At 41.2% G+C, this 144,179-nt stretch overlaps 2 long non-coding RNA genes across 5 annotated transcripts; one reads left to right on the top strand and one right to left on the bottom strand.

The window, feature by feature from the left end:
* Positions 1 to 66,609: 66,609 nt before the first annotated feature.
* Positions 66,610 to 75,614, bottom strand: LOC128150301 (uncharacterized). The gene is made up of 4 exons (XR_008238020.1): positions 75,194 to 75,614; positions 74,884 to 75,080; positions 70,820 to 70,921; positions 66,610 to 66,682 (listed from the first exon to the last, which is right to left on the bottom strand). It is a non-coding gene; the product is annotated as an uncharacterized LOC128150301 (long non-coding RNA).
* A 7,150-nt stretch (positions 75,615 to 82,764) lies between these two features.
* On the top strand, positions 82,765 to 129,012 carry LOC128150300 (uncharacterized). Of its 4 annotated transcripts, XR_008238016.1 has the most exons (6): positions 82,765 to 82,899; positions 104,170 to 104,329; positions 122,669 to 122,782; positions 123,027 to 123,086; positions 123,388 to 123,487; positions 126,240 to 129,012. It is a non-coding gene; the product is annotated as an uncharacterized LOC128150300 (long non-coding RNA). The 4 variants fall into 4 exon arrangements; XR_008238017.1 differs by lacking the exon at positions 123,027 to 123,086; XR_008238019.1 differs by lacking the exons at positions 123,027 to 123,086; positions 123,388 to 123,487.
* Positions 129,013 to 144,179: the final 15,167 nt, after the last annotated feature.

Raw genomic sequence — 144,179 nt, 5'->3', positions numbered from 1 at the left:
GTAAATCTGGGGCACAGAACACAAAAATAAATGCTTATGAGGGTGACCCACCTCTCTCTTTATTGCCTCCTTGCTCATGTATATCTGGATTTCTTGTCTCTCCTCTCAGGAGCGGTCTTCACACACTTCCCACCTCCATGTAATCAGCAGTATTTCATTGCAGCAAGGCCCTTTTTAATAGCGAGGCTGGTGCTTTTATCTGCAATTATGTCTCCCCAGCATCTTGCCAACATGCACAGTAAGGTAAAAAGGGAGAGCTGAGCACATGCATACCCTCAAATGGAAAGTTGTGTTTATGTGGTTGTGGTTATGGTCAGACAGTAACCAGCTTTGCATTCCTGGGCATACACAAGAGATGTGTCTGAATTTTCTGAGTCTGCTAGTTCTCTCAACATTATTTCAACAAAAGGTCTTTGATCAGGTCACAGAGTGCGAGATAAGAAAAAAGTCCTTTGGGCAGGCACTGTTTCTTTTGCTGATTCACAGATATAGGACCTAAAAGGGTGGGCACAGATGCAGATTACTTTTCTGTAGGAGGTAGAATCTGCACAAACTTCCTGAGTCTAAGTGGGGATGGACTGGCCATTACTGGAGCAAATCTTTCTTCAAAACCAGTCAAGTCTAAAAAAAAACCCAAACAAACAAAAAACCCCAAACCCCACAACCAAAAAACCCCCAAACCAACAACATAACCTGTCATGTAGAGTCATTCAGACCTATAATACCAGTTTTGTGAAGAATCATGCCACTTTGAAATTTGTTCCTGATCCGCAGTTGAAATGAAAATTATCGGTTTTGAGAGTTCCTTACTCACCATGATTTTCTCACCGTTTTAATTTCTGAATTTTTGTCTGTTAGATGTTCAAAATAGTGTCAAGGTGCTTCAGTGCCAAACACTTGATATTTTGACTTAGAATAGGAATGGTATTTCAATCAATAGATGAATTGAAGTCATAACAGGATTTCTAACAAACAAACAAAAAAACCCCCCAGAGTAATTCAGCTATTCTGTGCTGATATTGTAGGCAATAGTATAGGAATAAGAAACATGAAAGGTCATATAATGGGATTTTAAATGACGTTTCTTAAGTTTCCTCAATTAAATTTTAAATACTCTTTCCTGTGGGGCTTTCCCAAGCATTAATTGAATTTTAAGAAGACATTGTGGTTTTATCAAAACAGACTTTTGGAAAGCTAATCCAACCATATTTAATACTCATCAGCTGGGGTTTTTCCCTTTCTTGCTTTTGGAGAATGCTGGTTGTTGGGTTTGGGGGTTTTTTTTGTTGTTTTTTTGACCGAAACATCAAATTTAAATAGTGAAAACTTGTAGTTGTTAAAAAGCCTCTGGCAAGGAGGAGACCACTAGGAGTTCTAGCCCTGATATCGTGATGAATTTCTGCTTGGAACATTTATCACCTGTATCATAAATGGGGATATCATGGGCCATAACCACATCCTGCTGTGAACTGCTCTGTTACGCAGGCCAGAGGGACTCGGCTGTTTCTGTAAGAGGATTATGCCTTCAACAATTACGAAGTCATCAGCCTTGGTAAGGAAGCTCAGGTGACGGAGTGATATCCCACTCCAAGCTAAGCTATTCTACTGATACTTTTTTTTCAGCTCAGAACTTGTTGCCCTCTTTTGGTCTGAATATTATTTTTGTTTCAGCTTCTAGACACTGTCTTTTTCTACCAGATTACAGATGTATATGACCTCTATGACTATTCAAGTTCCTTCTTGGTAACTGGAAATTGTAAAACATATTTAACTTTCATTTTGATGTGCTATGTTGGTCCTCTTGCATCTATCAATGTCAAGCCTCTCCATATCTCCAGACTTGCACTTGGCCAGTAACAGTCTCATTAGATCTGGGAACACAAGGGAGCCCCATTTTTTTACAATGTTCCTAAATGTAGGACTGCTTTAGCATCATGCTATTGAGATGAATTTACTATGGAAGCTGTTAGAGAACAGGCCAGAAGACTGATCAGTCTTTGTTACTGCTTACCATGATTTTGTCACTTTCAAAACCATGTTACCTGCAGTTATTTTATATGTACTTATTTCCTTGGGTTGTTAATGTGGGTATCAGAGTGTATTGAGCACAATGTGGACAGCTGCAGGATTTCACTAGAAACGCATCCTCCGGCCTAAGGCCACCATGCTGCTCGTCTGTACTGCCCTTTGTGAGCCTTAGGTGGATTATGAAGAACTGTTGGTTCTAGTGAGACTCTGTACAGCCCAGGGAGCTGCCATTGTAAAGCACATTGTGAAATCACAGATCTAGATCAGAATTTCTGTAAGACAGAGATCACATTGCCACTTCCGTATTTTACATATTGTGCCCAAAATCTTGCAGTGTAATTATTATAGGGGAAATTACTATATTCTGCCTGCCACAGAAATTCCCTTTCCTACAAGGGGCAATATGTTTGAAGAAAACTGTCTCCAGGGTTGTTGTTCTCCCTTGCCTGTGCCTGATACTTCTGACTTAACAGCACTTGGCAGAGCTGAATTTCACCTTTGCTTGCTCAGGGCTGACTACTGTTGATTCCAAGTTACAACACGTAATGAAGCTGCGGATCTTATTGCCACAAGGAATCAACACAGCTCAAGGTCTTAGCAGGATCCTAGAAAGAAACAGAAGCTCATTTGTATGCAAGCAGATAAATAAGAAAATCCATGATTGTGTAAAGAAGGTACTGGCCTGTCATACACAAGACCTGCTTCTTTTTCTAGGTTGCCATCACTCCTCTTTCATCCCTTCCTGCTTTACTTTTCCTCTTCTCCTCTTTCCTCTAGCATACCATAGGGCTTGAGTCTACCTACATTTTAATTTGTACAACAGCTATATGGTATCAAACAATATTTTAGCTGATTCTCATTGTAATATAAATAAAAAGTACTATTCAATTTCTGTGACCAATATATAAAATTAATTCAGAGGAAGGAGTTTTTAGTAAAATGATCAAACTGCATGTTCAGTCAGCAGCAGAAGGCAAATGATTTAAGTTGGACAGTTGTAGCCATTCCTCTCTTCTTACGGGATTTACACCCATGTAACTGGGGAATGTGCTGAGCCCTGTGCCTTGCTGTCTACTACTTCTAGTAGGCCTTCACTTTTATATTGACTAAGCCTTATTTAAATATTGGCCCTGTCAAGCTGGGAAGAAACAGAAAGGACAACTGTAAGAATGAGGCAAAATATGATGTAACGATGCGAAAATAAACATGGTACAGGAAAGGCAAGAAAGTCGAGCTCAGTAAAAGCTGTAGAATGAGCTGGCAATCTTTGGGCGTAAGGTTTTTCCAATGGAAAATGCTGATTCATCCAGGTCTTTGCAAAAAGGTGTTAATTTCAAATAAACCTTATTTAGAAGGAGTGATTGAAAACCATTTCCATAACATTACAGCCTACCTTTGAAGGTTTGAAATTACTTCGGTTTTGTCGTTAGTATTATTCAGTCTGTTTTGAAATTTTGATTGGCTGGGATTTTCAATTTCTGTTTAGCTTGTGCTCTTTTTCAGAATGGATTTGTTAATTAGCGGTGTTTGATTTCTTTTTTTTAAATAGAAATGCTGGCTTTTCCCACAAAGGAAAAAGAAATAGGTTATGCAAGTCAATTATAAGGAGAGGGTAGTTGAGCAAGAGTAACCTGAAGGGAAAAGGTGACAAAGAAAGTAGAGAAAATCTTGTACAACGGTACCTACAGCAGTACCTGATGCTGAACCAGGTGTTTGGGTGGCAGGATCTCCAGGGCACCCAGCACTGGATGTACATAACCCGACTGTCAGGGTATTTCAGTGAGAGCTCAGCCCTGCATGGTGGCCAGTGAAGTCTGTCACTGGGCTTCAGCAGGAAAAACCTGAGCTGCTCTTTCCCGGTGACTTTCTTGATCTCAGTTTGCCTTTTGAAAACCAAGAGAAGGAGGATTGTCCCAACGGGCCACAGCCCCTTCCCATGGCACAGGACAGCAAACTCGCTTTCCTGCTTGGTGTCTGGACTCTTCAAAGCTTGAAAGGAACTAGCAGGGTTGATCCGCCCATGTTACTGGCATTTGTACATTTAACCTCATGGTCCTGCAGGGCTCACTGTGTGATTTCTGGCCACTCAGGGGTGACCATCCCAGAACACTGCTAGAACACACTGCGCTTCCTTACAGCCAGGACAAAGCAGGTAGGGAGACCGACCTTGGAGGCCAGAATAGGAAAGAAGGATGAAAAGCGGCATATTTTTGTAGGCTGGCTTCTAGCCAGATGAGTAACAGCCACTTTTCATTTAAAATACAGGTAGGAACAACCAAGGAGGGCTTGGGTGGGGGGCAGGGGTAACACTGTGGTGTTTTGCTCCGGGAAACTAAGCCAGAGAGAAACAGTAAATGCCAGCCACACATAGCTATTGAAGCCTGTTTAAATGGCCCTAAAGGAAGAAAAAATTGAGAAAAGTTTATTGTGTTAAGTACTCACTGCATGAGGCTTGAAGCTTGGCAAAGTAACTATCTTTCGAGTCTTTGTTCAAAAAAAGTAGGACTTTGAATTCCTTTTTTTTCTTTTCTTTTTTTTTTCTTTTTTTTCACAGAAACATTATTGCATCAATGAAAGAACAGACTCTGTCATCAATTTTTCCACTTAATGGAAACAATTTTGGCTAACTGCCTAGGGTCAGCAAAGACTGAGATTTCATATGCTGCTGTATCGCTTCCACAGCACGTACAGTGTTCTGCCCACAAAGGTCTAAGTGTTCAGGTGACATGATTCAAGAGAGATTTGCATCTTGGCTCCTTAGTGAAAAGAACATACATATGATGTTTTGCAGCTGTGATATTTGTATCTTCCAAGTCAGGAGGTTTTACCTGTAATAAACCTTTGTAACCACTCTCCTGGAAGAAGCAGCACATACTGGAGGGGTTAGATGGAGAAATGGGGACAGCTTAGCTTGGGGCGAGGACTGTGACGCTGCACCTTTGTCAGTAATGGTTTGCTGTCATATGCTGGGCTGTGAACTGTGGCAGATCAGCTGTTGTTTCATGAGCTGCAGAGCTGTCCTGGCAGGAAGGGTGAAAATGTCTGGTGTAGGTGTGGGAGGGAAACCTGGGGAACTACTGCAGAAGTTGCAGGGTAAGCCCTTTCCCTGCATGAATCAGAGCCCTCACTAAGAGACATAGGTTTAGCAGCAACCTGGAGACAAACACATGCCTTTATTGCTGTAATGAGGAACAGCGTGGAGACTGTGGGCCACAGGCAGGGAAATGACCTGTGTCTGTATGAGCAGCTGCTGCTGACCTGTCCACAAATTAGCATGAGAAATAAGCGTGAAAAATGCACATAGGCCCATCCTGCACTGAGATCTCTGTCTGGAAGGGAAACAAAGCACGTGTGTTAGAAAAAAAACCAGAAAGGAAAGTCTGGTAGCACAGTCTGCTGAGTCCAGCATTCCTGCTCCTCACAAGGACAATGTTTTATGACGATGCCTGTTGTATAGGAAGATGTGGGGATACACTGGTAGGATGATTATATCTGATTTGCTGTCACTTAGCATACGAAAAGCTTGCTAAAAAAGTGGGTGGGTGGTAGGAATGAGTTGTGATATTAGAAGAACCTGCTGAGCCACCTTTGTAACTACAGCATTGTTACAAGAGAAAGAGCAAAACCCAAATGCAGTGACCTACCTACTCTGCAGTAATGAACGGCTTTGGTGGTAGAACAGAAGTTCCCCCAGTTCCTGGAACAATCTTTTGTCTAATGCAGATTTGATCTCAGCCAGGGCTTAACCACCATCAGAAAGCATATTAAAGACATGTTCTCCTGCAGGTCATGTTTAGACCATGAAAACAAAATTTTTTAAAATATGTCAGTTGGCATGCTTAATTAATTAGGGTAAAAAAATGCAGTCTATCTAAAATAATATTTAAAATAATGAGTGTATAAATATGCATTTTTAAAAACTTATTGAATATGATTAGTCCCTTTTGATAAAAGTTGTAATATATATTCAAAAATTTGCTATTTGCAAAACACAGACTAGTAAAAATAAAGCTATTTTCCCGTTGTAGCTGTGGCCTAAAGCTGTAGAGAGATTGTTGGTATTTTAATAGTGGTAGAAGAATTTAGCTGTCTCCTTAACCCTTTTCAGATCTGGTTTGGTTTTGCGATGCAGATGGGATGTGCCTGGCTTAGTGAAATTGCTAATAACCTAGTGATAGCTGCAGCATGGGCACCAAAATTAAGGCCAAGAAGGTGGCACGCAGAAGTAATCAGGCCGCCGCAGCATCGCTGGCTGAGCGTTCAGGTTAGTGCTCATTCTGCCCAAGTCCTGTTTCACAAGCATGCATTTTAACGACGAGTTAAATGGGCTTGCTTGTTTAATTGTGCTAGGCTTTTGGCTTTAGGAGTGAATCATCCTCAGCGCGCATCCACTGGCGCTGGCGATGCCTGTTGTGCGTGGGGGAGTTGCTGGCAGGGCGCCGGGCATGCGCGTGCTGGGGCAGCGGCCGCAGCTGTGGGCCCCGGGCACCCAGCACACTGGAGAGGTTTGTAGCTTGTGTACAACTCGCCGCACGCGATTCGGCAAAATCCCTGCGCTGGTACAGCCGAGGTCCCGTCCCCACCCTACGCTTTCCAACTGGAGGGGCTGCACTGGCTGGGGACAGATGTTGCTACTTAAGTTTGTCTAATGAGTGTTGCTTTTTTTCCCTCTCTAAACGTAAGCATTTTTGTATCTGGTAAAATTAAGTACAGTTAAAAGACAAAGGGAAGCAGGAAAGCCGGTTATCTGTTTAGCTATGAGAAATCCCAAGCTCAGGTAACAGTAAACAGCACTAATTTCTTTTTTTGGCAGATACCTAGGAGATTCTTACCTGTTATCCGTATAACCCAGGGTGGGAGGTGCATGTACACACATGGCTGGAGGCCTGGGGAGTTAAAAAGAGAAACGATGTCCCATCTGGCTTAAATATTTACATAGTTTTGGCTGAGTAGGAGAAGAATATTTGAGTTCAGTTGACCCAAGCACAAAGGGTGTGTTTCTTCATTTCGATGGGGTAAGGGGCTCCTTCAGCTGAACTCCTTTTCTCACTTACCTGCATTTTCTGCTAAAATAGCTCCTGCCAGTGCTGTTTCAACACCAGCTCTGTGTCGTTAACCTTGTCCTCAGGTTTGAATGCCTCCAGACTGACCTTGTTGCCTGTGTAGGCAGAAGCCAGAAGTTTTGAAGAACAGACATTTTCTCTATGTACCTGTCTTGCTCCCTCAGCAGGGGCTGGTGATGGTAACTCCTGTAGTATGCACAGCTCCCTCTCAACCCTGTGTGCTTATTTTTATTGTTCTGTGTTTAGTATTGTGCTTGGCTTTTGCAAATATTTTTGCTATTAGACTCTTAGGGAAGGGGACATAACTGTCTGTAAGGATTGTGAGCAAATTGTTTTTGTTGACCATTGTTTTAAATTCTTGGTATTTGTAACCCATTTTATCTGCATGTGTGATTACAGCAGAAGCCACTGTAGATGTGTATATTTGTGGTTTTTTGCCAGCTAAAGAACAACATGAAATTTCCCCAGAGTTTTCCCTGTGACCCCTTTGTCTCCATCCCTTCCCCACCCTCCTTTTTTCCTCGCATTTAGAAGTGCTGGCGAAGAATCCAGCATAAACTTAGCTGCTTTCTCCTTCGTTTGCGCTTCTCCTTCAAATTGGATGTCTGTTGTGGTCATGGTAGGGACTTAGAAGCTGTCTAATCTTAGTAACAGGCTACAGCTTTCTGCTCTTCTTCTGTTACCTCAGCATCCGCAGCCCTGGCAGTGTTAAGGTCTGTTCAGGCATGTCAGTCCACCAAAGCCTGAGGTTAAACAAATGTGGCTGGCTTTTGGTTTAATCTAAAGGCAAATAAAAAACACAGAGTTGTTAGTTGGCTTTTTTTTTTTTTTTAATTTTAAAGAAGACGACCCCTGATTTCAAGTTATACTATGATTGTTTTGGCCCTGACTTTACTTTTGAATGGTTGGTAGAAATGGGTGCTTCTGTTAGAGGAACTACAATGGACAGCAGGTCATAAGCAAGCAACAGTTTTAGTGAGCTTCACTTGTTCCCAGGAAATAGAAATTCCTTGTCCCTACTAGAAGCACATCTTGGCAACAAAAGATGATTTCTTCTGGAACTCTGAGCTGCCTCAGCCTTGCAGGATGAGGTTGCACAATGTGTTGGCTTCAGCAGTAGACCTGGGTGAAAACACTTCCCAGCCCTCCTCTCCTCCTCCCTCTCCCGTGCCAGGCTTTCCTGCTCCCTTGGCTGTGCCAGTCAGCAGTCAGTGTGGTGGTGGCAGTGGAGGCGAGTGAACTACAGAGAAACACCCTGAATTAAATCATCCCCATCCCCCAGGTCTGTGGGAGGAGGAGAGAGAGCAAGGAGCTGCGATGCAGAATGGGAACGAGCCCACCACAATGGATGCAGGGGTGAGCGTTTGCAAAGCCGGCCACTCTGCCAGCGACGTGTGCCCCTTCTCCCCAGCACGGAGGGCAAAGGGTTCCTGGTCTGCCAGGAGGTCTGCCAAGGTCTGGGTAGGCAGCCACAATTTCTGTGGTCCGCCCTTCATCCTTTTTGCTGTTAGTTGCATAGTGTTATGGTGACATTTTGTGAAAAGTCAATAAAAGCAGAATACACAAATGCCAGAGTGAAGTGCTGAAGGCTGTATCGGTGGTGCCATCCTGCATCAGCTGACCCCATGCCGTTAGCCCAGCCTTGTCTCTGTTTACCTGGAACAAAACCTGAAGCCAGTGTGGAGCTGAGCAAAAAAGAATAAGCAGAGGCTCTTGTAGGCAGAATTATGAAGAATCTGGCTAAGAACAGTGAACTAACTGCAGCAAAAAATGCATTTGGCAGATACATCCTTTCTCTTTACAAATATTATGCAAACATTCTTTGATTTTTTTTTTTTTTTAATACCAACTTTTCATCTTGCTCTGTGAATAGTTAGAGGGAGCATAGCTGAGTCTGGAGGGTACTTGTAAATTATTTGAATATTTGATATTTGCTTTACCTCTATTGGTTGCCTGCAGTGTGCTGGTTTGTGGTTTGGGGGTTTTTTTTCCATTTTTTGATACCTGCCTTGGGAATTCCCAAACCACAAGAAGCTTTTACATTAGCTCTGCAAATGCTCTCAATGCAAATAGTTGTGCCAATCTTTTAGCATATCTTCATTAATGGATATATGTTTGCACAAGAACCTGCAGTGTTATCCATGTTTGTGAACCTTCTTGAAGATGGAACTAAATTGCTATGAATGTTTGTAGTAAGCTCATGAAAAAAAACCTTGAATGCCATGAATTTGCAGGGTTTTCTTGAACAAATACCCATAAATGCTTCTCCTTTCCCCTGCTGTACTATTTTCTCCAATATACATGTAGCTGGGAAAAGCGGGTACCTATATGTTTTAAAAAATGAGAGCTTCATCGCCTATCACCGGAAAGGATATGTTTGCGTGAGCTGAGTATAAAATAATTCCTTAAACTCTTGCTGTGGAGTAGGGAGAAGTGTGGACCATTAAGCCCAGCTGCTTGCAGAGAGATGAAGAGTGAAAAGCAGGGTGAATTCTGCCTGTCCCACACCATTGCTTACTGGAAACAAAACCTCTCTGTACTGGTAAAAGAGGACTAGAGTCTGGAGCATACGTGATTGTCCCAAAGCAGATAGCAGTGTTGGTGCTGGTCTGGCAGCGAGGCCTCCTGCCTGGCTTGGTTAATGACAGAGACCGCCTGCGAGAGTTGTTCGGTCCGGTCATAGGGGTGGTAGCACTGTTCTGGTAACTGCTCCACGCTCCTGAATGGAGACAGTTCACCTGGGAAGGCTCCCGTCCTTATCGGGCGTTTTCTGAAATGAGTGCTCCAAGTTCCTACATGCAGCCCTGTTTGTTCATAAAGCCCTCCTGTAAGGATGTCTATTACAGCACCCCTTTTGTCTCCATCAAGATAGGAAAATTCAGTGTAATTAGTGAAGCCTGTTGTTTGCATATTAAATATTGTAGTCCCTTCAAATTTGTCTCATCACATATACGACACACTCTGTCTCTGCTTGAATTGTTTTGACTAACTCTCATTTACCTGAAAAAATTTCTTTTTCTAGTTTGGGGAGGGCTATATGGTTTGGTTTTTTGCAGTGGTTTGTGGGGTTTTTTTATGCCTTGGTATTTTAGAAATTCTTGGGTCGTCTTTGAAGGTGTTTCATGTTGGAGCAAGTGTAATCCCTTTTTGCAAAAGGGGAGACAGCTTTGACTCCTTTTTTTTTCCCAGAGGTGTAGAGTTTTCAGGAAGTATATGCATATCTATCAGTCAGTTGCTTTTTAGCTTTTTTTCTTTGTGTCTTACTGTTCAAGCCTTAGCAGAAAGGATGTTGTGTTGTCTGCCGTGTCTGTGGTTTTGCCCTGTGTTTGTAGAGAGTGTATATATTTACTATTTTGGTGAAATATATGCCTATCCATTATTACGTTATACAAATGGGCTTTATCTGTTCAGCCTATGTTGCTTGATTATGAATGCATGATTTGTCCTGAGGAAATAATTTAATTCTGGCAGTACCTCCTGGTTTTCGTTCTGACAGGCCTTATCAGATAGCATAGACTTTGAACTTTGCATATCTCTTCCTTTTTGTCTGTTACTTCTACTAGCACAGGTAGAAGTAACATTGAGCCTATGCATGGCCTAATATGTATGCAACTCTTGTAATACACTCTAAAAGTTTTGGGGTTGCTATCAATAACTCTTACAATATGTTCTCTTGTGGTTTATGGTCATTTTCTACTCAAATGGTTTCACTTCCTTATCTACTCAAGGCAGATAAACAGATCTACCGTTAGATTAATTGAAACAGGAATATAGAAATACATACTGTGGTTGTGAGGATGGCTCCTTGATGATGCTATTGGTCTTTCCAGTTCAGGCTCAGGATAGACGTGCACAGCTGCCCCTCACACATGGTGCTATGCACGCAGGAACTACAATAGCATTTCACAGCAAGACTATAGCCTTTACATATAAAACCATCAAGTTACCCAACGCAGAGAAGACACATCCTGCATTACCATGGAAAGGACCTATTTAAAATTTGTCTACGGTGGGTTATATCTTTTGCTCTTTCACATATTTTTACTCCTATATGGCTTGTTACAGTAAAAGACTATACCAAGAGACTTGTCAAAGCAGAAATTTTGAAATTCTAACAACATCAACATTTAGCAGTCCCAGCATTAAAGTGATTTCTCCACCTCTGAAGCATGCTAGGATAGGTACTTTGGTGTTTGGAGAACTGCTAAGGTAGCTTTCCGTTGTCTGTGTGACTACTTGGACTGCTGAATGTAGGTAATGTCTAGAAATTTAGAGAATATTGCTTTCAGGAAAGGGCTGGTGACAAAAGACAGTTCATGCAGAGGAAGTAATAAATGCTGGACAGCTTTGGCTTTTTGCCTATCTCTTCATGCTTAAATGTTGAACTTGGTCAGAAATAAGTGGCCTCCTGTGAGTATGTGAAATCAGAATCCTAAGAGTATTTATAATACATACAAGCAAAGAACCCAAATGCCAACAATACAAACTAAGAAGGCTCTGATTCCTCTCTAAGGATACCAAAAAAGACAGAAAGGGGCAGATCCTGTTGAACTATTGATGAGCAATAGCTGCCATAGATTCCAGAAGCACTAGGAGCGGCAGATTGAAGCAGCCCTTGTAAAGTTCCAGCTGCACTCCAGAAATGTCTTCAAACTGCAGAAAACACAGGAAATATGCCATGCAAAAAGTTTTCATCAGCCATTGCCAAGAAGTGCTTGGTTAATACCGGTGGTACAAAATGGATGATTTGTTGGAACACCAAATCTCAAAAGTCAAACTATACCTTAGTGATGAGGACAGAAATGACGTAATTTTGAACAGGACTCCTTGGAAAGCTAGAAATAAGCATGTCAAATATGACAGCTATGTTCCAAAATAGTGAGGTAGCTCATATCAAAAACAGAGTGTAAACAGAGAGAAGAAGTATAAAAATAAATAAAGTTTTGTGCAGGAAAAAATGCATAGAAGAAAGCAGGAAAAGATGAACAAATGAGAAGGAAGTTCTGGGGAGAAGAAAATCCTGCTGTATTGAAAAATGCTCCAAGTACAGTGCCACCTGCATTGATTGTCGCTGACGATATAATTATTGAAAAGTTTGTAAGTATATGTAGACAAAAAAAGAAATATAATAATGCCTGTACAAGACAGCACTCCAACTCTAGAATTATAATATGAAACAGTTGTAAACCTCAATCTAACAAACACCAGCACAGGGCAGCTGCATGCAGACAGGAAACTGTATGCCATGTAGAGGGTGCGTTATCAGTAAAGGCATTGCACTATTAAAGGGAAGAATGTGAAAATGTAATCAAGCACTGTAAATATTAAAATCTTCATAATGGATCATCCTCATTCCACTATGCCAATATAAAACACAGGGAAAGCACCAAGGGGAGCTTTACGAGATGAAGGTGCAGTTAGTACTGACACTGTCAAAGTCACTGCTAGTCACCAATATTAGTAAATTCATAACCCTTGTGACACGCAAAATGGGACAGGCAAGTGTTTCATATAATAGAGACACAAGGAACTCTAGAAATCTGGTCTGAGCAGACATATAATGTGGTATCCCTACAGCAAAACTGCTGAAAGATTATCAAAATGTTTTTGAAGGTCTGAGATTTCTTCCAGGCACTCTGCACCTGGAAAAAGATTAAAGAATTCAGCTGCTATACCGCTTGCCCCACAGAGTAATTGCTGTATGAGGAGGAAAAAATGTGAGCTATAGAGAAACTGAGGAGGGGGAAAAAAGCTAACATTGCCAGTTGCAAAGGCTACCCAGGGAATCAGCATATGGTCATCATGGAAAGCCAGGCAAGTTGTGATTTTTGCAAAGCTGAGCACCTCGGAGCTCACTACAGAGTGTGTGATTGAGGAACCAGTGGCAAAAATGAAAAGCAGCCATCTTTGGCACTGAGTATTGAGGGTACTGGCAAATTGATGCGGAAAACACCTACCTTACCACATTCTGGGCATCAGCAAGTAAACATAGATGGCTGAGGATGGCATTTAAGATCAAAGCTGCAATGAAGATTATTAGTGCTGCCAATAAGATAAATTAACGGACAGTGTCTGTTACTGATGATACTTTCGTGGACTGATACAGGGCAGAGGAGTGGAAGCTGTGTCAAACCAAAACCACATTCATCAACCTGTTGGGAACAGTCAGGGAAGTAGCTCCATAGCAGAATGGAAGCAAGATAAAGCAGTGGTTGTCTGCAATACTGTATTTAGGATGTGGTTTCTGGATTGTGATGTCCTGACCCCAGTACGGCCAGCTCTACTGTAGATACCCACAGTGAATTGGTATTTACCTTCTTGATCAATTTAAGCTCTTACCAGTTCTCAAATTCTCCCTGAGAGTATATATTCCCAGCTTCTCAGCAGCCACTTGGATATCTGGACACAAACATGTGGCATGAGATATTTTCCAGACATGCTGCACCTGATATGCTTGCCTGTGCCACCCATAGACAGTGGCACAGCCATCACTTATGTAACTGTGCTGGTGACCCTACTGTTCTCTCTGGAAATTATATCAAACATGATGCCAGTGAGATACTTCTTGAGGTGTTCGCTAAAAAGGGTAGTTAGTGGCTTTTATGTCACGCCATTCTGATTACCAGAGCTAAGACTAAATCACACTGAAAAGGGATTTTGGTAATAAGGGGTTTTTTTGCATGAGAAACGTGAATTTTGGTCTATATGGTGACAGTCTATTGTAACATAAACATGATGACTATTGGAAATGCAAGCACCTGAGGAAATTTTGAAATTAAGCCCTGTGAACTTTAATGACCGAAATGCCTCTTCTGAACTAGGCAACATTGTACTTTCTCTAAAGAGCTGCTGAAAAAGTCTTTACTGGGAAGTACCTGTTTCCTGCCTCAGCCTGGCACTTCCCTTGGTAGTGGGAACGTGCTTGAGAAGCAGCCCCACATGCCTGTCTCAAACCTCGGTTGCAGTGGTCAGTATGGTCTTGCAGATGCCACTGTCAGAACTGCTCTAAAGACCTGCAGGCTCCTATCCTGGTGAGTCTAGCTGCAGATCTGGTTGTCTGCCCAGCTGTAGAAAAGGACTGAAGGCATTTGAGCAAAAAATGACCATCAATCACAAGAAAACGTGTCACTAAAACTTCTGATAGTAACCCCACAAGTGTTTTAGTGCAGTGTTTCAAATAAAGTGTACAGTACTGTAAAAGAGACTGATGAGTATATGATTAACAACGTTATGTAAGAAGACTTTGTAGCAACAAATTGTGCAACTGAGTAAGATTGTGAGATCCTCAGCCTGATAGAGAGAATAAGCCAAGACAGATATGGCCCAGTGTGTGGGCAGTGGCTGGAAGGAACCGTGGAACTCAACGCTCAACACAGACAGACGCGTAAGAAGGGACAGATGTAGGGGAGGAGTTGCACTTATCTCACAGAGTTATCGAAATGAGCAAAAAGTCCAAGATAACATCATCTGAAAGCAGCTGGATCAGTTTATTGAGAGCAGAAAATATTTAAGAAAAGATATAGTGAAGCAACAGATTAAAATGCTAGCAATATCACCTTCTTGTCATAATAACCCCAGTTAGCCAATACTTGATGAGCTGTTGTAAAACATGATGCAATGAAGCCAAGGGAAAAAAGATAAAGAAATACACAGCATTGCTGAAAGGCCTTCGAGACCTCTTCACCTGAAGCCATACAAATTGCCTCATTGTAAATTAGTGTTTGGATTTTGAGAAATCATTTGAATTGTTAGATGTTGTTATTGTGACCATCATAGACAGAGCAATGATGCTTCCAGGTAATGTGGTGTCCCAGACTCTGCAGTTTCCATTGGTGGACTCCATGGTGCTGGTGTTGAATTTGGGCAATTTACCTGGCAAAGAGAAATCTGTCATAATGCATTATTGACATTCTACAACCGTTCAAGTGGTGGGACTAAGTCAGCATTTTGGGTTGCTAAGGTTCTCTTAGACAAAGCTGCAGCAAGGGAAGAAAATAGATGGAAAGCTATTCTTGCCTGAAGAAAATGCTCAGAGAAAACGTAAGAATATCCTGCTACAAAATTTGGTGTCAAGTTGTGCTTGGACTTTGGTGCCTATTGCTACAGCCTGCAGCCTGCAACAACTATCTGAGAAATAATTGTCTTGGTGCTCTGTAGAGTCCGTTCAGACTTATCTTTCCAGGCTCTGTATGGGTGGTTCCCTATGAAAATCATTATTTATTTAGCCTTTGACTCTTAAAAGATTAGCTTTAAGCTTCTAAGTTAGTTTTTCATCCCTTGAGATGCGATATGTACTGGCTTTCAGATGATGAAGTGTAGGGGAGAAGCCGTTCCATGTAGTTTACAAGACAAGGGATAAAAGAAACTTGAACAGTGCGATGTGGACCCACTGGTGAAAGAGGGACAGGCCTTTCAGAGCAGACTTCCAAGAGTTCTGGGCTTCATAGAGGCATGCATTTAGTGAGCAACGAAAAACCATGGAATTTTTTTCCCCTTCATCCTTTAAACTGGAATGTGTAGGATTTCTGTTTATATGTGTTAGTAGTCCTTCTGAGTTCCAGAGGCAGCCCACATATATAGCCATTCCTATGAATAAGTAGTCTCAGAGTTGAGATTACATTTCATACTGCTTCGCTCCCCTAGAGAAGGGGAGTTTTCATCCACTTGCTCATTAAGAGCACACACTGCTCACGTAATGGCCAGTACTTGCAAGTCTCTTTCCAGGCCAAAATAAGCAGCCCATGAGGCTGAGTTGGCCCCGGTGATTTGTCACTTTCCTCATGAAGCTATTTTGGCCTTTTCTTTCCTTTTTTTTTCTCTCTCTTTTTTTTTCCTATTGTGAATAGAGAGCTGCTTATCTGGTGTTTGCAATTTATTAAAGACCATGTGCTGAAGAGTTGCTCTAAAATTATGTGAGCATGGAAGGAAGGCACTCTCGCTACAGTGACAAATGATGAGGTGCAGATGAGCAACAGTAGTAGCTTGGGTTTAGGACAGGGAGGCAGCAAGTCCTGACAACTTTCTCACACTCCTTCTCTCTGAGGCACTGAATAAGTTACTTCCCTGCCTCAGTTTCTCTGTCTGTAAAAATGTAAGAACAATATGATGATAGTTTGCTTCCCCTGAAGGGGCTTGAGTGGATTAATTACTTAATATCTTTAAAATGCTTTGAAGATGAAAAGTATAGTGTAGATATAGTCTAGGACCAAACATTCATATTAATGAGAATATTATTCTGGAAGATCAGCACAACATGCAATATAGAAAAGTGCATTTATAGTGGTGCAGTTAGTTAATATTCATGGATTTGTTCTCAGCTCATAAGTTTGCAGTGAATGCAAAGATGGGAAAGAGAATAAGGGATTACTGTAGAACAGGGCAGAATGCATGTTGTGGACTAATACAACACATCATTTTGCCACTGTAAAAGCATCTTCAGACAGCTGCAAGGATTTTCATGTACTGGAGCTGGAACAGGAGAAAAGGAATTAGATCTTGGTAGATTTGCTGCTATAATAATAATAATAATAATAATAATAATAATAATAATAATAATAATCCGTTTTCCCTTCCAGGCAAAGCCACGGGCCTAGACCTTGCTTGTTGTGGTGTTTAGTCACCTTTGCACTTTATCTTACCTGTAAATCTCAGGCTGGGAATCAAATTGCAACCCTCCTCAGCAGGTTAAGTCACTGTGATCCACCTTCTATTGTTAAGGAGTCATTGCTAAACCAAATGCAGGAGGAAAATTACCTGTCCTGGGGTAAAAAGCAGAGGGGCAATGCTTTCCTTCTGTCTTGGGGAACCTGAGGGTGATGAGGCAGGAGAACACTGAATTTTTAGCTTTGAGAACCAAAACTACTTTTTTTTTTTTCTTTTTTTTTTTTTGCTTTCACAGCAATATTTCTTTGCATGTCTGATGTGTGGTCTTGAAACCATTATGACTTCTATCCTTTCCCTTGAGTTAATATTTAATTCCTTCTTAAACATTAACCTTGGCTAGAGTTGCTTTTGTAAAAGAGGACTGCTGTGCTAATAACACTAATCATTTCCTTTGAAAAGCATGGGAACAATGTGCAGCACTGTACACTGAAAAGTAAACTGTCTTTTAATGACACGTTACTGTTTTGCAACAAAAATTTTTTTTTTTTTTTGCTGTTTCTTCCAATGTTTACAAACTGTTCCTGCCCAAACTGCAATCCATGAATATTCTGTGGTGAACCCACCTCTTGTGCCTACACCTTTGTTGTGAAGCAAAGCAGTAAGGCAGAGATCAATGTCCTCTTCCTCTCACCAGTTCATGTGGTATTAAGTCAAGTGCAAGTCAAATATAAATATATATGTAGCTATAACTACCAGATGAATGACACTTGGCACAAACATTTCTTAACCACAGACATCAGGAAGAGAAATTTTTTATTTTATTTTATTTTATTTTATTTTATTTTATTTTATTTTATTTTATAAGTTATCAGGCACCAAAGACTGCATGGTCAAATGAATATTAGCCATTTCTGCAGAGGTGCATGCATGGGTACAGTACCCTTGAGGTGGGAGCCTGTTGTGGTTTAACGCCAGCCAGCAACTAAACACCACGCAGCCTCTCACTCACTCCCCCCCACCCAGTGGGATGGGGGAGAAAATCGGGAAAAGAAGCAAAACCCGTGGGTTGACATAAGAACGGTTTAATACAACAGAAAAGAAGAAACTAATAATGATAATGATAACACTAATAAAATGACAACAGCAATAATGAAAGGGTTGGAATGTACAAATGATGCGCAGTGCAATTGCTCACCACCCGCCGACCGACACCCAGCCAGTCCCCGAGCGGCCAATCCCTGCCCCCACTTCCCCGTTCCTATACTAGATGGGACGTCCCATGGTATGGAATACCCCGTTGGCCAGTTTGGGTCAGGTGCCCTGGCTGTGTCCTGTGCCAACTTCTTGTGCCCCTCCAGCTTTCTCGCTGGCTGGGCATGAGAAGCTGAAAAATCCTTGACATTAGTCTAAACACTACTGAGCAACAACTGAAGACATCAGTGTTATCAACATTCTTCGCATACTGAACTCAAAACATAGCACTGTACCAGCTACTAGGAAGACAGTTAACTCTATCCCAGCTGAAACCAGGACAGAGCCCAGCTGGCCTAATCCCCCCCACCTCCCACCAATGGGCAATGGGCATTCAGGGCCTGGGGACTGTGGGCAGCAGAGGCTAGAAGAAGAGGAGGACCTGTTTCCAGACAGTCACGGCAGGCACAGCTCTGCAGGTGGAAGCAGGTTGCTAGAGGAGGTTTGGGCTGGACCGTGCCGAGTGCCTCCATCGGGGCCTGGAAACCCCAGGTGAGTGGTACGAGGCAGCCAGCAGCGCAGACCTGAATGTGGGGCGTTGCCCTGCAGCTGGAAAAGCCTTTTCCACTTGCGTCCCACTCAGAGTTTAGCTATCCTCCTTATCTGAAATATGAGCTAACATCAATTTTTCTCCCTTTTCTTAGAGAGGAGTGAGGCTCCTCTGTAAGCAGCATTTTAGGTAATTAATGGACATTAAAAGAACAAAAATATTTTTCCCTTCAAAAATCAGTGTGCATATCAGCACCTTAACTGTTGGACTATTTCAGGGGTCAGTTCTGAAAGTGGTAAATGGAAGCGAAACCCAGGCAGGGAAGGTATTTTGTGTTGGGGAGGTGAGTGCAGTGAGGAGGGCCAGGCTTGGTGCCTGCCCCGTGAAAGTCAGGGCCATCCAGGGAGCTTTAGGGTAAAGGGGGAGAGTGGCAGATTTAATGACATTTTGGGCTTACGTCACTGTGAACAGGAGTGAAGTGTTTTGAAGCAGAGTCTTTAGGACCCAGACCCAGTAATGGTGGCTGTGTTAGGTGCTGCTGGCAGGCAGAGGTTTAAAATCATCTCTGCTAACATAACTGCCTCCACCATCCCGGGCACCAGGGCCTTGGGCCATGATGGCAGAGCTACCAGAGGTGCCAGATCCAGCACTTAGTGCTGTCGTCACCCTGACTCACAGGGCCTCATCTCCCATGAATGCTGCTGCCACCAACGCGCCTGGCTGAGCAAGGGTGGCAGCAGCGCAGGACCAGAGAAGATACTGAGGACTGAAGGAGGTGCTGCCAGGGTGGGCAAGGAGATAAGATGTATGGTGGTGTGACAAAATTTTTTATTTAACTGCTTTGTGGGAATTTTTTGTCAAGGAAGGGGTGTATGCTGCAGTCACAGGTCCTTGCTGGATGCTGACAAGGGATGATGAGACTCCACCAGGGCCTCCCATGGGAAGTTATTAAACCCATGTATTCTGGTTTATTTCTCCTCTAGGAGATGATCGAGAGCCTCATTGATGTTGCAGTCCCAGAGACCTCTTGGCTGCCCATGAATGTCCCTCCCTGTGCTGTCAGCATGGAGAGTGTTTTTCCGTGAGGAAGAGTGGGGCCAGTGCCTGGGCTGATCAGGAACTGAGAGAGGAGAGGACCTCCTGTCCGGGAGGAGGCACTGAGGGGGTGGAGGTGAGGTAGGAGGGGGTATTCTGGGTGGTGGGTAGCAGAAATAAGAGGAGCTCTTTCTGGACACCTATGGCTGGTGTAGCTCTGCTCTTCTTGCTGACGCTGTTCTGAGTACAGTTAGTGCAGGCTTTCAGCCCTCCGCTGATGCAATTAACTTCTCCTAGATACCTTTCCTGCAGGGCAGGAATTGTCCTAATTATTTTGCGGTTCTGGCAAAATCAATTTTTGTTGCTGTTCCCCCCCCCATTTGCGTAGTAAGCCATGCTGACCAGTCAGCAGCTCTGCAGAAAGCATCTTAGAAATGCTGCCCCTCCAGTTCTGCCAGCCTGGGTCACTGCCCAGTTTATCTCCTTGGATGTGCTGGCCCCACTGAACTCCCCCATGCTCCTCTTTGTACTTCAGCAGTCGTAGAAACAGAAGAGATCTTGGAGCAAAGGGCTTGTTCAGGAGTTTGGCGCATGCTGTTTTGCAGGAGAAGTGGGAATGGAAAGTCAGGCCATTATATATTTCATAAAAGGAGAAGAAAAGGTTGAAAATTCCTTCCCTCCAAAAGTCCTGAAGCTCAGGCACTGCTTTGCTCTCTTCTCTTCCTTCTACCTTGTGAAAATTATACCAGTCCAACAAGCTCCTTTACTCCTCACCCTGTACTTCCTGGAAAACAAAGACACACCGAACTGGAAAGGACCTCTTGGGTTAATGAGTCCAGGCACTCCTGTCTCAGCAAGCATGTTGCATTTGCACGATCCTTTTCTTAAATTCATGAGGTTTCTTCTAAAAGCCAAGTATGTTTTTCTGGAGCCAGAACCCTACAGGGAAGCCATTGGACTAGCCTAGTGACTAGTACCTTTCTTGTAATTTGTAGCAAAAAAACCCCAAACCCAAAAAACCCACCCCCAAACCAAACCAAAACCAACCCTGCAACACCCAGTTGACATCAAATGTCAGCATTGTCCTGCAGTTTCTTCTGCCTGACAGAGGTAACCCTGCTATCTTTCAGCCTCCAGGAGCTGTTTTGCTGCCCGCCCAGCCGAACTTGATGCCTGGGTGCCCCTTGCTCCCTGTGCCTCCCGGCCAGCCGGCCGGGCTGACTCCCTGCCTGACCTCATTAGTGTGTCGCTGCCTCTGCTATTGCTGCCTCTGCCAGCTCTCTGCCCGGACAGGCTTCCCCTTGACTCAGACCAACCTGCTGCGCAGAGTAACAATAGGTAGGAAGGTGTGGAAATGTTTTTGATGAGGAGATTGGCATAAGAAAGCTTCACAAAAAGGAGTGGTATTTGCAGGAGCCGGAAGTAGCTAGAAGGCAGGAGGCTGCTTTACCTATTAGACAGGGCCTCTGTGGGATGGGCAGAGCTAAACTGAGACCAAAATAGGAAAGAAATAGGAAATCAGCATGGAAATAAGGGCAGACGGACCTAAAACTCAGCTGCGGGGAAGAGAGCGCAGGCTGCCGTTTATCAGGAAAGGACAAGAAGCACCACAAGCAGAAGGGCGGCACAGTCAAATCAGTAGGCAAGGAGAAGGATTTCGACAGTTAAACTGATGTGTTCTTGCACTGAAAGATACATCACTGTGGTACAGCGAGCTGTGTTTGTGTTAGGTGGCAGGTATGAGATGACTGTGCGCTGTGCAATGCCGAAATATAAACTTCTCTCTTTCTTTGTATAAAAGTTCCAAGGATATCCCAAACACAAGACCCTGCCTTTCAGATTTCTCTGTTTAGTCTGTGCACTATAATTTAATCTAATATGACAAAATATTTGTAAGCACACATTTGTTTTGTCATATGTGTATTTTACTTCTGATCTGAAGCAGAATTAGCATCTCATTTGTGATGCTCTTTCTTTAAAAGAAAGGAAAAAGGCCTCCTCTCCAGTGCTGGCCCAATCTTTTGCAAATCTACCGCGATCAAGTTTTATGACCTGGGGTCATACTAATCCCAGGTGGTCATGTAGTTACTACAGTTTCACTGCTAGAACAAGGTTTGCGCACTGCAAAGTGATGCAGCATCTGTTTCTGGCTGGGGTAATTCTGGACGTCTGCACGGACCCGCTCCGACCTCTCGGCCTCCTTTGTAAATAGATTTGGTGGCTCTTTGAACCAAGAAATGCCCCTTTTCTGCTCATTCAGCTCTTTCTTCTTTGCTCGCATGCTTCCCAGGGAGGAGGGGTTTAGTGGGGTTCTGGACTTGATGTGACTTTGGAGTTTGAAGTTACATGTTGGGCTTTGGGGGACGGACGTTTGCTCAGATTTTGTCTCCTGCTTCATAAAAATTTGCGTTGCTATTGACTTGCAGATAAGTAATCTTCCTAGGACAAAGGTTACAGTAAAACTGCAAAACCATGTAACTAGCAAACTTTATGGATTCAGTGGATGGACTATGGGCGCAGATATCAATAGTTTAGTAGTCTTAAAAACTCAGCTTCTGGTTTTCTTTCTTTCCAGTTAGTGTTCCCATACCTCAGTTTCACCATGTGTCAGATAGGAACAATGACAATTTTTACTTTATAAATCACTGGTGATTCTTAGAAGGCAGTATAATACTATATTGATTAGTCTGGGGCAAGGTGAGATAAAGCCCCAGAGAGTCCTGTCGTCTGGGCTTATCTTCTAACAGGTATGCTATGAGTCTGTTTGTTTGTTTTATGCTTGTGAAAAGGAAAACTCCATCAAAAAGTGTGATATTATTTACATAAACACTGCTGTGACTCTGCTGGTGACAGACTGTTATTTATTAGAAACCCATACAACTTCTAGAGTTCAGTTTGTTGTGTTGATTTCTTGATCCATTGCTTTAAATTATGTTTAAATTCATTGATTCAAATGGCACTGAGAAAATAAGTGTTCTCAATTGGTGTGCAGTTTCCTTATGCGCCTCTTACCCACAGGAGGAAAAGCTGAAGGGGTTGGTGTGGAGCAAGGCAGGAGCGATATGATGCATGACTACTTAACACGAAGGCCCTGCTCAGTGCTGGGCAGGATTTTGGCACGTGCACGTTCCCACTCTCCGCCTCTGCCCTGGGACCTGTGGAGGGGGAAGTGGGCCATGCCACCTCCTGTTTTGTCTGCCCTGCAAATGGAGGATGTCAGTCTCCAGAAATGTCAGCCCATGTCAAGCAGCTTTCAGCAGCTCTAAATTCGCTAGTGGCGTTAATTTACTTTAAATGCTTTTCCCCTTTCAGAGTCTCTGCCCTTTGTCAATGGGATGGGACCGGCCTCCTTTTGAGTTTGAAATGTGGAAACCTTTCTGCTCACTTGCCAGACAAGCTCTATGTTGGATGTAGCAAATGCAGTTTCATATCTCCAGCAGACTGTCTCCTCTCTGTTGTGTATCTTACCCTGTAAACTCTTCTCAACCTGGAGGCAAAAGCTGAAATGTCACAAAGCAGGCAGCTGCTTCTTCCTAAAACACCTGTGAGTCAGTTCCCAGTGGGCATGAAGATGAAGATAACCTGGAAGGCTTGCAGGGGCAGGCTCCATTCATCACCTCGCAGTTCCTTGCTAATATGTTTTAACCCTCCCAGACACTTTTTTCATCAGTCTTACAAAACATTTCAAGCGTCTTGTCAGTCAGGAGGGACCGTGTTGACCGCTGGATATAGGAGGAAGCTGGGGTCCAGGAACATCTGACCTGAATCTTAAACTGGCATACATTTAAGGTGTTTGTGAGCTTTGATTTCCATGAATAATGACAGCTATTCTTATTTCCATTATTGTGACACTGCACATTGGACACCTGACAGTCCACAAACTGGTATTGTTGTATGTTGTCACCCCAGTGATGCAGTTACCTTTCAGTAATAATTACACAACATTAACCGTGATACAGAGATAACTGCTGAATTATTTTTAATATCTTGGGAAAAGCTCCATAATTGTCCTAGATGCAACAGAAGTATGCTGTTTGTCTAAAAGACAAAAGGACCTTATACGAAGAGATTCCACCTCCCCTCTTTTTTGTTTTTTAAATGCAGCATCTTCTGTACTCCAGGTAAATGAAGGTGATGTATTGGTTGGTAGCTTTAGAGGCGAAAGTCTATTTACTGAAGATTAATATAATAATCCCAGCTCTTTTGTTTTAGTGTCTTGTAGCTGAGCTGTCTTTGGAGTGAGTGAAAAGAATTTAGGCAAAAGAATGTAACAGGCTGGATTGCTTAGCCATGAAGCAGAGCCAGGCCGATACAGGATGCCACTGCCTCTCTAGGCTGCAGCATCAGGCTGAGGGTGAGGTAAGCTACAGTTTGCTTCACTTCATTGGGGCTTAAGGGGTTCTGGTTTATAGCTGTGTTCTACCCACAGAAAATCCTCTCATGTTGCTCATATTTCTCACATTCCTTTTCCCTATGTCCTCATATTGTCAAAGACACCCATATAATTAAATAGCAGACACCCCCCCCAATTATTTTTTCTTTTTTTTTTTTTGCTATATTTGAGGTTGTGAGGGTGTACTCTTGCTCATGTTTTTCAGTTATTTGCCACAAAGGCTGGAGATGTATTTGTTTAGAAACAATCCATCCACACCCACCCCTGAAATGAAAACTGAGTAGCTCACCTCTTCATCTGGATGGAAGGTTTTAAGAAACTCCTGGAATAACATGAGTATTACTAAAACTGGGTAATGAAAGTGAGATTTGTACTCAAGTTCATGACAAAACACCTGTTGTTTGGTGTGAAAGCCCTGACAAGCAATAATGCCAATGGCTTGTAAAGCCTGCAAGATGGTTTAAAAATGTTCTTACATGAAGTCAGGTAGAAGCAGGAATATTCTTCAAAGATTTTTTTATCTTGCTTTGCATTATTACTCTCTCTGAATAGCTACTGTGCACAAAAACAGCTAAAAGCTTTGTGGTTTGTTCAAATGTTCTCACTTAACTCTTTGTTAAACAGTTATTTGTTATTTAGTTCCTCTCATAATTTGGTATCTTTTGCTAATGCACTCAGGAGGACATGTATCAACAGAGCAAGTGTATTATAAGCCTATTAATTGTTTATTTCTAGAGAGGCCTAATTTTTTCTTGATTTCTTCTATTTCCTAAAGTAAGAATCACTGTGCTAAACAGAGTAATTGTGAATAAAATACCCTCAAGAACAAGTAAAATGACACAGTATGGACGTCATTCCTCTTTAACTCTTCTGCTTTAGTCATAAATCCAAAGATACATTTAACTTTTCTTAATAGTTTGTGTGTTTGGGGAATGTGTATAGTAAATCAGTTATTCAAATAAGTTAAATGACAGTGGATTCAAGCTCTGCATTCTCTAAAGTTTTTCTGTTTTAAAGTTCAATTTACTTTCCTTCAACACCAGCGTCTTTGGAATGTATTGCAATGTGGCCTCAAATATTTTATGAAATAAGCCATGATTTTAGCTCCTAACATGTATGAGCATGCCATTCCATAACTAAAGGTACTCATTTGCCACAGATAGAGTTGTGTTAAAGATTAACATCATCAATAATTTGTGCTGAAGTAAACTGCAAAGGTTTACTATTTATTTAGATCTGTCTTTTTAGTTGCATTATTGTTTAAGAAGGGAACGTAATAGGATTATGCCAAAGCTAAACCATGCCTGTCCACACAGGAAAAAAAGGCATGCTCTTTTATTATTATTATTTTTTAAGATTGATGATTTAGCAACAAAATAGTAAGTATTGCTGCTCACTACTGAAAGATTTGATTTTTCCATCCATGGATTTGAAAGAGTTGGCATATATATTGACTAAAAAAGCATTTTATAACCCAGAAATTATTGTTGTAGCTAATGTAGCCTTTTTCTGTACATGGAAACTTGGGCCACTTTCGTAGCTCCACTAACAAAGACCTTCAGGTAGGTTGTGATTTCCTAGGTCAGCACAACTTATGGCAGACTAGTTTGCCCAGTTGACAAAACTATGGTCCTACTCTAATTGGCAATGATGATTTTTCCCTGGAAAACACTTATTTTTCAATGGTAGGGGCTGCTAAAAGGAAGAGAGGGAGACATATTTAAACTGTCGTCTCATGTATTCTTTCAGACTAAACACAGGCTTGCAGAGAATAGTGAATCTGATGGTATTCATAAATCTTCCTTTTTCCCTCCTAAATTAGAGATGGTCTTGGAGAAGAACAACGGGAAGCATGAAACACAGGGAGTAGCAACTAAACAATGCCTGAATATAAAAAAATTTCTGACACTGCATGTGTTTTGTTTTTTTAAAAAAAGTATCAAATCACACATCAACAAGATATCCATCAAAATGAGTTATAACAAAAAAAAAGAACTGTGCGATAACAGGTAATCACAATTTACAAAGCACCTACTGTGTGGGAGGGTGAAGGAAGGGGATAAAATTTCATTGGAGATGAGGCTTGGAATTTATTTTGCAAGAATTAATATGGAAGAGTCTTAATCAGTTATGAAACATAATGGAGTTCATTAAATAACAACTGATGTTAATAAAATATAAACACTCACTTACTATTGCTTTTTATCTATATTACCTGTGAGAGTTTTCTATAAGCATATAAACTGATCTACAAGATACAGAGACCTTTTGCTAATTAGTTACTCAAAGCCACTGCTTGTGACTCCAGACAACAAGTGGACCACTTCTAGATTGCTGTGCAGTAAACCATCACTATTGTTAGCCCCTGGGCAAGCCATGCCCTGGCATTATCACTTTTTTTTTTCATATGGTCTGCTATGGAAGCCTTCTTTTATGATATGAGTCATGATCTGCTGTTAAGAATGTCCTGAAAATTCACTTTTGTCTGCTGAAAGCATACTGTCTGGGAGCAGCACAGAAAATACTCAACCACAGTCCTTGCATTAGATCAAGACCTAGTTGCATAATGGTAAGGTTTTCTGCAAAGGAATAGCAGATATTTGCAGGACAGCATCTTAATGCTTTCTGCCATCAACATCTTGCTAATGCGCAGATAGCGTGGCAGTGTGTACCAGAGAGGGTGCTCAAACTTGAGGCAAATTGGAGAATGGTTAAAGGCTCTTGACCATCTCACCCTTTGCTTGGCTGCCCCATGGCTTCAAAATGATATTATTCAGCAGTTGCCATCACATGACTGTGTCAGCCCGCACATTCAGCAGCCACCTATACACGGAGTAGGTCTGGAGCATGGCACAATCAAAGTAATAAATTTAAAAGACAGACTGCCAGTGGTGGGCCTTCACTTTAAACTTGTTGGGTAAAAACCTACTCTGTTGAACTCAGGATATCACCCATTAATTGCAGAAATCTTCCACTTTGGAGAATTGTGTGCCCAAGCAGAGAAGGAGGAGAAATTGAGAGTGGTTGGTGGTGCATCTTGCAGTAAATTGTCCATCCCCAGATTATCAGGGCACTCTTTCCATTTCATTCCAAACTTCTCTATGCAGCCTCCTGCTGATTTCCTCTAATGACATCAGTCATGGTAGGTTTTCTTGTAAACAATTGTGCTTTTGTGTTTCAACCCACTGTTTCATGTTGAAGTATGCAAAAACTGAAGGAACATACGAAAGAATTAGGCAAGACCGTGAGGACAGAGGGGAACTTCCCTCTGAAACTCTGTACTTTGTAAGAATCTCTAAGGCACAGCAGGTGTATTGCAACCAGGGTTAGGTCATAAGTTTTTCTGAACAGGTCTTCTATAGTTAGACTAACAGCTACCACATGAAAAAGTTCAGGCCTCGGTACCGTTTTGGTTACAGATGATCCTAAATGTATGCTTTTGTCTGTCATTCTGCCACGACTCTTGCAGACATATAGTCAGCATGTGGATACACATGTGATGTGTGCTGTACTTGACATTGCTGTACCAGCTAGCCTCTGCATCTGCAGTCTGTCCTGCAGCGTAATTCAAGTCTGTGATGCTTTCTGCCGAGCCCCTTGGCTCATTCCTCTTCTTTGTGTTTGCTGTAAAACTGTCTAAGGAACTTCTGTGCAATGAGGTTCTTGGTGTGGGTTTTGCTCTCCTCCACTCCCACCACTGAGTGCTCCAGAGGTTCTGATCAAATTCCAAGTTTGCTGTAGCACAGAGACTTTATCAAGGTAAAGCATGCTATATGCAAAGCATGTTGAAGTGCCCTCTTATGAAGTGAGGTTTGACTTTCTGTGATATCAAAAAGAACATTAAACCAGAATTTAATATATCCTGGGAAATCATATTTCACAATCTAATGCCTGGAGCCCTTTTTAATATGAGGATCAGAATTCTGATCTCTCTCATGGTTTGCCTAAACATTTTATGTTAAATGACAGAAAGTTAATAAGTACAAAATAGTGGGTGGTTAACTACCGTTTAGCAGGCTAACGCTTTGTCTAAATGGGAAAGCTCTTGGTATAAGGAGAGAGTTTAAAACAGTAAAACTAAATCAGAGTAGCCACATCTTGTAGGCATTCCTGTTTTGGTATTAAACTAGATGGTGTTATTTTAGCTTACTGTTTATGAAGGCTTTTAAACTAAATAGTGAATCTTACCCTGCCTTATCCTGGAACAAAGGTCTACCCACGTGAAGGAGTTGTGTTAATGCATCTCTAGCAGCTCAGCCATCTTAGTATGATTGTTTAAAGCCTTTGAGGCAAGGAGAGCTACTGGAACTGTTGCCAAGTGACTTAGTGAAAAGAAAAAAGCCAATGTGTGCTAAATGTGCAGTGACTCCTCCGATAACATGTGATAGCGTGGAACAATGGAGTGGGCAAGCTCGATAAGAATTTCCAGTAGCTTTGCACTGAGCGAAAGGAGCTACGATAGCTGTGCAGAAAGCAGTTTGTCATAGCCTGATGAAATGGCAGCTTTTGCGAAATGAAAGGAGAGGAGTAGATGCCTTCCACCTGAGCCAGTAATGGGCTGCTGAAGCCAGGGTGGAATTACCACGCTGGGACACTGCTGCAAAAGCTACTATGAGTGTCACATGCTCCTTCCCCAAGAGTAATGGCAGTGATGGTAGTAAGATAATGTCAGACAAGGGTGATGTTAGTATAAATGCTAATATGGCTGTTTCTAAGGGCTTTTTGAAATACTGGTAGAAGTACTGTTGTAAAAGAGTTTATACTATAGTTGCCCTCATGAGGAGAGTGTAGCATCTCCTGTGGTAATACAGCATAACTCTACATCACCTTTTCTCCATTGTCAGATGATACTGTATGGGATTGATAACGATTTCACATGCTTTGCCTAGATATCAACCATGCAACCCTGCTTGACCTAGCAGTTAGCTAGAGTTAAGTCTTGAGTGGTTTCTTTAAGGAGAAAAAATGATGGATGGATGATGAAGTTCATTATGTCTTGGAGTCAAGCAGATTACAAGCAATACCTATAAATCCCTGAATAGGTTGTATATCAATCAGCAGGAGAAAGTTTGTTGGCTGACTGTTCTTCTTTCTAGCTAAGCCTGTTCTCTAGAGGTCTCTGCTAGTTTTTTCCCAAAGCCTTGCCACAAATCCTTCTCTGCTGTCTATCAGTTACTGTGCTTTGCTGGTCTTCTCTCTCATACATGCAAGGCTCTAGCAAACAGCATGCAGCTTCCAGCTTTGCTCTTTTCTTCCTCCACCTGACACACATATGTTAGCATTTAAATGCCATGGAAAACTCCTCAGGCTGCCTGGCTTGATTCCTATTTGTGACTTTTTCGCAGAATATTTTGCTGGTGGTTCCTATCACCTGAGTTTCCTATTTCATGAAACAGTTAAACTGCTAACTCTATCTGTACTGGCGATGCAATCATCAGCTTCAGTGGGCATACCAACTGTGCGCTAGCATAGCATAGCTGTTCAGGAGGAAAAGAGGTGACAAATTCAGACCATGGAAACACTTGAAGGCATTTCCTAGACTAGGCAGAGAAATGTAATGTCCTTGATTAGGGTTAGGGCACTCATCTGGGAGGTGAATTTTACAGAGACTACATTGCAACAGTATGCAACCATTTTAAAATTTACCAGAGCATACCAGTACTGTTCATGGGTATGAAAAATGAAGGGGCTTTTAGGACACTTTCAAATTCTCTGCACTGCATTGTGGGATGGAATAAAAAGGTCCAGTGCATCTCTGTATCTGCTCCTGGGAGAAATTTCACTAGATCAGTGGGACTCTGTTCAGAAAGAGAAACCTCGATCTGCTGTTGCATATATATAGAAGAATTATAGAAAAATTGTGATATCGGAGTGCTGTAAGGATGAATGCCATGGTGCTATGTCTTGGCTGACTCTGCAACTTGCATCAGCAGATTAAAAAAAAAAAAGTTGCATTATAAAAAGCAAACTAAAACATTTTCCATATTTTTTTTCTTTTCAAACTGCCTCAAGAAGGTCTAAATTATATGAAGTTGGCAGGTTCAAGTGTGACTCAACTCATTGTTTTCATTCTCTCTTTTTGGCAGCCTTCAGTAATTCCAGATGTTATTTCTCTAACCACATGGAAAAATTCTTATTTAAAAAGGGGGGTGGGGGAGAGAGAGAGAAACTGTTTTTCTGCATTTGGTACAATTTTAAAGCAACAATGATATTGCATAGACAGTGCTCATGTGCAAAAGGCGCTAAGGCTAGCTGGAGGAATGCCCAGCAGGAGACTGCCCCAAGATAAAAGGCCCAGTGTTATAGGGGAGAAATGAGAAGAAAGCCAAAAGCAGCTAGTTAGTTCAATAAAATGGTGTTCTGTCATTCTAGGACTCATTTCTTGTGAACTGTTAGGGCAGGACAAATGGGGAATTTACCCTGAACCCACTATGTTGAGGAAGCTTGGAGAACTATAGTATCATGTCAAAGAGAGAATGAATGTTTTTCTTGCACTGTGACCATTGGGGGAATATATAGTTAACTCATAAATAATGCCTTGCTCTGAATGGAAAAAGGATTCATGTTTGTTTGGATGGTGTGCTTTTAGAGCACATGAATCCACTTGCTTTGCTTGGCTCACCTAGCATTGCTCAGCTTAAGGAGAAACGAAGAAAGCACTTTCTGTTTGGTATAGGCTCGTGTGCATCATGGTGGTGCTGCTTTGCAAGGTGAGTCCAGCCTCTGCTGCATTTTTGAAGTCTCCTTCAGGATCCAGGAATTCCAGAGGTCTGAACCAATCCACCCCTGTGCTGGAGGAGCTACAGGGCAACCCCTTTCTGCAGTTCCCAGCCCAGGGTGAAAACAAAAAGCAGTGGACTGAATCACATAGCGCTAGTGCTTCTTGACAACGCGGGATAATCCTCGGCTGAGCAAAGCTGAGCTCCCATGTTCACGTCCCACCAGGAGAGAGCCCTCATGGTGTGTTTACAGCCCCCCCCTCTGGAGCCAAACTGCACCTTGTACCATCATCGGTGGCTTGCTTTTCCAACCCAGCAGGATGCTTGAGAGCACAAGTATATAAGCTTAGGACCCTTCAAATTCAGTGAAACAATAAATAGTGCACAGAAGATCACCCACTCTGAGCTATCATGCAGAGTACCAAATCTTATTTAATAAAAGCTGGTCTGCTGAATACACATACAGCAGCAGACTCAGAACAAAGCACACAGGAGGAAAAAGCAATGTGTTTTTAAGAACTGTGAGTTTTCCCTCTTAAATGCAGCTTTTACATAAAGGACCTCATTGACACCTCCTTATAAGACCAAGTTTTGGAGTTTTCTCACACTTAGGGGAAAAAAGAAAACCCTTTCACTGTGAAAAGAAACGCCAGCCTGCATCTAATTGATTGGCTTGCCATGGTTTACTTTTTTTGCTGATGCTGCCTTTTTTTTTTTTTCCCCCCACAGTGCACAAGATGCAGCAAAATGGCATGGTGCTAGCAAAAAAGAGAAGGGTTTTCTATCTGTAGGTGGTTCAGTACTGAGGGCCCAGAGAGAAAAGAAAATGCTCTGTTATGTTGTTTGTTGGTAAAAGTGAGAACTGTTAATGGAAAATATTTTGTTTTGAGATTAGTTGGTGGTAAGCCATGACTAATGCTTATTGTGCCAATATGTGCTTGCATTTGGGTTACCAGGTCCCCCTCCTGCCCCCCTTGCTTGTTTTATGTAGCTGATGGAGCCTGCTAAAACTTTTACTGTAAGGTCTTTGGTGCAGGGACTCCTTGAAGATTGTTTGCACGTTGCTTAATGCAGTGGGGGCCCTGGGTCAGAACTAAAGGCTTTGGGTATTATGATAGCAAAAATAGTAAATTCAGTGGTGTTTCTTGGTTGCACTGACCTTTGCAGCATCTGGGTCACTTCAGTTTTGGGACTCTGGGGACCCAGAGCTGATGTTGGGTTTCATTCAGGGAGTAGAAGCCAAGTCTCCAGCCATGTTCATTGTGAAGTGTTCAAAATGGAAAACAATTGTTGATTCAAGTCCAAGATATTTTCTGGCTCTGGTAACCTTGTGTTCAGCATGATCACAATTAAATACATTCAGTATTGGTTTTAGGGTCTTAGCGGGATGTATTGTGTTAGAAGCAAGAGAAAACAATGCATTTGTTACTGGTTTTTTGTTTTATTTTAGGCATTTACTTACTTGGGGTTCCCTGGTTTTGTGGATAACCCTGAGGATCTTCTTGCAAAGCTAGCACTGATTGCTTTACTTTTCAGTAAAAATAAAAATGAGAAAGAAGGCCGCATGTAGCTTTTCTCTTCTTCAGGTGTTCCAGAAAGAACTTGCCCTACTAAGCTCCATCTGGCAAATTAATAAAAATCTCTGTCCCCAGATGATCAGTGATAAGACACTATGCTGGGAAGTGATGTGATGATGCAATTGGTAACAGCTAAGAAGTGCTTGTTCTACCACTGACTCTTGGTGACCTATGCTGGACCAGATTCAGACAGGCCTGCTAGAGTCAACAGCAGCTGCAAAGTTATAACAGCATACGTTTTCCAGAGCATATAAAAGCCTGCCGGAAGGATTCACCCAAAAGGACAGGAAACATGCTTGGCAATATTGTCTCCTGCTTGGCAGTATTGTCTCTAGCTTGGGTTGTTTCCTTCTGTGTATTGTAGGGAGAGGATACAAAAACTAGCTGTTTGAAAGGGAGATCTGAAGAAGCAAGTGTCCACGTGGAAAGGATTGATTTTGTTCTGTTCCCAGGGCACTGTTTTAAAAAGGTGTTTGTATATCTTGGTGATGTAAGTTAAAATAAACCATTAAACATTCTGGGTTTTCAAACTCCTCTTGCATGGGACAAGGTAGGGAGTACACTGAGGAAGTCAAATGTGTCTACCAAAATATTGGACCAGCCAGGCAAAAGCTGACCATATTGTTGCTGGCAGTGTTTTTTCCTACAGGTTCAAATACTTGCAATCATTAAAAATCTCTATGGATATCTTATACCATGAGGTGTATATACAAAGGTCCAAGCTTTACTGAGTTCCCACCATTTTATAAAAATCCTTCCTAGAGGGAAGTTTAAGAAAAAAGACTGCAGTTTAGAGTCCTGTTGTCTGGCTGACTTCTGTTAAAGAATAAGTGATTGGTGTGGTCTGATTCATCCTGGTTCTTCGTACTTGGTTTGCAGATAGCTGTTTGCTTCAATAGCGATCCAGAACCACCATCACTTGGTGATTAACGAGTGATGCTTTTCTAAAGTAGCTGGCCATAATTTTTCTGCTTTTTCTCCAACTACTAGCAAAGTCTGATATCTCTTTCTTGTGTACAAAGCAGCTGTAGGCAGCAGCTCCTCAACTAGACAAACGGTTTGACTGGAGAATAATGTTTTTTAATTTGCAGGATATGGCAAACTTCTTTGTGTCTTTCATTCATGGTGTAGTGATAAAGATAATGCCAACATGTCACTCATGAAGTAAGGGTAAATAGGTGATGTGCTATCTTTAGACTGTGGTTAAACTCATTATAAAAATCAATATTGTTTTACTTAAAACTATGAAGTCATCTCCTAACTGCTGTCTAAGTTTTTTTCTTAAGAAACAAGAGTTGAGCATGCTTGGGTTTTCACCCACATGGGAAGTTGCTGTAATTTATAGGAGAAGAGGTAGGGGGATCAATAGTGCCAAGCACAGAAAAAGATATTAAATTGGGTAGCGTGGAGTCTGAAGGTCCCTGAGGCCTGTGGCAAATCAATCCATCAATGGGACAGGACTCTATTTTGATCTTTCATATAGCTCTTCTTATTTCTTGCATATGTGGAATGCTGATCCCCATCACAAAGTGGAAGGACCATAAGGAAGATGGAGTCATTGAGAGTAAATGCTAAGTACATTTTTGCAAGGGATAGGGCAGAATGTAGTCAGTTTATACACAAATGTCATAGGGAGAGGACTGACCCTCTGAAAGCCTCTTAAAGGTATAATTGCAATTCATTGAGTTACGCAGAAATCAGTGTTATCAAATACTAATGAGTATGGAGGGTAGATGGAGACTTAAAAATTGCTGTAGTTTCGGCATTCAAGGGGTGCCTGCCAGAAGTAAGATTGTCTGAAAGCAGTGTGACTATTTCTGGCAATAGTTAGTTTTGAAATACTTGACATTTTCAATAGTTTTCAGTTGACTCAGGCAGAGAAGTCTTAATTATGAGAGCGTTTAACGGTAGTAGGGGAAGCTCCACACAGCAGTGAAAAGCACTCCAGCTTGTAATGAATATAAAGCAGGATGTTTTTAAACAGAAGGAGAAAAGAGCAACACTGGGAAGTGCCCATGGCTTCTGTAGGCTGAAGTGTTACTTTTGTCATCCTGGGGAGCAGATGAGTCTGGTCAAAGGCAAGATTGTGACTTGAGAGAGAGAATGGGAGTGAGAGTGTGTGAAATGGTAGATGCAGAATAATTCTCACTGGTCAGACTCAGTGGGGCCGATGGAGATGTTAAGCAGGAGCTGAACACTGACACTTGCAAGCGCTAGCATGTCCAGTGTCCATCATTTTGCTGCTATCTGTTGGCAGCCCTTCACAGGGAGAGCACATCCGAACTGAGTTGTATCTGCTCCAGCAGAGACATAAAGAATGGTGGAAAGCTAAGCTCTTTGCCGAATAGGGAATGTAATAATAACAGTATAAGAACAGCTCCTGTTGCCCTGCCTCTGACAGTAGTCAGTAATGAGCTAAAAGAGCAGGTCAGACTTAGTGATGCTTTTCTAGTGTACTCTACCAGTTTCCAGTAGTGTGTTGCATTCTGGAGCCAGAGGTGGTATCCTCGAGGTTAGTAGCCTTTGATGGATCTCTCTTATATGGCTTTGTGCAATTGCTTTTGGGCCCCTTTCAACCCTGATCTCCGCAGAATCCTGCAGCAATGTGTCCTACAGCTGAATAATAACTAGTGCAAGAAACAGTCCTTTTTTTTTTTGTTTCAGAGCAACCTTCTGATAGTTTCATTTAGTGTCCCCTCGCTTTTGTATTATTTCTCTCTGCAATAGAAAATGGTTTGTTTTCAGATGCATAAATACACTGATATGGCTTTGCCATGTGGCATCCCAAACAGATTCTGGTATTTTAAAGTGTCAAACAACATTTCTAGAAGGTCATTGATGTCCATCTATTGTGTTGGTTGCGTGGTGGGCTGTAGCAAGGATGACAGGACTTAGTGTTGCTGACACCTGCAGGTCCTCATGAGAGAAAAGTTAGTTACTAGGCTCTTCAGGTCTATCTTTAAAGTGGTTAGGCTGACCGCTTAGGTATCATTATGTGTAGCTGAGAGAGGGAGATATGGACTTCTAAGAGGCTGCGGTATGACTCAGTTGTACTGTGCAGTTAGGATCATAAATATATAATAAACCCAGCATCTCTTAGAAGTCTTGGATCTGAGTAGTTAGCGACCAATGCAGTTTATCTAAAATCTGCAACTGTGTCTCATCCGAGTATTTGTAAGAGGAAACAACTCAACCTGACTAAGAACTTTCAAGATCAGACCCATAGTACTGGTGCTACTAATAGATGATTTAACCTGCGTACGAGACTTTCATTTCTAGAGAACTACACTGGAATAACTGCTTCAGTGATCTTTGCCTGCCTAATACTGTTGCTTTTTATGACAGACAATGTAGGTCTTCCTGTTTACTTTCCCAACAAAGTTAGTCAAGTAACCTTTTAGGAAATACTGCAGGTCACTTCTGAAGCATGCCTCACCACATGGAAACCTTTATTGCCGGGATGAATGATATTCTTAGATATTCATGGGAAATAAACAGCAATAATCCTGACAGGAGGTGTTGGCAGAATGAAGTGTGAACAGGAAGCGATTAAAGATAAAAGGCAGTCTCAGGAGTTACCTGTAGCTCCCTGTGTGTGATTATAGGTGTGGCTGGAACAGGTCACAACACAACGTAGCACCTGCCGACAACAAGTGAATCAGGATCCAAAGTTCGCTCCTCTCCCAGGTTGAACCCCTGTTATAGAACCAGGCTGATCACACCAAATAAAATACTTGGTGCTTAACACATGCCTTTTTAGCTTTGACTGCATTTCAGTGTAGGTGGAAACATATGCTATGTGTCTTATATGAGAAGCTGTAGTGACTCCTAGGTTAAGCTTCCAAGACATTTAGCATTAAAAACATTTACCTTCATTTTCATTATAATTATGCAGTGCATGAGGCAGGAGTCTAGGCAAAAACACTGTGTGATCATGTAATAAGGACTGCCTCATAACGACAAGGGAGGCAAACGATGGTTGCACCATCCACCTTCATTAGTGTATTTCCCAACCACTGTGAGTTTTGTGGGGGTTTTTTTGTTTTTTGTTTTTTGTTTTTTTACTTTTAGTCCCATTGGCCACCTTCATTACAGATTTAGTGTAAGTTTAAAATAATACTGTACATACTCTCTAATACAGAAGGTCATGCGTATTATCTATGTGACTATCAAAGTATCATTGGCTGGTATCATTTTTTTATCTATTTTAATTTGCCATGGGTTCTTATTTATGAATAACAGGATATGTGTGACAAATGTGGGCCATGTATTTTGTGCGTGTTATCTTCTTCCATTTCTACACATACAAAGCCTGAATCCTTGGGCTTTGGGAAAAGAGACAGAAAAGATAAAATCATGAGTAATACTTAGTGTTTTAATGGAGCTCTCTGAAGTTACTCTTCCAGTTTACAGCCTGGAATTGATAGCTCTCCACACCAATCACGTAGCTCGCCTTCCTGAGCCTCCACCACCCTGACCTATCTTCAGAGAAATCCAGAAGAGAGATGTTTTCCTGTGGGGAGCAGGATGTGCAAGTCTTGCATGGGACACGCTCTCCCCACAAATAGGTAGCCTTTATCTGAGACCTGTCATTTACATTTCAAATTATGTGGTCAAGAGGTGAGTGGACTACCCGGTGTAATTAGAACATGCATATGTAGCAGGTGAGTTCACAGATCCAAATCTGAGCAACCCTAAACCAGTGGTGGTGATGGTGAGAGGGGGAGATGGAGGGAGGAGACCTTAGTGCTCCATACCAAAACCCCTCCATGCTCAGGTCTCTCTCTGGTCCCTGCTCTCTCTCTCAGACGGAGAGTGATTACCACTCTCCCTTATTTATTCCTACCCGTTTCTTTCCCCTTTGTGATTCCTTTGTGCTAGTGTTTGCCTTTGTTGCCAGGTCTCAGCTTGCTCAGTCTTTTCAAGTGTTTGCCTAGGTTTAATCTTCTTTGAAAGGTCAGTCTTGTGCTAAAGAAGGACGAGCACTGTGTCAAGCAGTGCAGTTTGGGTCATTCTGCAGTCTGTGAAGTTTACCGTGTGGTACTCCTCATTAGCTAGAGCAACCAAATTTACCAGGAGCAGAAAGCATTACTTATGCAAGTCTTATGTAAGATACTCGGCGGAACAATTTAGACATAATCACTGAGGTAGGAGGGTGGTTCCAGGATGTACCCACCGTTCTTAAAATATTAGCTCAACAAATCAGCAGTAGGTAAGCAAAAGGAGCAGACTAGTCAGCTAAGCAGGTTTTTTTTGTTGATGAGTCTCTCTAAGGCACTACCCTGCCTGTGATGAAAAAAAGACTGGATCTCCCATCTTTCAAACTGCTGCAGAGAAATTTGCTTAGACACCAGAAATGTTGCTGCATTCCCTCACCTGGAGAGGGGGTAATTGTTTGGGACACACATGATTTGCCGTTCAAATTCCAGCTCCTCCCTGGGTAGGTCTGTTTACTTTAAATGTTGGCTGGGTTTGGATCTAAGGGCATTCACACACACAAATGGCAAACAGGTTTGACTTGACTGAGGACTCCACAGTGGGGAGGTTGGAAGCAAATTGCAAAGCCCCAGCAAATGAAAGACAGGAAAAATGAAGCAGCCTAATTATGTTTAAAAAGTTTTAAGTATATCCAACCTTTTGTTTGCTTTACTCACAGCTTTGAGGGGAAACTGGCTTAAGAGGAAAAGAAGAGCGAGGCTGCTCCTGGTAGATGTATATCTTTGCCCAGGCTGTCTGGCGTGGTGCTTTCCCGTGTTGTTTCACTCCTGCATTGCACAAGGCTTAGTGATTTTACCCTTGGAGCTGTCAACTCTGGAAAGCATTGGGACCATCAGAACAATGACAAAACTATTTTTCAAAGTTTCTAGGATTAAATGCTAGTTCTCAGTCATGCCTCCCAATCCTTTTATTATAGATATGCACATATGTTCTTGGAAAACTCAGAGCAGTAACCACATGAGTTTTTAATTGCTCATAAAGTTAAAATTTCCTTTGCTAGCACCTTTCAAAACAATTTTTCTGTGTTGTTTTTAATGTTAGGGCAGAATAGTCCTTAGAGATGTAACCCAAACATCTGAATATATATTGCTTTAGAAGACATCTTTCACTAGCAGGCAGATGGAAATATTTCTGATGTGAAGGGAGGGGGAGGAGTCTGCAGAAAGAGGTGAGCTCTGACTCACAACTTCAGAGCTTGTAAAGGCTGTGTTTGCACTAGCCCTGCCAAGGTGCACTATCGAAGGCTTTGTGCTGCTTCAGGGGCTCAGTGGAAGCTGTGCCTGAGAAAGGCTCCCATGTAGGCGTGAGGTTATGGAAGCTGGTCAAAACACAGCTGCGAATCCTAACAGCATTTGACAAAACAGTGAACTGTTGACTTCAAGCCTCATCTTGCACCTGCTCTAACAGAGCTCTGCACTGCTGCAGCACCTACACCTGTGCCCCTCAAATTAGGGCTAGGGCCCAGAGTTTTGCTAGGGAAATGATAAGTTTGGAAACTTATCCGCTCTCAGATGGGAAGCAAAACTGAGATGACTTCTTCGGTTAAAAGGACATGGCATGAAATAAAATGAGGTGTAAGTGAGACAACAAGGGAGGCAACACTCATGTTATTTGATGTGAATCATACAAAGCAACAAAAATATTGAAGTCCATCGAAAATTCAGATAACTGAAGCTAGTTGAGTAGAAGGTATGTGGTGAAAAGCTGTGTTGTCCAGTGTAAAATTTGAAATTAATTTGCTTCAGGTGTGTTCAGGTCTCTGTACCAGCCTTGAGAGAATGTTGCCAAGTTTGAAATGTGCTATGTAGAAACTCATAACACCTGAATCTGTATACAAGTTTTGGAAGTGAAATGTAAATTTGTTTTTTATAAGATGTAATATTCAGTTAAAAGAGCTGTAGTGGGTCCAACACTGTTGCTATAGTTTGTATGTTGGTATTTGGAAAAAAAAAAAAAAAAAAGGGAGAACATGCGTGGACAGTAGGACAGGAAAGCCAACAGTCAAAATGTTTTCTGGAGACACTCCTTTGAGAAAACAGAGTGATCATGGACTAAGGGCTTGGAATGGGAAGGTAAAGATACCTCCTGGGGCATGGTGTTACAAGGTAGCTTGAGCCAAAACATAACAGTGTTGCTACAAAAAGGGGAGGATCATGCCTCTACACCAGTGTTCATTGCCAGCTGTTGTGGTATTGGCAGCTCTTCTTTTTTCCTGGCTGTTTTGTTGGTTGGTTTTTTGGCTATTATTGGCTCTGGGAAGGGAGAACTGAATGCCAGAGATGGTACCCTTGGGGGGGAGGCTGGGACAGGGGATGGAGAGAAGCACCTGCTTTCTGCAGCGCTGAGCTGTTAACATTGGTGCTGGCCCAAGCTAGAAACCACTGAAAGGGGCGACAGCAGCTGAGGGTTCCTCTCTCCTACATCTGACTCCAGAAATCAACCTAGAAAACAAGCACTGCGAGCTGTTATTGCAGGCAATTCACAGGTCCATCCAGGCCCTTCCTATGTACCCTTTGCAATCTGTTGTGTACATGCTGCCCTGTGGTGTCCTCATGCTCGTTTGTGAGGCATCTACTGAAATTTAGATGCTTTTATTTTATTTTATTTTATTTTAATGCTTTTATTTTAACCTCAGGAAAACTGAGCTGATGTTTTCAGGTTTGGAAACTAGTGGCAGAATGAACGTCTAAGATGTTTGTAACTTTCTGGGGAAAGAGAAGGAAACAATAATTTAAAACTTCTGTGAGTCACTGCTGATATTCAAAACCACGTATTGTAAATGTTTCTATTAAAGAAAAATTTGTATCTATTCCCCAGGAACACTGCAGGCCATCCAGCAGTAAACCCAGTATTTCCGCTGAGGAGACGGAGGCTCTTCTCCCCAGGAAGCCTTTCTCTTTTTCTCCCGCAGTATGTATGAAAGACATACAAAGCCAGCTGGTCAGATGGATTAGAAAGCCCTGCACCATGTCAATGGGCACCCTTGTTTGTGTTGTTGAGAAGAGATTCTTAGTTAAGAAAGAAAGAAACGCCGCCCCTGTAATCACCACTAACGAGGAGACCCTAGTGAAGTTTTTGTTTTTTTAAAAGGCTTTGGCAAAGACTCTCGGATTAGTTTATGTTCCTTCCCCTTCCCCACTTGATCCTTAAGGATTTGCCTGAGTCATGGATTTTTACTGGACTTGTTAACTCTGTTGTTATTTTTTTTTCAGCCAAGGGGATAAAGAAATCTTTTAGCGAGAGCCACTCACTGGGGATTAGCTGCGAGTGGACCGAACAACATGGGGTGACTCCCTGGAGGGGTGACCCCTGACTCCCGGGTCAGGTGGTGACTCATCTTTTGCTCCTGGCTGAGGCGAGCTGAAGGCTCCCAACAAGTGCTTTCTCCATCCTTGCCGATCTCCCTCCGCGCAGTGACAGGCCGTGCAGAAGATGAGCTCTGTGTTATCACAGCTGCTATTCTGCAAAACTGGAGAAAATGATAAAGTGGATAGAATATCAAAGGATATGTAACTGTTTTTGGAAGGAAACCATAACCTCTTTTATCACCTAAAGGGACCTGTCTGCTTTCCTTCTCTATAATTTTCAGAGCTGCAGGGGTTTTCCCCACACAGCAGCAGTGCTTCAATTCATTGTGGAGCTGAAAGGCGGCAAGAGTGGCTTTTGGAAAAGTTTCTGTTATAGATGGTAACTCTACCCGGTCCTGATGGTATCACAGATGCTGTGGTGGTGGCAGAGAAAGGTTGCAAGGGAGCCACTTGCACAAACTTTAACTGCTATATGAATTGAACCCATTTACTTTGGCTGGGAAGTTACAAGCAACGCATTTGGGATGCAAAACACAGTAGGAAGAGAAGTAAAAAATTAAATGGAAACCTTACATGTAACGGAGGTCAGATTGCATGTGTAAGGCTACTATGTAGATGAGTATCACTGAACAAATGAGTTCTGCAGGTTAACTCTGCTTTTGAGAAAATGGGTTAAATACTATGATATCCACTATTTTACACAGTCTTTGAAATCCTATTTTATAAAGCAGTCAACTGCATCCTTTTATCAGGTTATCAAGGGCTTGGATCAATTCATGATGAATAAGCATCCAACCTACTCTACTGAAAGGTCTGTCAGTCATTGTAGTGTACCGGTAGGTTTTCAAGAAACAGCTGTGGAGAAGGAACCTTTCCCTCCTAGCTATTCTTAGAGGAAAAGTAACAAATCGCTTTCATTGTTGGGAGTGTCAGCTCACACAGAGTCAGGTTCAGTGATGTGTGTTATTTCTTGTGTGAATAAAGTGGATGGAATTAGATGAACCTCCAGTGTGTTAAAGCATTGCACCTTAAAATGAGATTTCCCAACAAGTCATAGGAACTAAGCACCAGTGCAGTTTAGATAGATGCTCTGGCATATGACGAATGGGGGAAGAAGGGAAACAGTGATATTAAATATACTGTACATATTTAAGTATATATACATTTGATACATATTCATGTGCAAATACAAACATACAAGTGTTAGCTTTTTGCTTCCTGGCTATTAATTAGTAGTTGATTTCTTGTAAACATGTATGGTAGAGGAATGCTCTTGGTGGCTTTATAAAAGGAACAGGCTGTAGAGGTATTTAGGGAGTGTCTCCGTGCATGAGGAGGCAAGCGAATAGGAAGAAGTTGTGTAAAAAGCTGGCAAGGAGCAGGAATAATCAAGGAGGGGAGGGTGGTCTGCTGTAAGCATAGAAAGAGAAAGGCCTTTACGATTAAGAATATGGCAAACTTTGTGCCTTTCCAGTATCTCCTTTGTCACTTGCTCTGTGCAGACCCAGTTGTGGTTTTCTTCAAGTTGGTTGCAGGTGATTAAAAGCCTAGTCAATACAAGCTGTCTTAAAACTGTTAGCCATTGGGAAAGTGTGCATTTCTGCACCAATGGCAGCTGGTATGAATGCATCAAACTCACTTTTTGCCCTGGCTTTCCACAAGGTATTAGCAAGGGTTCAGAGTCTCCTTGTTGATTATCAGGGTCCTTACTGGCCTGGAGTAAGGGTTTGTGGCAGACTGCTGAGAGCTCGAGGAGGATTGCTGCAGCTGGCGGTTTCACTCCTTGGCTGCAAAGAAACCTTCTTCAGTCAGGGTCAGATTGCTGAAGGTAAAGCAACATGTTACAGCTGATCATGTCTCTCTTTGTACTGGGGACATCTGGTGCCCTGTCCTCATCTTATTGCTCCTCTTCCCTGCTCCTGGCTGCGCACTCCCCTGGCCGGCAGCAAGTCTAGAGCTCGTCAGGGCCTGAGTGAAACGGATTCGAATCACTGCCCTGGAAGAAAATTAACGTGACAAAAAAGTGGATTGTTTCCTCCTGGGTTAATGAACTGAATCAGCTCAGTGAAGGCTTTGATGAACATTAGTTTGATGCAAGAGAAATGGTGCATTAGCATGACTGGGATGGAGAGAAGAAAGGGCAGGGCTGGAGCACGGGATGTGCTACTTTTGGCAATGATGAACTGTGAGAGTGACTCAACTCTGACATGTAACTTCCCCAGGAGGGTCTTAATACGGGACTGTGAAACAGGAACTGCCATCGGCTGTCATTATCATAAACAGCCAGTGGTATGGGTGCTAAAACAAGAGATTACAGTGCACACTCAGGACTTCCAAATTCATTCAGAGGGAGAGTAAAGCGCACATGATAGATGTTGGCCACACTGTTGAATGCACTGCTGCAAGTCACTCTGGCGCTGTAAAGGTGAAGGTCATATTGGAACTTATGGTGGGGGACTGGGGGCGGGGGGAAATAAGTAATCAAGATGAAGGAAGATTTATTCCCAATCTCCCAATAACCACCATGAAAGCACCATCCTCCCAAAGAAGAAACACTGCCTGTAGAATATGATGAAAAAGTGTTAATTGTAGATTAATTTCCTTAGGCTGGGCTTTCAGGGTACTCCAAGATTCTCATTTATTTTGGTTCTGAAAAGCATTTATCATGGCTTTATTAAGGCTCATGTGACAAGCAATTTGGAAGCTCTGTTTCATATTAGTTAGCCAAGTTCCTTTTAGTTGTGTTGTGCTGGAGGTCAGGGCTGAGACCTTTGCCTCACAAGGTGACTGAAGAATTTGGGCAGAGAATTATGTTCTAATTTATTGAAAGCATGAAGGAGAAAGTTTGCATTTCATAGTGTGTTCACAGCTTCAGCGAGTCTGAACAATCAGGTCTCTGATGAATATCAGTAGTAAGTAGTATGAGTAGAAGAAAGTTTTTCCTTTCCTTTAGTGAAGAAAGAAGGTTAGAGATTTTGCCCTTACGTCTTTTTCTCTTATCATTTCATCCCCACCTTGTATGCTTTTCTCTTGTTGCCCTCTTTTGTTCAAAACATATAGCTAAAGTTAACAGAGAATGAACATATTGCTTTACTTGGAAGGTTTTCTTTGCTCACAATGTAAGCTCAAACCATTTTCCAAGTAGTAAAATTCTGTAGACAGTGAATTGTGGAAGTTCAGATGTGTGTGTGACTGTGGGACACCCCTTTCACCTCTTCCCAGCTTGCACCTGGTGTTATCGACATGCTTTCCAACGCCTCTGTGCTTCATTTGCAACTCTGTGTGGTCTTTGGCAGAAGAGGTGCAAGTGTTTCAGCCCTGGGTTGGCTGTGCCGAGAGGTGCAGGACTCTCCACCCTTCCTTGGAAAGGCTCTGGTACAGTGCAGCATGACTATGATGGGGCAGTCTGTGGGCTGGGGTTAGCTCTACCTGGATAAACCGGGCCTGTTGGTACTAACTTGCCATCTAAGACTGTGAAATGGCAGTTGAGGACATCACATGTTGCAGCGTCACACTGCAAACAGCTAGCAGCTTTCCTGCTGAAACAGAAAATCACACAAAGGTCTCTCAGCCCAGGGTGTATCGGAGAAGGAATGAACCACGCATTTTTGTGTTGGTCACACTTCAAGGGATAGCCCCTAAATGTCAAAAATTAAACATGCATTTTTGTTCATTTTAATAAACTAGCCCATCTTCAATACTCTTTCAACTTAGTTGTAACATTTATTGGTATAACTGGAGCATTTAGGGTAGAGACATCGGGGAGAGCCAGATACCATACAGTTGTCCTTGATACAGTCATTTGTAGCAACTTCAGGATTTACATGTAGCCTCAGATACTGTTGTGGCTGTAAGAAACCTTGGGCTTTGCCACAGTTTAGTCACATTTGAAAAGTTTGTCAAGTCTTAGCAAGAGGTCTGCTCTGACCTGAGCTGGCTGTTATCTTCCACATGGTATTGGTATTAGCATTGTGATTTCTTCTTTCCTCAAAAGAAGCAATGGCCTTTATTCATAGGAGGAGGACTCTCTGGAAATGAAGAGTCTTGTTTCAGGCTTTTCTTCTTTTAGTTATAAATTCCCTTTGAAATAAATCTACAAATGCAAGATGTAATTCAGATCAGCTGGAGCAATACATTCAGTGGATCTTGCACAGAAAGTTGTAGGTGTTCCTCATATGTCATCCAGAATTTTTTTAAAAATGTTCTTGGCTAAAACATGATGGTTTTGTGTGGACAGCAGTACTAACATTCTGTTGAGCTCCCCCAACCTGCCGCTAACCACCTGGAATTAAGTTATTTTTATAACTGGCAGATTTTCTATAAGCAAAATGGTTCAGATTTAGCAGCTGGATGGAAATGCCTGGCATGCTTTCTGTGGTCATCCTTGATTGCAGACATTACAGGGTAAAGGCAAATGTGCTGCAAACATATGGTATGTTTGCATCTTTGCGAAGGGATTGATGACTGGCCTAGCTGAGTTACTCAGGTATAGGCCACCTAGTCTCCACAGTTATGCCTACCTAAAAGATCGGTGTGTCTTGAAGCTGGAAATTGGGTAAATCTGCGTTGAACTGGAAGGATCCACAAAATCTGAACATAGACCCCAATGGGACTGTTGAGTCTGGCAGATCGGTTTAACCAAGGTTTGCTATAAAATGCATGATATATGCTGTGATATTCTTTTCCAAGTATCATGAAGTTTTTCTTCAGCATTGTTAGAGAAGACTTAGAGTGACAGTCTCGATGGGGACCCTTCAGTGTTTCCTTACACCTCTTTGCAGATGCTGAAATGATCTGTTCTCCTTTTCTGCTCTACATGTTTCCTTCCATTTTCTGTTTTGTTTGAGCTCGGGCAAACTAAATAAGGAGCACTTTAGAGTCACCTTCCCCTGGGCCTGCGTGCTTTCTGTGACACTGTCTAGGCTCTCACTCTTGGATTTCTACAGGAGGAAAGCAAATTGTGACTGACTGAAGTACAAGAAAAAGAAGAAAACCAGGTATTTTTTTCCCCACAGTCCACACAGATTAGAAGAACTTTCTTCACTTTTCCTGATACAAGAAATAAATTCTTGAAGGGAGCAGGACCACGACGGAGTGACGGTTCAATATTGTCTTTGATTCTTTTGCCTCCAGAGAGCCTGATCCTGAGCACCATGGACTCCCACAGGTCCTGTTGGGGTGAGAATCCCCAAACCTGTGAGAGGGTGGCAGGTTGCTCCATCCTGGTGGGCTGTAACTCCCAGTGCTCAACATCACAGGTATGTGAGTTTGACTTTAGTGCAAGGCCCTCAGTCTCTGACATTTCCACACGTTTTCAGCAGCAGGACAGGGTTCAAATGATGGTAAAGGTGATAGTGGGAAGCTGACAACTGAGTGTCAACAGGGTCTCAGTTGTTAACATTTCCCAGAGTCCTACAACTGTTCTGGTGGAGGTGCAGGCCAGCTTGTAGATCTGAGTGTCTCAGTCCCCTGATGTTTTGCTGGATACTATTTGCCCATGGTTTAGGCCAGGGACCAGGAATCTAGGGGCCATAGGCTGAAATAATTTCCCGATTTCTCTGTGTACAGCCAAAACTGCATGCATGGTTCTCTTTTTGTGCAAAGCTCCAGCAAGCCTTTAAACATGGGTGCCGTTAATGTGACAGGGCTCGGATTTTACCCAAGGCATTTTTACATCTGCATGTGTAATCTGCTCTAAGCAGCTTCAGACAACACTGATTAAAAATGCCTGGGCAGGTCTCCATAAGAGCTGTCCCTGTGCCACATTTCATAGCCCTGTACTGGTGTTACACACATGAGGTGGTAGGGGGAGAAGGGTGACTTTCAGGCAGTCCTCAGGGGCATAGGAGTGGGAGCTCTCTTCAAATCATCATTTTAAGTAATAAAACAGGGTGTTCCTTACTGGCCAACACAACAGCCACTTGCCCGAGGCTTCCAGCACCCACTCCGAGGCACTGCAATATTTGTACAAACAGTTTTGCCTCCAGCTCTGCTCTCAGCCTTCAATGGTTCTTTACGCTTTTTCCTTCTGTGCCTTTGTGGTTGCCCCACACCTTGGCGGTCTCTGTTCTGCTTGGGTGCGATTCCTGGGAGTGCTGTGCTCCTGTACCCTCCTGTTACATTGGGAAATGCCTAACCCATTACTTTTAAGAAACGTACACAGTAGGAAAGACACTGGTTTCTAAAAAAACACAGCATGGAGATCCAGGCCTGTTCATTCCTTGCGTTTTAGGTCTGGGGCTCTGCTTTGATCCCGCCCCACAAATGTTAGGTCTGAACTTGTGCCAGTGTCTGATCTCACAATGTTTTGATTTGAAGAAACACGCCAGTGTTTTTTTGATTTTTTTTTTCTTTTAATTTTTTTTTTCCCGTGAGAGAAATTAAACTTGAGTGGTTTGAGGGGGAATATTTTAACTATGTGGAATAGTTTCTGTGATATGAAATGGTGTGATTGATAGCTGTTGAAATACAAGTGATGGCCAAACCCTGGGCCATCAGAGTGTCCCTGCACTCAGAAAAGCGCCTGAGACAGCTGGGGAATCCTCCCAGGGTTAACAAACCCCTTTGGGTAGGTTCATTAGCAAATAAAACAAATGTAAATCAGTTTAAATAGAAAGCTAGCTTAAGGTTTAATGGGTGGATAGTTCAAGAGGTGCCCTGGAGAAAGCCATCGCAGCCCTTTGCTGTTGACCTTGGTTAGTTCCCCATCTCCAGAGCGTGCCTGCTGAACCTTGCACTTTCTGCTGTACGTTAATGGAAACTGCTCAGACAGACTACCTGGAGCAAGGAGATAAGCCTTTTGTTGCAAGAGACTTAGTTATTCCCTCTTGTTCTGATCATGGGGCTGCTTTGGCAATATTTTGGGCAGATTTTTCTAACGTCTTGAGGTGTTACTTGGGCCCAGCTCTGTTTGAAGGAAGAATTCCTGGTGCTGGAGCCTTTGCTTAAATAGCTCCAAGTGTTTTGGCAAATGTAAATCATAGCCTGGTATTACTTACAGCTTTTCATTGCCCTTGACAGCTATTTCTGCTAAGAGGTGCATTTTGAGAACCAAATGAAGTTAGGTATATCTGAAAAATGAAAAGCTGCTCCGAGCAGAGAAGCCTATCGGTAAAATTATATCCAATTTTCTTTTTGGGTGACTGGTGTGCTAAGGCCATGGGAAGGCTTTGCAGACAAAAGAGTTGTATTTGGAGCCTGGAGTATGCTTGACAGTAATATGAATTGCCAAAGATGTCTGAGAGAAACTGGTTTCCCTCGGTGTCTTGCTGATCAGTTTGGTATGTAACGTGAACCTCTGAACAGCACAGCAAGTGCTTCCAGCTGGCTCCTGTCCCCAGGCGCACTCCCTTGTGCGAAGGAGCAGCACGTGAGATGATGGGTTTGTCAGAGAACACTCAACTACATCTGATTTTTAGGGGCCAAACATAGTCTCCACTGTTTAATGTTTGGAAGGGGGACTCCTGTGCCTAGCAGTTAATTTCTGGCAGTTGCTGTTGTCTTTGTAAATGTTGTAAATGCCTGGGGTTGCCACAGTCTGCCAAGTACGTACCCAGTGGGGCACTCTGATCTGCCCATCTCTCCACAGCCTTACGGAGCCTTTTCTGAATTTTTGTAGAGGAGTTCAGGATGGCAGTCACTGAGGCTGGGACCATGCAATTCTGTGGCTTAGAAAACCCCTTAGGTTCATGACGGCCACAGCCTTCTGTTTTAGTCAAGATTCGGGATATGCTCCAGGTCAGGTTATGCATCAGTCTCATCCTTTCCTTACCTCCCATCTGCAGTAATACATGATTACCCCTTCTTTTGTAGCAGTACCAATGCTCATGCAACTCTGCTGCACTGTTTCAGGGAGCTGATCCAGCCAAAAAGTAACCTGAAAAAGAAGTGATGAGCTGTGTGAACCTGCTCCCCAGGCAGTCACATGTTAGTGCTGGTCCATGGCAGAGAGTGGGACCACATATCCCAGAATGAGGGAAGAGCTCTAGGTGGGTGTTGGAAGAGTTTATACTGCATACAACCTCAGTGATTTGAATGGGGAATTTATAACTGAGAGCCTTATCTGAGTCACTAATTATTACCATGTTTGTCCCACAGTAATATCAGGAGGCTGCAATCATGATAGTAGCACCACTGTGCCTAGCTCTGTGCACACACCAGAGGAAAACTGCGCAGTGTTTGCAGTCTGGCAAAAGAGCAGTATGGCAGAAGAGCCATACTGTTCCTGACAAAAAGTCCCTCTCACGCCTCTTGCCCTGTATTCTGTCCAGCAGGGGCAGTAGCTTTGGAGAGGATGCAGAAAATACGGTGTGTATAGTGCTGCTCTATGCGGTACACCCTCACAGCTGCAGGGAAACTAGACTTCTGTACCGTAAGATGTCTCCAGATCATAGTAGTTACCAAGGGACTTATCCTAGAAGAGTTTGTCTGAACTGACAAAGTCTTCTCTTGAATGCCTCTGCAACAATCCATTGCAGTGAGTTTCCATCTTATCCAATGTTGTTTTAATTGTGTTCTCCAAAAAATTCACTGGATGTTCCTTATTTATGGTATCTGAGATAAGGTGAACAGTTGCTTCTCATTTATCTTTGTGGCATTCATAACTTTGTCACCTTACAAAGTTGACAATTTTTCAAGAGAGAGGTGACCCAGCCTTTTATGACATGGGCTGTTAGCTGGGGGAAAACTGCAGCTATAGGGGTGGGAACTGCATGGTGTCCTTCGTAAAAAGGCTGAGCCCTCACTGCTTCTATGGTATGATCTGCTATTACTGCTTCTGGGAATTGAGGGACGTTTGCAGTTATATGCTTGAAACTGAAGGCAGTATTCCTCTACATGTTGCTGCCGGTTTAGCTCTGTGACTTGATTCAGATATGGCGGGTTTTTGTTTGTTTGTTTTTGTTGGATTTAGCTGTTACTGGGCATTTCTTTCTTGCTGAAACATTGTGCTCTAGTAGAAGTTTCTGTAACGAGTGCATGTATCAGCTTTTCAGCCACCACTCCCTAGGGCCTGGCATTTTAACTTAGCCACCACTTATTTTAGGTTATTACCCTGGGCTGTGAACTGCAGTTGGGGAGCAGATATATGTAGACCCCATGACTGGGCAGCAACCCTGAGTGGAGTGGGGAAGCCCAGCAGGGGCTGGTATCCTTTTTAACCGGTACTGTCAATCCTTTGTTGTTGAACCATTTAAAAGCAAAATGAGTGAACTACAAGCTTTAAAGGAGTTTACTGCGGCCCTCTTTTCCTGAGGATCACGTTCCCATCTCAGTGTGTGTCATCTGCTGAGGGGCACACTGCATTGGCTACTGCAGGTGCCTTGGTGTCCTTTACTGCTGGATGAACGCAGTGTCATTTGGGGAAAATATGGGAAACGTTTCAGGAATTGGCAAGTTCGAGAGGATTTCATCAGTTACGATCAGTTGGCTCCCAGGAATCGTTTAGGGAACAACTCCCTTAGTTCAATTCAGAACAGAACTGGAAAGTGAACGTAGTATGTCCAAGTCTTGCTTCCTGTGTAAGTACAAGGAATATAATATAATTTATACCAGATCTTTTCTTAAAAACTAACGATTGTTTCCTTCCCCCATTCTTTGGTAACTCTAAGGATGTAATCAGATATTAAATAAATTGGATTTGACACAAGACAAACTCTGAGATGTTCCTGCTTCCCACCCCTGCTGCTTGTGGCTGTTCCTGCACTGCAGTTTGTCACTGCTCTGGTTGCGCTGATGCAACTTGTGGGGCTGTGCTGAAATGATCCAGGTTAAACATCTCCACACACAAAAATATCCAGCAGCAAAACTTTTTTTTTTCTTGTCAACTCAGATCTGCAGATCCAATCTGTTTTATTTATACACATCCCTCTGCAAAATTGCACTGATGTGAGTGATGCAGCACTGGACTGTGGCATGGAGTAGAGGTGGGTGGCTTTGCACCCAGGGAAAATGGGTGGTGAAACAGGAGACTGTTTGAACAGAGGTGTGTAAACCAGTGATACTGGTAATTCCTGATGCACTCTGTGGCCTGAGCCAGCTTCTGCTTTCAGCTCATATGCATACATAGAGGCTCTGGATGGAAGTGGCCTCAGCTGGTGGACTACTTGTCAGTATGGTAACTCCTCACCAAACATGATGTTTTAGGGGGTCTACCTTATTCTGAGTTGTTTTTATACCTGTTTTATATTTAGCAAGAAAACACCTGTGGTCTCTCACAGACTGTTTGAATAGGAGCAAATGTATTGTAAACAGAAAACAATACAACTCTACAGTGACTGGAAAAAAAAAATGAAGTTGAAAAATGAGCCTACTGACTTCAGCTCTGTCTCTGTGTGTTTAGTTGCCTAAATTCTCCATTCATGCCACAGTAGAAGATAGATAGAGGCAAATTCTTCTGAAGATCACTTAGCATTTTTCACCCCCTTTGCTTACTAGTATAGGAAAGACACAATGATTTTCAAGGCGTAATGCTTTTTCTCCCAGTCTATGCAGTTCCTGCCTCTAGTACAGTAAGGTTTGGCTGAAGATGCTGCACAGTGGTCCCAGCCTCTGCTCGTTTGAGTTTTGTACTGATATTTGATGATCAGAATATCAAGATGGGTTTGGTCTTTTAAATGCAAGGCCATGAAAAGCTGTGAAGTGTCTGCGCATTGTTGGATTGCATCCTGGTACCCTGGAGCCTGCTTAGGAGAGACTTTTACTTTTCCTCTAACCTCCACAGAATGGGGTAAATCAGGATAACTCCAGATTTTACCTCCTCCGAGCATGCCGGATAGAATTGATATGTAAAGCCTTAAACACTCAGGAGCTCAACCAATTAAGGAAGATAATTACGAATTGGGTTGCAGCGAACTCCCATTCACTTACAGCATTCTTCAGTTTAAAGTTTCTTCAGAGGAGATGCAGGGGTTCCTTTTTAAATTACCAAGCAACATTATTGTCTTAAATGTAAATTAGATAATTAGCGAGGTCAAGAGACCACACAAAAGATTTTATTGGTTTGAATAAGATGCAGCCTGGCATCATACTAGTATAGTAACAACCAGATTTTCCTAGTAAGTATGAATCACCAGGTTAGATGTAATTTCACCTTGTGTCTCACTCACACATCTACTATGTTCCCAATTTATTATAGGGCTGTGATTATTTAAACACAGCTTTGCTTGCTATAGGTACTGTATTACCTACTCCATTTCTACATAAGGGCTTGGCTTTAATTTCTATTCAGTCTTCATTCTAGGCTTGATTTTTCTTTGACTTTTCTCTCCTCAGTGCTTTGTTTGTTCTTTTCTCATGGAGGTTTGCTTAGAACTTATGCAGACAATTTTTTAAAAAAACATAAAGGCGTGAGTTTAACAGATTGTAAATGATAAAGCTTGAGTTGCCTTTTTGGCTATCACCCATGTGTTTTGGCTTTTACTACCTGTTTGGCATGCACTACTTTTTCATCCAGATGTAAGTAGTGCTACTAAAGGGAAAAAGCTGCGGCTGTATTTTTATATATATATATATATATATGTTTTTCACTAAGTTCTTCTTGTGCTAAGGGCTGTAGGTCCTCCCAGCAAAAGAAATTTGTTATTCTCTGTCCTGGTTTCATCTGGGATAGAGTTAACTGTCTTCCTAGTAGCTGGTACAGTGCTATGTTTTGAGTTCAGTATGCGAAGAATGTTGATAACACTGATGTCTTCAGTTGTTGCTCAGTAGTGTTTAGACTAAAGTCAAGGAGTTTTCAGCTTCTCATGCCCAGCCAGCGAGAAAGCTGGAGGGGCACAAGAAGTTGGCACAGGACACAGCCAGGGCACCTGACCCAAACTGGCCAACGGGGTATTCCATACCATGGGACGTCCCATCTAGTATAGGAACGGGGAAGTGGGGGCAGGGATTGGCCGCTCGGGGACTGGCTGGGTGTCGGTCGGCGGGTGGTGAGCAATTGCACTGTGCATCATTTGTACATTCCAACCCTTTCATTATTGCTGTTGTCATTTTATTAGTGTTATCATTATCATTATTAGTTTCTTCTTTTCTGTTGTATTAAACCGTTCTTATGTCAACCCACGGGTTTTGCTTCTTTTCCCGATTTTCTCCCCCATCCCACTGGGTGGGGGGGAGTGAGTGAGAGGCTGCGTGGTGTTTAGTTGCTGGCTGGGGTTAAACCACGACATTCTCCAGAGTATATTTTGAATAGATAAGACAGACAACTGATGAGAGAAAAGATGCCGTATCATCTGGATCATGTGCAAAAGGAACAGGGGTATTGGGAAGATGCGGTGAGAACATATGCGAAGTTTATAGTAAGTTGGAAACTGAATCCAAGTCATGTTGTTCCTGTTTTAGTGTGTTACAGGTAAGAATTATCTCTCTTTCCTCCATATTCTCCCACCCTAAATTTTGGATTGGCATGGTTGTTACAGAGTACTTTAAATAATAGTATGTAAATTTTTACCTGAAGAGACCATGGAAAATTTTTAATAGATCCTTATTTTCTGGGCAATGTGGTTAAAAAAGCATTGTCTTGCCTTTATTTACACAAGAGACAGGGTTCCTGCCAGCCAGCCATGGGAGCAGGGCTTCTCCCAAGTGAAACACACTGCGAGGTGTTTAAGGCAGCAGAGCTGGAAGGGAAGGGAGGACTGGCTCTGCCAGTTAGGGAGACACAGCTAAATAAATTGAGCGCTTTATGCAGTGGCAGGAGCTGAATCATGTGCCAGACAAAGCAGACAGCAGGCACAAAGCCCAGTTAGCATCCACCAGTTATTAAGAAATATCTGACCACAGACACAAGGGTGACAGAATTGGATTTTATTTAATTCTTCACAGGTCTGTGAGGTTGCAGTCCCGTGCTTTTACTTAGACCATGCCTCTTTCAGGCTAGAAGTGCAGCATGAGGCTGATGTGAAACCTCATTTTTGTTTTCATGCCCCTTTGGAGCGGTACACCACCTTGCTTTAGCAGGTATGCTAGGTGTCCTTGTTACAGTGGGTATTCAGTGTACTTGGTGAGATAGGGAAATGTTATTATCTTTCATTTTACGGGCTGTTATTGCAGCACAAAGTAAACAAGGCCCAAACCCTCAAAGGTACTTTGCCTAACACTAGATGATTTCCAGGACGTTCAGGCCCTGCATATTTCTGGGGCTTGAGGCCAATGTGATTTTGTACGTTGGCACCAGCAGCACAGGCTGTGTCGCAGGCAGTGCTAGCAGAGCCGGGATTTCTACGTCCCAGGCTAGTGGCTTAACTGCTGGACCAGACTGCCTTTCCTAATCTTTTGTTCAGATCTGTGCTTTAAACCTGTCTGTCCTGCATGACGAAAACCACTGTGGTTTTTATGCTGAAGCTCTGCCTCTGAGCTTGAAAAGACTACATGCTCTTGGGTATGGAAGGTCTGTTTTGTTGGACTTCTGCGCTGTGGGAACAAAAAGCCCAAGTTACAGTGCTGGGTGAGCAATACTCAGCACACACTCACCCCAGACCTCTTCACTGATTAAATCCTGCACTGTGAGATCATAGTGAAATAATAGCACAAAGAGCCAGAAAATCTGAAGTGTTTAGATTGTGTTTAGCAGGAAAATCTTCAGGAAAGAGTCCACACAGTAAACAAACAATGAAGTAAAGAGAAGAGTGTTTCTAAAAACTCTTTGATCACAAATACACTTATTACCTATGTGTGTGTGTAAAAACAGAGTTTAACAAAAGCACAGATGAATTCCAGGTAATTGGCAGACTGAATTTTGCCTTGGTTAGAGAATTCTGCTGAAGAAACGTGCTTTTTTTAAAATTAAATTTCTGCTTGATGCCATGTGACTGGCTTTAAAAAGTGAGTAAAACTCCCCTTTGCTTGCTTTGAATCTGCCTATGAGTTAGAGAAGACATCCAGCAGATAAATTTGATGGGGATTTGGGGGAGGGGGGAGAAAAAAAAGCCAACAGGGCACAGTGTATCTCTGTTCCCTCCCACTGCAAGGTTTATTGATACTGTCTGCAGATTTGTGTTTGCTTTACTGCTGGTAGTTAGAACTGGTGATCAAAGGCTAGTATAGCCGTACCCATGAAGGGACATAATTGGTTGGACTCTTTGAGTCCTCTGTAACAATACTCAGTTTTGTTGTGTTAGGCAACGCTCCACAAAGTATAAAACATTGTATGATTGCTGGGGCAGTCGGTCAAATGTTTTCTTCTCGTCTCAATTCCTTTTATACAGGAAACCAATATAGCTCAGAGCCCAGGGATGAAAGCTTTAAATCTGGAGGGTGCCTGGTGCTTCCTGAGAATCTCGCAGGGGAAACGTTCAGTCCCAAAACAGCTTCGCTGACAGATATATTTTTATAGCCTTTTATTTTGTCTCCTCCTTCTTTGTTTCATTTGAATATAATAGGCTTTTTATTTTTAAATGCTCATCTGTTCCTGCTGTTTATATCCTCACCCCAAAATTCATAATTCTCTGGGTTATTTTCTTTTTTGTTTTTTTTTGACATCACATTTGGTTACTGTCGAACATATGTGCAACAATGCCTGTATAGAAGGGACATTGTTTATTTTTTGAGTAATAAATTTTCCATTTTCCTTTCTGTCTTTTCAAAAGAATCCCATATTCGAATTTGAACCAAAAGGTTATAGACCTATTTATAGTTTTTGAATTTTGGCAGTCATGTAAGCATGTTGTGCGGTTTTATGACTTCATGAGACAAAAAGCTGGAGTTGCAGATGAATATGTAAAAATGTTGTTTTCCTGTTTTTTCTTTAATACATGAAGTGGAGAAAATACTTCTGATGCAGCTCCTCCTGGGTGTACCTTGTATGTTCTGAGGACTGCTCCAGTGTCAGGCAGAGAAGCTGTCCATGTCTTTAAGCTCCTGAGGCAAGATTCCCAGTGGGTTCAAACATGATCACATTCAATGAAATAAAATGTACAGAGCCCCATGCTACTAATGAAGTTATTTTTATTTTCCATACCTTCCAAAATTATCTGTTTTGTTTAGTCATTTAAAAAGAATAGACGCGCAACTTTCTGGTGTGATGGTTTTTAATTTAGACAAATAAGGAGCATAGGGTAGAAACACAAGTTTTAGGAAACATACCATTGCATGCATCCTGTCAGTTACAATTTGCCTGGAGTCCTTACAGAAGAGTGGGCCTCTGAAAAGCAGCACTAAGTCCCAGGAGCTTAAAGGCTGCAGCGCGCAGAAGACTATCACAGAAGTGACACAGCTACCTACACCACATTTGTAAGGACATGCCTCTGTGCAAAAGTGTTCAAAAGACATTTAAAATCTGTGTAAGAGGCAGGCAGCGCGCCTGATGCTTGCATTCTTCGTATAAAATCCATTTTAGGGTGCCGTCTGTGAGAGGCAGCCTCCCTCTGCTACTGCCCCTGCGCAAACCTGCACCCTCCAGCCCCAGGGGCACGAAGTGGCAGCATTTGCCCAACTGCCTTTGCATGCAGGTGACTCTGCACAGCACCAGGTCAGTGTGCCATAAACACATCACCTCTGACACGTTGCAGCAGATTTCATTGCGAGTTCCTGCACCTTGAAAGCAGAGCAAGCTGGAGAGCCAGAAGCAGGCTTTGCTCTCCATGCTGCCACTGGCTCTGAATGACTTTTGGACAAGTTCTTAAATCTGGTTCTTAGTTACCCGTCTCTAACTAGCAACTGCGGTGTCTGCCTCGGAGAGTATTAGAGACTAGAACTGGGGGGGAAAAAAAGACTTCTGTCCCAGAAAAGCTGTAGAGGTTAAAATGTTATATATATATATGTATATGTACATATGTGTGTATGTATACAATTATTCAATATAGAACATATCTTTATACATATATGGAAATATAGAAAATTAATCTCTAATTTAGTCATAATGAAAACCCAAATAATGAAAATCTTAATTACAGAATATTTTCTCTTCTCCAGATTCATTAAGGTTCAGGTATAATGCATCTTACTGAGACAGTTAAATGCTTCACTGCAGTTTTGCTACTTTGTGGGAAGAAATGGTTTTGCTGAAGTAGGATTTGCTGCTCAAAAGCTGTTTCAGGAATGCTTTTCTGTTGCATACCTTAATGTAGCACCTGGAAATGATTTTAAACTCCTTGCAAAAGAACAGCCAGAGATCTATTACATTATAATTAATAATTATAATGCAATTAATAACTACTATTATGATTACTTAACCCTTTTAAGTATGTATATTCTTTTTAAGTGCTTTCCTCCTTGCAGATTGACCATTTTAATTATGGTGTTTCTGTTTGCGTGTACTTAGCACCTATTAAAACAAAACTTAAAATGCATTCTCAAACAGATTAGAAACTGCTTTGTATGTTTGGAGGCCATCTCAGTGGGAGCAGACTAGCTTTCTTTCATATCCCTGCTGATGGGGCTTGGAATTTGCATTATGTCTTTTTCCCAGACCTTTGACAGAAAATTCTCTGTTCTCAGTATTTTGAGCATTACTGGTAATGGTCTAATGATTAGCTCTTGGAGCAATGGGGAACCAAGTGTATGTGGTCATCCCAATCTAGTGAATTCTGCCAGCTCCTGGAAGAAGGAAACCTCTAGAAGTTTGCAGAATTGACACATTTTGCAACTGGATAATGAATTAGCTTTACACGTTTCAGTCAATATTAAGGGTTATAGACTCTTCATCACTGTTCACAAGTCCCTTGGCAATTAGGCAATTTTAAAATCCTCAGTGGATAGAGGTCAGTATGCAAGTCCGCACAAGAAATGTCTGCAGGACAGAACAAGTTACAGATACAATTTTAAAGAGTCCTAGAAACCATTTTTTTTCCCCTTCAAAATAAGTAATAACATAAAAGGATAAAACCACCTGTGTTAAGTGGTCTCCAAAATCTGGTGAGGTTAGGCCTAAATTTGAACCCTGCACTGTTTGCAAAGTCCTGCCTACACAAGAAAGATGAGTCGAGCTTTGTGTTTTTTGTTTCTTTTTCTTTCCCGGCTGCAGCGGGGTCATCTGACGCAGTTACTACCCACGCTCACACAGATGAGTGGTGCAGCCGTGGTGTATCTCTTGCTACGTCAGCGTTTTGAGCTGAGTTTGTGTATCTGCAGAAGTGGTTCACGTCTGCTGAGCTGCCTAACCAGTGTGGATGTGCGGGAAGACTCGAGGGTCTCAAGCATTACGCAGCTCTTCCTCTCCCTCAGATAAGCCCTTGCTAGCTGTGTTTATATTGGTATCTCCTGGGCAGCTTTCCCATTCTGCTTCAGCTGCTTCTCTCAGCACAGCCTATTATGGGTAGGTCTCAAAACTTTTCCTTTTGCTCTCAGATTCAGATCTCTACATTACTGGGGAAGGACAGCTGAGGCTTTGGGATTGAGGGGATCTGAGTAGATTTTCTTCTAGGCTTACTTCTGAGATGCTCTTTCTTCCTCACTGAAGTAAACTATAAAGAGGAGCGATAATGTATGCCTGCCTCACCGGTTCATGCAATGGTGTCTATAACAGTTTTTGAGATACTTGCAGGAGAGTGCCCTTAGAAAGTGCTATTGGTGGTGGTAGTGTCATACTATAATCATGTCTGAATCTTCCATCATTTAACATAAGTCTTTAAGTTGTCTATACCTCAGCTTGGAATCAGTTATAATATCATCACTGGAATCCAGGGCACTCTGTATGTCAGGAATACCAGTTATGTGTGCCTTTCATAGGCTAAAGGACAAGGAAAGAGAAGCAATGGATGAAGGCTTCTGTCATGGATCAGAGCTGATATTAACCAGGTATTGCTTTCTTCCCTTCAGTTCGATAAGCTTTTCCAGTTTCTTCAGCCTGGTTGTTTTTATGCTGCTGTATTTTTTGTTATATGGTGGTTGGTTTTTTTATTGCTGATAATAGCTTATTGAGACTTGAGGAACTTTATTTGCTTAATCTTGGATCTCTGGAAGAGAAGCTGGTTACTTTGAACCTTTCAGCCTTCTGCTCTTAGAAGTGTTGAAAGAAGTAACTCTACTTTAGCGCTTTTATTGCAATTTTAAACACACAAATAGATGCCTTCGTTCTTACAATCAACATCAAAAGGCCAGAGAGTCTGAAGTGTATCAACCATATATTGGTCATTCGCCATTAATCAACTTACACATGCCTATCTCTCTATCAGGATCTCCTCTCCTTCCAATGTATTCACTCAGCCCCACTGCCGGAGAAATACAAACTCAGGAGGAATCCCAATAGGCCTGAGTTGTTACGTGCTGTAAGTAAGGACAACTTGGCTTCCTGACATACTTTGGTACGAACATAGTGTTTTGTCACCCAGATGAGTCTCTATGCTTATTTACGTGCAATGCCACAGAGTTTGGGTTTTTTTGTTTGCGCTTCTCATGAAGATTGCTTAAAATGACAGATCCTAACTTTGCAGACTGATTAGTTAATTTTATAACTGCTAAAACCAATAAACTAATAAACATCAAAGTGCTTAGGTCCAAAGTCCAAACATTTAAAGAAAGAATCAATATGTAAATGTTTGACAGTTAATTTCCAGTCCCTGTGTACATGTGTATTTGTGTGTTATGACCCATCCCTTTTTGTGTTGTACAGTATGTGCGTCATCACTGCTTAACTCCACTCTGTGTGTTGTGCAATTTGTTTGGGCTTGCATCTTACAAGTCAATATATTGGTTTTTGTTAGTGCCCTGGTTCCATAAAGTGAATTATCTCTTTGGATGGGAAATACAGCAAAAGAACACATATGTTGCTTTAGAAGGACAATGTTCTTGTTTGTGTGCATAGGTATTACTTAACAGAGGTTGTGTATACTAGACTGCATGCCTTTTTTGTGTTAGCTGAAATAAGATTGGATTGCATGTGTAATACATGGAATAAAATTTTAGAAGCATGTTTCTACCTAAAGCAATGGAGTTAAAACATACTTATTCTTTCTTCCCATTCTGATGTTTCCTCTCAATCCTGCTATTATTACTTTTATGCACTAAAGATAAGCTCACTCACCATATAAATCTAGTAACAGGAAAACTCTACCCTGAAAAGCTTATATTAATGTACAAGAGGTCATATTCTTGCTAGACAAGCTAATTAAGCAGAAAAATGAAAAGTTATTAGATCATACATGATCTGCAGTCATGCAGGAAGTATGTAAGAAATACAGAAATTAGCCCAGATGTCCTAAATTCCAATCAGTATGTTAATCAAAAAGCATCTTTCCTCTGTTGATTCCCCCTCAGCCTTCCTTATCTCAGGTACACGCTTTATGGTGATAGTCCCAATAACAATGCACAACATAAAGAAAATATATGGAATATCTGGTGGGGAAAAGTAAACTCTTGGGTTTTTTTCTGCCAGCAGTCTGTATTGTGGCAGAGAGGGCAGAAGCTGCTGGGTGCTGTGGCTCAGGGATTCAGCTGAGTGGATCTACTGGCTCACCTTGGAGAAAAGGGGCCCGTCCCCCCCTTTCTCTGCTGCTAGCTCTGGTGGATGTAGGACAGTGTGCTACACTTATTCAGTTTACTGGTGTGGCAGAAGATGCGTCCTGGGTAGTTTTTGTTGGGTTACTGAACCAAACTGTTACAGTAAGGGGGTCTACAAGTGCCAAGACCATTTCAAGAAAAGTCTAGGGAATTTCCCTTTATGCGAACCTTTCCACTTTTCTGATTCACTACCTAAATTTGTCTCTGGAAAAAACTAGGAGCTCTTTGAGAGAGGTTATTCCATGGCAATAAATGTGGCACGACTGTTCTGTAATTTTGCTTTTATTGACTAGATACAGATCAGTGTTTTTCTTTTCTCCTAAATTCCCCTTTATGTTGTGGGATTGTCTAATGACAAGCTCTTCAAAAGAGAGAAACAATATTCTTACGCACAGGGAAGCCTTCCATTGTTTCCCCCGCTGCTCCTTTGGCTTGATGTTGTATTCAAGGAGTAATTGTAGGAAGTCAGTGCTCCTCTTCCTAAACATAAACTAGGTTGAACTGCACTCTTCCTGTCTGCTATTGTTAGCAAGAGCATTAGAAAATTGCTGTGTACCAAGTCAGTCATGGAGAAGAAAAAGCAGGACAATTAGCATTTTTTCCCAGCTGAATGCAATGCCTGCCTTTTCACCTGCTGTACATAGGATCGTTTGCACTAGCAACTATGTCAAATAATCTTAATGAGAGGGATGATTTCATTCCCTTTACTGAAATTATATGGGGAAATAAAGCAAACAGCTTTAGATTCTGTTTTTTTTCTCAGCAGTGACATTCTCTTTCAGACCAGTGTTAGCTCATGAAAGGAGCAGTTCTATGTTTGTTCAGCAAGCACGGTAAGAAATTTTTCAAACTTTTATAGTCTCTTTAGCTAAGATCATTATTAAATAATTTGTCCTCCATGTTGTCACAAGAGAATTCAGTGAAATACAGTCAAACTTAGAACCAGATAAGTAACTATAGTTTCTATATGCCTTAGCATCTTCTTACTTCAGATCAAGATTGTTAGGTGAACATCAGAGCAAAAGGAAAAAAAACCCCAAACCCCAAACTTAGTATTTCTGGATATATTTATTTGCAACAAAGAATTAGTATAAAATATGTGTCAGAGAAATGCATTACATTGTTGTGTACTATTAAGGAGGATCTTACTATAAATTTGTTCTTTTCAAGCATGGATAGTTGGAATGAAACTCTTCCTGCTGCTAAAATTTTTTCCATTGATATGTCCAGGGGATTTTATTATTCACAATCTTCTTTCCAATGCAATGAATTTCACTGAGGTCAGAAAAAGTGTTGTGTTAGGGCAAGTGTGAAATACCATATGGAAATTCCTACTATGGAGGAAAGAATTTATTTTTGTGTTTGGAATTAGGTTCAAGCTTTTGTTTCTTTTGTTTAAAAGATACTTCAAGAGCAATACTGATTTTCTGAGCAACACATCTAGTTGCCAGCCGCTTTGAAGACTGTCAACTTTTAAAACATTTATCTTGTGACATAATCGTATATTTCCAAGTCTCAGATACTGCTGATTTGGGCCCCAGAGATTAGTCAACTTAATGTAATTTTACATTCTTATTCCTTTTGTTCCTGCTTTTTATAAGGAAGGAGATTTATAAGGTACCCTTGTAAGGTGGAGGCATGTATCATTTAATAACATGATGCAGAGAAGCACTTCGTCCCTTTCATTAGGATAAGAAAATTTTCTTTTTTTTTAAATCACAAAGACAGTGAATGATGATAAGCATGCTGGAAGGATTTTTAGATTAATGAGGCATGAATAAGTGTAAGCTTTCCATGAAGAGATGAATAAAGTGATTGTATTTACTGTGGCTGAGCAATGTATTTAAGAATATCTAGTACTGATATTTAAAAAATGCCCTTTTAATAACCTTTTTGTGCAGGTAACCGTAGGCCCATGTGAATGTCACAGTCAAAAGTAAGGAGTCCTTTTCTGCATAGAAGTGCCCACTTTTAGAGCTGAGTTTGCAACTGCAAGCTTCTGCAAAAGAAATGGAAAGGCAAGGGTTCATTTGGCAGAAAGAGTGAAAAATTGTAGGTTTTGAAATGTGAAATGAGAGCTAGCAGCTTGTGCTACAACAAACTTTGGTGACCTGCATGGTCAGTTGAAAAGACTAGATGGTTTTGGGATAGATGCCCATCTTAAAAATGTATCTTTTCATGTCCTTGTGTTCCAGAAAAGTTATTATTCTGGGCTGAAAAATCGTTTAAAAAGTTGAAACCTGTTATAATTTTCTGTCAAAGCAAAGAGTTGACAGGTTTCAGCCTAGAGAAATCAAGGCCTCATTCAAACTAGAAGCATTTAAATTCAGTAGAAGTTGTTGGAGCAGAGTCTATCTAAAATACTCTGGCCATCGCGTATGAGGTCAGCAACGTGGTGTAATTGTGCTCGAGAGTCTGGTTTTCAAGGAATGATTTGAAGTATTCTCATAGCAAACCAATACTATCTTCCTTCTTGCTTGTGCTCTGGGGTGCCATTTGGTCTTTGTATCTGAGGGCCTAAAATGAATACTCAGCAGTTCTGTAGGGATAAGAAGTAAAAACCCTGGCCCAGCTGAAGTCAGCTGTTTCATGTTGATCTCATATGTACAGTCTGGAGTATTTTTTTTTTTTCTTGGTGTGTCATAAAGACTTGTTACAGTCCTTCCCAGGTGGTTAAACTGTGTGTACTCTGAGCTGAAAGAGCATTTCTTGGCATAGGATGAATGGGTCCGAAGACGTTTGTCCCATCTAAACTTCCTGGCCAAACTGTAAGAAAGTGGAAGGGCAGTGAGAGGGTTGAAGCATGTCACGATAAGCTGTTCGGGGCAAATGCTGTGCTTCCTGTGGTGCTAAAGTAACACCAGTTTTACAGCTATGGGACACATTGGATTGCTTGTGAAATCTTCCTGACATTGGAAGATTTCAACACTATGTAGGTCAGATTTACATGAGAGCACGGTTTATGTATAGGGCCTGTTGTTTTAAGGTGGGGGTGTAATGACTTACTTATTGCCCAGCTAAGGGCTCTTTTTTAATGTTAAACACCCATGGAACTAGGTGGAAGCAGCCTCAGTTGGCCACATTTCAGAGAAAAGAGCATCACAATAGCACATTAGTCATCCTTGCTTGATAAAAACAAAAAGGATGAATGAAAAAGTGTAGCACAATGTAGAGCTCTCAAGAGCAGCTTATATTGAAAGAGCTGCTTTTTTTTTTTAAAGTGTGTCTGTGTGAAGACACTGCTGCTACTTGAAAGCCTCTCAGTTTTAGGTTTGAAAAACTACAGACTCCTTGAGATTGCAGGACCTGTAGCAACGGTTGATTTGGCCCTTTTACCCTTTGGAAGAAGAGAAACAAAATTCTGGCTTCTGCTGTGGCATGAAGCCATCTGACATACCCTTGGAAACAACAAAGTAGAAATGGTCGGTCTGCTCTGTGTAGGCATTCAAGAGCACATAGCATTTTCTGGGTGAGCTGGGTTTTTGTCCTGAGTCACTAAATTCTTCTTTCTCCACAACTGTGCAGTTAGCTGCTGCCTTCCAGCATGTTACATAGTGCAGTTGCATTGCATGTGAACAGTGTTTGGAGCACATGAAAGACTCTTTAAATAAGCAATAGTGACCAATTGCACTATATCGAATAAACGCTGTTAGTCTTTCTCTATTTCAGTGTGCAATAAAGGGCAGTTTTCCAGGATTGATTAAGTGGTGCAGTGCCAGCTGTTAGGATCTGTTGGGCTGCATGCAGATCTCGGGGTGAAAAAAGCAGATTTGATGACTTATGGGCAGACTTCTGCTTATAAAAGAAAAACATTGAGATGGTTTTGTAGTCTCTTAGTCGTTGGCAGAAAAACAGAAGGAACTGTAGATGCAAAAGAATGATTTGAGCACTGGGTATGTTAGCTGGGCCGTAGGGATGAAAATGATTTCTGCTTCTCCTTGTAAAATAATGTATCGGTCAGATGTTAGCCAGCATTGCAGGAAAGTGCCAAAAATACAGCAGTAAAGAGACCCCAATGTACGTACCAGGTGATGATCATAATGCTGAAGGCACCCAACTCAAACCTGTAAGTTCAAAGACTTAACACTTGGTCCTTCATTCCCACATTTGTTCATCCAGCCTCTGGTTCTGTGGGCAAAATTTCATGGTGGGAGTCACTTAAAACTGGCTCATGAATTCACTGGGATATGAGGAGTTCTTTAAGAATATGAAGCATTTTTACATGTAATATGATTTATAAGTTTGCTTTTTTCTGTATGACTAAGTGCATTACAATTTCAAGCTGTGATATTACACAATAGAGAGAATCACCCTCTGCTGTTATAGTCCCTTTTATTCTCTGCCTCTTATTTGGTTTGCCATTGAAACTTTGGGACAAATGCCTCAAGAAATGGTGCAACAGCCTCTCCAAGGCTTTGGAGGCCTGGACAAAGCAATGGAGAGAACATGCAACGTGCAACTTATGCACTAGGGAATCATGAAGACATTCAGTCATTGTTTTTTGTTTTCCTAGTAAAATTACAGCTGTAATTAAATTAAAATGCAGAACTCGGGCTTATGAGGTGTTCAGTGCCCTCTGCTCCTTCTGACGACAGTAGCTCTGAAGAGTGACAGTTCAGATTTTTATTTTTTTCTCCTCCCATGGCTGTATACCACAGTGACATTTGTTCCAATCCTGAGATGGCATTTAGGTTAAACATTTGGAATCTAAGTCTCTAACTCTGCTTAAAAGACTAACTCCAAGGCAGATAACAAGGCTATGAGCATAAGCTGCTGCTTCAGATGAGTGGAAATACTGTTTTAAAGACCTATGTGTGTGTCATAGGAATTCAGGACTAGATTTGTGGCTTTTTTTAACTTCCTTTTAATAATGCTGGGTTATTATTGGGTGTGGTCTGTGTTTGTGTTACACTAAAATATAATTGACTATAAATGCATGTTGACATATTGTGTTTTTTAGGAGGTCACTACTCTTTAAAGAAAACCTTTATTCAATAAGTTACAAGTGATGTGTCCTAAAATACAAATTTCCAAATATGGATTAGACCTTATAATATAAAAAAAATGGTTTACGCCCCAGCAAATAAGCTCATTTGTCTGATATTAGGTATTAAAGTAGGATTAACTAAAGTTGTCTTAAAAAAAAGAAAGAAAGGAGGACTCCTTGAATATAAATTCAGAAGGGCAAGGTTTTCTACTTTGCATATGCTCCCTATACATTTGGCTTTGGATGGAATGACAGTGCAAGAGTGGATCTGGAGAATGCCAAAATTCCATTCACTTAATTTTGAGAAGATATGAGTCTTAGCTGCATGTGTTCAGTATGTCAAAGTTAAAAGGTAGTTGCCTCTGGAATGAAGTTGACAACAGAGTGATTAAGCAGTATGAGTGACCAACTATTTATGCATCTCACCTTAAAAGTCCACAAGGACCAAGACAGCCCCACCAAGAGTCTGGGCTGAGGCACCCACAAGAAATGTCATGGGTGCAATTTCTGTTTCAGAGGAATCAAAGGCGATACTAAACCTGCTGGTAGCTGAAGAAGTACCATAGGTTTGTATATCATGCATTGCCTCCAGTGTCACTGGACAAATCTTATTGCTGCTTTTTATGCCTCTGTCAATGAAAGTGAAAAAGAAGAAAGCAGTGGGGAAAAAAAAAAAGGTTTGTCTTCACTGCTCTCACTGCTCTTTGTGTGTTCTTACCTTTCAGTTCTGTTGCTCGGGGAGCTGCAGAATGATACTGTTGCTCAAAACTGGTTTTGTTCTTGGATTCTTCCCTTACTTAGAAACAGCTTTTCGATGAAGGAGAACACAACTATTTCTTCTACTAAGAATTAGCAGGCTGGAGTTAATTGAGGATGCAGGCAAAACTACAGAAACCTACTTAATGGAATGCATCTGAGTTTCCATGTCCAGTGCAGAAATGAGAAACCAAGAAAAAAACGTAGGTGCCAAGCTATAGTGATCTGAATGTGGGAGGTTCATTTCAGAAAATGACTGGCATTTTTGGGGAGGGAAGTTGTTTGTTTTTTTTTTTTTAATCTGAATTAAAATATGAGCGCACTTGCAAAGTGAGCTTATATCTAATGAAACAAAATGTGGGACCAAAATCTGGTAGTCAGCAATGAAAATAAAAATAATTTGTGACACAAACACTTTCCATTAAAAAAACCTCAGCATGGTAGATTAGATGGATCTTGTCCTGTTTGAAAATATAAGGTCTTGTATTTCTCTGCAAAATGCACAAAAATGGGCTTCTAGAATTTCAGTACTTTGACAAAGCCTTAAAAAGAGCTGAAAATGAGGGAGTCCTTGCTCTAAACGTCAGCGACTTGGCAAGGCTTTGGACAGTTGGCATTAATATCAATGCTAGTATTCAGCTGACATCCTTGTTCAATGTATCTTTCTTACTGCAACTGGCAAGGGACAAGAGCTATTGTGACCGCAACTTTGAAAGCAATATTTAATTAAGTAAATTGATGTGCTTATTGGGAAACTGCAAATAATTTTTATGTGGCCTTTTTTCCCCTTATTAAAGGCTCTTGAAGGGATGCTTTTTGCATTCAACAGAGTTATATCTTTACAATAAGTGCTTAGTGGTTTGCGTGCTTCAGCTCTCTGCTCAGTAGGCATCAGGGGTGGAGTTTTTCCTTTAAATCTATGCATTCTCCACCTACACCTTCAGGAAAAAAAATACAACATTAGACAGTGTTTGACTTGTGCTGAAGGTACAAATCATCCTTTTTATTAAAGTATGAAAAGTTGTTCAGTTCTGCTTAAGGACCTGAATAAGGAAAAAAATAACATTTCAGTCAGTTGCTTTCCCCCCACTTCCAAAAATGTTTTTACATATACAGTGCTCATGGAAGGGAAAAGGAGAAAAACGCTAACATTTTGGAGCAGAAAACAATTAGCAGCATGTGCAGGGAGATGTAATCATTATCCTCTGCTTGGGCCTCCTGAAGAAGAGGGAAAACCCAAAATGTGACCACTAAAGGGTTAACCACAACATTGAGAGCAATTTGTCTATTGTTTCTCTATTAATATAATTCACCAACTTACCACTCATCACCTTTTCCAAGTAATGTCCCTATAGCAACAAATGGCGCCATAGGCAAACCAGATGCAATCTCGTCTCTGTTTTCTTTTCATAAGCATTTGCAAATTTGTTCAAAAGAAAAGTAAGGGAAAGTGGGAGAAAAATGTTTATGTTGTAGAAGCTACACCAAGGAACATTGAGAACAGGGGACTCTATTTTTGCTCTAACCCCCTCTGCTATCTGATGGGCCTCCACATTTCTGTGGTATGATCTGATTTCCTTAAGGGAATCATTCTGTGTCATTGAAATGAACCTAGATTTTCTTCACAGCAATCTTGATGATCTTGTGCTTGTATTCTGAATATTTAAAGCATGCTGTCAGAGCCCTAGGTCCAAAATTGGACTCTCTTCCTCCCCACCTTTAGTTTGCAGCTGACTTTCATCTCTCTGTTTAATTCCATAACACAGTATTAGTTTTCCTCAGTGACATATCTGCACATAATTGCTACATGCACGTTTTTCTGTCTGCAGCATGATAGAATGAATGCATGGACTGTTTTTTTTTTCCAGAAATGTTGCTCAAAGTTCTTACATTTAAGTCTTTCCTTTACTAGGTATATCCATTATTTTTCCTTAAAAAGAAATCTATTGCTTTTCTCCTTTTTTTTGTCTCTAAGTTCCTTTCAGTTGTAGCTGACTTTAAAAGATGGAAAGCATTTCTCTTTACATGGAGAACAACCATATACTTTATTTGAATGTATGTTATTTCAGTTTCAAAAAAAAAACAAACAAAAAACCCATCCCCAACCCCAAACTCCTGAAAACAAAAAGTCTCTGCAAGAGTAGATAGTTTGTATCTCTTTTCTTGCAGTTGAATCAGAAACGAACATAAAATGCCAACTGTCCTCATTGTAATAGCAGATTTCTAGGTTTTTACAAGGATAAACAATTGTTACATTTATAAGAGTTACTTATTTTCCTTTGATGCATCTTTTTTATAACTTATGAAATTTTCAACATGCTGCACAGACTGGGCTCTCATATTGTGGGTGAGTGCTCATCAGCAGTCCAGGTAGAACTTCTGGAGACTGGTCACATGAAGAAGACATCCTCCTCCATTCAACCACCAAACTGCAGCAAAGGCTAGCCAAAATGGATTTAAAACAGTTGTTCTTCTGCAGCAGCAATTACTGTAGTTGTTACAAGGAAGTTAGATGTTCATAAATGGGAGGAAGATCAGTTCAGCTATTGTGAATCCTTGCTGCCCCTCATTTCTCAGTATGGAGCCTTGAATGAATGGAGTTAACTTGTATCTCTTTAGAAAATAGAACTGAGGCAATATTTTACATTTGCCGCCAAGATGCAGGAAAAACTCATTAGTAAAAAGAAAAACGTTAGTTCCTTCCTATCACAAACAATTAGATTCAAGCTTTTCCCATTTCATTTGATGGTTTGCATATATGTATGTGCATATAGGCTGGTTGGCCTATTTAAATAGTAACTGCAAGACCTGAAAAGTTTATTGCCTTATACGTAAGATTTTTTGAGAGTTTCTGTCACCTCCTTGACCAGTGGGCAGCTTTGCCATATGATGTTAGCGGACCAAGACTTTGCCCAGTGTCACTAGCCCCTAACACTGGAAATCTGCTGAAAAGCATCTGATTTCCTGGCTGAAGTCGTGTTTGAGGTGTCTGTGGCTCTTGGTGTTGAACAGCAGAAAAAAACTTACGCTCTGATAGGTTTTCAAGACTTTTGGAGAGCGCCTTGTCTCCTTATCTATTGCAGACTGTACTGTAAATGCTTCTTTAACTACTTCCAGAGCTCGTTTCCAGAGGCACAACATTTGGCTGTGCCATCTGATTACCACCAAAACAGAGGAAAGCAGTCTGACACGGTGACTTTGCTGCCTGTGTTATACTCTATTATTGTCCAGCCGGTGTTTACAAGGATGCCACAGTTAACGTTGCCCAGATGATCTATCTGTGGGAAACCCAGAAACCAGGCAGCACCAGCCACCAGTGTTTTCCAAATTCAACCATCTTATCCGAGGTCTAGCCTGTTTGTGCAAGCTGGGGACACCCCACAGCGTGGGTGTGCTGTCAGTTAGCGCTGGCAAGAGATAGCACTGCTGGAGATGTTGAAGTTCATGTTGTTTAGGCCACTTATGGCTTTTCAGCAAGTATTTTGTAACGAAGTGATGTGGTTTCTCTGGCAGCTTGTGGACCTAAGAACATTTTTTAACATAAGACTACAGTAGGAATACTGCATCTTCTCTAACTACAGGAACATTTTATGCAGTTGCTAGCAAAACGCATGGATATTGTGAGAATTGCATGATTTCCAGAAGCTAGACTATAAATGGTATTTAGCCTGTATTTTGCTTTGGTCATCACTTTTTGTGTTTGGGTGTACATTTTTTCCATTTTACTATTTCCCACATGTGCTGATGATTACTAAAGTCAGTCATATCAGCTTTTTGAAGATCAGCTTTCTTCGGCTAGCTTGCTCTTAATGGAGCACACAAAATAAAGGTTTTTTGTGGCAGATTTTAGAGTGTGTATATCACACTCGTTCACCAACTAATCCTAAGAATTGAAGAAGTATAGCTATTTTCAGCCATGCTGAGGGGATATTTGAAGTAAAATATACCATCAAACTGTGTAGTGTCATTATAAATTCATGCCAGCAATATTTTACTGAAAAGAGTTAATATTTTTCATAAAATAAACACTTCAGAAATGGTTGCATTCCACCAGGCACATACCTGGAATGTAAAAAAATCAGTAATTTGTAGCAACTCTATTCGTTTCCTACAAAATGTGTAAAAGGCACAGAAATTTCTGGCCTACACAACTTTTTAAAATTATTGATCTGTTTTTATGTGTTTAAAAAAAAAATTTAAATTTCATCATCCCTTTTTTGAAACTTTTTGTTTTAAACCAGGTTCTTTGGTGTTGTGTGTTTCTACTTAAGAAAGGTTTGTTTTGTTTTGTTTTGTTTCCTGAGGTATTAATATTTTTTTCCTGTATATTTTTACCTTCTTTTACAAGAAACACTTGTGTACAATGCACAAACAACCCTGTTACCTAAGGTTCTACTATGCTTTTAAGCGTTGTGAATAGACGTTTCTTCCTTTAAGGGCTGAAGGTAGGGTTCTTTTAACTGCTTCATATCCACATTCCAAGACCTATTTAAAAACCCGAGTCTGAAGTCCAGCTGACAATGAACTCTATTTTCAGCTAAAACTCCCTCCTCCCCCACTTCGCCACACACTGTTTCTGCTGCTGGTCCACTTGTGATAAAGACCAAAACTGTTGTTTGGCTGACATGCAGAAGGAGTTGTTTATCAAAAGGAGGCTATTCTAGGAGGATATGCTCTTTAAACAGAACAATGGGGATTTTGAAGATAACCAAATCAGTACTACATAGGTGTTAGATCTGTTTTAAATTGTTTCTGTGTTGGAAAGTAGGAGGGGGCCCGGGTATTTGGCTTTGAATCCCTCGCTTGCAAGTGTGAAATGGCTAAATCCAAATTAGCTGCCAACTGTGCTTTGTACTGCAGCTCATGCTTATCTATAGGGCATGAGCACAGCACCTGGGGAGCACAGCGCTGGGGGTGCCGGGAAAGGGGCCTCAGAAAATCAAATTTCATTTTGTGATCCAGCTGTACCTTGCACTTTACCCAGGGTTTTTTGATCCATCCTTGGCGCTGCCTGGTTCAAACGGCAGTTCCTAAAAGCAATCTACAGGCAGAGTCATCTTTTAATAGTTAGATCAGGTTATAGGCATGTACCCATTCCACTGATATAAATTAACTGGTTTCTGGACATGCAGAAAAGTATCAATAGCTGATAATCGGGAGGAAAAACTAAGGAACCTCACGAGAAACTTAATTCTGTACAGAAGATCAGCAGGTATATGTGATGCATCTTTCTTTGCTCACCTCTTCTACAGAGGGACAATCTCACCGAGAATAAAGGTGACCTTCAAAGGCAAGGGAGACGAACATTACATTTTCTGTCAAGCTCTTAGATGACTGTTTCTCTTCTTTCTGAGCTGTGACAGTCCTTGATTTTCTCTAATGAAAGTTTTTATTAATATATTTTCTCAGATACTTGTGTTATGTTGGAATAATACCCTAATACCCGTCATCAGGTCCAACTGAAAATTCCCCTTTCTTGCTTACTTGCAGTTGTCTTTTGTGGTACAGTGATCTCATTTCAAAATCTCTTTCCAAAACTAAGTGAAGATTCTCTATAAATAAAGAAGTATCAATTTTTTTTCTTTCTTTTTTCTTTTTTTATGGCTAACAGCCAATATTTCTGCCTGTTTTCATATAATGTGTCTATACATGAAAAGAAAAGGAGCAGAAAACTTTCTTTTTCTCTAGCGCTGATCATATGCAAGTGATTTATTTAAGGCCACACAGTGAATTGCTTGCAAGAGCGGGATAATTCTCTCTGCTGGCCATCTGATTAAAGCTCAGCCTAAATACGCTTGGATATTTGCAGGTGGTTCAGGAGAACATCTGGAGGTTCCGACTTCCCTGAAATGTCTGGTTTGATTGATTATAAAAGGGGAGAGGTCTTTTGTATCCACCTGGTAGACATGTCCTGGCCCCAAAATGCAGGAATAGTATCTATTTTCAGCTGTAAGTTTCCTACCTTCTTCCCCCTCCAATACAAATGCAAGCTTACATTCTTTTAAGTGTGGAAAGGGCACTTCAGTGATCACTGACACAGTTTGGCATCCTCACCTGAAGCCTGGATTTATTTTCTTAAAGATTCCCAATAGGTAAACCCCATGGAAAAACTAACCCTTGACAGCTCTTGCTGTTTTGACCATCACTTTTTACAGCCAGGTGTGATGATGTGGAGACTAGGAGGAGCAGTCCTTTTGTTTATACTAGAGCCAGTGTAGCTGTTTGCTTTTTATTCTGTCCTGAAGTGATGCATTTTCAGAAGGTGTATCACGCAACCAGCAAGAAAAAGTGACTCCATGGTTATGAAGACAGACATAGAGACACGCTTTGTGTAGCAAGGTAAGCGGTGGAGGCTGGTTATTGCAATAAGTGTTGCCAGAGGCAGCACTGGGAAGAGTGGCAAATAATGAACCCTTTTCCATGCTTGCTCGGAGTAATTGCGTCGCAAGGTGACACAAGGATATCTTGGCCAACAGTGACAGCCCTGTAGTTTCCTGTGGTGGGGAGTCCTGGTAGAACTGTGTGCCGTGCTCTGCTGTTAAAAGTTTGTAGATTGCTTCATAGGTGTCTTGCCTGGGGTTTAACCAAAATAGAGCTTATTAAACCAAAATGATCCTATTTCACTGAAATTGATTCCTGAAGAGGGATGGGGCTTTAATAAGTGTGTCCCAGTACAGATTAAGGGGCCTATTGTTTGCCTTTATGTTTGAAAATGCTGCCTTTGACTTTTTTTTATCTTATCTAAGTCAAGAAGCCATACTTCCATTTGGCTGTGTGGTTTTTGGCTTTGTTCTAGTAACGCTTGACCTACCCATGTAGATTTAACTGACTGGGAATAAGGGTTGTGCCTAGTTATCGCCATTGCTCATAGACATTGACAGAGGTGATGGAAATCAGTTTTTATGACAATGTAAAGGGTAGAAACCCTACTTATGAGGAAATACATTCCCATACTTCAAATACCAAACAATTTAGCAGAGGAAGCAATTACAACTCACAGTGCTGCTGGAGTCCGGTGAGCACTTCTGTGTTTTGTGGGTACCCACACCAAAGTTTGCCAGCGTATGAGCTCAGCGCATTGATTGCTGCTGCTTGAACTCTGGACTTGCTTTGCTGATTGGTTGTTTGCTCTAACCACAGCGCTGGATGGAGCCTTTGGAGACTATCACAATGTAAATAAATATATGTGCGTTTGTTTCTAGCCTGTTAAAAAAAAAAAAAAAAAAAGTGTATGTGTCAAAGAAGGGGGAAAAGCTGTTAAGGATTCATTTGCATGCCTTTGAGATGCAGGAGGTACAGGAAGCAATGGGTTTAGGGGAGGGCTAGCAAAATCATTCCATAGGAGTATAACAATAGAGAAACACAGAGAGTGGTAAAATGCTGTTAGATTAGATTAGTGCAGATTTATTTGGCAAGTGGTGTTTATTTTGCTATTAATCATATAGAGGTACTTAAAGCTTGCAGAAAAAGTCTTATTCCACGAAACAGCGTGAAGAACGGTTAGTTTAGCGGGTTGTTTGGTTTTTGGGATTTTTTTGTGGTTTTTTTTTTTTAATAATCCATAGGAAAACACTACAATTTTTTAAATCTTTTTTTGAGGGTAAAAAGGCTGGACTAAAACTAGAAAATGAAAGATGGCAGTGAAGTAGTTCAGGTATACTAAATTGCTCTGCTGCCATGGTTGTCTCTAGGCTGGATCTTTGTTCATCTTTTGCACTAGTGATATTTTTCTTTGTGCCTTTGCCCTTGTTGTTATAATTTTAAATGTGGTGAAATATGCTGACTCGTACCAAGTTTTATGTTTCAGCAAAGGAGAGACTGCAACTAGAAAGAACAAATGAATTCACAGTTGGCTCAAGCTAATTTTGTGTAGTTACTAGATTACATCATGGATTTCTCTGCCAGTTAGCTGTTTGAAAGTAAAATAGGAGGTGTGGCATGGCCTGAAACTGAGGGAAAGGTTGGAGTTTCAGAGGGACAGCCTCTTCACACCATTGCCAAATTACCTCTCATTTACTTTGCATTTGTAGGAATAAAATAGGGCACAAGTCTGATGGCTGCAAACAATCCGCCTGAATACTTGCAGTTTCCTTTCAAAGGTTTTTCGGTGCTGTAAATGTTTTCTCCTTGAAATTTGCTGTGAGGGAGAAAGCTGACATAAGACATGGCCATGAAGAGTCCCAGAGTTTGACGAAACGGCCTGTGATGAGGCTTCCCCACCTCTCTAGTGCACCTACTGCTTCTCGCAGTGCTCCCCAGAAGAGCCTGGCTCAAAACAGCCACCCTGCAAGTTGGTGGTGATGCTTGTAGCCAGTGGGAACCTATCCCAGCGGTATGTTCCTGGACTAGGCAACCCCTGCTCCACACCCTTGACCTTCTTCCCCTACTCCCTTCTAGTCCCACTCTCTTATTCTTCTTTTCTCCTGGTTTAGCTACTTTCTCCTCTCTGAGGAATATGCAAATGTACAATTCCATCTTGTTTACAATCTCTCTTAATCCATCTATGAGGGAGGCCTTCTTCCATTGCGTTGCTCCCTTGTAATGCAACTAAAGCCACCATCAGCCTCATCTAAAGGATGGAGATGGTCTGTCATTGGAGCTTCTCCTGATCTCCAGCGCCCTCCTGCCCTTACTCTCTGTCAGGTACCTCTCTTTAACCTGCAGCTTTAGTGGATAAACAGTTAATGGGTTCCTGCGTTTCTCAAAATGGGTGGAAAGGGACTTGCATGATCTTTGGCAAATACATGTGTTTGCCACTCTGTTATTTTATTAGCATAGCCTTTTCCTGAGTCCCAAATGCTGGCCTATTTGTCCATATTAGGTGGCTGTTCTGCTTTCTCTCTATTGATTTCTAAACCAAATTTGAGCTATCTATTAAGTGCTACAAGAACTGTGTGTAGACTAGTACTTTCTGGCTTAAGTTAAACTGTAGGATGGATTTGTATTTTTCAGCTTTTCCTTTGACCCACTTTGCTGAGTTAGTTTCCAGTTTCCCTGAAAAAGAAAGTCTTGTCTCCATTCTGGTTTTGCTATTTCCTTTAGTTGGCTGAAATATTTAATAAAAAAGTTACAGCAAGCAAACGCTATGGTCAAAAGTGTAAGTGGAGGAAACTTCATTGGCTGAACAATACAGAAGGTCAGATTTGGTGACCTTAATTTTTAAATGTATTTTCAGATCTTCCTCAATTGCTAACTGAATACAATTGTCAAGATTTTTTTTTCTTTGCTTGATTGAACTACTTACATTAGGCAAACTGAAGATAAATCCTTTTCTTGTTCAGTTTCTTGATGTTTGTGACGATGTCGTCATATTTGCTGTTCGGTCATCCACAAAGTGTTCCATAGTAAAAGCATTGCCTGGTAATAAACCAATGGACTCCCTCTCCCTGTATTGATTTTTTGAGAGCAGAAATGGCATCTTTCACATCTTCTTTGTGCACTCTAAGTTATTTTAAAGAAGGAAGAAAGGAAAATGAGATGAACACTCTCCCTGCCCCTTTGTAGTCATGTCTTAAACACGTGGTACCATGTTGGAAACACTGAGTAATCCTTACCTTTGCAGCTCTGCCAGCCTGAGCGTTTCAGTTGAGAAATGAAGTGTTTTGCTGACACAGGGCCCTGCTTACTCCATTGGGTTTCTTTTTGTGCCTTTTGAGATGCCAGAAAATCTGGTGCATAGGTCATGCAAAGGGAAATTAATCCGGTGCCATCTTGTTCCAGTTCCTGCTTATCCTTATCATGTGCCTGTGCCCTCCTCCGTGGGCTGGCAGAGGCTCTGCGGAGCAGCCTGTGACAGGAATAGCAAGGAGAGCTGCTTGGGGCACAAGTGGGGCTGTCTCCCCTGCCTTTAGAGAGCTGGCTGGCTCCCTGCCTGCCCTTGCCACGTGTGCCTCAAGTCAGCATTGTCACACTGCCTCTTTGCTCATACTCGCAGTGTTTCTGGATCATTTAAATAAGAGAGTCCTGAAAACACAGCATGGCAGTTTTAGAGGCTGACTTGGGGCAGGTTTTACATGTTAGACACCAGATCCCGCTTGTCTCTGTACAGATATACCTGCTCTGAATTTTCCTTAGCTGCAGGGAAGCGCTCAGAGTTACAAACATGACCAAGAGAAAAAGGGCTCGCCCGTGTTGTTTGGAAGGGCGACATGACGGGCACACAAGATGGTTGTGTCGGGGTTTGATGTCTTGGGGCTAGCTGGAGCCCTATCAGTGCAAACCATGCACAGGAGGCTAGGACAAGTGCAGTGAAAGCCACAACAGAAGATCCTCTCATCTCAGCGCAATGCACCTATACCAGGACTTTGTGGTATTGGAGCTACGTAAGCAGGGTTCAAGCACTGTAAAACAAAACCCTTCCAGATATCACAAATCATTCTCCTTTTGAAAGTTTTTCATTGTTTCAGTCTTCCCCCTCATCCCAGCCTCAAACTCCTTAGCATCATACTCTAGACTAAGCATAATAAATCTTGCCCTCATTGTTTATGGAGATTATGAAGACCATGGCACTCCTTTTGTATTATTTTCCTACTTCCAAGGTATACCTACTGTTCAGCACTCTCCTCATTCACACCATTACTCAAAACTGACATTTTTCTCTGTTTCGTGTGAATTTGACAGTGTGAAATGTGTGCACCAGAAACTTAACCACCTGCTGTTTTCTCTATAGTTACCAGTAAGCAAATCCACTGTAAGTATTTGTATCTCCACTTTGGATGCCAAAGAGACTTTGATAGCTTTAGAGCCAATCATCTGTTGGTCTGACATGAAAAATAGCCTCCCTGCAGTAGGAACCTTGTCCTTCTCTCTTGTCTTTCCAGTGTTTGAGAATTCATATCATAGCTATGATAGTTTGGATATTGCAACATTGCCAGAGCCGTATGGAGATGCCCAAATTTGTCCTAGTCCTAGGTTTGGAAGTAGCTTAATTTCATAGTGTTAGCAGCTATAGCTATTTTTGAAAATGTTTAAAGTCTACACATACCTGGATGAACTTTAGAGGACCTTTCTTAGCTCTTATTTTAGCAGTGTGTTTCAATGGTTATGCTAGTGACCTTTTTCATTACGAGAATTCATGTTAATTCATGGCAAGCCAGAACATTATTATAAACCTCTTGACTGTTCCGTTTTTTAGGGCTTTGAAATGTAATCAAAGGTGGATTTATCCGATACTAAGAGATGAAACAGTTACCAGCCTTAGGTTTCCTCCCTCTTATTTTTCTAGGAGGCTACTGCCAGAGTAAACTGAAATTGGAGGTGGTTTATGTTAATGCTGCAGCCTGTAGACTGCACTTGCTCAGGATTTTATCCAGGAGGATCAGCTGATCCCACTGCAGGATGGTGACCTCTGGCAGAGACACAGGACAGAGACAGCTGCTTCAGCTCTCCCAGCTAAACCTGCTTAAGGCGGTGAGTGGGAGTTGTTAATGCCATTATTTGTTTAATTGTAGGGCTAATAGATTTTTGTGTGTGTGTGTGTGCGCGTGCATGCTTTATTACAATAGAATACATGAAATAGGATCAGAGGGAAAATTGAGTGTGCTACTTGGGAGCTGGTTCCCAATTATTATTCCTTTTTATTAACAAGAGCCTAAAATGAAAAGTAACCAGAAGGATACTCGGCTTTAAACTTTCCAGTTGTATAAAAAGGCAGCCCACCCTGAAATGTCTGGTGCCATGGGGGTGTACAGTACTTTTAGGAATACAGGGCAAGGGTGAATTTTTAATTAGCTTAGTCTTCTTATTTTCCTCCAAATATAGATAGGCACTTCTTAGCTTTCTCAACTTTAGTACTTGAGAGTAGGCAGCCAAGTGTGCTCTGGGAACTATTTGCTATGGAAGTCTGTTAGAAAAATGGGAATCCAAAAGTTATTTCTATTTTAATAAAGAGAGGGTAAAGTTTTTAATGATGATAGCTTTCTGGAAGTGCAACCCTTCCCCAATACTCTTTATAAACAAAACAGAGATAAACCAAATACTTGCTTCACAAGCCACTGCAGGGATCACACTGGCATTTTGTGCTGGCTTGTGAAGTGCTGTGTCCTTGTTTCAATATGCCCAAGCTCTGAAACTCCTAGGAAAAGACACGTGTGCTGTGGGAGCTACCTCCTATGTTCAGGCCCACTGTGAATCTGAAAGTAATGGTCCTCTCAGGAAAGAAGCTGAGGGCACTTGGCAGTGGAAAGTATCTTGCCCATACTGGAGAGGGTGACAGAATTGGCAATGAGGAGGTGACTAGTCATTCTGCAAGGCCTGGTCTGGGGCCAGTTTTCATTTTCATCTTGTTCTCTTTCTGTTTTTCTTTCTCTCTTCCTTTTTTTATTTATACCAATGAGCAAATGCTGCTTATTTTTAGCAGCCTTTCCATTTTGCTCAGTCGCTGATCCTAAGTAATGGAATGCCTCTAGGGTACCATTCCACCTCTGGTAAGAACAGACAAATGCAAGCTTTGGGGTAGGGAGTTATTGATTTGCTTCCAGGCAAGTAGGTGTGTGCGATATAGGTAAAAGGTGCCCATGCATACCATATATATTAGCACTCCAACATCTTAGCAAATGACCTTTCATGATCTGTCTTGGGTGAGAAATTTATGTTGTGTATCTCCATAAAGCAAGCAGCCTTGCAACTTGCTTATTTTAGAGCATATAAAACCAACACTAAAAAACCAAACACACCCAAATATACACACCTATTTCTACAAACAGAGGAAAAACAGTCCTCCCTCAAGTGCTGACAGTTTCAGTTCTGGGAGGAGCAAAGCAGATGGATCAATTGATGGAAGAAGATGTAAGAGTTACATAGGGGTACATGATGTAAGCCCCATTTTTTTTCCTTTTCTCTTTCAGATCTTGTGTCACTGGGTTATTGCAGAGATACTAATACAAGGGACAATAGAGTCCTGAGGGAAGCAGTTACGGGAGGGCTTCCACAGAGGTGTGGATGTCCAGGGAGCCCCGGCCTCCAGATTAATGCGAGGCCAGCAGCATCTTCCACTGAGTGTCCTAGCAGCTTTACATCTACTTTCCTACTTTAGGAGACAAATGTATGACTTTGGACACTGCCCCTCTTCTAAACACCTTTATGCTGGAAAAAAAGGAAAGGGAGGGTATATCCAACCTGAGGCAACAAAGTTTATCCTTTCCTATCCTTACTCAAAGTTTATCCGAAAGAACTTCAGAACCAAGAAGGAGTAGCTACATACTTCAGCTGCAAGGAATGAGATGCAGAGTTTTAGGTCTTGCCCATCCTGCGTCCCCCTGAGGTACAAGGGATTTTGTGGCAGATCAAGTGCCCTTGGTCACTGCTGCCTAGTTTGCATCAATGGAGCTTCACTCCTAGACACATTTGTATTGCTGTTGGTGAGGTGCTTTCTGGCTCATGCCTATTTCAGTTCCGGCTGGAAGGAAAGCAGGTGAGGAGGTTGTCCCACACCCTCAGTGTCAGTGGGATCCCACCCAGCCTGAAGGTATAGCTGCATAACTGCTTTGTTCTCTCAGTAGGGTCTGGCTTAGTTTAAACATTTTCTATAGGTTTTTGTCTTCCCCATTTTCAGGCCTGACTCATTTTGATAGGGATAGGAACCTACTACATGCATACTTATGCTGGCAGAGGAAACTAATTTTCAGCTAATGGAAAAAGACGAGAGGCTAGTGGGACATTACTCATGTGCAGCCAGAGGAGCTGATGGCCCTGTGCTTAATTTGCTAATGCCATGTCTACGCAAGTGTTCTCACTTTTGCCACTGCTAGGAAATTACCATTGATTGCAGTTGAAACATTGGAGATGGGGAGGAGAAGACACCTTGTGTAGGAAACAAAGTTATGCTGCCTTTGAGAGGGACCCAAATACCTTTTCTACCATAGATCTTAAATCCTTCTACCTTTTCCCCTGCTCTAGTTGCTGTAGGGATAAGGTTTTATCCTTACTCTGGTGGATCTCTGTGATGAAGCAAGTCGTCTCTGTGCCAAGACCCTGCTTTGTTACTGTCATTAAAGATCCAGCTCTTATTAACTATCCTGAACCCGGTAGAAGGGGGAAGGTATCTGTTCTGAAGCTACTCTTTAAAATTCAGCCGTATTTATATACTATGATCTGCATGCCTCTCTGCCCCCAAATTACTAAAATTGCAGCACAGCTGTCCAAGACTTATTTTTTTAGTAAATGACACTTATAACTGGCATTCAGATTAACTACCATCTTAGTGTGAAATGCAGCAAGACATTTAACGTGTGGGATATGATACCCACCTCAAATAAATACAACAGTGCGTCAGTAGATGTTTTCATATTTTCAGGTAAGCAGGCTAGTGTTGGGGAAAAAGATTAGTGTATTAACACCTCTGCTCAAAGCAAGCCAGCTTCCTTTCTACATGGAATAATTATTTTTTCACATAAGCCCTGTAGTGCTTCTGCTATGTTTGCACTTTTAAGTCTGAAACATTGCAGTACAGATCACCCTTTATGAGTGGAATCTGAGGTCATGTGTCTGCATTTAAAATTCACTGTGCATGAGCTATCATACACTGGCTTGTGAATTCTGTAGGTGTAGGGGCTATAGGCCCGTATTTCAGGTGTGAAGAAAGCAGGACCTTTTTTAGCACTTAAAGCACCCATGTGTGCAACTCACAGCTATGAGTAACTTTGGCAGAGCTTTATAAACTCTGTTGATTCATAGCTGGCATCTCACCATCTCTATAGGCAGGATTACATATAAATATGTATGTCCTGTACATAACAGGACCATTTAGAGCATCCCTACAGCATAAAGGTGAAGTGAACTTGGGCACAAAAGTCATTATACCTCTGTGGAAGACTTGCTGGGGAGAATACTGAAAGGCCTTTTGTCTGCCATAGTCTAGGGCTCACAAGTGATTTTAGGTGGCTGGTGATCTATGCTTCTGTTTATACAGTTCCAGCAAGGATTAAGGGTCTTTAACCAAAGACAGTTCAGAAATAGGTGATGGTGGGAGAAGTGACTGTAACCAGCGTGCCAACGAAATACCAGAGAGAGGAAGGCTTCTCTCCCAGATCATGAATCCTGGGGCTTTCATGGATAAAAAGTTGCAGCTGGAGTTTGAGGGTGTAATGACACATAAATCTTTGGTTTAATCATCTTCTAAAGTCATGCCCAGGGTTGGCTTACAGAAAATGAAAAAAGCTAATGAACCCTGAGGATGACTGATCTGCAGCTGTCCTCAATAGCTTTCTTGAAGGAGGTCTTTTTTCATTGCATATATAACTGCTGCATGTTGCTGTTTTGAGCAGCTGTGTCTTGGCTACTCCAATATGCTCATTGCTGGAACTATGTCTTAAAACTCTGGCCAGCACCTGAAAAAATATTATTGTTTAAGATGGCATTAACATCTAGGTTCCAGCCACAGTTTTGTGCTGGGCATACTACAGTTGAAATACGAGAGTCTGTCCATGCCCTAGAAAGCCTATTTTCTATCTGCAGATGCTTAACTTTGAAAGAGGAAATGGGTAAAGGTGATCTAGCTTTTTTCATCCAATATGAGCTGGCTAGACCGGTCAGTGAGATTCTTAACAGGTGTGAGATTGCAGTAAGATTGGAGCAATCTGGCAGAACTGCAGAAAATCTGATTAAAAAAAAAAAAAATTGTGTCAATCCACACTCAGTAGCAGGGCTAGGAGAAGGACCTCAGGAATGAAGGGTAAGAATGAATTTCAGCTTCTCTTACTATCTTTGCCACAAATTCTTGTGTACTTATACTCACTATATACCTATATTTCACTGCTGTGCTAGATCCAGAATTTACATGTTGTACTGCTGTATGCTAGAAACTGTTAATCTTGCACCAATAGCAAAATTTACAAGGGACATGCCCAAGTGATCTAGAGTGACTGTAAATATGTTGGTGCAAGAAGTCCCCATATAAGGTGAATTCTTAGTCATGCAGAGTATGAATCTGTAGAAGCAGATTGGCCTGGCAACCTGAAGGGGAAAAAAGAACAAAGGAGAATATGTTGATGCAATCTATCCAGGGGTACTGTGCTGCAAATAGTGAGGTGATCCCCTAACTTCTGAAATGTAAAAAAAGAAGTCTGAAAGGTGTCTGTCTTTCTCAGTGGATTTTTTTTTTCTTTTCTTTTTTTTTTTTTCTCCCAGCATATTTCCAGCTTTTTAAAATCAGAAATGTTTACTGGGGGAAACTATTAATGAAGACCAGCAGAATGTGACGGGAGGGGTAAATGCATATAAATTCAGAAATTGAAAGGGCACGTTCACAAGGAAAAAAGGTGCATTACCAACATTTGTTAACTAAAATACAACAGCTAGCTGGAGGTAAGAGTTTAAGGCTGTCCTCTGTGCTAACAGGCCCATGTAGGGAAACTGGCAGAGCCCTGGGGTGAAAACTGCAAGCTGTCTGAATGCAACATTCAATACTATGGATATGTTTTTAAATTACTGCAAGTAAGGTGCCTTTTTGTTCTAGCAAGGATGAAGCATTAAATGAGATGTTTTGCAAATGTTTAAATATATGCTTTTGTTAATATGTTATTGGCTAGTTAATATTTTGAATAAAATTAATCATTGAGAAAGCTTTAAAAATTAACTTTGCAACTGATCATTTAATCATAATTAAAGGCAGTGAAGGAAACCTGAAACCTTAGGTAGTTTCAGCAGTAAAACTGAGGAGGGTATCTTCTGAAATTCTCTAATATTTCTGATGCAAGAACAGAGGCAGGGAATTTATTTTAAGGAATTGCTTTTGGAAAAATATCTCTGCTAGTAATTTCTTTTTAATTCATTAAATTCTCAAAAGAGGGGGAAACTCCAGGAAGAAAAAAAAAAAAACGGCATTGCAACTCACTGCTAAAGGCGTTAATACGATGCTAATGAACCATAGCCTTTCCAACGCATAGCTGGCAACTTTACCACCCATCTGTGCTGAGTGGGATGTGCAAGCAGAAGTCGGGGCTGAAAACCCTCCACCTGTTTTCAGAAAGTGAGTGCGCACACACTGAAGTTACTCAGCGTATTCGCTCTGTCTTCGGCAGTCCTGGTGATGTTGTTACTACTACTTTTCTGCTGTCTCATATCTCCCACCGCCATGTGCCAGCTGATAGGGGAGCTGTGACATACCACACCCCCGCGGCCGGGAAGGGGGTCACGTGGACTGGTCTCATCCAGAGCACTTTAAAGAAACTGATAGAGCTTATCTCGTTTAACTTGGCCTTTGGAAGACACTTGTGGAAATTTCTGCAAAGGAGGTCACATCAGTTGTTGTCACAGCTGCTGTGTAAGTCTGCGTCTGTTCAGTATCTGGCCAGGGTGTGTATGTGTGTGCAAGTAGATATCGTTAATAGATTGCATTTAAATCAAAAACAGTTCATATGAAGTTGATGAGGAGGTTCGATCACTCAGAATAGGTGCATTATCATCAAGACTTGAGGCAATGATGGAGTACATAAACTTAATAAAGCAGAAGGATGACCAGCTTTGGAGGGCCGATGTTGCATTTAAAACAAACCTTCTCCCTGGGGAATTCCAAGTGTTAGCATGTGGGACGTACTCCAGCTGCTAGCTGCTCAGACTTAAAATAAACCAGGCAAAATCCTATACGCAGGCTCTACCAACTGAGGCAAGCTGCTATTGCAAACCTTTCATCTCCCTTTTTCTTCCAGTTGGGTCAGAATGACAGCAAATATTTTTGAAAGGGCATTTAAACCTTAGTATTTCACACAGCTTTCCTTGTGCTTCTCTGAAGTGATCTCAGCATAGTTATAAATTCAGCAAAGAATCTGGTTTGTACAGGTTGAACCATTGTCCTAGGAAGGCTGGAATTAAAAACGGGGTTAGAAGGAATATTTCTGCCTTGTGTGACAATGACATTGCGACCAATACTACTGCTTTCCTAATCTAGGTACTTTTGAAATCGCAGCATGACTACATTAACAGAGGACTATTCTCCTTATTAAGTTGAACCTGGGAGATCCTTTTTCTTAAAGTGAAACACATGTGACTTTAGGGTGGTTTGCATTTTGGTTTTTTTTTGTCTTAGCATATTGAAGAGGAAATAATTTAATGTGTCTATGGAAGACACCATAGCAGAATTTCATGAAAAAAGGTGTCTGGAACCACGTGGTTGTTTGACAACTAGAATATAAATAACTTTGTGGAGGTCTGAAAATAGACTACAGTACTGTTTGCTTGTTTTGTGGTTTGAGATTGACTTCAGGTTTTTTTTGTTTTTTTTTTATATTTTATTTTAATAACCCTCTGACTATAATTTATTTCTAAGGTACTGAGATGCTTGGGAGGGGTGGGAAACAAGCAACTTAATGTAATCTATGCAAATAATGTCTAAATTTTTTTTTAACATTATCCTACATGAAACTTCATTTGTCAAGACTACTCAGTTTTTCTGTGATAAAACCTGTTGAGCAATGTAGTACACAACATTTAGGAATTTAATACTCTTATTACTGTCAAAGCACAGATATCAAGCCATACCAGTCAGCTTGAAAAGCGTACAAGTGACTGACACAACCTACCTTCCTGCTTCTTCTCTTCTTCCTTTAGACACAGTCACACAAATTCTTGTTCAAACCAATGAGCTTATCCAGAGTATAGTTATAAGGGTGAACTCTGCCAAGCTATGGTTAATCACACAGTGCTAGGGATATCTTCTGAAGGTATCCTGAACACTGTGGCAGAAGTATTTGTCACTCAAACTATTTATAATTCTAGGAGTTTGGAGGCCAGACAGATGTTTATTTTTTCTTAATATGAAATGGCAGGTCTTCCTTTTAGAAATTGGCTATGTCTGTATGGACACGTCAGGCAGATCTGGAGCATGCTGTTTTCAGGAAATGCCATGTATGCACCCCGGACACACTGCTGCTCACTCAATTAGCCTTTCTGTCTCACAGATGACTTTGTAGCTCCATGGCAGTCAGCCTGTTGTCTGCTGGACCTCTCGTTTCTGTGGATGGTTGGGAGAGGTCACTGCAGGGTAACTCAAGAAATGTGAAGCTGTTGTCCACGTAGCACCTCCATTAGAAAATTTTTAAGGGCTTCCAAACTGAATAAAGCTGTGACCTCTAGTGTTAACCACAATTTTATTTTTTTTTTTTTCTGGATGGTGTGCAAAACTATACTAATGCCAGTAAGCCTTTGAGAAAAAAGACTGATAAGCATCATGGTTTTTTTTTTCTTATTTTCCTAACCACCTCAAGTAATTAGTTTTGAGGACTTTTTGACAAAGTTTACATGCAGGTCACCCTTCCCTCCTGTTCCTTGTTACATATCTTGAATTATTCTTAACTCTGTGTTTCTGGAAATCATGGACAATGTATAGACACAACGCCTTCAGCAGGCATGCAAGGAATGTTATGAGGGTAGCAAGCTTCCCATTTCCCTGGTCACTCAGAAGATTTATGTGCCAGTATAATGAGAATGAATGATGAGCTGTTGTTCATTGACAGAAGCCTTATGGGTCTGTCTATGCACAAGAGGTTTTGGAAGTTGATAACCTTTGTGCTTCAGGTTTTGTTTTGAATAGATAGAAGAGGAGAAAATAGTTATTGGTAGATGTAAAACTGGACAGACAAACTGAAGGGTATTAGCCAAGTTCTGGCAGTGAAGCTGAAAATCTGAGCTATTTATACAGTTGGAAACAGAGTTGGGGTATTTTCATTATTTTGGCACAGTATCGACTTTTATAGAGTCAGGAGATGCTCCTGCCTAGAATTTCACTCTCTTCTATTTTTTAGGTCTCTCTGAGTCAATGTGACATATCGCAACTTTGGTCTGAGCACTGGCCAAGTATAAATGGAGGGGTGGATTTCAAACTCTGAAACTGAGAAGTCTCTAGGTCACTCTAAACTTGCCTAGAGACAAGGCATGTTAAAGTATTTTTTTGCTGTTCAAGAGCAAGATAAAATGTCCATAGACAAAACCACTATTACTACTATATAATTTATTCACTTCAACACCTTTCTCATATCATATCAAGTTAATGACCATTTTGTGCATCTGGTATACATCCAGAACCCCTGTTGTAAAGTCAAGGTTGTGTGAGATATCCCAGTTTGCACACCATGTTATTTTGGCAAGTATCATAAAGCTACATAAACGGAAACCATACTTTTAAGATTTTTTTTTTTCTAAAGGATACAAAGTAAAGATTAAATACTGAACTTTGATTTTCAGATATATTACACACACACACATCCCCTGCCCCAACCTCCATATACTAAATAGTAAATTCTTGGGAACATAAGAGCCTGAAAATTTTTGCTTTTCTAAACCTAAAACGTAGCCATCTTTAGCAGAAGCCTAAGTATTATGTCTACTGGAACCACATTAATTCCAGAAGAAACCTCTGTCTTCTCTGGTATTTATAATTTCATAATATCCACTTTCTTAAAAATTTTGGTTGTCTCAAATGTTCCAGCAGCTCCATGTTATAAGCTCTTGAGGCTGATTTAAAGATTCACCACACATTTTTGCAGAGTGGTAGAGAACTCAAGCCAGGACTTAAGGGTTTAGGTTCTATTCAGAAGTTAGCCATGTGCAAAAATAGTTTTCTGAAACATATGGGAAAGAGCTGGGTTCTCCTACACACATGCCTGGAAGATAATTGGAAATCACTGTGCTCCGTTTTTAAAAAATAAGAACCATGAAACTCCCTCCTGGAACGACATGAAGCACACGCATTTTCTCTTTGAAAGGCATTAACTTAGTGTTTTTATGCATACCTATGATATGGTGGTTGGAATGGCATTTGGAAGTGCTCCTTAGCAATAGTCTCATCACCATCCTCATATCTGTGCTGGCTGTAGTGGAGACAGACTGTTATTTACCCCTGTGTCGTTGTATAGCAACCCATGGAAGTTAGAGGCATAACTGCGTACGTATGCTGCTTAGCATTGGCAGCCAGGCCAGAGAGCGGCAGTAGTAGGGAGAGTCTGATGTAGGCTGTGCAAAGCTACGGACAAGGATGCTTGGGGAGCCAGGAGTCTGATGGAGGGAGGAGGCAGAAGGACCAGCCAGAACAGCCCCGTTCTCCTGTGTGGTGCAACCAGGGGAGAAGGAAGGGGACAAAATTGCTCTCTTGGGAGCTCCATCTTTCCTAGGTGTGGGCCTGTGCCTAAATGATTTCATTCAGCCCTTACTTGTAATGGAAAATCTTGCATGATTACAACTTAATATACCATAGTCTGTATTTATGGCTGAGTTGGCTTGAGTTAACAGTACCTTTAGAGATATGCTGCTTGCAAAACATGCACCACTAGCCAAAGCATGCCTTTTATCAAGATGGGTTAGGAATATCCAGTGCTTCCCTACAGGCATGTTGCTACCTGTAGCTGAATTTAATAATACTAGATTATTGTAGTGTGGTTTATACTGGCTTTTTTCTTCATTCTTTTGAATCTATTTATTTACTTAATTTTCCTACCATCAAGAAAAAAACCAAATCTATGAATACTTGCAAAAGCAGGGTCAGATGGTGAGACTGGATTGAAAGAAGGTATTTAGGTTCTTAGGATGACACTCAAAAGAGCCTGTGGGCTCAGCTATGCTACACAGCCAAGTACACTATAGAGATCCCTGAGCTAATGCCCGTGATCGGAAGCTCTGTTAGTGTTGTTGTGTTCTCCCTGGGCTAATTAACAGGGGTGCCTCTCAGCATACCTAATTAGCTCCATTCCTGCAGCATCCTCAGGGGCTGGGCTAATTAGCGTGTGGGCTTTGCTATACAGACACAGCTATAATGCCTCTGGGATCTAAGCTAGTATCTGTGCATGGCATTGCATTGTACCATGTAGACAAGCCAGTTCCCTCAAAGCTACCTCAGGATCTCTAACAGCCTTTTGCTGTGTAAACTTGCCCGGTGCATTAATGAGACCCCAAAAGCTTATGCAGGGAGAAGGATAGTAACTCAGGATGTGGGCCAGAGGGTAACATTTTGGGAGACAGATGTTTTAGGGCGAGTCCCACGTTCATTTGCGTTTGCTTTACCTCTATGTCTGCTTGTTATCTTTGGATTAAAGACAGTATTAAAAGTAAGCACCAGCTATGGTGAGGCAAAAAAAGTAGGCCTACATTGAGGTGTACAAAGTCTGAACCTGCTACCTTGCAGCTTGCTGGTTTTTGCTTTTAGGTTCTCAGCTAAACTTATAGCCACTAAAAGATAGTTATGAACTAATGAACTGAAGCATTTTTAAAGCATATTTCCCCATTGCTGTGGTCAAATAATAATGGTAACAAAGTATCCTTTATGGTTTTACAGACCCTGCTTTCTCTGATCTTGAAGTGCTTTGCAAGCATGAGTAAGCACAGCTTCACATGAGCCCTGTAATGAGGCAATACAATGATTCCCATAGTAGGAGTAGTAAATCCGAGATGCAAAGACCAGCCAAAAGTAACTTGCATTTATTAGAAAGAACACGTCCTCTCTGATTTAACTTATTCTTGCACTGTGCTCCTCGGAATTTTCTCGTACAGACATTTTTCTTATCAGCACTATTTTAACTCACTGATACCAGGTGATTGCAGATTCAGTTTAGCTGAGCTGACCTAAAAATGTTGCATTGCACTAGACAAGAGCTGCAGAAAGGTGGCTTATTATTCACAAAGGGGCTGTACACTGCAGAGGGGTGATAAACAAAAGATCCACTGTCTCTGTCTTCTGCTTGTAGTATCACTAGCAACCGGCTGCACTGATACCTTCCTGATAGCTCAGCCTTGCACAGAAAAACAGTGTCATTTGTGGCTGCAAATTCCAGCCTCTGCAAGGAGTCCTCAGGGGCTCAGCACCTTCCAGGAGCTCAGTGGGAAACTCTTCCTGACAAGTGGAAAAGATCTGTCAGAGACAGCCTAATATGCCTCTTAATCTTGCTTCACGTTATTCTCATCATTCTAAGAACCCCAAAGATACATAACATACAGCTATCCAACTTTCCTTCCCACAAGCAAAGCCTGTGGCTACACCTGCATCATATCTGAACTGATCTTGTGAGTGGTCTGAAGCCTGCAGTGCTCATTGTGTGTTTGCTGCGCAGAGTTCAGGTTGCCTATGAGTTCTACCTCCTCTGGCAAATGATGGTGATGCCCATTTGTGAAAGACCCTTTCTTTACTGGGAGGACAGACTGGATACATGGAAGTGACCTCATCAGGCAAGGGGAGGTGGCTGCTGGAGTCCCTCTGCAGCCATGTATGCCCTTCAGTGCCTTGACATGCACGGATCAGCCCAGAATGCATATCAGCAGGTAAAAAAAAAATCTTAGACAATCCCTAACTATTTCCTTAAGTTCAGCCTCAAGGATGAACACTGCCTGAAAGAGAGAGCAGTGGTAGCCTCTGCTTCTTTCACTTCGAACAGGGAGAAGTACTGTGAGTGATGCTGAGCCTTTGCAGCATTTCTCTAGCGATGCAGGCAGGAGAGGGGTCTCTTGCAGCTAAGTCACCCCGTGGCTGGTTCCACACTCACCTGCCAAAAGCAGCAACCTGCCCAAACCTGCTGTGGTGCAAAAGGGGCCCATCTTCCCAACCTTACTGCTTTCATCTGTTGTAGTCAGGCACAGCAGGTGAGCTTTCAAACAAAAAGTGAGCAAGGCCTTCTAGTTTGAACTCTTTACGGTATCCTCTTCGTAGGAAAGACTTCTGGTTTTAACAGATGATCATGTGCGGTCAGAAAACAGCATTGTTTACATGTATGGATCCTCCTTCATTGAAATCCCAGAAACATTGCTGCTTGAGCTATGTGCAGATGAAATCTGGGATTAAAAAAAGGCCTCATGAGCAAAGAGGAAAAAGAGACAATGAGATGTGTGTCTCAGCAAGACTTCCACAGAGAAGCCTCAACATGTGTGCAAGGTGAAAAAGAATAACAGAATGACTTCAGCGTTGGCTTGCAATGGGCAAGGGAGGGCCCTTTTCATCACAGTCTGGCAGAGAAATGTATAGCTTTAGAAGAGGGAGGAAGTACAGATCCTTACTTCAGAAATATAAATCCCTTTTTAATAAGTGACTGAAACTGTAGGAGTTCCTAAGGAAAGTCGGCTTTCCTGATCCTCATAGCTTTAACTCTTTCCTTGCCTGATGGAATGCTGCTATTGCCTTCACTTTCCTGCTTTACTCCATCTCCTGTGCGTTTTGGGGAGAGTGAGCAAGCTGTGTTACCTTATAGAAAGAGGTCTCCAAAAGGTCAAAAATCAACACCAAGATCTGCACCAGAAATAGCTGGAAGCCAGAGCAGTTGCAGAGTTCCCAGTGGCTGCATGATCCCCTGGGGATCCACAGCACAGGTCTACTGCTCTTAAAGGAAAAGGCACCCACATTCTTACTGAATGTGATTCCCCCCCCCCCCCCCCCCCCGAGGCTTAAGTTCCAGTAACAGATTCATCTTGCCTACCTTGAGCAATGCATCTAGTTGCCTAAGCCCTGTTTTTAGTCAATGAGGCTAAATAAGCATGTCCATAGGACAATTCATGCCATGCATGTTAATTTGGGGAGGTGGGGGTGGTGATGGTGGAAATAAGTGCCCCTGGGAAGGGCCTGCCTACTCCAGCTGACCACACAGAGAGGCCAGGCAACTTTCTGGGGCTGGTTTTTGTCCATGGCAGAAGTTTGAGTAATGCAGTGCTGCCTATGTTTTTGATTTGGCTGAAGCAAGGAAGTACTGGAAAACACATGAAAGAAGTTGTTACCTTGCTGTTCTCAGGCTGAAGCCCTGAACATTAATCATGCATCACAAAAGTGTAAGTAAGGGTCCACACCTCTGAATAAAGGATGCAAATACGAAAAACTTTTGTAATTTAAATATGCTTGTACTTGAACAATTGCTAGCAGGATCTGAACACAAGACATGAAGTCAGTATTTGCATGCTGGTTTTGGTCTGTTTCTGTTGAAGTTGTGATCAGGTTTAGAAGCTATCATAATTTTCCTCTCCCTTCCTTATGTTCTATTCTGATATCTGCAATCCACCAGTTTAAACAAAACAAGTGGGTTTTGATTTACTTCGTGCAGCAAAAGTCAAATCTAATTTTCATAGAAATATTTAATTTTAGTATTGAGATAAGAGTGACCAACCCAGGTTCTGACAGACAATTTTATCAGTCTAACGTATAACTCTTGTTATACGCCCTGAATAAAAAGCAGGTATGTTAGCAGAGACGAGAGATTTCCCAGCCTAATGCATCCCAGATGATTCCAGTCTGGGCATATTGCATATCTGTACAATCTGAGTGAGGCCGGCAACTGCATCTTGCTCTCTGTTTCTGGGTCTCTGCTGCTTTTTGTTGGAGCCAGTGGCCAGAAAAGGTGCTCAGCACCCAGCAAGGCTGACTCTGCTGGGCTCCTGGATGGTGCAGAATTCTGCTGAGAAGAAAAAGACTCACGAGAACAACTAGATTTTGAACTTTTCCATCAGTGGATTGCTCTGCTGATTTTAGCAAAATTTGTCTTTAGCACGTGTGTGTGAGAGGGCAGACAGTTCCTCTTTAAATGACCTCTGTGTAAAGCCAAATCCAAAGCAGTGATTTCCCCCTCCTTTCCCTCTTTTCAAATTTCTGGAGCCTCACCGAGGAAAAAATAAATACTTAAAGAAATCTGGGGTTTATGTGAAGGAGCAAATTTAAATAGGAAGCAAGTTAGCAGAAAGTTTCTTGCTGAAACTTGAAACTATACTGAAACATTAGGTCTAATGTCCCAGAGCTGTTTTCCTGCTGTTCTCTTCATGACCTGATTTATGAATTTACATGTGCCTAATAGGTATAACTCTGGTTTGGGACATATGTTTTGGTTCAGGCTGCAAATCCTTCCTGTGCCCTTTCCCTGCTTCTCCCGTTCCACATGGCAGCAGAAAAATTAGGACGTGTTTGTAAAGGTGCTGTTTGCTTCCTTGGCCCATTGTGCTGGCTGAATGACTCATAAACCAAACATTGATAATATCAGCTGGCAGTTACTTAAACCTGAGGTTTCAGGTTAAGACGTAACAATGAATGCAAATCTAGCTGGTGAGACTGTTTGTAATGCATGCACATGTGTTAGATCTTGAAAATTTTTAAGGATTGTTACCACAAAGCCCTATAACACAAAATTATAAGATGCTATACAGGGAGTCCATTCCAGGGTGTCTGTTTTGATGATGTGGAGGTCTCTCAGGTACCCTCCAAAAAACAGCAACTCCTGGGCTTATCGTTTTCCTTGCAAACACCACTTGTTAGTAACAGAGGATTGCTGGTCACTGGTGACTGCCTCGTGAAAGCCGAAGGTGTTGTATGGTAGTTTAAAGAGACATTAGTGTTGTGTAAGTACCAGTAATTAGTTGAGCTGTGCCTGGGAACGTTCCCATGAAGGACATGCTCATCTCTGCCCGTGACCCGTTAGAGCATTCCCTGGAGACAGGGCATCTCAGAGACCATCCCAACAGGCAGGCTGCGCACAGCCACCCACTTCCACAGGCTGAGAGAGGTTGCTAATGTAGGCATGGGCCATTTGCAGGACAGTTCTCAGAAATGGCCACGGGTGGGTTTCATGGTCTCATTCTTTCAACGCAGCAATATCAACTATGGTGCTGTCAGAAATGTTTCAATTTAGAAGATGTCCTGCTTATTCTGTTAGGGGAAAAAAATGCCCACTTGCCCCTCACACAGGTTTTCTTGCTGCAGATGGGCAGGTAGCTTGAGATTTTTTGGCACCTCATTCTATTCCACAGCTTCTCTCCTGTACTGCTGAAAAAGCTGCCTTGCTGCTGCTGATTTACCCCTTTGTGGTCTTACTGCTAATAACTGATACAGATGCCTGGGTGAGAAAGCTCTCGCTGAGCCCTAAACTGAAGCAGTGAAACACCAGTGAATACACGAAGTAAGCCAGCAGCAGACAGCAACCATCTCAATTCTTGTCCTTTCCGATAGTGGCAACAGGAAATAGAAGAACCTCTGGGATACATTCTCACTCTTCCTCTTCTTACCTTTAGGTCAAAGTCTGTGTTTCTGTTTCCAACAGTTGTCCACCCCCCACCCCTTCCTTGCCCCCAGGAGTTTAAATATGTGTATTTTTCCTAGGGAAACCTGAGAGATTATAGCTTAGATTTTATTAATATAGGTAGCAAGACTGCTTAGTTTAAATTTTGAAATACTTTTCTTTGACATTTACTTTCTGGTGTGTGGTTTTTTCCCCTCTAGAAAAATCAATCCATAAAACTTATGTTAATAATGCTACTCTAGACAAGAAAAAAGGAGAGACTGCATATGAAGTGAGATTTTGATTAGGCAGTCTGGTAGGTGTATTAATGCTGAATGCATGACTGCATTCATGTCATCCTCTTATAATGATTTTTGACTAATTTTTGTTTTGTTTTGGGCAAAAGGAGGATTGGGGATGTTTTTTTCAGTTTTGGAAATTCTAGTCAGACGTGTGGGATGACATGGAGAGGAACAGCTGGGTCTTCTACCTGTAGGCCTTCTCCTGGGTTTGTGATTTGTTGGCCTATATCACTTGACAGAACTTATTTCGTCGTGTTAGTTATATTGCACTGAGTTGTATATTCATTCAGGAGGAGACTTTGATCACATCAACATGTATTACCTTTAGGCTTAGTCTTTACTGGTGATATTAAATTAAACTACTTAAAATCCTGGAAACATTCATGAACAAGGCATATAAACACATTAAAACATCCTAGAACAATTTACAAATAGTTTAATTAGTGTTTAGAGTAGCTTACCTTTAGCACATTTAATAGCCAATTCAGTGTTTGAAACCAAGCTAATTAAGTGCCAAACTGGACACAGGAATTAATTTCAATCACCTAATCTCCCATTATGCGCTCACAGTTCATCAGAGGACTCATGAAAGATTCATAATTCCCAGGAGTAGGAAATTCTTAGAAAAAGCTGCAGATGAATATTGGAAATTGTAAGACAAAATTTAAAACGTCAGCAGGTCTTTATACAAGCCCAGTTCAGCTGATTCAATTACAAACCATTTGTTCCTGTTGTGTAAGCATGACCCAACTGAGATATGAAAGTGGGGTTATTTTTCTGAAACCCCATCTCACTGTATTTCACAGATGTGTATTGTGTATTTTTATTTTCCAGTGTGGTTTTGGACAACCATAAATAGAAACCATACAGACCTCCATCTTTGGTGCTAGTTGTAACCTAGCAAAGTCTGTAAAGTGGTGCAGAATTCTGTGTGCAGCTGAATCTCCTGAGTTCCTCCATGTTACCTACTTTATATTATGTATTCACAGTATTTTCAGGTGTGTTTCCAGAAACTGATCCTGCTAGTGTTACCTTGCAGAAAAAAAAAAGCCACAACACTTGAAAGCAGACAAAGTCTCTCATGAAAGTTCACTGCACCTTCTTTGAAAACGAAATACTTTGGCTGTTTTTAAAACCTGTGAGGAAAACCCCTTCCCATGGACTTCATAAAACTTTGCAGTCCTCAGTCTGCATAATGATAGACAGAAGGGGGAAACACTTTAATGACCCAGAGGTCATCAAAATTACTTATCCAAATAAAGATCAGTTGGCTGAGGTCTGTTATATGGAATCAGTGATAAGAATAAGGTGTTTAACCCAGGAGCTTTGAACAAGTTAAGTTATGCCTTCTTCCCCCTGCAGCATCAAATAGTTACGCTGTAACCGTCACTTCCTCTTCCAAAGTGTTTTGTTCTGGTTTTGTGCAGTGTGCAATTCATAGGGCATTCAGTCTCAGTAGTGGGAAGGAATTTTTTGTGTAACCCATTTTTACTTCACAGGAGTTAAGGTTATGTACAGAGTTAGTTTCAGTCTGCTCTGTGAGACAGTGGCAGCAGCATAAAGTGTAAGTAGTGTATTCATACTGGATTTTAGAGATGCTGTGTAAATGTGTCCAGATAAGAAAAGGATTTCTCCAAACTGGGAGACACTTTTTCCCAAGATTTGTAAAAACGTAGTAATAGTTTTCTATTCATGTACAGCCTAGCATTCAAATACAGGAAAAGAGGAGGAGGAGTCAAGGTGCAGTGAGAGAGTTTGGTGGTTATGTCTGTCTTGACAAATACTACGTGTTCTTGTAAGCCTAATTTCTAAACCAAAGGAAACTGCAGACATCCGGATAAACAACTGATGATATCTAAAGTTTCATTAATCTTGTTCATTAATCTCTGTTTCTGTGCCTCTGTTGCAACTACTTTTGCATGCTTTTCTAAACCATGTCTGTCTCCTTTTCAAGGGCTCATTCTAACAGAAATGCCCTTAAGAAGTGAGTCAGTAAAATATTTACCAAAACACCCCTAAATACCCACCATCTCATGGTGTGTAAATACTGTTGCTCAATGTACATGCAACGTTACTGATGATAACTTGCTTCATTTCATTATTTCAAACCTTTTTCTTGGCTTTTTATTGCAATTCCTTGGGAATCAGATTATAAAATCCTCCTAGCAAGCTTGTCATGTGAGTTTCCTGTGCAATTGGTAGTTAATGGTGACGATGTCTGAAGCAAACCTCAAATTTTTTAGTGTTTTCTAATCATATTCAGTACTAAATTTTTCAGTTGGTTTTCCCTGCAAGTAAGACACTGTCATTTCTTGCATTTATTACTACATGTCAGGAGTCACACAGAGCTTGTATCTGTTCACTAGCAAATAATATTGCTGCAAGGACTGTTCTTTTTCGTTATTCCAGTTTTTGGATGGGAAGAGTCTTTCTGTGTGGCTTTGAGTCTCTTAAGTCAGTTTTGTTTTCTTCATTGAAGGCCACTCCTGGAAAGCTTTCTGTTTGTTCTCCTGCCCTGGCTAGCAGGGATGCTAAAACAGGGGTGCACCTGTTCATATGTTTAAATGGGCAAAAAAAGTTTCATTTTGAATAAAGCTAAATCCCCTGAAAGATTGCTACTTCTCTGCTGAGCCAATGTGTTATGTGAACAGAAGACTTTCCACAGAAATGGTTAGGACTTCCAAGTTAATGGTAGGGCTACTGTGGTAGTGTGGGACCAGATTCGTTAGCAGCCCCTGGGCAGGCTCTGGCTGTCCCCAGTGGGACCAGCTCCTTTTTCTGCTTGGGGGTGGCTGTGAGGAAGGGAAGGAAAGGACATAGGATCAAGGAGAAAACAGGAGTCGAGCAGCACGTGACGGAACTGAACTTGGCCCAGTAACAGAAATGTGACCCAGAAGACTCTCCTAAACACTCTGCCAATGTTGTTTACACAGGTGGGAGCTCAGGTGCAGGCACAGTTGCAATGTTCATTCTCTACAAGGGACTAGCATACATTTGCCCCTAATAGTTAAAATAGAAAGGGAAGTGTAACTTGCCCAAATAAGTGCTAAAAGAACTCTGCAAGTGAGGAGTCAGGTGGGCAAGGACGACCTGGATGAAAAATGGGCTGGTTATTGATTGGGACATATGTTTTGGGACACCAGGAAAGCAGAATGTTACAAAGTGAATGCTACCAAAAACACAAGAAAGAGTGCCGTTTTAGTAACAATACAACTGCATTATGTTTAGCAGATGTCTGCTAGAGTATTTATCCTACCACCTGCAAGATTTGCCACCAACATAAAATCTGAGAAGAGATGAAAGGATGGTGCCAGTAAGTGCTCTTTTTAGGAAAGTAAGACTAATACTGATTTATTTATCTCTATTTAATGTAGTGTATGAAATGTATGGGGTGTCTTGCAAGAAGACCTGAGACAAAAGAATAAATCCAGCCTTTGAGCTTGAGAGATTAAAATCCTGTTGCTTCCGACCTTTTCTCACTCCTCACCATGCATTTTACACCACTGAACACTAGGTTTTGAACAAATCCTACTTATGTCAGTGGGATGATTTCTGTTGCCTTGAGTAAGGTTTCTATAGCAATGTACCTTGTCATATTCTTTCATTACATTTATTGTTAGCTTTTAAGGTCAGCTTCAGTAGCATTGCTTGACAAATGACAGGAATCAAGGCCTTATCCACCGATTTTTAAATATTCAGATATCAACACTGAATTTTGACCCTTGTTTCTACCCTCTCATATCACCTACAGTAATGCCAGGTGACTACTGTATACCCTGTCTGCAAGTGCTGTAGTTTGCTCGTAATGGTTCTTCTAGACTGTGAAATGATTTATTAAGATATGATCTATATCAGAGAGATTACAGATCAGAAGTAGTCTGATTGAAACATTTGGCAGGCCATGTTTGCTTGAAGATATGCTAAGAGACTAAAAGAATGATCTAGACAAAAAAGAAGTTACTGTAATGAGTAAAATATTTTTCTTCTTAAGTGTTTCTAAGAACTTTTTCTAAATTATCCATTTCACCTCTTCAAAGATTTAAGGAATTACATAAACTCCTGGATATTTTCCCTTACAGTAAATCCTACAGTACTGCCAAATGAATTCCAAACAAATCCTTCCTGTTTTTCTATATCTCATTGTGTATCAAGGTGATAGCTAGCATGCTATGATCCAGATCATTGTTTCAACCAGATAGTTTGCACTCTGGCTAGCTTACCTCTAAGAAAAGTGCTGATAAGAAATTAAAACTGTAGCAAAAACTTATAACCTAGATGCAAAATATTGGTCTTTGAAAAATTGTTGATGTTGCTAATACCTTAGTCTGTATCATTTTTCAGGTCTCATAAACCCACCTAAATTTAGGTGCTATGAAGGCCACCTAAATTTATAAAGGGCTCTGAGTTATCTCAAGGTATTTACACAAGTGCAGCTAAACTTGTGTTACCTGGATTCAGTGCAATAAACTTTGGAGCATGTGGTCACAATTTAAAAGACTTCTGCCATTCATCAAGAAGCCAAGGCTTCTTGGCCAAGCCATGTGTCCTCAGGTGACTGATTAGGTAATGTTTGTACACCTCTACAGAAAAATAACAGGTTTGTATACAGAAGTATGTAAATATTAGGTATTATGGTTATTAATTATGTTTTCCTGACTGATGTAATCTGTTAAATTGTTAAATTCACTGTTGAACGTGTTTAGCAGGCATTTCTGATCTATACTTGTGGGGTCCCCTCTTTCACACCGTCTGAGGACTTCACATTTCTTTAAAAGATCCTGTGAAGCAGGAACACTGGACCGTCCTCATTTAATGGGAAGGACTGAGACTCCATGCCGCGCTGAGACTTAGCTCTTCACCCCCCACGAGCGAGCGTGCGTGCTGATCCCGGTGAGGCACCATGCTGCGCTGGCTGTAGGGTGCTGCGCTCCGCTATGGGCTGCAGGACGGGTGCTTCGATCTGTCCTGGGGTCCCTGCGCTGTGCCGCACCATGTAGCACGGCTGGGTGGTAGACAGACTGCCCATGTTGCATGGGGGGCACTGGGTTTTCTAATGCTTGTGGGGAAGCTTTGGCCCATCTGTCTTCTCTCCTAAGGCACTGCATGGAGTGAACCCAGAATTAATCTGGGCATCCACCACACCTGGGGGAGAGTCTGCCACATCATGCAGGGCTTACAATATTAGGTTTCGTTCGGGCTTGCAGCAAGGTTGGGACAGTGCAGGGCTTTGCGGGCTGCCTGCCCCCATGGGCTGAGAGAGGCAGGGGTGTCTGCTGGCCAGTATGCCTCCTCCCCAGCTGCTGGTGGCTTTCCAGGGAGTGACACTCCTGCCAGTGCCACTCTCGCGCCCTCACCTTGCCCTGGGCTGGCTTCCTCGGGAAAGCAGCACCGGGCTGTCCGCAGCCATCGTGCCTGCCACCTGAAATGAGGCATTTCTCCTCCATCTCAACAGACCTTGGTTTAATTTGGGTGGCAAGTGTTTACAGATTATACCCTCTACTTAATAATGCTTCTGTGACAGCTGTTTTGTCCAGCTGTCATCATGATGTAAATGTTTTCACCCAAAGATCCTTGGATACTTACTAACATGGTACACTTTCTCATGTGTTTGCTAATTTGCTATTATTTGCCTGAGAAACATGCTGAATTCATAATGTATATTTTTTTTCCACTCTACTTCTGTTTCAGGGTAATGTTTAGTCCACCACTTGAAACAGCTTTTTCGTTCTCTTCACTATAATAAATTACTAAACTGAAAGGAATGAAACTAAGCTCCTTTAGCTTAAATTTGCCGAGCTTTTGTTTTGAGGTTGAACAGTGAATCTTAGAAAGCTTGTTTTTCATTTGTCCTGTAAGCTTCCCCCTCCTGCCTCCCCCCTTTCCATGCCAATAAAAGGTAACCAGAGACAGCTGGGGGCTCTCTTTCGACCTCCCTTGAATGGGAGCGTCTTCTGAATGCCTCTTTCATTTACCTGCAAAGACCCTGCTCTGCTAACTGCTACGCCCGAGGTTCTCAAAGGTTGAATAGGTTTTCATTGCCTGCATTTCTGGTCTGAAGCAGACTGAGAGAAATGAGTGTTAAGTAAACGCGGTGGCAGCCTTGCCAGCGTCAGCATTCCAGCCCGCAGCGTCGCTCCGGACCAGGACACTGCCGGCGCAGGCTTCTGCACATCCAGCTGTCAGGGGGTTGTTTTACTTGTTAGCAGTTGAAAAGAAGAGGGATGCGAGGCAAAATAAAAAGTGGCGAGTCTAGTTTTTACGAGGCTGTTTATTCTTTCTATAACAAGTGTGTGGTGCCTTATTGATGTTGAATGGGAATTTAATACAGTGATAAAGTGAAACTGTAAATTACCAAGTCTGTTTTCAGCTGCCTTTGTTCTGTACCTCTAAGCATCTGCAGAAAACATGTTCGACAGGACTCAGACACTTCTGTGAACTTATATGTGATCTTATTCAGCACCTTCTGCAGAGAACTGATCACCTTGCTGCAGCTGATTGAAGTCAGTAGAAAAGGAAGGTGCCTGTCTGTCTTTCCATACCAGGCCTTTTGCATGTGAAGTCAGTGCTCGCAGGCTTTTAAGTGAAAACGGAGGTTTATTTCCAGTTTTCTATCATGAGCATTTTACAGATCTTCTGTTGCGGTTTAAAGATCAGGATTTAGGAAACAATGATATTTGATAATAGAGGGGTTTGGATCTGGTGCTTTTATTAGTCAGGGTAAACTCTGAACACCCTAATGCCGAGCTTACAGTGGAAGTTACACATGGAAAGATTGTGCATTCATAACGTGCTAATTACAATGTCAGAGTATTGTCTGTTGCAGCAGGCGAAAGAACCTGAACTGCATGAATTAGGGCTTTGTTTCCACAAACACCTAGGCATTGTGTAGACAGGAAAGTTTCCCCCTTCTACCAAAATAGCCCTATTTCTTACCACACATAGGCACACTTATACCAGTTCAAGACCTTCCCAAGTAAAGACAGTTTTATTCAGGAATGAGAATCTCGAGGAATTACCTTGCAGTAAATGTAGTGTGGGTTATGCAGATCCTTTCACCTTGCTTTCTTCCAGTTGTCGCATGTGAGCTAGAGAGGTTACTCCTGTCCCATCTGCTTGTTCAAGATCTTTTGCTGGGTGATGACATTCCCTTAGCTCTGCCATGTAGCTGACTTGGATGATACTCCCCTTCCTGTTTCACTCCGAGTGAGCTGGTGGCTGTAGCTGCATTGAGGGCATCTTGAGACATGTCAGCATTATCGAGTTAAGGTACCTAACATGGATGTACTAACGATGACCGGGGTAGTGCAGTGGTGATGTTAGTGTTGACTTCTCAGCCTAACATGCATGATGTTTGGAAGAAACTGACAAGTAAAAAGGCTTGTGGCTGGAACATCAGTGCAGATGTAACCGTAGAAGTGGGAGCTGGGAATAATTACTGATACAGTGCATATATTGCTCTGTGGCAGATGTGATGGCAGACACTGCAGAAAGGTTCTGCAGTGGACATGGGTGGGAGGGCTGGCTGAGCAGAGAGCTAGGAGGTGGGTGTGCTGCACATAGCCTCACCAAACCGGTCCAGGCATCTCCATTGTGCTCTGCAGCACCATGGCTTCTGGGACCCAGAGTCCGGCTTCATGCTGGTGGGCTTCTGGATGCCCAGAGACATAAGCTAGAGCAGCTCGCCCTAATTATTTTCAGCATGACTTCCCACGGCATCTGAAGTCACGTTTACAAAGATGAAATGAAGACCCTTTTCCCCTCTCTTTCCCCTTTCTTATTGTTGCACGTATGTGTTGCCATGTTGTTAGGATTTCTTTTTTTACTCCTAATTGATGGTGCTGTGTTATTTGAATAGTAATTATTTTCAGTTTTGTATATAGCTGTTTGTCAGTTTATTGAAATGAACTGCCATCCGGGCACCCTGATCAAAGCAAAAAGCATGAAGTCCCACGTGTTGCACTTTGAGAGCATCAACAATGAAGCTAACCTTTCACCCTTGACTTTCTTTTAACCCTAATTTTGAAAGACAGTAGCAAACAATTCAGCTAACTTCTTAAGTGAGAGAATATTCAAACTAGCTCGATTGTAATGCAGTGTCCTTTTCAAGTGAACGGAAGATCTCAGAGTAATGCATACAAATACAGAGGTTGGGTAAGTTCATTACTTTGGAGCTTCTGTTGTGGCAATAGCAATGAAATGGTTAAAAGGTTGGCTTTAAAGTGGTCACAATTAGGCTTCAAAGTTAACACCCCACCCCACTGAGATGAATGAGAGCAGTTGACATTTCTTAGTGCTATTGTTTGAGTCTGGCTTGCTATAGCTTCTAAAATAAGACAACAGTACATCTGTTTACATTCTGCTTCCGCAAACCCAGATGGGCTAGACACTTCATTGTTTTTTAAGTGGAAACTTAGATTCTGGAAAATACAGCAATATCCACGGGGTATCTGTAGGAAGAAGAGCTGAAAGCCGCCTTAATCGCAGACGTCTCCCCCTTCCCTGTAAAATTCTATTGTCCCAGGACAAATCTGTAAACCACTGGGAGGAAAAATAAAGTAATGTGTATTTGAAGTACTTTTTTACTTACTACATGACATGCACACAATAACTTCTCAGCAAGTCCCTAGCGTGCAAATTTTCGTAAATGGATGTGGGGTTTTGAACTTTTTCTCTTTTAGTAAGTAGCATGTGCTGTAAAAAAAGGTAAAGATCCCGCTTTTACTGAATATGGTAGCTTCTCTTAACGTCTCCTAACAGAAAAACCTGCCGTCTTTAGAGAAGCCAGAGTTTCACCCAGGAGCATTTGAGACCAGGTTTCACTTTCTGTGTTCACATGAACAGAATCCTTTAATTTACCTCTGAGAGTGATATATGAAGAAATAAGATTCTTGAGAGGTATGTCTTGCATTTTTCTGATACTTTAATAAGGCAGCTACATTAACTGCAGTAAGATCTTAGGAGCTGGAGTGGATTAATAAAGGTGCAAGTAGGGCCAGAATTTGTAGCAGATGGTCTCTATTACCCCATGCCTCAGTTTGTGTAGGCAGTACACAGTGTCCTCTCTGACTTTTGTTGAGGGGTCTGCACAGTGGCAAACTGCCCTCAGTAGCAGCCAGAACCCTATGAGAGCTTCTTTGATAAAAGCGGCCTATTAGATATGCTTAGGCTGTAGATTGAAACCGGCTGTGAATCTGTCGGAAAGATTTTCCTCATTGTGCTTTCATCAGGGTGGAAAGTTTGTGGCTCGTTCTGCATATATATGTATTTTGGGCTTCATTGCTCCGACTTTGCAAGTCCTAGAGTCTGCCAGTGATAAGAGCTCTCATGCATACAGGCTCCTTTTGTACGCTGGCACCCAGAAACCCTGCCTGCCTTTTGCCCGTAGACAACACAGCTTGTGCTTCGGAAGTGACATTGTGGGCTCTCCCAAATGGTGTCTCCCAGATTTCAACCCCTGGTGAATTGTATGGTGAAGGCAAGCGTGCCATCTGTGGTTTGGGCTTGTGAAGCTTGTTTCCTGCCCAGCTTCAAGCAGCATTTTCATCTGAGTATAAAATAAGGTGGCCCTGAGCCTAGACAGGCCTCCAGGTTGTCTGAGACAACTGTGGGCATTTCAAGAGTGTAAGCTGTCTCCTCTTGTCCTTCTCTTGAGTTCCTGTGTTAAGTGGGAGAGTGCAGCAATCTGGTCTATATGAAGAAAATACCTGAGAAAACCCAAGAGAAATATTTATTTTGAAAGCTTCTCTCATGAGTTTATCTTTCTATTTAAAAAAAATTGCTTTAAAAATAAAATAATGTTAAATCATGCTGGAGAAAAGCAATTCCAATGTGATAGAGCTCCTACAGTGTGCAGCAAGAACCACTCAATACAGCTACAGGAGGAAGGGCACATTATTTAATCAGAGGGTTAGAGAACAACATCAAATATGCATTTGTTATATTTGCTTCTACTTTCCATTTCCCTAGTCCATTTCTGACTGTGAATTTCTGTAGTATTACATAGACATGGGTTATGTCTTGTGCATCTTGTGGAAGAAAATAGCTATCCTATTAGACCTTTCAAATATAGTCAAAAAGACTTCTGCAAGGCTATAGTAGGTCAGTGGCAGAGCTTGGAAAAGAAGTTAGGAGACGTGTTGGCCAGTTCTGTATATTTTAACTAGCAAACTGACCTGCTTCCCTGTATTAGAATAGTGTTGTGATACCTACACGTTCAGAGGCCTAAGCTTTGTATGCTCCCCTAACACGGAGAATTTCCTGAAGAGACCTGAAGAAAATATTACTATAGCTTCTCTACCACTTGTGCCCTAACCTGCTTTTTGCCTCATATTAAAAAATGATTTTGATGACAGAATTATCTTTTAGGGATTATGAAATATCAGGGATTCAAAGGGACAGATCCAGACGGGGCAGGAATCTGCCATCATGATGACATTATAATGCAACTTCTGAAAAATTAACGTTATGAGAAAAAAAAACCCCCTTCTAATTTTTTAACATTGTGTTGTTTTATTTTTCTTTCAAAAAAGAAAATGGAGCCTTCCATTTTAAGGCTATTTAGTTTTGAGTAAATTCTGCATTTCCTTTTTGTGGTGTATTTCTTTAGTCAATTTATAGTTTTTGTGCCTACTGCTCCCAGTCTCTTTGCTGGTCTGAGCTTGCTTACCAACTGGTATTTACCATTAAGCAGCAGAATCCTGGTTCTCTTTGAGCAGCTTGGTACATTATGGCAGTCATTTTCCTGTAGAAGAGGATGAGGGGTGCAGACGGTCACTCCTGTAGCTCTCATGAGAAATGCCATAGGAAAAGAGCCGAGCAAATTGAAACAAGATTTTCCAATTCATGAGTATTAAAAATTGGAATTTCTTCCAAAAAATAACCCCAAAGTTTTATTTCTTATTGAGAATTCTTTTTTTAAAAAAATTGAAAAACAAGTGATGTTTACTTATTCATCCCAGGTTAGGAAAAAAATGTTGAATACCAACATATTTTATAGGATTAAATTGTCATCTTTTTTTCAGCTCTAATTATGATAATGATGTACAAGGATTTTTTTTTCTTTCTTTCTTTCTCTCCTTCCTTTTTCCACCCTAGACAATGAAAATAATTTAATCTAACAGCTTTTACATTGTGGTCTCTGGACCAGAGCTGGCTTGTAAAACTTTTTCTTTCAGTGGTTTTATTGTTCAACAACTGATGCTTCCTGTTACTTCTGGCCATGGGTTTTGATTTTGTGAATGAGTATGCTTAGACAAAAGAAGAGTACTACCCTAGTATGTACCTTTTGTACAGCTTTACATTCTCATTAAATCAAAAATGATACCAGAACTGCAGAGGTAACAACTCTTCTGAAAGATGGAGTCAACTGGAAAAAGGCAGAAATGGCAGCAGTCAATAAGAGAAATCTGGGTCTTCACTTCAGGCATTCAGTGAGGAAGAGGAGACAGCACAGGTAAAACATAGCACAGAGTATTGCTCTGATTGCACATATTTTAAACTTGATGGCATAAGAACTGTGTTTTGGGTTGCTTTTCAAGGAACAGAAAGTCAATGGGGTTCTGGTTCATGGCACGGACTAACAAACCAAGTAGTGATCAATTAAGATTTAAATAGGTAAGGGAGAGCTATATGATCTCAGCTGCTGCATCATGCTGAGTTTTTGTTTCCATATTGCCTGTTGTGGTTTTATTGTTCTAATGCTTAATTTTTGTGTAGTTGAAGGTTGTTGTGTATACGTGACTAGATTCACTCCCCACTGGGATATAGGCCAAGATTTTCAAAGTGGTTGTTTATTTTGAGCGCCTCCATTTTTAAGCGTCCAAACCTGAGAAATTTGAGAGTAGGGTGCCTTGAAAGGAGTGCAGAGCATGCATCTTCTAAAACTCAGTTGTCTGTCTGGTGTGTCAATATCGCACAGAAAAAATGAGAGAAGAAAAAAAAGAATGCAATAAAAATCCTTGTTCGCTCCTCATCATTTCAGTGTCTGATCTTTGGTTTGCTGAATTGAGGTGAGCAGATTTGGGTACTGCTGTGCTGGAACCCGGAATGCATTACTCTGCTGTGGTCCAGGCTAAAGGAAGCAAAGCTGAGCAGTGTGACAGCACTCTGACTCTGCACTTCTTTTCTGTAACCTCCTAATTACTCTAGGGCTTTATCTAAGATTTAGATGTGGTCTTCTGCTAAGATGGTGGTAAGATCAGTGCTGACTGTACCATATGTGGAATAGCTACAGAATATATATTATAATGCATATCTAACCTTTGTATGCCATCTTTCTGTCCATTGTGTGGGTGAATCTAGCCAATGCAGGGGTAGCAGGAGGACAGGTTTTTTAAAAGGTCAGCATAAGCATGGGTGCTGTCAGGATAGTTGGCTTAGAGTTAACTTTTCCCTCAAATGCTTTCTTGCTAATACAGAGCAGTACTGTTTGGATTGCAGAAGAAACTTCATTTAAAAGAAATACTGGCATTGGGGGGAAAAAAAAAAAAAAAAGTCCTGGAAGCATTTCTATAGGTTTTAGCTTTTTGAATGCCTATTTTTAGGACTAGGTGTCAGCTGACATAGCTCCTTTAAAAATGCACTTTGGATTCAAGGAAAGAAAATAATGAAGTGTAAGCTGTGAAGTCTTAATTGTTAGAAGTGCAACAATAGCTTAAAAACAGGCTGCAAAGCTTGCTCTCACAGCTGGAGGAAGGGACACTGTATTAATAGTTGCAAGGAACGGGTGGATAGGGCCTGAAAGAGGCAGCGGGGGATATAAAAAGAAGCCTTGTAACATGAAACCATTGCCAAAACCCCTTACTGAACAATTTATGAAAGAGCCTGCATCACATAAGCATCAAGATAATACATGATGAACATGAAGTAACAGCCTCTGACTGATATGCCTCACTGAAAGTTAAGGTGCATCAGTGCTGCACTCCAGCTCTGCTGTGGTAGTTTGGCTGGCTGGAGATGAGCACATGTGGCTTGCTAGTCAACAGCCTCTGTTTTCCTGACTCCAAGTTTCTGGCTGGTAAGCCACAGATGTTGGTTGTGGTGACTGGAGAGGGCACTTGCTGAATAATCATCACACTTCAGTATTTTATAATCTGGTAAGTCCCCCATACCTCCTTGCAACTGATAGCCAAACTGCTCTGCTAGTTTGACCTGGGACAAATAACTCTAAACACTCATTTCCTGGGGGAGGTGGCAGGGAATATCGCTCTCTACAGAGATTTCATGTAACTGCAATCCCCCCAGATTAAATCCCCAATTTAAGCACAACTGCATATTTTCTGTGGCCAGGAGCTGACTGCATGGGAGATAAGGGGACAGCAAAATCCCCCTCGTCACTCCAGCCCCAGCTGCAGGGCCTCTGTGCTCCCAGACCACCTGGGTGCCCAGCAATGCAGTGTCCCATGTTACACTGTGACTGGTTGTTTATGACAGATCCAGACTACTGGGATTATCCAGTTATTGTTTAAAATAAGTCCTTAGGTAACTGCCAATAACCCCCAGAAGTTGGGAAAGCCTTGGGAGCAGAAGGGCTGCAGTGCTAGGGAAGTTTTGATTTCATTTGAAAGCATATATCCATAAAATCGTTTCAGTGCAGACTCCCCGTCTCATGCCGTGCTGACTCTGTGTGAGATCTAACATTGTTCTCCACTCTTTAATCACGAGCACTCTGGAGGGGGGAGGGAGAGGAAATATGAGCAAAAATCTGAGCCTGATTTTTACCATCGTACAGATTTAATCCAAGTTGCCTGTGCCAATCATAATCCCTCCTTTCAGGTTTGTCCTTTCCATGTGGGTCAATGGCAACTCAATGCCTGATGCATCAAATCCAGAAACTTGCTGAGACTGTCAGTATCCCTGGCAGCATCACACGATGCAGATGACACTTATTTTGACTGTGGTACATGGCAAATGTATTCTCAGGGCCAGTCTTTGCTGTGGGCATGATACCAGTGTGGCTTCCCTTCTTCTCTACTGCTCCCCTCTGTTGTAGGTGTGTTGCACAGATAGGAAGAGTTATTTGTGTTCACCTTAGTTTTAACCATGTTATTGGGTTGGTTGGTTTGTTGTTTTGCTTTTCCTAAAAGGATGTTTTCCTTTTTCACCAGTGATCTTAGCCAGCTTCACTGGAGTTAATGGGATTCTCTGCTGCTGCTACTCTGCAGCAATGTCCTTTCTAAAATACTTTGTTTTCTTTCTGTTGCTGTACAAAGCAGGTATACCCTTTAATAGCTACTGTTCGTTTGCAAGGGGAATTCACAAGGTAGGTATTTCCTTGTGGCTTTTCCTGCACAACATTTTTTCTCCATCCTTATTACCTTCTCTGGGTAGCACCAGTAACAGGAGCAGCAGAGCTGCCAGATGAGCTGTCACGTTGTTCAGGTTTGCTTTGGGTGGCATAAGCAATTGTCTAGTTAGAAGACCAGCCCTGTGTTCATGTTGGTATTTCTGTGGCTATAAGTGAAGTAAAAATGTGAAGGTAGATGTTGCTTGTGGCACTGCTGAGAATTGCTGTTGCTAACACGGGAGAGGAATTGCATTTCTGTGAGATGTTTGGAATTTTGTCTGCTAGATTCTTTACTTTTCCTATACCGTGCAAGAGAAATATTTAAGGGGCTACCCTTTTATATGCTGTGTAGGAACTTGTCCAGCCTAATCATAAAAAAGAGGGTGATTGCAACTGCATTCATTAATAACTTCCAGGTTGAGAATCCATTATGGTAGACTTTGTAGAACATGATCAGAAGGAAAGACAAAGACAAATGCTCTTTGTTGCAACCACTGATAAGTTGTATACCCATGGTTTTCTTATCAAAGCCATGCTGGCGTGTGACAGGAGGAAGAACACTCCTCATGCTGTCCAAAGGGAGTTTATATTTATTATTTCTCTTGGCACAGCCTGAACTCTGGTCAGAATGGCTCCCTCTGCTCAGGTATGCTTTTGGTGAGAAGGGGCTCCCTTTATTTCATACATCCTACCCATGAATGCTAAATCATGGTTTGAGTCCATGTTTCACCCATTCCATACTGAAATATGTCCACCAGAATTTCCAGTTTGGTCCCAGGGACTTCTTCCTTACAGTTTTCTAAATGATGAAAAGTTGATGTTAGAAATGCTGCTAGCCATGCATCTGATCCACAGAAAATATCACTTACATTAAAGGAAATAATTCAACCTTCTTTGGTTTTTTGGGGTTTAAAGTGTGTTGAGCATCCTAGCTATACCAGAACATGTTAATTGCTGCTGTACTGTTATATTCCAGGAGAAACACATTCTTTCAGGACTTACTCCTTATTTATTAGACTAGGGGAAAAAAAAAAAAAAAAGACATCGCATGAGGCTGAAATTGTAGCCCATCTGTTGGGAGACTTCTTGCTGCTATAGGAGAGGCATGGTGATGCCATGCTTCTTAAAACAGCAGGACTACTGCTTCCAGTGATTGAGGCACATTCCCAGTGTGCCCTGGGTTTTTTGAGGTAGGCAACTCTGAAAGTAAGGTTATGTCCCTGCCTTTCCCTTACTAGCCTTTTTACTACTTTTAGGCATCAGTTGCCTTCATGGGTCTTTTTTATGGTTATAGTTACTAAAAAATGCAACTGGTTTGGGTTCCCCACCTAAATAGCTTGACTGAGAACCTATGTTATTCGCCATTCTCCCCCTTCTTCAAAGCTAGACTACGATTAATGAAAACTTGCAAGCTATTTGTTTAATACACTATTTTTTTGAGATTTTTTTCTCTTCTCCCTCTCAACATTGCAACCTGTGCAGCTTCCTTGTACTTTATTTCTTTAAACATTATTCAGAGTAAAAAATAATTTTGCTCCTTACTTGGACTTTGAACCCTTTGAAGTGAAATCAAGTGAGTTTGCCTGTACTCAGCTAGTTAGGATGTTAAGAGCTTCTACTGTTTTTCTGTGTAGGAAGTGCCATACCTGGTTAAAATAGATTTAATCTTTTGACTAATCCTCTAGATCAGCAGGTTAATTTGTGATTTTTGATCTACAGCAGTATCACAAAGTTGTAAGGTATCACTGCAGTCTGACACTTGCATAGGAAAAAAAGTAAGTACACTGGGTTTAGCCAGGGTTTGTAAATCATAGGATTGATATAAAATATATCTGAAGTTAGAGTCTATGAGTGCAGCTAGACTATTAACTCTCCTTCATTCTCAGAAGCCAAGAAGATAGAAAAACACAAAGTACCAATGATTCCATCACTGACTCCAAAACCAGGACTAAACATGATGACATAAAAACAAATATATATATATATATGTGACTATATACACATACATCTAAAAATATATATGTATATATGCAATTCTGTACAAGTTCTCCATCAGCTCTGGCCTCAATTCATTAATTTATTAATATACATGCCTTATACTACATATCTATACATGTGGTAAACATATGATAAAAATTAGACACAGGCAAAAATGCCTTGCGGAATTTGTGGTCCCAATGACAAGATTTATCCCATATGAATGCCTACAGTGTGGTAATTTAAGTTCATTCCTCTGCTGTCCTAGTAAGCGGTAGCTGCTCCAGGAAGCCCTCTAAGCTTTCCATAATCAGATGTGCCACTAGTAATCTTTCCAAAATGTGATGTCAATGGAGCTGCAGCTGGTTAAAGGGCTATGCAGGGCAAAAAGTGGTATTAGTGGCTAATAAAGTCTAATTCTTTTGCAAGCTAAATTAGCTCGCTTCACTAGCTTGTTATGACTTGAAGTGTCTGGCCATTGAACTATGCATCTGGCTCATTTGTTGCTCTCAAAGAGATCGCACCCTGACTGACAGCTGTACTGGACTGGAAAAAAGTAGCCCAAATGAGAGAGAACAAGAGGACTTCAGTTTGTGCGACTTTAGGACAGTAGCAATCCATGCAAACAGCCTTAATAAGCAAAAGAGATGAACCCTACAAAGAACGTGTGTGATATAGGTCCTGGCTTAGGGCACTAATTTTCCTTAAATAACTGGTTCCTAAAGCAGAACTTTGTTGCCCACAGATGCTGCCTCCCAAACACGTTATACACGACTACCGAAAAGACACAAATGTCCAGTAACTGGTTGCAGCAACCCTAAATAATCACTAGAAGCCTAATTTCCAGCATGTCCCAGATTTTGTGATGCATTAAAGTGATTTAAGATGCACCAGAATAGCCTAAGCTCTGTGGATGTGTATTTATTTTTACTCACTGATGTTTTGGGGTAAATGCCACATCAGTGTTTTTATTACCAAGTTCCTGTTCCTGCACAATGCAGCAGTACCTATTCTAAACTCCTTCATCAAAGGGGACCATTTCCTTTTTTTTAATCAGTTTCTGCTTCAGTCCTGCAGCCTTGTGCATGGTCAGACTGGCAAAGGACTCATGGAAGAGGTTACTGCCAGACAGCAGCAAAGCACATGCTTCCTCGTGTACTTTGGGGGCTTCCAAATGGTTTTAATGCTCTCTTTTTTTGTGAGATGGTTCCAATTTCTGAACTCTGTGATAATACCACACAAACAAATGTGCACTAAGGTCAAGACTGACTATTTTTTCACTGTGGTATTATTGTGTTTGCAGGTTATTTGAGGCTCAGTGTTAATACAGGTCATCAAGAGTGAGAGGTTGGTGATGTTGCCTTTTGTGCAATTAAACCCTTGAATGTTGTTCCTGGATTGAGAGTTTATAGAAACAGTATAAGTAAATTCTGGGTCCTAAACTTTTTTTTATTATCAAACAGTATTTGAGTTAAAAGGAGACCTTGGGCTAATGAATGAGTGAGTTTGGTTTCTGTAGCATGCCTGTGACGTTGCTTTCTTTGCATCAAGAGACCCCTGTGAAGTGCCACCACCAGCATTTTGGTAGAGGGTGGAACAGGAAAGGGAAATCTCCCAAGAGAAGGCCCATAGGTCCAACTCATCACCCCTAAAATGACAAAGGAGAGAACTACTAACTCACATAGAAATATAATGCTTGAAATTGGGCTTTTGCATCTGTATTGTTTTGTTCCTTGTGAAATTTTTTCAGATTAGCCATGGTTGGGTACAGCCTGGATGCCCAGCCCTGTGAGAGGCTGAGAGATGGTGGGAGACAGTAGTATAAATGTTCTTTGCTTACTGAGGATCTCAGGAAATCATGCAAGATGAAACTCCCAGTATATTTCTTTTCACACCAAAAGGGATTTTTCTCACACAGAAAAAAAAGTAAAGGCTCTTTGGTCCAGTGGTAGATGTAAAGACATATTTAAGAATTGTGTGAGGGAGAGTCTAATTTATGGTGTTTAGTAAATGATAACTTTGCACATTGAAAAGATAATGAGAAATTACAGAAGGAAGTTCTTGTAACAACCAGGATGGTAGAGAGGAGAATTGGAGCTAACACTGGGCCCAGAACAAAACTAGCCAACCAGGAAAGCATTTCCAAAGATAAGTTGCTTGCCAGGGTACACGAAAGATTGGTGCTGAAGAGCCCCCCCTCTGTTTAGCTTCCACCACAGTTGGAATGGCAGAAACATGTCAATGCTGCTGACCATGCTCAGGCTGCGGGTGACAGCCACTTCTCTGAATCTCAAGTATAGAAGTATTAGTACCATGTATTACCAGCAAAGACTGGTAGAAAACTTCGAAAGATATCTTGACCTGACTGAAAAGTCAGAATAGTCTGTTTCTTGCTGGATCAGTTTCTCTCTAAGGAAGGAAAGAAGTACTGAAATAACGTAGGATGTGACATCTCCCTGCTCCCATTAGCTTTTACCATTGTCCTTCCTCTCAATTTGTGTCCCCTAGTAGAATAAATCTCAATTTTGAGTCCAATACAGGGAGTAGTAGGCTGGGATCCTTTTCATCTTTTTCTCGTTATGGGCTATAATGTGGCCACTGTTGTTACCTTTCCCTCTCCTTTGCCTGCTGAAGAATTCAGCTCCATATGAATATTCTTGATTGTGTTCTGCTGTTATCACTGTACCTCCATGGTTTCAGTTCTTCTTGGTACCCTCTTATCAAAGGAAAAAGTTCTGCCTGAACCTTTATTTACTTCTACAATATCCCTGGTTTCTCCTGCTGTAACACTACATCTTAAGTTTTTTTTCCCTGCTTTTCTGTCTTTAGTCTGTGAAGCTGGTTTTGTGCAAAAAAAACACCATGCTACAGCAACAGCCAGCAGTGGTGCCGCTGCCCCAGTGCTTAGCTGATAATGCAGACAGTGCTGAAGCATTTCTACTTTTGTGCTTTGAACTCATTCTCAGAGTTGGTTTCCTGATTTGTCTCATTAGCACTGATTTGCTTTGTACTCTGAGTGCAGTTGCTTTCTTGGTAAGAGTTACAGCAACTAGATCTCCATTTTTCCCTAGCATAGGCAAAGCAGCAATGACAACCGCCTCTCCCTGGTTTTTCCTTGGCAAACTTCCCAGAAAGATGTGTACTTAATTGTAATTTGCTCTCTGTGGTCAGCAGCAATATCTCAGCTTTTAGTATCTCAACAGCGTCTCTACATTTAACTCTGTACGTCTCTAAGGCCTCACCTGCTCTCATACAGAGTAATTCTGTATTACAATCAAGTTGAATATATGAAGCAGAAATTATTGTGTTTTTTGTATATACAGTTAATTCCCCTTCCATTCACTGCTTCATCTGCTTGTTGTGACTTCAAAACAAAAGAAACAAACACCCCCCCACCACTTTCTTTTGGAAAAATAATATCACTTTCTAGGGAAGGCTTCCTCTGCACATCTAGTATATCATACTAAAGCTGTTATTGAGTTTTAGGCAGAGAAGCAATTGTCTGTCAAAATGCTTCAAAAGCAACCATGAAACGAGCAGGCCATAAATCCAGGAGCAGCACAAGAGTGGGAATATGACACCTGCAATATGTAATATGAGTCTTTTAGTCTAACCTCCCCTATTTCCACCCTGGTGCTAAATATACTGCTGACGTCCTTGCAAGAAAACAAATGCACTGAGCTTGGACATCAGTGTTTCTGAAGGGCAATGGGCATTGTTAGTTTAGGGTTAGTTTCATTTCTGTAAATTTCCTAGATGATACATGAAAAAGAGAGGCCAAATTCTTGTAATTGTATTTGTGACTGTGGTGGTGAAGTTTGGCAAATATCAGATCATCTTAATCAAATATTTAATTTTAAATCTAGAATTTCAATTTTAAAATATATTTTTGATATAAATAAAACTGACAACTTTCAATCCAGGTACATATCATGCTCTCCAGGAACTCCGTATTTTGGATTAAGAAAAGTAAAATTTGCATTTGAAGTGCATTAATAACTGTTGTAAAGTAAGAAGGTTATTTCAAAATGTTTAACTTGCCTGCAGCATTTGCATCAGATAAGTCAGCAGTACTTTGCAAGCGACTGTTGTATTTTATGCAGGATACAGGTAACCATCCCTGTGTGTCCTGGAACGAGCCTTTCCCTACTGTTGGTCAGGTGGTAGTTTGTTTTTTCTTACCTCTAACCTCAGAGAATGTAAGGAAAAATGATATTGTTGAAAAACCCCAAACAAACAGATTCAGATTAACTTGAAATTAAATTAAAAACTCAACTCTAATATTTTTTGTGTGTGTGTAAAAATAGTATGTTGATTTTGAAACATAATTATCCAGCTTTTCCAGATTTCATGTCTTTCACCCATCACCATCCTTCCTGTCCAGTTTTATAATTATGCTTGGTCATCCCCAAACTGAATTTTTTGGGTAATATGTGATTTGCCACTTTGTACTCTTAGCAATGTTGATGGAGAACAAATAGCCCATCCAGTGTTGTAAATGGCACCTCTTCAGGATTTTGCAGCTTCTTCTGAAATATTTTACATTAATGACAGGAACTCTTTTTTTGAATTTTTATATGCACCTCTGCTTTGTTTTATAATAGATGACTAGGAATGGTTTCTCTTAAAAATGTTGATATAGCTTTGCAGCAAGCTTTTGAAGATCTCTTTCAGAATCTCTTTCTGTCACCATTCAGTGAATAGTTCAAATCTCTTTTAGAGCTTTTATGTCAGAATTTTCTAGTTACTCCATTGTTAAATGAAGTGTTTAATGGGTTTTAAAATATTAAATATTGGATACAAGTTGCTTATGAAATCAGGTAAGTTTGTTAATGTGATTTATTTCAATGTGTTTTGCATAAACCGTAAGTTTCACTAAATAATGATGTCTCACAGATGATTAATACTTTTTATAGTTTATTTTATAAGACTTAACATGCCGCCCCAATGCATGTGGATTCCTAACATCTGAATCTGATGCGAATCACAGGGGTAAGGACTGGCATGTGCCACATGTCAGATGTGGTGGGTCATGGCTTGTGTGCGGGACCACCCACAACAGGTTGTGCCTCGCTGTGCCCCTTTCTCTCCAGGGGCAGAGTCTCAAGTGGCAGAGGAAGGACCATGATGTCAGCTTTTCAGTGGAGCATCACTCTCCCTGGCCTCTGTGGGGGACAGTCACCCCTGTTCAGGGATCCCCCTCTGAGGCTGTCGCCTCTAAGGGGATTATAGAGCTGTGTACTAGCTGTGTCTGGTGGGTTGGGATCTCAACTTCAGAGTGAGGAAGTAATGCTGCCCTGGAGATATATGAGAGCAGCATTGCAGTGGTGCAGATTAGGGGGAGGCGATTAGAAGTTGAAGTCTTTTGTGTGTGAGACCAGATATGCTCTAAAAACTTTGTGAAGTGCTGCTTTTTGCTGATTTTTCCATTCTAGGCCCTACAGCGACCTTACTCCTGGCTGACTCCAGAGTCACCTCGTGATTCTTAGTTGGAGTTTCTCCATCTACAAAATCAGGAGTAAGGATCAAAGTATCTTGAGATAGTGGAATGAAAAGAACCATGACTATTATGATTATACTGCTTGCTGTTAATGTCAGAAAGGGAGATACTGTGTTCTTACATTCGGAAAGAATCAAATGCTGTGAAACTAGTGGAATTGTAACAATAGCATGAGGAATGCTGGTTAAAATACCAGCATGACATGGCTTGAGTTAGAAATATTATATTTTTTGCCACATGTTAGGAACCACTAACCCTGTTGGCTACTGTAACTGATTAAGAATTGTATGGGAATCTGTTTTCAATATCTGTGATTTAAAAATATCTTGGAATGTAACACTGGAAAAGAAAATATATTTCCTGAAATCTGCCCCAATGCCGTTTTGTCACTGTCTAATTTCTGCTTTTCTTCTGTTGTGTTTTTTTTTTTTAAATTATTATTTTATACACTGTTTCTTCATTTGCCCAAAGAACAGACATTTATTAGAGGTCACATGCTGAAAATTTTTTTTCAGAGAGAATGTTAAGCATTTCAGGGAGAAGAATCTATTTGTCTTCCTGATTCCTGTAATATAAAATAGGAAGGAAACTTGAAATGTTTTCTGTATGCTTCTGTCATGTCTATTGATTTTGTTTCTTTTCCTTAAATATTTGACCATTACAGCTGAAAGGATCTGATGAAACACATCAGGTTTTTTACAGTTCCTATGGTCTCTACTTAAAGTGCATTAAGCACTTAAACTCACCCTGACTAAGCTGGAATGGATGCTTTAAAATAAGAATTATCTCCATTTTGTAATAAGGAAATGAAAACTGTAGAGCTACAAGCATCATCATGGCCACTTTTCTTCATAAACAACTCAAACAGCTTGAACTCACTGATAGTATCATTTCTGCCCTGTGGACTTGAAAGCTCAGTGAGAAGACTTTCCCATGCCACAGAGAAGAACAGGATATCAACGCTTCTGAGTCCAATTTCTGGCTCTGACACAGATTTCTTCTACGGCTTAGAACAAATTATTTCTTCCTCATATGTTTTAGCTTACTCACCAGCTATATAAAACCTCTGAGGTGTATGTGCTTGCAAAATGCTTTAAAGCAGTGAGGTGAAAGTTTAAAAAATCTCTAAAAAAAAGTTTCCATGAGGCCTCAGCCTGCTTCTGCAGTTGTCAGTGGAAGTTTTACCATAGACTTAAATGGTCAGATCTAGGTTTAGACTAAGTTCTGTTAGAATCCCAGCTATAATGAGCTTTGTAAATTTGAAGTATTGTTGTCAGCAATTGCTTTCATTTAAATTAGTGACTTTATGTAGGTATTCATATTAACAAGGTTTCTAGTCTCCCTGACACTTCATTCAGATTAGAACTTGATTCTCCTGAGCTGTACTAGGAAGTATTCAGGCAATTAATTTAGTTGACCTGATTCTTCTCCTTTCATCCACCTAAAATCATACCTTCTGTCACCCTCAAAACCATATAAAAATGCAGCTCATGCCTGAAATGTCGCCATATTTAACTGGTTTGGTCTGGAGATGGCAATGTCCAGTGTCCCTGAACATCAAAAAGCATGACAGTATTCCCTCTGTTTAATAAGGGATTCTGGCTTTTAAATTCTCACTGCCCTTAAATGTGGTATGGAAGTAGGAGCAAGTGCTGTTCAGATACCAGACCATAGGCTTTAAGTGAATCAGCAGCACCAGAGGATTGGCCATCCCAGCTCAAGAGCACTGTAAGCCTCCCAGCAAGGTGTTCTTGTCAGTAAGTGAGGAACACCATGGTGTACTAGCACCCATTTCTGCTGCTGAAATTGGTACTGCCAGGTTGTCCCAGGACCTGACAGGTTCAGCATCTACGTTTCTGTCTATGGACGAGTAGTGAGATGATTATCTCCTCCTGCTAATTGATCCTGGATCTCCCATACATCTGTTGGCTTCCTAAGATGTGTAGTAGGTACCTTGTTGCTTTGGAAGGCTAAGGTGGGTAGCTCATACGGCCAGAGGGCTGGCCACAGCTATGCAGATAGTCCCCAGTTGCTTCCTCAAGGTTACTGTCCTTTTTGTTTTCATCGAACTCCAGTGAACTTGCTCTGGCCTGTGTTTCAGCGTTCTGGTACTGGCTGAAGCAGATAGGACCTGAATGATAACAGGCATCAGCAGCAGCCCAAGAGCATGAGGTCTCCTGCTGCCTTACTAGGTGTCCTAATGGCCGTGCAAACATTTTATGCAGGAATGATTTCAAAGTGGCATTCCTCTAGACTGCACGTCAATGGGAATGGTTCCACCAGAGAGCAGGCTTGTTTGTCTACTTCTATCAAAGACTGCAGTTGCAGGCTCCACGTAACCAACCAGGTATGTGGCATCCTACAGCAAGCCAGTGGAAGATGTAAATCTAAATGCAAAAATAGGTATTCCAGCAAGGCAGAACTTTTCTCAATGTCAGGTTGAATCTAGTGGCTCTTCAGTCTGGAGGCAATGCTGCCAAATTGTTTGTATACAGTAGTAATGCTTAGCAGCAAATTATTGAGCAGACAGATGTAGGCAAAACAAATTCTTGTAGTCTTAAGAAAACTTTCAAGTGCAGTATTCTGATTTGGGGAATTTTGTCCTCAGTGTCAGGAAAACAATTCCCCTAGATGCACTTTGTTGCTTAAAAGCTCTGTGATTTTGATAAAGTTATTTTGGACATCAGAACTTCAAAAGCTGAAATGATGTAAGGTGTTAGGATAAACGTGTATGCAGAGTTCCGTCTTCGTGGCTTTACAGAATTGCTCAGACTCCCTTTATTTAAGAAAGGAACCACATTTCCCACATCCTAAATGTGCCAGTCCTCCAGTGAAAAGAAGAACTTGGTAATCCTCAGCTTGATGATAAGGGACAGTGAGATGCAGAAATGAGTGTTCCTTAACACACTGATATAGATGCACATGCAGGGGTTAAAAGGTTCACAGCTCAGAGGAAATCGTATAGTGGCTAAAAGCTACCTGGCAAACAAGGTCAGCTCTGAGGCTATTGTAAGTTTTCTACTCAGTGACCATAACACTCCTACTCTAAAACAACTTATTTAATTGTCACTGCAAGCAATGAATGCCCAGAAGAAGCAGTTCTTTTATAATTGGAGTGGGCTGAGTTACTTTTCATGGTTGGAACTGAACTAGACAAATGGTCAAAAATATTTGAATGGTCTTGGCAACATTTGGTACTGTGTAACTACTGACAAAATGTAATGATTACATGGTAACTAGAAAGATGCATGCCAGGTTAGTAGTGTGAGAATGCCTTGGCAAATTACATTAATGAGTGCATGGGACACACTCTGGTACAGCTTCCATTAGTCATATGAGCATGTTTGATGAGAATGAGATGTGTCCGGAAGCTTGAGCAAACACAGTCTGAACCAAGTGCTCATCCTGTTAATAGGAAAGACTCCCAGAGTCATACTATTGTGATCCGTCTTTCCGTGTGTGTTCACACATCCTGTTGTCTGATCCATAAAGCTGCAATGACCCGTCAAGGCGCTTGCAGTCAGTTGTTCAAAGACACTTAGGGCAAATACGCCTTTAGTAGAATTGCCAGAAGCTATCAGATACTTACTACTTTTGATTTAATGGTGATTTTTGTGAAAATCCAACTGAGTGCTAGGTCCACTAAAGAACTTCTGTGTTCTAATGCACCTAATGGAATTTATGCAGTAAAGGTGTACTATACTGCGCTGAGGACCATGCCTGGGCACCTTGGGAGGGAATGTACAAACCTCTGCACATACCAAGGAAGAAACTGCTAGCAGGTAGGAATTGTTTAGAAGAAGATAGGACTTAGCTTACTTCACCTTTCTCTGCATTCAGATGCAGTTCAGCCTCCTTCCTCCCAGGATCCTCAGCTGTGAACTGTTGTTGAGTGACGCAGCTTGGCGCTGCACGGCTAATGTAATCTTCTGTAGTTTCCCAATGTACAAACAGCTCCCCAAAACTCTTCAGCCACTTCAGGCCCTTCTTCAGCTCCTAAGGTGTCTCCTTTTCAGCAGCTTTTCAAAGTGCTAATTTGCAACCCACTGCTCCTTTTCTCACATTGTTTTTACTCCCTCTAAAATAAATCTCTCCTTCTCTGACCCTACTTAACTGTCTTGTAGTGGTTACAGAGACACCAGCCTCCCAATTCAGTAGGATTAACACTGATACTGATCTACAATTTCATTTCTTTGCTGATCAGAATTAGTGTCTTCAACTGTTGTCTCAACAATCAGCGTCATTCTTTTTTGCAGCATTGATATTTTTCAGCTCTGCAAACTCTTACATTTTCTAGCCTGATGAAAGGTCCACAGAGTCAACTAGTGTAACCATTTATACAACATAATCCATGGAAATATACATAATGAGAAGAGAAAACTTTAGTCTTGTTTATGGTCATTTATGGTCACATGCTGAAGTACTGTAACTGATTTTAGATATTTTGTTTAAAAAAAGTTGGCTAAATCTTGAGCTATGTAAGAAAAGTGATGGTAGGCTTGCAAAATAAGACCTATGGTATGATGTTGAGAGAATTAATCACGTTAATTCCAGAAAGTTTAAAGTGACCTCTTATTGTCCACAATAGAAAGAAAATGATAAAGAGATGATATTTGATTATTCTCATTAGTTAATAATAAAGAAAGAAAGAAAGAAAGAAAAAAAGTGGCCCTAAGCATTATGAGGGGAAAATTAGAATTATATATCAGGGAAAAGTTTATAAACATAAGGACTAATAGCCAAGGAAACCAGCTGCCAAATGAAGGTTTGGAATCAGCACCACTGAAGATATTCAGGGCTTGGCTAGACATCTATCTATCAAAAAAGGATAAAGAAACCAGTTCAGCCACAATGTAGGGATAATCCAACAGATTTCCCTGCCAAATTTCTACCCTGAATAGTGTACAGTGCTCAAGACTGAATTGAGCTGGCAGGCTAAGACTACTGGTCATCAAGAACTGGGGTTCAGATTTTTAAGAGTATGCAGGCCTTTAACATTCAAGTAGCTGCCTATTGGAATTTTGAAGATTTTGAAAGCACTTACCTTGAGCTGAAGTAAGTGGAGTTAAGGTACCTAAGCTCTTTACAGAAAGCTAAGTATACAATTATCTGGAACATCGAACACCTTTAAAATTACAGCCTAGCACCCTCAACCAATTTTCAATGAAACTCTGGTTCACCACTTTTCAATGCAGCCTCCATAAGCCTCTGATTTCCCCATTGTTTATACGAGCACATACTGTAAAAGAGAAGATGGATGACAGTTCGTTAGCTTTCAACTACACTGCTGCAAGCGTAGTCTCCTTTCACGGCAATGTCTTCCAAAGCATCAGTCATATCAGAGATGGCAGGCTAGCATAGAGATGAAGTAGACAGATAATACAGTTTTAAAGAGGCTGTTTCAGAAATAGAGTTAGCCTTAAATAACAAATGATTCTTCAGGCTAATTGAGTGAGTACTGATTTTCTGCAGAAATGTAACACATTGAATTTAATATTTGCAAGCACAGTACTGTCTATACCTTGCATTCCCTAATTTATACTGTAAAAATTAGTGCTAGATTCTATGAAATGCTGTAGAGTAGATCAAGGCTAACTCTTTGTGAAAATAAGTCTGCCACGTTGTCACTCTGCGTTATGAAAGTGTGTCACATGATAGAAGGGAAGTATGATATCTGCTATCTGATGTATACAATTGAAAAGGGAAAACACAGAGTGAAATCATCAAGCCACATTAGCCAAAGTGAACAGATAAGAAAGGGTATAACACTGGAATTGTAAACAATCAAGCAGAGATTACACCTCTATGTAGAACTGTGCATCCTTTTTAGATGTGAAAACTAAAATGTAGATAGTAGAAAATAAAAAAACCTAAAGCTGTTTTTCACAGAAAATGTTCAAAATGCTGTATGAATGGGGGAATAATCATTATGTGTATAAAAAAATGCTATTTTATGTGTCACTTGAAACTGGTCTGCAAACGACACAATTTACAAGCAAGGAAATTAGCTGCCTCTGGACTCTGATTGGGCTCATGTATGTATGTGCATCCTGTGCCCTCACACCCAGCTTCTTGCCAGAACTCTGACGGTGTCACTGACTGTGCGCCACAGCTCTCACTGCTGCCCCACCAGCCTGGCCTGGCATCCAGCACACCCTTCTCAACCACCACAGGAAACAGGTCATGTATGTGCTGCTCATCGCCTCTATCTTCTGTTCTGAACATTTCTGTGAAACCACATGTGCTCAGGTTTGTAAATATGGACATCAGATAAAATGCAAGGAAGCTTCACCATCAGAAGATCTTGCCTTTGAATGTGGCAAAGTCTCCATTTACCTTGTTCCTTCCCCCTCCACCATCAAGAGAGAAACCACGATGACAGGAAGAGCGCACCATTTCCTCTCAAAGAGACTCATTACTGCTGTCAGTAGCTCACATTTACCCAGATTTTGCTCTTTCAGTGTTTGTGCACTTTCAGCTGCACAAAATATGAGACTTACCTGTACATTTTAAGTCACTCAAATAGGACATTTTGGTAGAAGAAACAGTCAAATCATGTTACCACATAACAGGAACTTTTATCCTTGACCATTCCAGCAGTGCTGCTGACTGCTGAGCTAGGTCTTAGTAAGAATGTGCAAGTTGTGCTGTTTTTACTTGCTACTGGTGTAGCACTGGACTTGTTTGGAATAATTAATTTATTCTTGCATATACAGGTATATATCTGACAACAAGAATTTAGAGGAATTTTCTGAAGCTAAGAGAATTCTCACAAGACTTCCATTGAGGAGGGAGAGAAAAAAACCTTGCTGAAAGAAGCTTTGAATGAACTTTGACATTCCCCTCAAAATACTCACGTTTTTGCTTGTGGCAAGCACACTTCATTACCCTTGTTGTGCCACTTCATAACTTCTTCTTAACTTTTTATATTTTACTCACTTGTCTAGTTCAGTGGGTTTTATTCCCTGGTTTTCAGCCACTACCCTTTCCCAGTTTTCACTCTTTCTGTCTTGCACACAGACACCATCTGGCTTTACCCCTGGGGTTTCCTAGACAAGGGCAATCTAGGTAGCCTTGTGAAATCCAAACCCCAGGCAAAACAAAAACTATACAAAACCTCCACAAGACAGGCTTTCTCACTTTTGTGTCAGGGGCATCTACATTACCCATAGCAACTGTCAGAACAGAAATCACATCTTGAACAGTAAGTTATCTTCTCAACCAACCTACTCTTTTCCCCAAACTTTTACTTTCAATTTACTGGAGTTGCTACAAGTCTGTTCTGGTCAAGAGAAAGTTTGACCCGTGTGTGTGTAATTACAGAGCTTCAGAGTAGAACATGTAAGAAACTGTCTATAAAAATGCTTGGAATAAAGTAGATTGAGAACAGATTTACTAAAGAAATTAGGAAGTCATTCCAGTGTTCTTTTCTGTTCTAAATAACATAGTGCAAATGAATCTCTGAGGCAAGATTCTGGACAAAGACATTCCTTTGAAAAGAGACCACAAGATTCCTGGTCTTCTTAATGGAGAAAACAGAAAGAATTGGTCTCCGTCTGGGACTCTCAAAATGCGGATCCTTTTGAACAATGTGGACAAGTACAGATTATTGTCCAATGTATTCATCCTTGAGCAGAAATAAACCAAGTTTCTGTGTGCTCTAACTGTTTCATAGGAGCTGAAAAAAAAGAAACCCCTCCCTTTCTTTTTTTATGTGTGCTCGTTTCCAAAGTTTCTAAAGGAATTTATTTGAGCAATGCATTTCAAGCTGTATATCTGATTTTCTCTGAGAAATTATCATCTAGTTGCACAGCTCAGTGGTTTGGAGCCAGATATTCTTTTGTCCCAGGCTTTGGGAATCTAAAGTCAGTAGGGAACTGCATACCTACATAGGTGCAATTCCCTGGTGCTGGCCACAGAGTGAGGACTGAGGTGACTTCTCCACAACAATACAGCCATCCCAACTTCTAAAGACTTGATTTTTATTTTTCATTGTTTTTTGTGTTTTGTTGTCCCCTCTGACTTAACAGTTACTCCTGTGTGTCTTCACAAGAGGAGTGTGTATCACAGTCCTGCTCTGACAGCATAGGCTCAGTGAAATGAAGAAGACAAGCAAGTTTTCTACTGTTGTACACCATAGAAAGGTAAAAATACAACCAGCCACTTTCTCTGCTTGGCAGTCACAGGATTGGAAAGGAGGGTGTATGTAATGATAGTTGGGGACCAGTGATATAGATAATAACTTTCAACCTTGTTAAATGCCCTGTGAAAAGCAGTATATATTGCTGTCTGCTCTCAGTATGGTTGAGGTTGTATGACATTTAGATGATAAAAGATGGTCATGTAAGAAACAGGTGATATATGAGATGTGCTATCTTTGCTTTACAGTGTTCTCCAGTGAAAACCACAATTTCACTTTGGTTTAATGAGCATGCCCTGATGACATTGGTATGTTTATATTTTGACATGATCAGAAGAGAAGTAGACTGGCTAATGTTAGCAGGGAACAGTGTCTGGTATTAATTAGATGATAGTTTTATAGCTAGAATTTTGCAGTCTAGAACTGGGGGTTTGTTGCTCTTTGAGCTTCCTTCTAAATGTTTTTTTCAGTCAACACTGTACAGAGAAAAGCCTTGCTAGTGGAAATTCTGGTGTCAGTTAATAAACTCAGTTATTTATCAACAATCTTAGAAGGGTGACTTTTAAAGGATGTGAGATGTAAATCAGCAATCTCTGTTTTTAATCACAGTGGATGCACAGGTTCCTTTTGAGTCCTAATGAAGAAGTTTGGAGCTGGAGACCACAACATGTCTGAATTAATTTTGATGTTCATTTTGCACATTTCCAAGGTATCTAAGATGTGGCTAATAATAATAGCAGGTGTTGTCTATTTGTCTCAGCATGTGGCATGAAAGTAGTGTGGTCACACATCTATGCGTTATTTAGGTGGTGTCAACATGTCATAAAGTGGGATGGCAGAAAGCCAGATTAAATCACTTCTGATTTTAAATACAGGACACTGAATAATAATGCTGTGTCACACTTGAGGACACTGGAATCTGGCAGATCAGCAGTAGCTCAATGTTTCAGGCTCATTCGAATGGCTCCCCCCCACCCCCGCCCCTGAATGATGAAGGAATCAAAATCAAGATTCAAGGAAACTGTATAAAGTTGGCTTCTCCCCGTGCCAAAGCAGAAGATTGTATCCAGTAAAGAGACCTTCTTTGATTGTTTAATATAGAGATGCATGGGGCTCTGCCCTCATGCAGGATTGTCTGTTCCTGAGAATAGGCAACTACCCTATGGTGCATCTGTTTGCCATTTATCTTTGTTGTCTCTGGAAGTGGTAAATCTGTTTGGTACCATTACTTTCTTTCATTAGCTTTTTGTAGAAGCTAGCGCAACAGGTCTACAATCTCAAAAAGAAAAAGTAAGTGTATTTGTAAGAGGCAATCACGTGATTTAGAATGGGTGCTTTAAGGGTTTGAGGTCTCCCAAGAAAATCTAGGAGTGCTGTTTTCAGCCGTTGCTGCTTCTGCACCAGCTCTGATTTCTTGTGTCACCCCTAGAGTTGGTTTACCTTGCCAGCTGGTAGAAAACTAACTCGGCAAAATAAAAACATGAATAGTTTTCTGTTGGTTTAGTAATCCAGTTGGGTTCACTGAGGAGCCACATGAAAATCAGAGAAAGTGGAAGGGAAGGAACGGACCTGCATTCCAGGGAAGGAAGGATGGAGGGGGGAGTGGAGGGAGCAGGACTGTTAGATTAATTTAGCCATACTGTGAAACTTCACCCTAGAATGGTTAATACACAGGGAGGGAGCTGTAAGAAGGTTAAAAGAAGCATCCAAAACCCTAGGATTCATTTTACCTTGTCACCATAATACCCTTTTTATGAAACTAGAGCTATGTATGCTCATAAAAACCCTTTGCTTTTTTTATTTTAAAAGATAATGCAAGCATTGGAGTCTGTGCACAGTTCTTTCAAGTTAAATGCTTAGTTCAACATTCCATTTCCTGGTAGAAAATGTTTTATATGAAAGCAACTTTAACCTTTCAGAAGGGTTCATTTACTGTTACATTTGGTATCAGCTTTCCAAAAAATGCAGTCTGCATTTGGTGTATTATAGGTTCTGGTTTTAATATTGGTTTAGAAAAAAAAGAGTCATATGCCATAAGTCAGAAATAAAATATTGTGCCAGAATTCTCTCTATATATGAATTCACCCCCTTGAGCGAGTGGTTTAACGTAAGTTTGATCACTTAAAGCCAAAACTTGGGCTCAATCTATCCATGAACCAGCTGGTAACAAATAACACATTCAACTCTCGGTCACAGGAAACTGTTAGGTTGCCTTTTTATAGACAACTACAGCCCTACAGCTCCTGATGCACAGGGGAATATCGTACAGATTTGGAAAGTGTTGAACACCTACCATATGCACATAAAGAAGGGTAATAAAGATGAAAGGCCTGAACTGAGCTTTAATTCCTATTTTTCTGCTTTTGATTTATCAGCTGCTTCTGCATTGCTGCAATTTTCTTTGGCCTAAAATTAGGTCGAGGATGCTTGAATTTCTTTGTTTGATCAAATCAGTCAAACTTAGGCTTCCCTCTCTGTCAGTGTAGCAGATGAAAAACTTTGAAGTACTTCCTTGCTTTCTTTTCAGAATTATTGTGCATTCATTTCTGAAGTGCTGACTGCTGTAACAATCCACTGCAGTGGGCAGTTCCTGGCCATGTGTCACTGTTATGGAGGTGCTGCAGTCATAGTGAGATGGGCACTGAACTGGTAGAGCTGTATCAAGGTGACTCTGAACTACAGCTAGGGCTGACTTGGTTGGGTGCAGGGCCATTAAAACATGGCTGAGCCGCTATAGGGATGTTAACAGCTTCTCTGCATAGTGCTGCAGTGTGCTGTGGGACTATATCTCAGACGTCAGGTTTGCTCAGGAGTCTCTGCACAGTCGTCCATTGCCATGTATGGATCCTCCACAGGACTTCTGCCATTGATAAGCACCTCTTGACAGAAAAAAGGGCTTTCAGACAGGCCTGGTCATGAGTGAGACAATAAAGGCTAACCCCCTGTGCTGCTGAGCCTCAGCTTCTAATAAAGGACTCAGAATTCGTAAGGTTGAAGCTTCAAAGTAAGTACAGATTTACAGAGGGAGAGCAGATAAGGGGTTGTAGCCCACCCATTAAGACCACCTGGTCTTAATATATGGTAGCAGTCAGCCTTTGTGTGACACACTCTTTCCATATCTTAACCCTGTTCCAGGGAGTGAGATTTCCAAGAATTCTGCTGGTGATGTACTTGTCAAAGTTGGGTGCATTACAGAGGCTAAGTCTGTCAGTCATACATAATAGTTTTATCACCCCTTGAACTGCAGCAGCTAAATCTGACAGTGATGGTGAAGCAGAACCTTAGTAAAATAATGTTTATGACGTTTAATATCACTAATCTTTTCTGTTGATGGATGCATGTCCAATGCTTTGAAGATGGAAAGGTCTGCAAAAATGCAAACTATTATTTTATCTGGAAATGTGTTTTGTGGCATCCTAAAGAGCATTCACATTTCTTATTCCTTTTTTGTGCATGTGCAGGAGTTCTCATGAATTCTCAGCAATGAGTCTGTATGGGAATAATTTCATTGTAAGAAGGCGGCTTCCATTCTATCATGAAAAAAGGTGGCATGGAAATCACGGAAAGCTACAGAAGAAACTATCAGTCATTGTTTGAAAGCATTGTGGCCTATGGAGATGGAAACCAGAACGTGGATTTGCCTTCAAATTTTATAAGCTTCTAGAAACCCAAATGATGAGAAACAAATGCGAAAAGTTCACAAAAGCAGTGGTTGCTTAAAAAAAAAAAAATTCTTGAAGCCCTATTGCTTTTATGATGAACAGACCTAGCGAGAAGGATATTAATTATCTTGAATAGCATTGTTTAAGCAGGTAGAGCTATTCCCAGTATTTTTTGGTTGCCACCTAGATTAGTGTTACACTCCTCAGTTGCTAACAATGAAGTTATCAGCCACTGGAACAAATTATTAAGAGGAACAGTGAGCTTACCATTTCTTGAAGTCTGCAAACTGAGAGTGGATGGTATGCTTTAGCAAACAATGGAGACACAGCTGGGTGAAATTATATGGTTGTACTAAAGAGAAGGGAACATGAGATATTCTATGTGGTCCTTTCTAGCCTTAAGAGCTATAGGTCTATAATTTCACAAATATCGTTACAAAGAACTCCTCAGAAGTAGTGATGACCATAGCACCAGTCTGAATCCATCTCCTGATTTGGGGTAGATTATTCCAAAGTATTTTAAAAAATTACAGACTGTAGTACTGTTTCTACATGTTTCTGTCATTACAAGTCATACTACTAGCATAATTTTACAAAATTGGAAATCCCTTTTTGAGGACTAGAGAGATCCTTCCTCTCCCCTAAAGAGCTCAATGTACTTCAGTGCATGAAAGAGTCTATAAAGTAAGCGTGCATGCTGTTGCTTTCCTACCTGATGCATTTCAGTCATTGAAATCGGAAATAAATAAGCTAGATTCACTCAGTGAAATAAAAGACAATCCATGAAGGAAATTCTAAGATACTTCTCATTATTGTAGACCATTTCTAAGCTAAACTTTAGTTTTCCTCTCCTTGTAGGGTGATCTGGCACACTGCTTAAAAGAAGATTATTTTTCTTTTTTTTTCCTATAGCAGTCCTGCAGCTGAGAACAGCTAAACCATTTTTTTCCGCCATATTTCCAGTGTTTTGGAACATTGGGCACTGCAGAAACTTAAATCTAGTGGGACAGTTGGAAGTTTGGGGAAGCTGTACCTGACTGAACAGCTGGACATGAAAGGAAATAGCTCTTCAATGTTGAGATGTATTTTTCTTGCTATAAAGAAAGAAGGAATTAAGTGACTACATGTTTGGCAGAAAGGCCTTGCCATTTCATGATGGCTCTCAAACATCATCTTTTTAACTCCATTGAACTTTCTGATAGAAATACCTGTAGCCTACACTACAAAAGGCTTTGAGTATGTGTATAGCATATACTGTTATCAGCAATCACCGCCATGGTCATAAAAGGTATTCCCTCAGTGTGATTTAACTGTCTCATTAATCATAAGACAAAATTACTCCAGTGCCAGTATGTTTTCCATCCACAGAGGTGGGTTTGGCAGCATAGCTAGGACATCATAGTTGATGTCCTAACAACACTAGAAGATCTGAAAAAACATCATGATATAGCTTTTCAACTATTTCAGGGAAAACTGATGATTTTGTGTCCAGAATGGATATGCATAATACCAGAGGCAGATTTTTAGTTTTTAGATTGTACTCAATGGCCAGTTACCCTTGTTTCTGTGAATGTCTGAAACTCTCTTTGTGGCTCACTTATATATATGTACATTGTGCCTAAATAAATATCTCAACTGTCCCTCAGCTGGAGGGCTCCTTGCAAGACATGCTTTAGCCAAACACAGTGTGTCACTCAGATACAATGAAGGGAGCACAATACAAGAGAGCCCAGATTGCTTTATCAAGCAGTCTCTTCTGGTCTTAAGTTTCATAAATTTATAATGTGTGCTGATTCAAATATGTTCAACTTTCTCTTGCTACCATGTTTTGTGCTCTTGAGAAAAGATGACTGGAAAAGCTGGATGCTGAAAAAGAGGAGTGGCCTTTGACTGCTCTTAAGCTTTTCAAATATATTATCCTTTAAAAAAACCCACCAACCCAGTTTGTCTTAACAGTTTCAGCATCAACAGTGACTAATCTGTTTGCCATGTAAAGGCCATAGTGAAATATAGGTGTTTATGTTTAATACTTTGATTTCATGAATCTACAAGAACAATTTTGGGTTGATTTGGTTGAAGGAACTGCTCAGTTTTAGTCCCCTAAAGACTATCTGTGTAGCTCTCTTCTAAAAAGTATAATAATAAAAAAAAAGGGGGAGGGGAATAAGAAGTCACTAAACATTTGAAAGGTTGGAGGTCTAGACTATGTTTCCATTCATCAAGGTTATTCTCAAAAGTAATTTTTAGCAACACTGCAAGGAAACTGGGAAGAGCTTGAACTGCTAATGTTCCCTTTGCTGTGTGGATATACAGAAAACAGTTTTCTTGTCCCACAAGGATTCTGTTGATTTTGAAATTTTAGGCCTGGCATGAGGCTCAGTGAATGTATCAGTGACTTAAGAAACAAATAAACATGTTTCATTTTAATACTGACCTTTTTTTTTCTTTTTTAACCTTTTAATATAAACTAAATTAAGTTTCAACAGGAGAAGATGCTTTTAACTGCAAAACCAAGACTTTTTGTTTTAAAAATGTTGAAATGGCACATTACTAGAATTTCAAAACCTGTTTTTCCAATTTTTTTGAGGACAGGAAGCTCTTCTGGGAATAATTTCAGTTTGGATGAATTGTCAGTTGTGACCATCTCTCTTCTTCTCTATGAAAGCCCTGTTTTCACTCCCAACTCTAAACCCAGGCTTCCAATACTTTCCAGAAGTCTAACGTATGATTGCCTTAGTTACCCTACTGATGCATTAGAGTGAGACATAGATTTTGGGCAACTATCTTTATCCATTGGTGGAATAAGACAACAGCGAGAGTGTTGTGATGTCTTAACTGGGATTCTTCTTCCTCTACAAGTACTTGAGATTGTAATAGTTCTGTTTTGTGTTTCTATGTTTCACATACATACCGTTTCATGTCAATTATTGGTTCGCAATTTGTAAACAAGCAGATGAGAGTTATATGTATGCTAGAAATTAATTTCATTAACACAGTGCTTTTTTCCATTACATCTGTCAAGAAGGATTATTTTCTTATAACTAATGACCATGGTGGTGTTGATGGGACAAAATCTGATGCCTTTGGTGAAGGATTATTAATGAACCCTGCTTTACGAAGTCTGGATGGCTCTTATAGCTGGAAATTAACAATGGAATTTTTTTTCATTTTTGATGGCAATATTTGTATGTATTTGCATTACCCTAGAAATAAATTCCTTTCATGATTTGACTGAATGGACCATCTATTCTGCTAGGAAGAAACTAAGGTACCAATTGCCCTGCAGCCAGAGGAGCTGCTCTGCAGGCTGGAGATGGAGGAGGCCCTAGTGGTGGAACGGAAGCACCAAGGGCTCAGTAAGGTCTGCACAAATACTGCCAAATTATTCCAGCAAAAGTCCTTACGTTTCTTTCCTGTGTGAGAAGAGAAAGCCAAGCTGAGCTGTTCAGAGCTCTGAAAAGAGGGGATGGTTCAAAGGTATTGAATGAGGAAGTTATCAAATAAGTAAGAAGGGGTTTCTTCCTGGCTGAAACCAAAAAGGCCTTGCACTCAGCAGCCTCTTCCCTTCCCTCCTCCAATCGAGCACTACTGTAAAATGTCTACCAGTTAGTAAATGTATGTTACTTTATATGGGAACAAAGTACTGACATTTTTAATAGTTTTAATAGCTTGTAATCCTGCTGTTTGGTAATATTTTAAATGTGTTTTATTCATAAAATTGCATAATTTACTCTGCTATACTTCCATAGGCATCATTAACGTGCACAGCTTTAGAGTGTCAGGGCCCAGGGGGCACCAACAGTGTCCCTGCCTGGGTCCTGGGGCTCCCCCACCCTGCCTACAGCCCAGGATCCCACATCAGCCCCCCAGGGCCGTCAGCCTCTGCCCCAGCGATGCTGCAGCAGGGCTGGGCTCCAGCCTTGCCCACAGCCTGGCCTGGCCTTGGCCTGTACCGGTCCCCAGGGAGGTGCCCAATGCCTGGGGCTGGGGCTGCCTCAGTGTCCCCCAGCTGCTCACTCCTGGCTTCAGTGGTGGGACAGGCCCTGGCTGGTGAGGCCCTGCCCTGACGGACCCGTGGAGAGCTCTCTGCTGGACCAGTGCCCTGGTTCCAGGGAGCCGCTGTCCCTCATAGCACCCTGGCATAGAGTTTGCGGTGAGTCCTTGCTACCCACAGTGAGTAGAGATACAGCCGTTGTCCAGATACAGCAGACACAGCCTTTTCTAACAATATATTCTTGTGAGGCAGTGTTGGCCTCCAGAAGGAAAGGACTCCTCATGGTAGAGGTGCTGCCCTTCATTCTCAGGAATGAACCATGCTTCCGATGAAAGCAGGTATTGGAAACTGCCTTTTATCTTACCCTTGTAGTGTATTCCCTTGAAGTATGTGATGCTCGCGTGCTGTATGACAATAATGCAGCTGGATCAAAAGTGAAATTTTCAGTTGTCAGCTTTCTGAAATTAAGTGCACACTTACAACTTTTCAGAATTGAAAATAGCTCTACTCTTTTGTTTCAGGCTTAGCTGGGAAAGAGCCGAGATTTCGTAATGCAGATATTATCTTTACATAATAGCTTATATCAAAAGTTTTCCATCAGAAATGGTGAAGGCCTTGTGTGGGGATGCCTGGCTTCAGTGGGGCTTCCAGCGTGTTATTCAGTCACAGTAAGTTCCAGCACAACACATTCTGAAGCTCAGATGGTATTAAGATACACTTTAAGATATATTTGTATTCTTAGGTCTCTCTTTATCTTTTTTTTTTTTAAAGCAAAGTTTTGAAATCGTAACAAATAGTCCGAGGTCCATCTGGAGACTGATTAACACTGTCTCTGGGATCAAGATGTCTTCATTTGCTAGACAGCTGAAGGGAAATACATTTTCTCCATTGCAGTGCGTCTGTATATCCTGAATATTATCAGGAGCACTCTTCTGAGCTGGAGGAATTAGCAGTGGCCTCTGCAAAGCATCAGCTCTTCTCTGTAGTCCCAGAGAGGGATGGTGCTTCATGATGCATCTTTTTCCAAGTAACAGTTTTGAAAGATGCATCCCATTATCCTTCCAGCCTAGGAAACCAGAGGTCTTTTCTGTTTTCTGTGCCAAGACCTCCTTGGACCCATACTGCAAACTGGCAACACACAAAGAGCAGCCAGTGGAATATCCCACTAGCCAAATGTATTACCAAAATTAAATGCCCTTCTTGTGTACTAGCCTTCATGTAACGGAGCACTCAGTTTCATCCCTTGCTGTCTGTGCTAATCAGTAGCACTCTTTTGCTATCCAGTTCATTTTGTATTGTTTCAAATCCTAAATTTGAGGCATAACACCAGTGTTATTTTTGGACTGACAGAACACCAGTGCATTGTAGAAGATCAAAGGAGAGATTTTGGCAGTGGAGTAGGGAGCAACAGGGGCTTGTGGTGCTGCCCTTTGCACTTGGAGTTGAGGCAGGAATTGAGGCTTGTGACGGAGGGCAGGACTGTGCTCTGCTTTCTGTTGGGCACAAGCAGTTTGCAGTTGAAGGCAGAGGAGATTTGGGTTTCGTGCACCTCTTGAGCACCGTGAAAGTGACTAACTGCTCTTTCATTTTGAAACTGAAAAGGAAGAACATCAGCTTGTGGTTCTGCTGCTAAAATAATTTGTTTCAATGGCACTTCTTGTTTCTGAATCCTGATGATCATTTGATTTTGCTGATTGTGAGTTTGGAGCATCTGCAGACTCAGGAAAATTTCAGCAGCTTCTATCTGACATCACTTTTAATATCTTTCTTCATGCCTATGGGATAAGTACTTCTCTATAAAAAGAATAATGCTTCTTGTGTACAGTTATATGACAATTAAAAAAGGGCAGGTTTTTTTTATTTGGAGGTTAATGATAATGGTATTTAACTGCATTATCTACTTGGCCTGCTTACAGCTGACTCGTGTCAGTGTCTTGAACCTACAACTGCATAAAATGAGTGACAGGCATCATAGTACATAGAAACCTTGTTGAAAATAATATTGCCTCTGAAAATAATGTCTCAGGAGCCTAGTCTTAGTACTAAATTTTTACTCTGATCATATATATGTCTTGAATTGTCACTGTCTGTTGGTTCAGAAGTAAGTTTGGTTGTTGCAACCTCATCCTGTCATTGCACTACTTAAACAGTATATTAAATATTGTATAAATACTTATGCATGGATGTTGTCAATAGATAATATGCATCCTCAAAATTGAGAATACGGTTAAATGTCTTTATAAATGAGAAAGGCATATAACATTTTGTGATGTTGATTTAAGTACCAGTCAGAAGAAGGAGCAGTGCTGATAAGTAGTGTGAATAGTTAGGTTTAATTCTTTGTTAGGATAAAACAGAGGCACTGGATTTTGAATAACTTTATATTGGCTGCATTCACTAAGAAATGATGCTCCTGACTATTTCAGGCATTTGAGCAAGCTTATATATGTACTACAAGCTGAATAGAAGCCCGTTCTGTTGTTATGTAATCACACACTTAATACTTGAAGAAAGACCCAGTTTTTATGTTGGGACATTTTTTTCTTTCCCACCTTTAGCAGCACATCTTCTATACTTCCACACTCAGCTCGGAATAATATTTGCAACTGTTGTTATCCATAGATTGGTCCTAACCTGACTTCATCATACCTCAGCTCCTGCCTTCAGCTTGAATTCTTGCAGGGGCAGCTTCGGAGTTTGACTGAAGGAACTTGTTGTTTGTAATACAGCTATGAAGGGCAGCATTTCATACTGACTCACAAGAAGGGAAGATTTATTCTGGACTTAGGAGAAGTTACTTTTATGCATATTTTGGAAAATTGAAGGGAAATAAGTAGCCTTCTACCCCTTTTCCCCTGAAGCAAAGAAATTTGACAGCTGCAAATGGAACAGGCTGAAGCCATTTTGGAGAAGGATGTTTAAGTTGTACAGCATGGATGGGATTGTTTAATAAGTATTCTCTCTTTTTCTTTCATTACATGAGGTTTTGCTTTTCTTGGATCACACAGATTCTTGTAAAAATGTAACAAGCTACTATTCTGAATATGCCAAATAAGAAACAGATGGATCTCTTTAGAGAATAGTCTATCAGTAATATTAAGGGATCTCATGTTTAGGGACCAGGCACCTCCCTTTCCTCATGCCAGCCTTCTTGGCCTGAACAAAGAGGCTCTTCTAGCAATGATTTGCACATGGCGAAGGAGAAAAAGGAGGTTTTGGTAGCTACAAAATAAAGTATGGCATTTTTTCTCTTTTCACAATGTATTTTGAATGTGCTATACCCTCGGCTATTATGCACAAGGTTTTCTGTGGTGGACTGATTTAAAGACAAGGCTTGACCCTGTTGTCAATGTCTCTTTCACACCACAATTGAACTGGTGTAACTCCATTGCCTCAGTCGAGTTCCTCTGACTTCAGTGTGATCCTCCCCGATTAATACCACGTGGAGCTATATTCATGTGACTAAGCAAGAGCCTTCTGAATGAAGAAAATTCCAGCTGGTATAGTGTTCAATAGGATGTACATAATACTCCTTAGACACCAACTTATGCATTTTAGATTAGAGCTTTACTTCAGGTTTTGCATTATCTTTTTGTTTAAGCTGAAGTGACCCTGTAGTCTCCTGTTCTCTTGCCTCGTGACACCTTTCTCAATAAAGAAAGCTTAGTGGTATGAATGACTGAGTACCTCTACTTCATGAACAACACCTTCATATAACACATAACATATATATTTCTGCGCTATATACTATCAAAACCTGACTTACCTGCTGTGCTGAAAGTAAGCAAGAATAGCAGCTTCAGAAATGGCTGAAGTTGCCCTTTTGAGCTCATTAGATCTTCATAAGTATACTCGGTGTGTCAAGCCTTGGGTCGCCTGTGAGACAGCCAAGTGGGTGAAGGCAAGCATGAGATGGATTTTGTGATTCTTGTAGCCACCCTGACTGCTCCCAAGGGTGTTATGGGCAAAGCATGTGAGTTGCACAAAAGATGCACTTCAGAAAAATCAAATAAAAAACCTGAGATCTTCCTTTACTGCTATTATTTTCTTTTACTTGGGATATTTCCAGAGTTGGGCAGATGGGATGCACAGTACTTGTTTGTTGATGAAATGATAACTTAACCTAGATAAAGCACATACATACTGTTATTTTAATAAAAGAAACAAGGCTCACGTTTAAAAGGGAAATGTAATACAGTAAACATCCTTTTTTTACTGGCCTAGTTATTTTTCTAAACTTGTGCCAGGCTGAGGTATTTGCTTTCCACAATAGAGTTTTTGCAAGAGTCTGCAAGTTCTGTAATACCTTTTCCAGTGTCTGTTGAGTGAGCCAAAGGTCTGTGGTCAAGTGGGCATCTCAGTCACAACTCTTTATTGAGCATCTAATACATTAGTCTTTAAGTCTCACAGACCTTTCTCTTCCTGAGCAAAGCTGTTGAGCACTTAATTTTCAACTTCATCCTAGTTCCAAGGAAAACAGCAGAAAATGAATCCAGTCTTCAACTGGTGATGTCTACAGGTCTTGGTTGTCCATGATGTTTTGGATTAAACTATTCAAAGTGATCAGGAAGATAATTTTTTTTTAAAAGTTTGATTTTAAAACAACCTGAAAACACAGGGAAAAAACTTATGTTTTCAAATTTTAACCCTATTTCCCTTAGAGCACTGGTTTTTTTCAGTAGTTATTGAAGTCTTGTTAGGATGTCCTATTCAGATTTTCTAACCTTTTTGTGCATCTCACCTTCAATGCATTTTAGAACAATTTTAAAGTAAATATTTGATAGGTCCAGTCTTGTTCTGTAGATTTTATTGCCAATCCTCTCAAACTGTAGTAAGATTACTTGGTGTAAACAAGGTAGAGATAAGAATGGAAGTAGATGGGAGTGCTGCTACCCACAATACTGAAGGTAATTATGCCAAGTTACTGGCCTGCGATGCTCCCACTCAGTGATAGCTCTCATCAGTGCATCTGGTTTATTGGAGAATTTCAATGTTAAAATGAATATGTTCCCTTGCTACCTTGTGACCTGTCAGAGAACTCCAGATGGAAACACCCTTCTTAGAGAGAAGAAATTAGACTACGAGTGAGAACTGGTGTGAAAATAAGTCATATTTCCTTTATAAAGAAGTCTGTGTTCAGGATCAGTCCAATGTGAGGCTACAGGAACCTGATGCCACCATCTGTGCTTAGACCTGCTACAATAGCAACCATTACAACGTACTCCAGGCCTTCTGCACTTCTGTCTCCAGCACCCCTGGGATCCTCCCAGGTGACTTAGAGGGTGTTCATTAGGGACATCAAGATGGGCTCCCCATAGGAGAAATAATGTTTATACCTGGAGCAAATAACGGAATCCCAGCAACTGCTTCGATGCTCAGCTATGATAATGGTGGGCTGAATATGCCCCAGAATGAAGGTATGGTGTCAGTATGGTGGAGAAAGTAGAATTATTTGCCATATCTTGAAGGGAAGAAAAAGGTGCACATGGAAAATTGCCTGAGTGTTTTGTATTTGGTATTCTCTTTCCATAACACCAAGCGTTCTGGTAGCACAAGCTAAATTGTGTTTAGAAATGTTCCTAGAAACATTCGAAATAGTCTGTCTTTACAGTAGATGAAGATTGCTTTAAAAACTGAGCTCCTGCCTGGTGGGATGTTTGAAGTTTCAGAATCTATGTATTTATTTTTCTCTTGAATTAGAACAGAGAGTCAAAAGTGTTTGTAGAAAAAAATCTGAAATGTTTCTTTTTGATACTATCAGGTCAACTATAAGAAAATAAAAATTCTCTCCTTTCAGAGAAGAAATGCTGGATATTTGATGATGACAATATTAATGACCTTTGAAAATGCATTATAAATCCAGGGCAATGTCAACATTGGTATTAGTGGTGGATAAGTTTGTTTAAATAGCATTTAAAGCAGCTTATTCATGAAACACAATCTTTTGGATGTCTAGAAATGTCTTATATTATTATGCTTAGAGCTTATAGTTATTATACTTAGAGCTGACCTGTTGCTGATTTAGCTGAAACTGAAAAGTTGTTCTTGCAGTCTATCATATTTGCTTGGAAGGAAGAAAGGCTGGCAAAAAGCAATATTGCTGATGATAACTTTGTTTCATGTGAGGAGGCACCAATAATCTTCAGGTAAACATCCAAAGCATTAGGCCTTCCTCATCAGAATGGTGTTATGTACCAACATGTTCCACTTGCAATTGTAGCCAGAAGAATCCTAGTTTAGTGTCTCTGAACAATGCTGGTACAGTTTTTCGCAAAGAACAATGCTGGCCATGCTTATGCATGGGATAGTCATTAGTAGTTTGATTAGCATTGTTCTGAAATACAGTTTTCCAGCCAAAACCTAACAACCTTGCCCTCATTCCCCTCTGTGAAAACTATGCTAAAACTCTGTGAGGAACAATGAAGTTTTACAATCATTTAGTGAGCACACTTTTGTCCTTTAGTTGTGTCTGTACAATAAGGGGAAATCTGCAAAGAAGTGGTGAGCATTCTCATCCCCCACTAAGTTCAAGAAGAAGAACCAGAGTTTAACTAGTCTTCAATATCTCTTTCTAAGAACTTTCCATTCAGAATTATCAAGATGACCTTACGAAAATGGTCTCTTTCAGCAATAAGGGAGTGTGTATATTTAAAAAAAAAGACACTACGCTATATTGATTTGCAAAAGCCCAGGTGATTCCATGGCTCTGAGAAATCTGCTGTGTGTAAGGACTTAACGTACAGTTTGATGGGCATTTTTGGTATTAAAAGCAAGACATAGGTCCAGCTCCCAAACTGAAGAGGCTTGGTACTGCAGCAAGAGCTTACTGAGACATGTCTGAATCTAAGCTTCGGTAGTGCCTGGTGGAAGAAGTGTTCATTTGCTTTATGAGTTTGGGGTTCATTAGTGTGAGTGAGTGCCTCTGCAGCCCAATTTTCTGTTTCCAAGGTCAGCACAAGAGGAAAACCAGGAAGAGACAAGACTAATGCCTTCTGCAGATTATGCAATATATTAGGATTGAGGCTTCCCTGCTTTCAGTCTGTGTTACAGAGGTACTAACCATCATCAACAGTAGACCTGAGAATTGTAGGATACTTCTCTACCGTTTCTGTAACACTTATGTGTCTCTCCAGGTCTGCAGAAAATGAAGCTTTCCGCCAATGGTGGATAAAAACATAGGTATGGATCTATTATATGCTGAGTTTTTAATTATGTCAGGTGAAGATGAATGGGGTAGATATACAGAAAATTTAGCTAGTAAAGTTTGCTTCTGTGTTTCAAGGCTGTAATAATTACTGAGAACGCTGAAAGATGTGCATGGCAGCCTACTCTGTCTTCTATGGTGGTAAGCACTGTGCTCATGGCATTGGCCTTGCAGTTGCCACTCAGCAACAGAAGCTAGCAATTCCTGACTTCTAACTGTTTAGGGGCAAGACTTGATATCATGAGGCCAAGAGATGGAGCCTGTTGAGAAGTATGGAAAGCTGTAAAAGGTAGTTGCCTCAGCTATCTGCAAAACAGTGATGTGTGAAGGCCAGGGGTGGCCTATCTGGCTTACCCCATCTGTTCCAGGGGAACTGAAACTATGCATGTCTCCACTCTCTCTACTGTAGACCTGGTTTACTATTAACAGGAGAGTGTTTTTCTCCATCAATCTGTGAGCCATCACAAAACAGTTCTGCTATTTCTGTATCCTTCAGTTGTGGCAGATAGGATAGAATGCATGATGTATGCGCTTCATGAGCTTCAGTAACTTGTTTGTAGCTATGGAAACCTGCATAGAGGAGACATCCCTTCTAGCTGGTTTTGTAAAGATCACAGAAATGAGTGGACTACGTCTTTCTCCTTGATGACCTTGCCTGCTTTTTTTCTCTATATCCCTGGTGCAGCTACAACCTGTAGTATGGTGGAGTGTGCATTTTGCTGGAAAAAATCAAGATGTCAACTGATAATTGTGGCAATTGCTACAGCACTGTATTTTTTCCCGAGGATTTTTGTCCTGTGTTGTCACCAACCTGGTATTGGCTGAAGACTGAGAATGGTAGACGCCAAAGATCACCACTGTGATCTCACAAAGCTGCCATTTCTGTGTTCTCTGACACAGCCTTGGGACACCTCCTGGCAGCATTCCTGGCATCACTTATTGCCTTTAAACCTGTAGTCTGGCTAAAGGCTGTGCCATAGTCGATGCCTTAGAATGACATGTTTCAGCAGGTGAGGAATGCAGGTGTCCTAGCATAGCGCAGAGATTCAAATCCTGATCCTTTTCTGACATGCAGTTGTCACAAGTATTTTTAAGGCTTGGGAAGATCTACAGGTAAGAAAAATACTTTTTTCTCTTAATTTGGAAAGCTTCAGCATAAGGATCAGGACTTGGACTGTTATCCCGGACTCACAGCAATGCCACACATCTAAGACTGAGGGCTGGAAGGAAATGCTAGGATTTTGGTGTAGGCCAAATGTTGGCGTTGGGCATGACCCTCTTAGAAACAGTTTCAAAGGTAACAAAGAGGGAGCAGAAAGTGTAGCTATGATCAGCTAAAGTTGTCACTGACTAGAGGATGGGACATGGGGAAGTGAGAGGCACTGGGCACTTACCTCTACATTTTTCAATTATATTCAGGCAGCACTGCTATAATGATATACATGACATCTTGTGTAAGGCTGAAAAGCTCTCTCTTCTTTATGAAGTTAAAGAAGCTTGTTTCTGCTGAAGTCCTGCAGAGGCAGAAAATGATGGCTCCCTTCCCTGCTGCTGAGAAAAGCTTGCAAACCCTGATAACTGATCTTGCAGTACTCACTTCAGTGCCAGTGTCTTACTCATGTGTCCTGTGTTGGCAGTCATAGACAATTATTACAGCTGGAAAGCTAGGGCAGCACGGATGAGGTGTCTGTTTTTGTGGTTAGAACCTGGGTTTGGCTTGTTGCAATGTTAAATTATGAGTATTAGTAATCTTTTGAATCTGCTAAACTGAAAACTTAACCAGCTAAGATCTGGGAGTGAAAGACCATGCACCATTGAGGTTTCACTGTGGTGCTGCATGGAGCAGGCGAAACAGGGAGTTGGCGGGGTGTTGTTAGACTGGCTGCAGGGTGAGGGGGAAGTCACAACTATTTATGGAGCACCACTGGGCTTGAGTAGCTTCCATGACTAAAAGACAACATTAAATAAGAGTGATATACACACTCAGAACCCTGTAAGTATGTCCCTTTTCCTGTTTCTGCCTGGAGAGATTGCTCTGACTCATCTAGATTGTGATGAATGCTCTTGTATGCCTTTGTATCTGAGTTGCACTTGATCTCTTTAGAGATACGTAGGTCCTAGATATCAGGACCTGTGGCCTTCCACGTCCTGGGCATCTATCCTATTCCTGTCTGAAAACTGTATCTGTCCCTGGATATCTGCCATGCCAGCCTGCTTCCTGCAGGTGCCCATAAATTGAGAGATTTATATGACCATGTTCCTGGATTACGCATGACCAAGCTCCAAATCCTTTAAGGCATGGCATTATTTTGGCTTGCTGTCTTGCATGTAATCTTCAGTGCCTGTGGTTTGGTCTGATAGTGGCCTGGGATCCTGATGGTTCACATGGCACATACTGCACGTAAACGGCCCATATAGCCACGCTGCTCTCATCCAAATCCTTGATCCAAAGGAAAAGGAGGTTCCCCTGGGACCACTCTCACAGTGAGACAGATCAAACTTTGTACGCTACAGCTATGACGTTACGGTGGTCACAAAAATGAAACCGTAAATGTGGCCATAAATAAGTTAAAGACTAGAAGAGTACTGTAGAAGTTGTTGTTGTCTGTTTTGCAGGAGAGTTGCACTCTGTAGGTAGTTGAAAGTGGTAGCAGCAGTATCCAGAGAAAATCGGTATTTCTTTGTCCATACGGAAGAGTAGGAAAGGGGCCTTGAACTTACTTACAAAGGAGGCGGGACTTCCAGAAACATCATTTCCAAATCTTTCATGACTGGAGAAGGGGAAGGAAGGCCTCCAGCTGGGTGCAAAGGCAATTCAGGTCACAGTGAGGTACACAGATAATCACAAGCTTTTCCAGAAGAAATGAGTGTTCTGACTTCATCTAAGATATACACTGTTAAGTCTGAGCTGCCAGAGCCAATCTTCGGTCTGTGTTATGGATCAACAACCACTTTTAGGTGATTTTACTCAGGTTTCTATCATTTTATGAATCAGACAGTATGATGTTTTCTATGTATGAACATTTCCCTCGCACAAATCTTTTCAGCAGCCCATGAGCTTGTCAATCTGGGCAGAGGAAACTGTTGTGATGTCAAAGAGGCACAACTTTATTAGGTTCTGTTAAAATGGGAAGAGATTTTTTTTTCAGCCAATTAGTACTGAAGAAAAAAAGCAAAAACCGTGTCTTCCTCAAACACAGCACACCATGTACTTCTTATTAAGGACAATGTGTGTGCTGAGTGTCACATTTCAAACTTCAGCTGTTTTTGCTGTTGCCCTATTCAAAAACAAGTATGGTTAGAATTTCATTACAATGGGAAAAGTGTGTGTGTATATTTGTTTCCCACTGTTCCATAGCACAAAAGCTGTTGGGAATTTGCTCTCATTTTAGCAAGATGTACTGGTGTTTTGTTTTGTTTTTACCCTAAAGCATAAAAAAAAATCAGCTTCAAAAGTGGATAAATGTGTGAAACCAAGAGGCTAAGGAAGAAATTATTTTCCAACTTTAACTAGTATCAGTGCTATTACTGTGATAGTTGGCTGAATTCTTCGGCTAAGGATCTTAAAGTCCATAAAATTAAAGATATAATTAGTGTATGTATTTCTGCAGGTTCAACTGAGATCAGGCTGTTAACGTGATGTTACTTCTGTAAGTAGCTTTGTGGCTTCTGTGTTTCACTGCAGGAATCTTTTTGTGGCTGGATATGACGCTTTTAGGGCTCTCTTACATTATTCCAACCACATTATGTAGGGTGAAAGGGTTAGTGTACACGTCTAATTTGACAAGATAGATGAAGTGAAGGAACCAGTCTTTATTGCTGAGATAAGGAAATGAGGTGAAGGAGACATATGCCAAAGATCAGATAGATAAAGGCTAAAAACTGAGGCCATGTCTTACAATTCCCTTAATGATAAGAGAGAGTATTTCTGTTTGGTTATGGCAAACTAACACAGGTAGTGTGCCGTACTGAAGTAATGTCTGTTAAGGTCTTTTGGAATTCCCCTCTCTGCTCCCCTGCCTATTCACAGCAAAATGTATTTTCACTGACAATGATTCTGCAGTGCTTTTGTACTATATGTACAGGATGCTGAATGAGTGTCTGGGGACCTTTTAACTGGATCTATAAAAAATCTGTGTCAATAAAATCCTGTCAGATCTATCCTTCAGTACTGTGATTACAGAAGAGGAAAAAGAAAGGCATTGCTGAATGTGACTGCAATATTCCAGCGCGTAATCATCTCACACGTGGTCATGTTTCCTCAGATAAGAAAAATTGCCGCTCTGGTGTCAGTGGGGATGGGGTCACTGAATGGGAACAGGAGCGTTTTCATTTTTTTCACAATGGACAGTTGTTTTGTGTGTTTTCCTGACTGGATAAACTATGTCCATGGTTACTGAGCAAAGTTTATTTCTGTAGGAAACAGGTAACCATGTTTGTGCAGTGGGGGTATCAGAACACAGAGGATTTGAAAGGAAGGGTGCAGAGGTCATCAGCAGAGGGGATATGATGAGGAAATGCAATGAGATATATCGTGTGGATTCTGGCATATACTTCATGGGATGCTTCCTTTCAAGCGCTGGTGAGCAAGAGAGGCGAACAGAAGCTCTTTGATAACACAGCAGCAGTATGAATTCATTTCAGGGCCAGCTCTTCACCTTGTATAAAACAGTGCAACTGATTTATGCCCACAGAGGATTTGGCCTGAAACTTTAATTGCTTTCTTGGCTAAGTTCTGTTTTCCTTTTGTGTGCTCAGACTATCAAAATAGTGTTAAATGTTATGTTTCACCAAAACCTGTTGCTCCTGCCACCCTATTTGTTCATTATGTTCTCCTGAAGTATTGCTGCAGAGTAACTTTATTTCATAGCTCCAATAAAAAATGTGTCCTGAACTACAAATGGCTTTGTGCATGCCAACAGCATTCCTAAATTATCCTTTCTTGTTAAGTGACCAGTGGAATGCTGACAGGCTATAGATGTAGAGTTAATATTACCAGATAATTTATGCCATTGCTACACTGTTTGTATCCTATGTTTGCACATTCATCTTGAGGTTTCCACATTGCTTCAGGTATAACTTGTGCTATTACCTTCTGTAACATTATTGCCTAGAGCGCCAATTAAACTGTGACTGCAGCTCGTGTAGGTATGAACGTAAAGCTGAGTGCTGTGGAGAGTAAGAAGTGTGGCTCAGAGCAGACGCAAGACCCTGCCCAAAAACTGGGATGGAAACTCAGGCAGTGGGTTTCTGCTGAGTGCTATGCAGTTATCCTGCCTAAGTTTAGGATCTAAGGCCCTTCCAAATTAACATCTACTTGAACTGGATTTACTCTTGAATACTGTGTAGCTCTTACAAGGAGAAAGTGATGGTACTTTCCCCGAAGGGTTGACAGTGTAAGAGAACAACAGCAAACAAATAGCGGACAGTAAAAGTGATATTTTTAAATTGCTTTTGTGGATAAGAATTGAATGTATGGAGAGACTGAATGACTCATGTAGGATCATGCTAAAGAATTTGAAATGTGGTGTTAAACTGAAATTTCAGGCCAGCGCCTTAATGGCAGGATGTGAACTACTTTTGTTTCACTGTTGCTTTGTGCTTCATATGTGCATAAGTGTATCCATATTTTGGCTATACTTGAATCATAATCCAATATTGATGGTAGAAAAAATGACTGTGGCAATTTCAGATGTGACTGTATCCCTGGCTGCTTGTTACCATATTTCTGAACCAGGTGATGGAATGGGATGCAAGAATGTTCCTCATCTGCCTCAGCGCAGAAGCCATCTGTGTCTGGTTTAGCAGTGAGATGGTTACGTAAGGGTGGCTGGCTGATGTTGTGGTGAAGCAAGTCAAAGAGCATTCACCGAGATCATTTCCATTATAATATATACTAGGATCTTGTACAATGGGCTAGAAAAAAGTGTACTCATTAGAAAACTCATCATTACATTCCTCATATCCTCCAAAGGATCTCAAAGTTTTTAGGTCTTTGAAGTCTCTCTTCAGAGAGGTGGGTAGAAGGTGTGAAATTGTGCATTAGACTACACTCATAATAAAAGATCATTTTTGTATGGGTAACATACCCATCTGAACTGTAGCAGACTTTCCGTGTTACCTTTTCTCTCATCGGGTGCATTTTCTTGGTATTGGGAAGCTGTAATGCAATCTCATACTCAACAGTTTGTGTTGTGCAATCAACTCGCTGCTCTTATAGCCGTAATAATGTGTCATAGTTGCAGCATGTTTTTATACAGCACAAGAAAGTCATTGGTCCTCACAGTATGCCTGAGGTGCTGCTGGAGTCTGCAATGAAACAAAGTGAAATTAGGAATTAGAGTAATTTTTTCGTTCATGCAGTCCATCTGAAGGAAGACAGATTGGAGCTTCCATGTCAGTGGTCAGCCTTTTCTTTGATTGATGCTGTTAGGGGTTATGTCAGCTGAAGTTCTCTGTCGCCTGAGTGCAGGAGGATTTATGATGATTTGTGTTACAGATCATGGATTTGCTGCAAATAAATAATGGGTGTTCAGCCTGG

The sequence above is a fragment of the Harpia harpyja genome, chromosome 13 (assembly GCF_026419915.1).
Source record: "Harpia harpyja isolate bHarHar1 chromosome 13, bHarHar1 primary haplotype, whole genome shotgun sequence".
Taxonomy (NCBI): Eukaryota; Metazoa; Chordata; class Aves; order Accipitriformes; family Accipitridae; genus Harpia; species Harpia harpyja.
Note: the sequence above shows the minus strand (reverse complement) of the source record. Positions and strands in the feature narration are given on the sequence as shown.